At 47.0% G+C, this 124,196-nt stretch overlaps 10 protein-coding genes and 1 pseudogene across 12 annotated transcripts; 4 read left to right on the forward strand and 7 right to left on the reverse strand.

The window, feature by feature from the left end:
- Nucleotides 1–4,910: 4,910 nt before the first annotated feature.
- On the reverse strand, nt 4,911–5,638 carry LOC115911549 (annotated as a pseudogene).
- An 8,267-nt stretch (nt 5,639–13,905) lies between these two features.
- LOC115903206 (epidermal differentiation-specific protein-like) lies at nt 13,906–14,436 on the reverse strand. The gene has a single exon (XM_030947496.1). It carries the CDS (start codon nt 14,434–14,436, stop codon nt 13,906–13,908), a length of 531 nt encoding a protein of 176 aa, XP_030803356.1.
- A 20,703-nt stretch (nt 14,437–35,139) lies between these two features.
- Nucleotides 35,140–35,670, forward strand: LOC115903216 (epidermal differentiation-specific protein-like). Its single transcript, XM_030947508.1, has one exon. The coding sequence runs from the start codon at nt 35,140–35,142 to the stop codon at nt 35,668–35,670; it is 531 nt and encodes a 176-aa protein (XP_030803368.1).
- A 6,016-nt stretch (nt 35,671–41,686) lies between these two features.
- LOC115903221 (epidermal differentiation-specific protein-like) lies at nt 41,687–42,238 on the reverse strand. Its single transcript, XM_030947523.1, has one exon. It carries the CDS (start codon nt 42,236–42,238, stop codon nt 41,687–41,689), a length of 552 nt encoding a protein of 183 aa, XP_030803383.1.
- A 7,483-nt stretch (nt 42,239–49,721) lies between these two features.
- On the reverse strand, nt 49,722–50,252 carry LOC115903230 (epidermal differentiation-specific protein-like). The gene has a single exon (XM_030947535.1). It carries the CDS (start codon nt 50,250–50,252, stop codon nt 49,722–49,724), a length of 531 nt encoding a protein of 176 aa, XP_030803395.1.
- An 8,623-nt stretch (nt 50,253–58,875) lies between these two features.
- Nucleotides 58,876–70,516, reverse strand: PEX5 (peroxisomal biogenesis factor 5). Of its 2 annotated transcripts, XM_030956465.1 has the most exons (16): nt 70,427–70,516; nt 69,958–70,160; nt 69,514–69,549; nt 69,190–69,322; nt 68,360–68,494; nt 67,236–67,341; nt 65,973–66,063; nt 65,492–65,608; nt 65,034–65,126; nt 64,738–64,857; nt 63,979–64,122; nt 61,767–61,837; nt 61,382–61,597; nt 61,105–61,270; nt 60,777–60,934; nt 58,876–59,979 (listed from the first exon to the last, which is right to left on the reverse strand). In XM_030956465.1, exons 2-16 carry the CDS (start codon nt 70,105–70,107, stop codon nt 59,778–59,780), a joined length of 1,938 nt encoding a protein of 645 aa, XP_030812325.1. In that variant the 5' UTR covers nt 70,108–70,160; nt 70,427–70,516; the 3' UTR covers nt 58,876–59,777. The 2 variants fall into 2 exon arrangements, with proteins under 2 accessions (XP_030812325.1, XP_030812335.1); XM_030956475.1 differs by lacking the exon at nt 65,492–65,608.
- Nucleotides 70,517–75,155: 4,639 nt separating this feature from the next.
- LOC115905956 (solute carrier family 25 member 33-like) lies at nt 75,156–83,561 on the forward strand. Its single transcript, XM_030952715.1, has 7 exons — nt 75,156–75,257; nt 79,498–79,674; nt 80,214–80,291; nt 80,603–80,703; nt 81,299–81,365; nt 81,562–81,845; nt 81,947–83,561. Exons 1-7 carry the CDS (start codon nt 75,217–75,219, stop codon nt 82,144–82,146), a joined length of 948 nt encoding a protein of 315 aa, XP_030808575.1. The 5' UTR covers nt 75,156–75,216; the 3' UTR covers nt 82,147–83,561.
- CLSTN3 (calsyntenin 3) lies at nt 83,422–98,701 on the reverse strand. Its single transcript, XM_030952699.1, has 18 exons — nt 98,560–98,701; nt 95,754–95,876; nt 94,584–94,779; nt 93,896–94,104; nt 93,439–93,588; nt 92,624–92,809; nt 91,770–92,039; nt 91,378–91,490; nt 91,136–91,298; nt 90,025–90,081; nt 89,084–89,241; nt 88,753–88,901; nt 88,055–88,281; nt 86,804–86,974; nt 86,069–86,214; nt 85,810–85,945; nt 84,226–84,443; nt 83,422–84,142 (listed from the first exon to the last, which is right to left on the reverse strand). The coding sequence occupies exons 1-18, from the start codon at nt 98,642–98,644 to the stop codon at nt 83,972–83,974; spliced, it is 2,928 nt and encodes a 975-aa protein (XP_030808559.1). The 5' UTR covers nt 98,645–98,701; the 3' UTR covers nt 83,422–83,971.
- A 631-nt stretch (nt 98,702–99,332) lies between these two features.
- On the forward strand, nt 99,333–101,143 carry RBP5 (retinol binding protein 5). The gene is made up of 4 exons (XM_030951842.1): nt 99,333–99,565; nt 99,821–99,999; nt 100,474–100,575; nt 100,929–101,143. Exons 1-4 carry the CDS (start codon nt 99,493–99,495, stop codon nt 100,980–100,982), a joined length of 408 nt encoding a protein of 135 aa, XP_030807702.1. The 5' UTR covers nt 99,333–99,492; the 3' UTR covers nt 100,983–101,143.
- Nucleotides 101,144–104,455: 3,312 nt separating this feature from the next.
- Nucleotides 104,456–113,159, forward strand: C1R (complement C1r). Its single transcript, XM_030945677.1, is given in 14 exon segments — nt 104,456–104,495; nt 105,359–105,407; nt 105,517–105,908; nt 106,595–106,829; nt 107,065–107,257; nt 107,432–107,575; nt 107,723–107,793; nt 107,795–107,920; nt 108,408–108,555; nt 108,640–108,761; nt 109,342–109,420; nt 109,799–109,939; nt 111,617–111,691; nt 111,921–113,159. Coding segments are annotated over 12 exon segments (2,139 nt in total). The 5' UTR covers nt 104,456–104,495; nt 105,359–105,407; nt 105,517–105,906; the 3' UTR covers nt 112,724–113,159.
- Nucleotides 113,160–115,065: 1,906 nt separating this feature from the next.
- Nucleotides 115,066–123,691, reverse strand: C1S (complement C1s). Of its 2 annotated transcripts, XM_030949061.1 has the most exons (12): nt 123,563–123,691; nt 123,054–123,118; nt 122,439–122,643; nt 121,129–121,306; nt 120,769–120,894; nt 119,908–120,107; nt 119,531–119,684; nt 119,183–119,298; nt 118,874–118,952; nt 118,489–118,626; nt 117,939–118,013; nt 115,066–116,430 (listed from the first exon to the last, which is right to left on the reverse strand). In XM_030949061.1, the coding sequence occupies exons 2-12, from the start codon at nt 123,056–123,058 to the stop codon at nt 115,637–115,639; spliced, it is 2,070 nt and encodes a 689-aa protein (XP_030804921.1). In that variant the 5' UTR covers nt 123,059–123,118; nt 123,563–123,691; the 3' UTR covers nt 115,066–115,636. The 2 variants fall into 2 exon arrangements, with proteins under 2 accessions (XP_030804921.1, XP_030804912.1); XM_030949052.1 differs by lacking the exon at nt 123,054–123,118 and having other exon boundaries at nt 123,563–123,623.
- Nucleotides 123,692–124,196: the final 505 nt, after the last annotated feature.

The raw sequence follows: 124,196 nt of genomic DNA on the forward strand, positions 1-124,196 counted from the left end.
GAGTTTTTAGTTTTAAAGTCTTTCGTCTTTCTTGAAAACCCTCTTGCTGCTGGCACTGCTGCCCCAGGGCCAAAGGCACAAGGCTGTTACACGATGGCAAACAGCTCCTCAGGCACACTGGTCCCAGCTTTGTTGCCCACATCTTTCCAGTCACAGCCACCATACTACAGTGTCCCTTTCCCTCCACATGGCCCAAATTAAGGCCAGATTTTGTTACTAACAGCAAACCCACCCAACCATAGAGAGGAAGCCAATTTAGGGTCAGCTCACTCGAGCTGCACCCTGTCCCTCTCCAGAGGATGGCAGCAGAGCTCAAGCAACCCTGAAGGACCTCTTTTCCCCAGCCTGACTTAGAGAATCACAGAATGGTTTGAGTTGAAAGGGATCTTAAAAAAACCTCTAGTTCCAATCCCCAAATGTTCAGACTCTGCTGAGCTCCCTGCTATTTTCAGGCTTGACCTAAGCAAGTTTTCCAAGGGATCCAGACATGACCGGATGAAGTAGTACTGACAAGTACGAAAAATCTGGATGGGAGTTCCAGGTAACATCAGAAGACATTAAAGCAAGCAGCACTAAAAAGCAGAACCACTTCCAGCCAAATGGCTGTACTAGTGCGTGCCCAGGGTACGGGGGGTCCTACCTGCATCCCATCTGGTGTGCCCCGCCCTGCAATTACCCAGGCTCTGCAAGGAGACCTGCTTTCCCACTTTTCTCATTTTAAAAAAAAGGGATTTCAAGGGTTTGGAAAGGCTCATCTGCCACACCACAAGATCGCCTGCTGAAAATAAAATGCATTTATTTCAACAAGCTATGGAAAGTGTATTATGGATGATTAGACCAGCATGAAACAGGGGCTGGGAAAATTTGTGAGGTAAGGAATTTTCAGTATTAAATAAAGGTGAACATGCCTTGTACTAGCTGTAGATTGTTTGCCTTAAAGTTATCCCTTTTATGGTAAGCTATTTCCAGAGTAAAATGAAAATGCTATGTTTATAAATAAATATGTCTATATCAACAAAAATATGTCTGCATCAACACAAAATATGTCTACAACACGGTTGCAGCATTAGTGGATGGGGAAGAGTGTTTGACATTATCTGCTTTGGTTATGGAAAGTATTTGAAGCTGTACAGCATGACATCCTTATCTCTAAACTGGGGAGACATTAATTTGGTGGATGGACTTCTCCAATGGATAAGGATCTGGCTGGATGGTCACACTCAAAGAGTTGGGGTCAGTGACTCAATGTCCAAATAGAGACCAATGATGACCAGTGTCCTTCAGGGGCTGATATTGGGACTGGACTGTTTAATATCTTTGTTGGTCAGAGAGTTGGAGCACCTCCACCATGAAAATAAGCCAAGACAGCTGGGGCTGTTCAGCCTGGAGAAGAGGCAGCTTTGGGGAGACCTTACAGCAATTTCCAGTACCTAAAGGGATCACAAGAAAGCTGAAGAAGGAATTTTTAAAAGGACATGCAATGATGGCACAAGGTATAATGGCTTTAAACTGAAAGAGGGCAGGTTTAGATTAGATATTAGTATGAGATTCTTTACTGTGAGGGGGTGACAAGCTGAAATATGTTGCCCAGAGAAGCTGTGGATGCCCTTTCCTTGGAAGTATTCAAGACAATGTTGGATGGGGCACTGAGCAACATGATTTAGTGCAAAGTATTCCTTCCCATGGACTAGAGGATCCTTAAAGGCACTTTCCAACCCAAACCATTCTGTGAGCCTATGATTCTATTAGTTACATGCTTATTTAGCCAAGGTACCCTTGCCTTTGTCTTCCTCAGTCATCTTGATCTACTAAGGCAGCAGTTTTACTTCCCAAATTCAACAATAAGCACTTCTCCCCAGCCAACAGTGATTTTCCAGTGTGTTCCTGTCACTCACACCTCCTGAAAGATGGTGTTGAAGATGTTTGCAAGGCTCTGAGTCCATCTGATGTGTCATGGGCATTTCCAAGAGAAGATGCGCTGAGTACAGGATTCCCAGTAGGATTCTCATCGCCTGCTGTGTACACTTGGTGGTCACTAACTCTATTAGTATCTCCTGCCTTGGTTCCTGCATGAGCACAGGAAGAGAGGGAGCATAAAGTGACAAGTAGACACCTGCCTTGCTGTCACTGGTCATCTCTTAAACTGTAAAATCCGTGTATCTCGGGCTGTTGTATGGGTCCAATCAGGCTAGCTCCGACCCTGGCCCACACGGTCTTACATGAACAAAGTCAAAGACGAGAAGCGCTCTTCTCCACGTGTGACGAGTGTCCTGTTTATTAGCTTGGGACAGGACGCTTACAGTTGCTGCGACCACGCAGGTGGAAAAGAGGGCGCGACATACCTGTGGTGGAGTTTTATACCAGAGAATGGGGGCAGGGAAAGAGGACCGCGGCCAATGGGATACCCTTGGGGAGAGGCGAGGGGAGGGGTAACCAGGGAACAGACCACCAGGGTGTGTAGCAGGGGGGTGTATGAGGGACAGACCATGTGATGCGAGAGGGGAAATAACGCTCTACATGACATACCATACTCAGTACAAATTTCCCATCACCCAGTGCAAAACAACAACTAAATAAACTATTTCGTGCAATACGACATTAAACATGCTGAAGATTTTCCTCTGGTATATACATCTGCTGTGATTTCCTGTGGGGAAAAGCCTGGCTGGTAGGCTCTGGCTTAACTGATACTGATAGTTTGTTCTCAGCCTTTTCAGAGACGTTTGACTGGGTTTTGCTGCCTTGTTTGTCACTCTGTCAGATTTGTGAGATCTGGAATTGCACATGAACAAGAGCTCATTCCATCTTGTGCTGCTGCTAAGGACAGCTCAAGCTGTGCTCTCCTTGGGCCTGGGTGTCACTGCGCTGGGAACTGCCCTAGATCAATAAGCTGCTGTATTCCCCTGTGTGTGGTTTTGCATGGCCTGGTTTTTGGTAGTGAAGGAGGCCAGGTTCTATAAGAAGCTGATGGAAGTTTCCACCATGCCCGGCAGAGCCAATCCCTTATGACTCTGAACATGGACATGCTGCTGGTCAAAGCTGAGCCAATGAGAGGTGGTGGTAACACCTCTGTGATAATGTATTTAAAAATAAACCAAAACAAAAGTAGGGGCATAGTTTTCATTCCAGATGGAGAAGAGGAGCAGGTGAGAACGTGTGAGGGAAACAACATGGGGACACCAAGGTCCCCAAGTGGAGAAGGAGGGGAGGAGGTGCTCCAGGCACTGGAGCCGAGATTCCTCTGCAGGCCGTGGTGAGACCATGGTGAGGCAGCTGTGCCCCTGCAGCCCATGGAGATCCATGGGCAACGCAGAGATCCACCTGCAGCCTGTGGGGGAAGTGCCCGTGCCAGAGCAGGCCCTCAGGAAATGTGGAAGAGGCTGCGATCCAGTGGGTGGCTTGGTGGAGGGAAAGGGCCCCTACTTCCAGGCTGGAGCAGCCTGTCCTTGGAGGATTGCACCCCAAGGAAGAGTGACCTACGCCACAGCAGTTTTGGGAGGGCTGCTTCTCGTAAGATTGGAACCACACTGGAGAAGTTCACAGAGAATTTTCTCCTGTGGGAGTGACCCCACAGTCTCACAGGGAAACAATCTGTCTCCCTGCAGAGTGGAGGAAAACCTTGGGTAACAAACTGACTAAAACCCGCACCCCCCTGTCTCCCTGCGCTGTCAGTGGGATGGAGAGGCTGGGGGGAAAAGGTGTTTTTGAGGGCTTATTTTACTTCTCATTATCCTGCTGTGATGCTGATAGTAACAAACTCGCTTTGTACCTCCAAGTCGAGCCTGTTTTGCCCTCGGAGTGTTTCCTCCCAGTCCTTTTCTTAGCTAATGAGCCCTTTGTTAAATTTTTCTCTCCTCTGTCCAGCTGTAGCAAGGGAGGTTGAGTGAGTGGCTTTCGTGTGTGCCTGGTGTTTGGCCAGTGTCAAACCATGACATCCCCACAGGTGACACTGCACTGGGAAGGTGTCTCAGAGCACCAAGGTCTAGTTTGAGTGCACTTGCCTCTGGAGCATAGAGAGCATAAACAGGCCAGGGGCCTGGGGGACCCGTGATGAGTCTGTGCTGAGCTCTGGTGCTGATGTTTACCTAAGGTGAACTGCACTCTGCCAATCCGTGGGACTGTGTGAAAAGGGCTTTGGGACCACACAAATGACAAAGACAAGTTTGCACCAAGGAGGGGAATTCCTTATAGGAACAATCTGCTGCAGCTTTGCATATTTGACTGTGTCACATTTATTTTCCTGATGACCTCTACAGATCTCTGAAAGAAGGTCTCTCATTACTGCTTTTGTCAGCAACATGCTTTGCAGTTTTTGAGATTTGATTTACCAGGATAGAGAACCTCATTTAAGTTTTGCCATAGTATTGCTCTGTTGAATTCAAAGGTCAAATAAGGCACTGCCAAGAAAACACATCAGCATAAGGGGGAAGAATACTATGACAGAGAAAACCAAGAAAAAATTAAATACTTAATCAATAATTTAATTAAAAGTGAGGCAGCTGTTTAAAAAAATCATACAAGTTTTACCATTGGGACCAAGCATTCAGTCAATTCAAATTTGTGAGAACAGTCTGTTTGATTATGTAATTTGGGCAGTAAAAGTCTATATCATCAGTGTGATCAATGTCTAAAGACACAGTCAAATACGTGATACTTAGATACAGGCTGCAGGTGAGAGTTTGGCCAGGATCACAGCAATTATCAATGTGCTCACCAAGACTTCAGCACTGGTTGCGTTAAGCCTGAACCCACTGTAACTGAACAGTGTAACTGGAAGGAGATAAAATCTTACAGGAGATATCCATGAAAAAGTCTCAAAATAACCGCACGAAACATTCTCTGGATACACAGAGACATCATGAAAGGGCAATATTTATCTACACTAAACAGTACATAAAACAGACCCACTGTTGCTTGCAAGAGTTTCTTTAATGGCATCAACACAAAATGGATTAGAGACAATAGCAGAAGCCATGGTATTGCAGGGGCATTTTAAAACAAATCACAAAGAATGTGATTTCAAAACAAAAGCAGAGGCAGACATCTAGGTCTCAAATTTCTTGCTGGGACTGCATCTTTCATCAGCTTCGGAGGATTTGCATTCTAATAAGAATGGCCAGCACGAAGGGGACGCAGGAAGGAAAGCTTGTCATTGAAATTGATTGCCTTGTAATTTGGAAGGTTTTCACGTTCTCGAGCAAGGTATTGAATCCCACTTCCATCACTGTTTTCACACAGCAGCCAGACACCTCTCTGGACTTTGTGGGAAGACATGATGTCATTGTCGTGTCCCGCAGCCAGGTTGGTTGCTTCTCGTACTACCTGCTTTTCCCTTGATAGTTGGCATGCTCATAGAGAGTGATCTCTGGATTGCTCAGATCTTCAGTGATCATCTGCAGAGAACTGACCTTATTATTCATCTTTGAACTAAAAAGGCTATGGTCTCCCTCCTCAAGTACCAGAAATTTGCCTCCGTAGTTTGAATGCTCATAAAGCAAAGCACCCAAGGCTGGCCAATGACTTTTGCCGAGGAGGCAAGATCATTCCAATCTACATCTCTTAAATTGGCAATATCAGAGGTGAATTCTTTAGACATGCCCTGGAAATTGGCACGCTCATAAAGGATGATTCTTCCCATCTCTGTAGGAATTCTAGAGTTTGAATTTCTTCCTCTAAGAGCTGGATGGCAGCCTGCACAAAAGAAAGACAGAAAACAAGCAATGCTTGTAAGAAGCCTTTCGGACCTTGAAACAAAATGATGGACACTCAGAAGGGAAAAAGGGGAAAAGGAAAAATAAAACATTTTGAACAAAGAATAAACATAGAGGTAACTGGAAAAGAGTGAGTTCATGACACATGTGTGTTGGTTTAGGCGCATACCCAAGATTAAGTTGTAAAATACTCTCACACTCACCCCCTCAACTGTGTATCAGTGGCCCCTCCAGCCTCTCCCTTGGTGAGGTTTGTCTCTCCTGCAGCAGCCATCCCTCTCCTCATGCCCTGAGAGATGGCTTCAGTCTCTGCCCACACACACAGCAGAGCCTCACGCCCGTGCTGCAGCTATCAGCCCAGCACTAAAGCCTCCTTCCCTTGCCCTGCATTTCCCAGCAGCTGCCCAAGAAACCCTTCCAGCTCTCCTGTGCCAAGGGTGCTTCTTACCTTGCTGTCAGCTGCGGGGCTGGGGAGAGCCAAAGGCAATTCCTCCAGGGCAGGGCTGTGGTGTGTGCAGGATGTCTCACCTCCCTGCATTTATACTTGCACAGAAGCCTCGCATAGCACCCCAGTCAACGGAACTGAAAGTGTCCAATATTTCTCCCTGGGATCAAAACTCATTATCCATTATATTTTGCTTTCTATTGACCTACAAGCAGACACCTTCTTCCTCTTGTACAAAAGTCCATTGAAGCATGAGTGACTTGATGAAATGGGGGAAGTTCAGTTCTTGTTTGTCCTTCTCTTCCAGAAGAAAATGGAATCCCAGTAATAAAAGTGTATCAAAGTATTTTGTGACACGTGTGCTGTAGAATGTTTTTGCCTGTTGGAGTTTGCATTTTTGTTTTTCTGGGAAGAATATTGAATACACAGCCTTAGTCTTACTAAGAGGTTTTTGGGGGGAAATATCCAGGTAGCAGAGAGGACATTTACATAGTTTTTTTCTTTTTTCAGTTGTCTTTTGTCTTTAGGATCACAGTATTATTATATGTTGGAAAAGGCCTCCAAGATCCAACCTTTGACTGAATGCCACCATGCCCACTAAACCATATTTCAAATGTCATTTCTACTTGTGTTTTGAACACTTCCAATGATGATGACTCCACCACTTCCCTGGCCAGCCCTTTACCAATTTTTGCAATCTTTCGATGAAAAAATGTTTCCTAATATCCACCCTGGACCTCTCCATGCACAACTGAAGGCCATTTCCCCTTGTTCCTCCCTTGCCTGGGACAAGGGCCAAACCCCCACCTTGCCACAAGCTCCTCTCAGGTACTGTCAAAAGTAAACATATCTGCCCTGAGCCTCCTTTTCCCCAGGATAAAAACCCCCAGTTCCCCCTGTGGCTTCTCATCAGACCTGTGCTCCAGACTCTTCACCTGCCTTGCTGCCCTGGACTCACTCCAGCGTCTCTGCTGGAGTGTTTCTGTTCTTGTCTTTCTGCTAGTGAGGGGCCCAAAATGAACACAGCACTCAAGGTGTGGCCTCACCAGTGCTGAGTACAGGAGGACAATCCCTGCCCTGCTCCTGCTGGCCACACCGTTGCTGATCCAGCCCAGCTGCCATGGGCCTTCCTGGCCGCCTGGGAACACTGATGGCTCATGTTCAGCTCTTTGAAGGTGTGGATGCCCCATCCCTTGAAGGGTTCTTTAGGGTCTCTTGCAGCCCAAACCATTCTCTGATTCTGTGATATATGTATTCATGTATATATTTATGTATAGTAATCGATGGGCATGGTACTATTGTAGATGATAATCAAAAGCACCAATGTTGTTGTCTCCAAACCAGATAGAAGAACACAGTGTAGCACCCAGAAACAGGATGTAAATAGAGACCTTCTGGAATGGTGTAAAACCAACTTCAAAGTCAGAATTTTAAAGCAGAATTGTGGCAAAAGAAACAGATATTTGCAGACATTTATTTTGCATTCAATACTGTTGGTTTTTTTTAATAGTGCTTTATATTTTCAGTTTTTAAATTAAATCTCGAATCTGGTTAGACATGGTATTTCTGTCACAAACAAGTCAAGCAGCAGTCTTATTATGCTAAATGTGACCCTAAACAGTTTTCCAATTCAGGCTGAAGTAAATGCTTCACATAATACTTCTTTTAAATATTTTTCCTCTATCAGGTTTTTCCATTACTCTACATGGATCAGCAATGCTGGGAATTCTGCAGCGTGTGTCCCCAAGACTCAGCCCATCCTGTCTCTGGTCACTGGTCCTTCAAGGTGCTCTGATCTAACTTGTTCTGCTCTGGGGTTCCTGACCAACTTCCAAGCACTAGAAACACCATCTAATGAGTTACTGAATTGAATTCAACTAACAATAAATTGTGGAATCAGCTCTATTTCTGCATTTTTAAATAACTGCCTTTGGTCACTTATCAGTAGGAGCTTACTTTACAGGATCATGCTGTTGGAGGCTGTGCTTCCTCCCTGCTGGTTTTGGAATTAACTCACAGGCACTCTGGACAGCATTAAAAAGTCATCACTAGAACACTTCCCAGAATCAACTCTGAACCCTTGTTGCTTTGTCAGTTGTTTAAAATATTTCTGGTTTATATTTTCACATTTTCAAATGTTTTATGTTGTCACTTTAAATTCTCATCAAAATCTACATTAGCATAAAATTAATTTCAGTACAAAAGTAACAGGATGTGAAGATGCATTCTCTGTTTCTTTGATTGGTTCTTAATTTCTCCTTGCATTTGTGGTGAAAGAAACCATGATATCTGCTCAAAGGAAACTGTCTGCAGCAGCCCAACCACTATCACAAACAGAAGGTAGGGAAAAGTTAGAGAGTACTCTGAGCCCTGGGTCACTGGGTGGTCATGTTGGGTCTAAGAGTGTCTTCCCCAAGCTTTGAGAACAGCATGGCACAGAGCAGGGTGTGGTGCTTTGGCAGGGAAGCCATGGCTGGACTTGCCTTAACACCTCAGCTACAACAGAGGCAGTGACACAGGACAGAGAGGCTGCTGCAGGGCAGGGGGTCAGCAAGACCAGATTGAAGAGGCATCCTGCACTGGCCTAAACCTCACTGGATTGTTCTGTTCAGCCTTGGTGTCTCTCCTCCTTCAATTACCAGCTCTACAGGTGTCTCCTCTCCTGCTGAGACACATCTTACTCCACAGTCTTCTACTGCTTGTGATATTTAAAGTGTGAGAAGACAAGATTGTAAGGGTATGTGGAACATGACAGCCTCTGTTTCATCAACTTTATCAAATAAAGACATTTTTGGTTCAAGAGAAGTTATAATGGTGTGAAATCCCAGCAAAGTTTGAGCTGGAGCAGCCAGCAAGCAGGGCATGGATATAGACAGGGCTTTCAGACCAGGCAGGAGACTCGTGCTGGGATTCAAGGCACCCACGAGTGCCAGAACAGCAATGAGAACAGTGTCTGGTGTATGTGGGCTGGCTCAAGCACCAAGCTGCACTAGCCATGGACTAGGAGACCTCAAGGGGTGTTCTGGTCAGAGAGCCCAGAGCCAGGTGTGAGACTGGACAGGCTGGGGGCTCTCAGTCCCGTTGGGAGCACGAGGTGCTTGTGGCTGTGGAGAGTGAGGATGTGCAGGTCTTCACTAGAGGGCTTCCATGTGGGTGGGCTGCAGAGGAGGAAGGAGATGGGGCTGTCTGTCTTCCATTCCATTCAGTGGGAGTGCTGGTGGTGTCAGCTGTGGGGTGGCTGAGGGCAGCCCCTGGTCTGTGCTAGCCAGTGCCATGTCCGTGTCCATGTCCGTGTCCGTGTCCTTTCCGTGCCCAGGTGCCTGTCCCTGGGTCACACAGCCAAGCCCAGCACGGGCTGCCCCTGCAGCCTGGCCAGTGGCACTGGGAAATGCAGCCCTGGACAGAGAGCCTGCAGCCTGGGCTGCAGCAGCTGAGCAGGAGGAGCTCCTGGGGCTGAACTCTGCTCATCCTGAGCTACCCCTACACACGGCACTCAAAAAGTGACTTGGCCAGACAGAAACCCTGGAACTGGGGCTTTTCCACAAAAAAAATAAACACTCTTTAACTTAACTTTAGTGTTCTTTCCTTTTACTTTCAGTCTTGATCAGCTGTTTGTACAAACTGCCATGAGGTTTCTCAGAAGAGCATCTTGTGTGTTGAAATCCTACAGATCCACAGATACTCTCTCAGTTCTCTTTTTCTTGCACTTGTGCTTGGATGTGATTGTACTTCTACTCCCTGGCAAGCAGGAGAGCCACATCGTGAAAAATTTCCCTTCCAAAAAACCAAATTCACCACGAAAGCCCCAAATATGAAACTGAGGAGAGACAAATTGCAGGGACACATTAATTGCTGAGTGCAAGGACAATGCAAAGGAGCTCATTAGACCCACTGGGCCAATGTCAGCACTCAGAAATCCCCATCAGGACAGCATGGGTCTGACAAGGCTGAATGGTTGGACAAGGGATGTGGATCATCTTTATTTATAGCAGGATTCCTCAGGAGCAATATGGCTCAGGAAATACTGGGATTTGCCTGTCTTGGTCCTTATGTGATGAGCTTGAATGATCCAGGGAGCCAGGAGGATTGTAGGATTGGTGGGTAATTGAAGTTGGAAGTGGCCTTTGGTTGCCATTGTGTCCAGTCAGCTGCTTAACACAGGGACAGCTGTGAGGTGAATTATGGTTGCTGTTGGCTTTATCCAGTCAGGTCTTGAAAACTTCAGAATATGCAGACTACACATTGCCCTATGAGGAACAACTGAGGGAGCTGGGGTTGTTTAGCCTGGAGAAAAGAAGACTCAGAGGTGACCTTATTACTCTACAACTTCCTGAAAGGTGGCTGTAGTGAGGTGGGGGTTGGTTTTTTCCACCAGACAGCAACTGGGGGAACAAGAGAAGACAGTCTTAAGCTGCACCAAGGGAAATTTAGCTTGGGTGTTAGGAAAAGGTTTTTTATGGAAAGAGTGATAAAGTACTGGAATGGTCTGCCCAGGGAGGTGGTGGACTCACATCCCTAGATGTGGTTAAAAACAGACGGGATGTGGCCCTTGGTGCCATGGTTCAGTTGAGGTGTTCGGGCATGGGTTGGATTCAATGATCTTAAAGTTCTCTTCCAACCTAGTGATTGTGTGATTGTGTGATTCTGTGATCTCTAGTGGCATGATTTAAAATTGGCTGAAAAATGTTTCTCAGCCATGGAAGAGAAAAGGCTAAGGGAAGTGCATGCAAAACGACACCAGGGAAAGAGTCCTTTTCTGGGAACAGGGAAGCTCTGATGGAAAGTAAGGAAAAAAATATGACCCTAAGGGGGTGTCAGGACTGACAGAAGAGGCAGAGACCCTGGGGAATCTCCACCCTCGCAGCTGTTCAGAAATCACTTGAAGATGGCCATGAGCAACTTGATCATGTTTGAAGGTAGCTCTGCTGTGAACAAGATCTTGGACTAGGGAGGTCCCTTCTGTATTAAATCTTTCTGTCAGTTATTCTAAGGAAGATTTAAAAGCCTTTGTCATTCTCTGCCTGATTTTGTCCTTTGTTCAATTTGAATTAAAAAATGTCCTCAACAAGTCATGTGTACAATGACTTAGATTATTTCTTGTACCTTTATAAATACTATTTCCCAACATCAGACTTTCCTCCCAATTCTTCTACAGGCTCTCAGTCATTACAAATGTTTCTACTACCAAGAAAAGACAAAAGATTGCCTGAGTGCACATACATTACACCTTAAAGAGAGACATTGCAAGAATCTGCAGGTCATAGTGTCAGAAACAAGGAAAGAACACCAACAAGGATGTTCTTACATCTTTATTTTTTTCCATTGTATGAATCCACTCCAGAATCTCAAATTCTTTCCGTATATGTGCTGTTTTTATGTCGTGCTTCACAACATTCAGTCGTCATCCACTGCATGCCTGAGAAGCAGCTAGAAAGGCACTGTTCTTCTACCCTTTCATGCCACAGCCATAAACCATCCAGCCTGAGCTGTAAACATGCTAAAGCTTTAGCAGAGACTTCTGTCTACACAGCCCTACACAGCAGGATAGGGCAGATTTTCTCCTCAGCCAGCCTTGCAAAGCACAGGATTTTGCTGGGACATGGAGCCATATAGACTCATTGTGCTGATATTCAAAATTTATAAGTGCTGCTGGAAAAAGAGGTACTGTAGATGTAAAATTAGGAACATGAAACTGAGAGATTGGGACCTGAAACCACAGCAAGGTTGACTGTATTGCTGAATCTGCACATCCTAGGATCACAAAATCACAGAATGATTTTGGCTGGGAGAGCTCTTATACACCATCTAGTTGCAACCTCCTGCCATGAGCAGGGAGATTTTCCACTAGACCAGGTTGCTCAAAGCTGTGTCCAGCCTGGCCTTTGATGGAAGATCCATGGCTTCTCTGGGCAATCTGTGCCAGTGCCTCACACCCCTCATCACAAAAATACTCTTCCAAATGTCCAATTGAAATCCCCCCTCTCTAGGTTTCAAAGGCCCCAGTAAAAACCTGCAGAGCTGCACGCAGTACTCCAGGTGGGATCTCGCCATAGGGGATTACAGGGTAGGAACCCCCTGCCTTGACCGGCTGAGCACACCTTTGGCAGCCCAGGATAGGCTTGGCTTTCCAGGCTGCAAGCTCAAAGTGCTGGGTCTTGTCCAGATTTTCATCCAGCACTGTCCCCAGTTCCTGGGCTGCTCCCAGTGCACTCAGCCCCAGACTGATCTGATCCCACAGATCAGGAGGTTACGGCTTTGCTGAAGCTGTGCTGGCTGTCTCCAATCACCCCCTGTCCTCCATGTGCCTGCAAATCCCAACACAGAAGTGGAAAATGCAGGAAGCAGTTGGAGCTATGGAATTGTTAGGCACACACACATGAAGGGCCTTGTCAGGGTCAATGGAAACCAGTAACAAATGGGTTCCCTGAGGGTCCCTGCTGGCACCAGTGATGTTCCCTGTGTTCATCCATGGCACAGACAGTGGGATGGAGGCACCCTGGGCAGGTTTGCAGATGGCTCCAAGCTGAGGGGGGCGTTTGATAGAGCTGAGGGAAGGGACCATGCCCAGGGACCTTGGCAAGCTTCAGCACTGACACCATGGGCACCTCATGAGGTTCAGAGAGGCCAAGTGCAGCTCCTGTCTGTGACCAGGGCAAGGAAATCAGGGCACACAGCAGGTCAGCACAGAGGGAGATGGACCCTGCAGGGCAGAGGTGCCATGGGACAGCTGCCACAGTGCCCAGCTCAGGGGTGCAGCTGTCATCAGGCGCTGCTGCAGGAGGGCTGAGACTCTGCACGTCCAGCTGAACTTGCACATGGCAAAACAGATCATGGAATTCTTTGTCATCCCTCCTCCCTTACCAAGACACTACAGGCTAAAAAGCACAAGGCAGTTGTTTCCACTGGGATCAAGGAACCAATCAATCCAAAGTTATGAGAACTTACTGTTTGATTATGTGATTTGGGCAGTGGATGACTGTATCACCCATGTGATTCATCAGTATGACTGATTGTCCACAATACCATCAAAGTGTGCTATTTATGTACACTGCACGGGAGAGTTTGGCCAGGATCACAGCAATAATCAACATGATCACCAAGATTTTAGCACTGATTGAGTCAAACCCAAACCCACTGTTACTGACCAGTGAAACTGGAAGGAGACAATGCTCCAGAAGACATCCAGGAAAAATATGCAATGACTCTATGAACCATTCTTTGGATACACAGAGACATTCCACCATGAAAGAGCAATATTTATTTATTTATTTATTTATTGTAAAGATGCTAAACAGACTCACTGCTAATTGCAAAAGATTCTTTAATGGCACCAATGCAAAATGGATTACAGACAATGACAGAAGCCATGGTACCTTTGTAAGGCAAATTAAAAAGAAGGTGATGCTGGCCCTACACTTACATTTTCTGTTTCACTTAGCAACAGAGACAATATGCAATGTTTCAGCATTCCATAGCACAGGACTCTGGAATTCCAGCTGAGGGTGTATTAGGTTACACATCCCTGGCATGTTTCTTAGCTTGGACACTCTTTCAATATGATCAAGCATGATAATACTTTCATTTATGGGGCTGGAGAAGCATGCTAGGCAGGATAGAGAAGTACAGATCTGCAGTGCTGCACAGGCAGAGAGCTCCCAGGAAAAAAGGCTACACAAGCAGAAGGAGAAATCTAGATCTCAAATTTCTTGCTGGTGCTGCATCTTTTCTCAGCTTTGGAGGATTTGCATTCTAATAAGAGCGGCCCAGGCGAAGGGGACGCAGGAAGGAAAGCTTGTCATTGAGGTAAATTGCTGAGTAATGTGGAAGGTTATCTTTTTCTCGTGCAATGTACTGAATTCCACTTCCATCACTGTGCTCACACAGCAGCCAGGCACCCCTCTGCACTTTGTGGGAAGACATGATGTCATTGTCGAATCCTGCAGCCAGGTTGGTTGCTTGTCTTATTACTCTGCTCCTCCCATGATAGTTGGGATGCTCATAGAGAGTGATCTGGGGATCATGCAGATCCTCAGTGATCATCTGCAGAGAACTGATCGTGTCATTCATGCTTCTACCAACATAGTCATGTTCCCCCTCCTCAAGTACCATTAGCCTGCCTGTATAATTTATGTGCTCATAAGCCACCCAAGGCTGGCCAATTACTATCACTGAGGAGATAATATCATTAAAGTCCAAATGTCCCAGATTGGAAATGTCAGAAGTGATTTCTCTGGACACACCCCTGAAGTTGGCATGCTCATAAATGATGATTTTTCCCATCTCAAGAGATTTGAGGATGAAAGTTCTTGCTGTCAACCTTGGATGACAGCCTGCACACAAGGAAGACAGAAAACAAGCAATGCTTGTAAAAGACTTTACACAAAATGATAGAGAGCATGGGGAAATAAAGAAAATGTAAAACATTTTGAACAATGAATAAATGTAACAACAGCTGGAAAAGAGTGAAGACTTTACACAGAAGTTTGTATTTGGAGGGAAAAAGTAAAATGGAATATGTGCCCACAACTGCCCACTTTTAAATAGTTATGTGTTGGGTTAGATATACATCCAAGATGAAGTTTTAAATACTCTCACACTCACCCCCCACAACTGTGTATCAGTGGCCCCTCCAGCCTCTCCCTTGGTGAGGTTTGTCTCTCCTGCAGCAGCCATCCCTCTCCTCATGCCCTGAGAGATGGCTTCAGTCTCTGCCCACGCACACAGCAGAGCCTCACACCCGTGCTGCAGCTCTCAGCCCAGCACTAAAGCCTCCTTTCCTTGCCCTGCATTTCCCAGCAGCTGCCCAAGAAACCCTTCCAGCTCTCCTGTGCCAAGGGTGCTTCTTACCTTGCTGTCAGATGCGGGGCTGGGGAGAGCTCAGGGCAATTCCTCCAGAGCAGGGCTGTGGTTTGGGAAGGGCATCTTACCAGCCTCCCTTTATAGCTGGCTCAGAAGTCTTGTTAAACAGCCAACTGCACAGAACTGGGAAGTGATACCATGCCCCCGGGCATCAAAACTATTAACTATCCTGTCCTAGATTAGATGTTCCTACGATCAGACATCTTCTTTGTCTCGTTCAAAAGTCCTGTGACTTGATGGTTCAAAAGTGTGAGTGACTTGATGAAACCTGGGAATTGTCCTTCTCCTCCAGAAGAAAATGGAATCACAGTAATAAAAATGTATCAAAGCATTCTCTAACACACAGGCTGTAGAATGTTTCTGCCTGTTGGAGTTTGCATTTTTGCTTTTCTGGGAAGAATATTGAATAGACAACCTTGGTCTTACTAAGAGTTTTGATGGAAGATTTCCAAGTGACAGTGGTGACATTCACGTAATATTTTTGTTCTTCTTTTCCCTCTTCCCCTTACAATCACAGTATTATAAAATAGGCCACCAAGATCATCAAATCCAGCCTTGAACCAAATGCCACCATGCCCACTAAACCATATTGCAAAGGACCATTTCTACTTGTGTTTTGAATATTTTCAGGCATGGTGACCCTACCACTTCCCTGGGCAGCCCATTCCAAACCTTAACAATCGTTCAATGAAAAAATGTTTCCTAATATCCATCCTGAACCTCTCCATGCACAACTGAAGGCCATTTCCCCTTGTCCCACCACTAACTACCTAGAGAAGAGACAAACCCCCACCTTGCCACAAGCTTCTCTTAGGTACTGTCAAAAGTAAACATATCTTCCCTGAGCCTCCTTTTCCCCAGGATAAAAACCCCTCAATTCCCCCAGTGCCTCCTCATCAGACCTGTGCTCCAGACTCTTCACCTGCCTTGCTGCCCTGGACTCACTCCAACACCTCCATGTCTTTCTTGCAGTGAGGGGCCCAAAATGAGCACAGCACTCAAGGTGTGGCCCCACCAGTGCTGAGTACAGGAGGACAATCCCTGCCCTGCTCCTGCTGGCCACACCATTGCTGATCCAGCCCAGCTGCCATGGGCCTTCTTGGCCACCTGGGAACATTGATAGCTCATGTTCAGCTCTTTGAAGGTGTGGATGCCCCATCCCTTGAAGGGTTCTTTAGGGCCCCTTGCAGCCCAAAGCATTCTCTGATTCTGTGATAGATGTGTTCATGTATATATTTATGTATAGTAATAGATGGGCATGGTACTATTGTAGATGATAAAGAAAAGCACCAATGCTGTTGTCTGCAAACCAGACAGAAGATCACAGTGGAGAATCCAGAAACTGAGGGTAAATAGGGACCAACTAATATGGTGTAAAACCAGCTTCAAAGTCAGAATTCTAAAGCAGAGGCATGGCAAAAGACCGCCAGAGATCTTTGCAGGTATTTGTTTTGTACGAAATACTGAATATTTTAAGTGGTGCTTTATAATGTCAGTTTTGAATTTAAACACTAGAATCTGATTAGACATAGTGTTTCTTTTCCATATTATTGTGCTAAATATGACCCTAAGCATTTTCCCAATTCAGTCTGAAGTAAATGCTTCAGATAATACTTCTGCAGCCTGGGCTCCAGCAGCTGAGCAGGAGGAGCTCCTGGGGCTGAACTCTGCTCATCCTGAGCTATCCCTACACACGGCACTCAAAAAGTGACTTGGCCAGACAGAAACCCTGGAACTGGGGCTTTTCCACAAAAAAAAAATAAACACTCTTTAACTTAACTTTAGTGTTCTTTCCTTTTACTTTCAATCTTGATCAGCTGTTTGTACAAACTGCCATGAGGTTTCTCAGAAGAGCATCTTGTGTGTTGAAATCCTACAGATCCACAGATACTCTCTCAGTTCTCTTTTTCTTGCACTTGTGCTTGGATGTGACGGTACTTCTACTCCCTGGCAAGCAGGAGAGCCACATCGTGAAAAATTTCCTGCTAATAAACCCCAAATTCACCATGAGAGCCCCAAACACTAATTTGAGGAGAGACAAATTGCAGGGACACGTTAATTGCTGAGTGCAAGGACAATGCAAAGGAGCTCATTAGACCCACTGGGCCAATGTCAGCACTCAGAAATCCCCATCAGGACAGCATGGGTCTGACAAGGCTGAATGGGATGGACACGGGACATGGATCATCTTTATTTATAGCAGGATTCCTCAGGAGCAATATGGCTCAGGAAATACTGGGATTTGCCTGTCTTGGTCCTTATGTGATGAGCTTGAATGATCCAGGGAGCCAGGAGGATTGTAGGATTGGTGGGTAATTGAAGTTGGAAGTGGCCTTTGGTTGCCATTGTGTCCAGTCAGCTGCTTAACACAGGGACAGCTGTGAGGTGAATTATGGTTGCTGTTGGCTTTATCCAGTCAGGTCTAGAAAACCTCTGAGTATGCAGATTATCCAGCTTCTCTGGGTGGTGTGATTTAAAATTTTCTGACATCATCATGAAAATTTTTCTCACTATGCCAGTTGAATACTCTCTTGATTTAGTTATTGTCTCTCACATTTTCATCCTCCTACAATATGCACTCTGAAAAGTTTAGCTTCATCTTCTCAGTAACTTGCTCATAAATATTGGGAAGCTACTATTAGGACTCACCAAAACATTTTCTCCCAGCTGAACAAGACCTATTCCCCAGCTTCTCCTCCCAGGGCAAGTGCTGCAGCCCCCTGACCTTCTCCACGGCCCCCCATTGAACTCTCCCAGTTTACCAACACCTTTTTATGCTACATCACCCAGAACTGGATGCAATGTTCTAAATGCTGCCAAAGAAGCAATGAGCCCCTTAATCTGCTGACTTAGGCTCCTGTAAGTGCAGCCCAGGATGCTGTTGGTCATTTTTGCTGCCAGGGCAGAGTTGGCTCATGTTCAGCCTGTGCCTACAAAAACCACAAGGTCTATCTCAGCAGAGCTGCTCTCCAGAGAGTCAGTGCCCAGCATATGTCATTGCAGGGGGTTCTTCCTTCCCAGATGCAGGACTTTGTCCACTTCCAGTTCCATAAGAGTCCTTGTCAGCCCATTCCACTTGCCTTCAAGACCCTTTTGGATGGCAGCTTTGTTGTCAAGGAGTGTCACAGGCAAATTTGTTAAACAAGTTCCCACTCACCTCCTGCAGCATGTGTCTCAGTCATAAATATATGGGGACTGCAAGTCTCCACCTTAGGGGCATGAGGAGAAGTGTCCTGATGAAAAAGCAACCAAAAAAGTGATATCTATGGAGCTGGAAAAGAGCAGTCCCAAAAGGGTAATGATCCTGTATGCCAAGAGAGGGAGAGAATCTGCAAGAAATAGTGTCAGCGCTCTGTCGTTTCAGCCCATGGGTGACCTATCCTTTTTATGTTAAGGACTGAATAACTAAAGTCTGTGAGCTATTTTAGCAGGAGGGGAGGTCCTGCTGATTTGTGAAGTAACAAACATGAAGATCCAGCTAGGAACTCAGTAGCCTGGTGGAAGAGCAGCACTTTTTATTTTGACAAACCTGACACTCATCCATAGTTATTAGGGTCATTAGGGAGTTTCTCAACTGACAGAATTATCAGTAATAAGACCCCAGGAGAAAGATACTTCATCCTTGAAATTTAGAAAGAGGGGTTTTTGAGATGTCTTTTCTCAAGGAAGGATATCTGTATCCTTCTTCAAGGATAAATGTTCCCTCTCTTACAAAATTTTGACACTAATGCTAATGAAAAATAAGATTTATTAAGACTACCATTTGAAAAATCCAATTGTTGAAAAGTGACAACATCGTAAAAATAAAACCATCTGTGACTTGGGTCTACACCCAAATGGGGTTAAGAGGACTGTGACAAGCTTTAGGTGCACTCTGTTGCCTCAGTCCAGTGAAGAGTTGACACGTCAGTCACCCTGTTCCCCTGCCCACCCAAAGAGTGTCCACACAGCCTCTGTGCATATTCTTGCGTTCATCTGATGTGAAAAATGCATTTTGTATGATTGGCTTTTTGCAAATATTAACATGAATATTATATGTGATGTGTTAGAAAGTTACACTGTATTAATTCTCTTAAATAATGTATTAAATATAGTTTTGGGTTATAACAAAATGTTAAAATAGAAACTATGCTATGAAAGATACTTTTTTTAAGAAAGTACTCACAGCGAGATAGCAGCCACAGGACACCTAAATCTTTCAGAGAAAAAGAATTTATTGCTCCATTATCAGAAGAAATTAACTTCTTCCTGCCTTGCTCAGGCTTAATGATGCCGTTAGGATTCAGAGGAAGAAGTTGACAATGACCAGACAGAATCCTGTATTTGAATGGAATTTATGCATCATGTATGAGATGTATGAATATGCAACAGGCTGTTGTTTTTAAGGGTTAATCCTCTGTTAACATGGGTCCTTTTTCGGGCTTATGCTGCCCAGGAAAAGGTACCCGGATGTCCTTAACTCTTTGTTTCTATTGTCTCATATTGTCCTAATTCAAATTGTCCAAATTATTATTACTCTAATTGTATTACTAATTTTATAACCATTTTATTACTATTAAACTTTTAAAATTTTAAAAACAAGTGATTGGTGTTTTTCATGTCTGACAAGGGCCAGCACGAGCTGTAGTGTCTGTAGGGCACAGCCCTGCCCCAAGGAGAGGTGTGAGCCTGGGTCCCGGAGCTCTGTGTCCGTGTCCATCGGAAGAGTCAGTGTGCTCGGAGCAGCTGACTCACAGCAGGATCTATTCACTCAGGTGCAGGTTGCATTGCGATTTCAGGTTTTGCCTCAGAACCTCGGGTCCCTCCCCTGATAATTCCCTCCCAGGTGTATCAATCACCTCTCCTTTCCCTCCATGACCCCTGCCAAGCACTGTCTGTCAGTCCTGGAATTCCAGAAGGGAATCGAGTGGTTGGCAGATTCAAAGGATGACCACTACCCCTGGGGTGACATTGGGCCATGTAGGTGCCCTTTGTCCCTTAAGAGCTCCTCCCATGTACCTGGTTGGTGGGATTCCTACCCCTTCCCTCCCCCTCTCCCCCAGGTAAAAAGGAACAGCAACCGCGCAGTTCAGGAGTTCTGTTGGAGCTGTTGATGCATTCAGAGGCCTGTGGGCCACAATAAAGCTCTGGATTGAAACCCTCCAGCAGAACCCGACTCCTTTCCTTCACCTCGCCTTAAAGCTTGTCGGCCAGAGGTAAACCCGAGGAGCAGACCCTGTTACTGGGGAAGCTCCATCCGCAGCCACTTGAGCTCCTGCATACCTGGACTTGCCTCCAAGCGTCCAGCTGCAGCACACAGCTAGCCAAAAGTATCTCTGGGGTGAAAACACCACAGTTGCCACTATTTGGTTCAGCACCAAGGGCCAGACAAGCTCAGGCACGTCCCGTCAGGCTATATTGGTAAATATTCCAATAGGTGCAGCCTCACGCTGGCACCTTCCATCCCTTTAGGCTCCAGAGCAGTTTGCTGTGCCATGCTGCACTGCCATATGGAAGCCAACCCATCAGCACTGCTGAGGCCAGATTCCCAAATTGTGTGGGCTCTCTGGGCCGCAGGGCTGCCTCGGCTGAGTCAGGAGAGTGCCTCCGTTGGTGCCTTAGCAAGATAAGTCTTGAACGTGTCTGCCCTGCAAAGCCTGTAAAGCGCCCTGCAGAAAACCTGTCCTCAGCAAGGTGGTAAGAGGAATTACTGTTCCACAGGCAGAACCAAGCACAGAACAAGACCAGGCTGGTTTAGCTCACTGCCAAATGTACAAATTAGGCTCAAGGTCAGATCTTGTCTGCTGGCAAACCAGATGACAAGTAGGCATACCTGTTTCTTGTGCTCTGTAATACACGTGCAGGATGCTAACAGTGGGCTGCTAAAAGACAAGAGGTACCCAAAGCAGTGCTCCCTTGTCACCGAGCTGGTTTTAATGGCAAGGTTCCACCTGCAGGCATAATGAAGGCTTCACAACCATGACTAAAGCATGGTCAGAACACAGCACTGAAATGCCTGGTTATTGTTCCCTATAATTTAAAATTGCATTTCAGTATTTAGATTATTTCTTTCTTGTTAATCTGAAAAATTCACTTTGAGGTATTTGTGCCACTTTGTTTTGACTCATTTGAACAAATGGTATTTCAGAAAGCCTCTTCTGAACACAGTTCTTTGAAACAGTATTTTTTTTTGTGAAACTAGTTACTCAGACAATATTTGTTCCCAGCTCAACAGGTGAACTGACACATGATAACTGAACCCCCAGTATATTTTTGTCCACAAGATCAAATTTGACAACAAAAGTGATCCTATCATTGACAAGAGACAGTGTTGTGAATTTGGAATTAAACTACACCCTTCCACATCATGTTTGGACAAATACTGATTAACTAGAGGGATCTTGAGACAGAGGAGCTGCTTTTGAGAGGATCAAAATTCCCACCAAATTCTTCTGCCTGCCATAAAGGAACTCAGATTCCCAGATATCCCAGTCTTGAAGAAGAGACATTGCAGAGGACCACATTAATAAGATTGATACGATATGATATATGATATGATTATGATATGATATGGCATGATATTCATATTTTATATCACATACCATGCATTATAGAGTATATACAATGTATCATATATAAATTATCTCTTATGTATTTTGAAAGTCATATATTTTATCTGTTATATGTGGCATTATTCACACCCTCCACAGCAGGGTGCACTGCCTGTTGTGAACTGTGGCAATGGGGTCTCAGAAATGTTGGCATCGGCTGTGAACATCTCAGCAGAACTGATCCAGTGACTTAGGGATGGGTGGAGGATGAGCATAGGCTTTGGCTGGCTTCTTCCCCCAGCCTCTTCTAGTAACTGAATCCTTCTCCACAGGTAGAAATACACACACCTGTGCACTGATTTCCCCTGAAAAACCCTTCTCTCCCCCACATTATTTTTTTGGAATATTTCCAATCTCATTCTCTGAGGTGTGATGCCACATGTAACAGCACATCAATTGTTGTCTTGATTTCCATGCAGGTGTTGCTGTCAAGGTCAAACTACAGCACAAATAGGGAAGAAATGCAAAACACATCCTTATTAAGATTAAATGAAATGCTCATAAAACTATCCTCCCTCCAAAGCAAATGGTCTGCTTTTCCTGGAAACATGGAAGGCAGGGGACAGAGCTTGAAAAACATTCAGTCCTGCTAGCATGCCTATGGGAAATTCAAGGGTTTCACATGCCTAATCCCTACAGAGCAGGTTCTCCAGCTAAAGTGGAGCCAGTAGATGGCCAAAATACAGCTCTCTTTACGTACCATAGCCTGAAAAGTCTTTGGTGTAATATAGTTGAGCAAGAAGGGAGCCTGTAGTTGGGACAAACCAGGTAATCTGAAACAAGTGGAAACACTATTGCTTTTTTTTTAAACACTTAGAAATGTGCTGAATGGCTCAATAATACAGTAAGTTTCATTCATCACTAAACAACATTGTCAAAACTCAAGGATTACCTCTTGACATGTTTTCTTTGCAACTGCTTTCACAGTCTCATCCAATCTTTGCTGTGTCAAGGTTTCTCTTCCCAATAAATCAGTTCTTATTCTATCCATGAGATATCTACAAACAGGTGATAGGCATGTGGGAGAATTTACACAACTTTGCTTTCATTTATTGTTTTATCATTCACCATGGCAAGATTTAAACTGAACTGTATATCACATAGATTACCATTTTTGTTCCCTTTGAAGTTTATCTTGTTATATTGTCTGCCTAATAATACAAAATTTTCCCAAAGCAAACTGCTCCTGTATTAAGACAATAAAGAATTTTCCATTCCGACCTTGACTGATCTTATCTTGACTGTACTGTACAGATGATTTCTGGATGCCACAGCTGGGTACATCTTTCTTCATCCTGAGCCTGCATCCTTCATCACAATGGATGATGTGAGATGAGAATTATAAAGTTCACAGGTAACCATAATAAAACGCTTCATCATATCTTAGCAGAGCTCAGATACTTCAGAGCAATGATTTCCCTGCATCTCCTTCTGAAAACATGCAGAAACCATAACTGAACTTCTACTAACCATTTACTGAATCCACAAAGAGTCCCTCGGTGGATGTCACAGATAAAAAAAGGTAGAACCTCAAAAATAAACCCTCATCTCTTTTTTTTTTTTGATGTTTGAAACACTTTCCCTGCCATCAAAACAGATTCCAGATGAGCTCACATTTCTCTCAGTAGCAGTCTTACCACACAGAAACAGAAACCATATTTAAATTGGACCACATGTGATTTTTGTGGCACCTACCTGCTACCTAAAGAAATACCATTATGCAAACCTTCATGCTACACTCCATGTGTGATAAATCTTTGATGTGTCCTAATTTCTTTAAATAAAAAATGCGATTATTCAGTTACATTTTGTATTTTATATATAGTCAGACTGCATGCCTGTAGTTATATACAGTACACAAAGTTACTGAGAGAAATAGCTTAGACAATATTCATACTTTGCTATTAAAGGGTTATTTTACAGTTAATCATAGAAGTTGTTTTTACAAGTATTTTCACCAGGCTGATGAGATACAGGGGCTCTTTGTTAAGGATGAGGTGTAGGGGCCATACAGCCCCTATACAGTCTTGCAGGACCAATGTCTGTAGGTCCCCTCTTGTGTGAACATCTGAGCTCTGGAGCCTCTGGAGGAACAGGAGTCTGGTGTCAGATGCATTTGATCATTGTTGTCATTTCCTGACCCAAAAAAAAATTGTAAAGCACTGTGGGGTGAAATGACATAACAGGATAAGGATCCCAGCTTTGGAATATGCAAGCTTGCCTTTGGAAGTGGTCTGCTAACAAACCTGAGTGCAAACCACAGCTTTGGAAAGCAAAGACTTTGATGGAATTATAAGTGTGAAGCCCAGCACTTTGCAAAGGACTTGCATCTGACAGCACACTGCAGCTGTGGGGGCTTGGTAATGAGCAGCTGGACACTCAGGAGGTTTTCTAAATTTGGGGACTTCTTCAGTTAAGAGAACTTAGGGTGCAGGGTTGCACACAAGGCATGGCAATTTGTGGAATGCTGCTGGCCTGGGTGAAAACTTTCTGGATTGCCCTTTGCAGTTATTTTTCCTTGGAGAGGAAGCACCATCTGCAGTTAAAACTAGAAAAGCAAAAACACAATCATCAGACCTTTTTTTTTATTTTTCTTCTAACCTTCTCAATGAGATTTTCAATTTAGAGATTCTGGAGAAACAGAAAAGATAGCTGGCTACATAGAAAATTGTCATGCAATCAGTCAGAGGCAAATGTAGTGTGCCACTTGCTCTGAACAACCTCCTTAGATGGATGATATTAAGTGTTCCCAGGGTTTATGAGGAGGCCAGGGTGGGAATTGATTGCATACCACACTCTCCAGGAAAACCTTCTCCACTGGAAGCACATAGCTGATGCCAAATGCACATTGCCAGCCCTGCAATGACACAAGGTGAACATCTTCTTCACACTCATGTATTTGAACCTGACCCAGCCACAGCAGGGTCTCAGCTGATTACCTCACATTACAGATGTGCATGCTCACAGCAGATTTATTGGCTAGGCTGTTCTGGAAATACCTCTCTCTTTCCCTCCCTCTTTCTTCAGAACTTCTCAGGAAAAACACACAAGCACCTCCCTCCCACAACACACATCCTGCTCACAATATCTTCTGGATTTCTGACTCATTTAGAGTAAGAATCATGTCTAGGACACCACAGAGGTGCTACCCACAATTTCATCCCTGGTCCATGCCTTCTTTCAGAATTCCTGAAAAATTGTCTATCTGGGAAAGAAAATCTTTCTGCAAAAGAAACTCGGAGTATTGTGAAAGGATCAGAGGAAAGAGCAGCTTCAGCCGCTCACAACAAACTTCCCTGCTTTCCCCAAACAGAAAAGTTACCCTATTTCTGTGTGCATACAGCAGCTTTATCACTCATTTAACAGCAGAGAATAATTGTTTGAAGCACTTGAGATCCAAAAGGTCTCCCCCATTTCTTGACTTTCTTTGTCCTGTCTCATCAGTGATTGACTTCTAAGCAAACTTTCACTGTAGGTTTGCCAGTTAGGAGAGCAGTTTGCTGCCACGCCAAGGAGAGCACAAGAAGATTGCAAATTGATTCTTTCAGGAGGTGAATTTGCAGGAGTGATCTGGTGTTTCATTGATGTTATCTCACATGCCTCTCTCAACACTGAGGTTGCTCGGCCATCGTTGCTTTCCTGATGATTTCAGCCAGATGCCCTCTCACACTCACAGAGTTGGCTCGCTTGACTCACACATCTCAACTCTTTGGAGCATGGTCAGAGGAAGAGAAAAGCATCCTGGTCACCTAAGTCCAACTTTCATGTAGTCTGTCAGCAAAGGATTTTCCTGTTTTGTTCTTTTCAATCCAACTACCTCCTTTTTAGACACATTTTGAAGAGGAGCTGTTCTAGTCAATCCTTCTGTACGGGTTTTACCCTACCTCAGGCATGACAGTATTGAGTATATGCAACCCCTGAGAGATTCATTCCAGCCCTGTCTGAATGGCTTCTCTCTCTCTCTCTCTCTCTCCTTTCTGTTGGTGGATAAGAAGTTGAAGGGCACTTGCATCCTGCACAGCATGAGAACTGGAGGAGCAGGGTAAGGGAAGAGTTTATTCCATCTCCTCTGAACAGAGGGCACACCTGGAGTATTGCATCTGTTTCAGATGCCCCATTAAAAGGTCAATGTGAACAAAATGGTGGAGCCCCATAGAGGCCACTGGATGGCACAGGAGCATCCCATGAACCAGGAGAGTCTGAGGGGCCTGGTCCTGTTCAGCTTGCAGAAGACAAGGCTCCCTGTTATCAGAGGGGCTCAGCAAAGGACATCTTCAGAGAGTCTTAGATGGCAGCAGGGAAACTCAGACATAGAATAAGGAATAAAAAACTCATGCCAAGGATTGCACAGCCCTGGCAGAAAGGCCAGAGACCCTGGGGAATCTCCACCCTTGCCATTTTTCAAAAATCACTTGAAGATGGCCACGAATAAGCTGATCATGTTTTGAGGTAGCCCTCCTGTGAGTAAGTGTTTGGACTAGGGAAGTCCCTTCCAGAATAAATATTTCTGTCCATAATTCTCAGGAAGATTTAAAACCCTTTGTCACTTTCTGCCTAATTGCGTCCATTTTTCAATTTCGTTGCAAAACTGTCATTATCAAGTCGTGTGTACAATACCTAGGGGATTACTTGTTGCATATTTATAAATTCCATTTCCCCAATGTCAGACTTCCCTCCCCATTCCTCCACTGGCTCTCACCTGCTCTTTTGTCAAATGTTATTCCGCTATTGAAGGCTCAAAATCCTTCTCCACCTTTACTTCATCCTCCTATTACTGAAAAACTTACAAGAATTTTTTTGCTAGAGTTTTGGTACCCTAGGCTTCTACAGTTGTTTGGATACTGTCTTTGATTAGAAAGAAAAAAACTGTGCAAGAGTAAATGCAAACTTTCTGACACATTCCCATCCATATCCCTCCTGGAACCTTTCCTTGGCTGTTCTGTAGGATTGCACTCCTCTCTCGGGCAGGGGTAGCTGTGCCTGTCACATTCCAAGCACAGTGTATGACTCCTGGAACAATTTAGGCTGGAAGGAACCTCCAAGGGTTTTCTCCTTCAAGCTGCTGCTGATGGCAGGATGGAGAATGGGCAGATATTGTCCCATGCTGGTGATGAAGCCAGGGCAGAGGCAGCAGTGTGGGACAGCAAGGTTTGTCACTGCACTGCTGTGCAAATATTTCCTGCAGGCGGCTGAGGGAACAGGAAGCGTTGGCAAAGTGGCCAGGGCTGCGTCAGTGGGTGAGAACAGGAGGAGAGAGGCTGCAGGAAGGCACAGGGAGCTGAGAGGGACACTGAGTCTCAGCACAGGGAACACAGCTTCAGCTGGGCATGGCAGCCACAGACAGAGAGTGGTGGAGGAGGGCTGAGGATCTGCTTGTCTAGGTGAACTTGCACATTGCAAAACAGGTCATGGAATACTTTGTCATCCCTCCTCCCTTGTCAAGATACTACAGGTTTAAAAACACAAGACAGTTGTTTCCACTGGGATCAACCAATCTGTCACTTCAAAGTTAGGAAAACTTACTGTTTGATTATGTGATTTGGTGAGTAGAAGACTGCATCACCAGCATGATCCATCACTCTGATAGATTGTATGAGGTACAATCAAACATCTGATATTTTGAAACAGTCTGCATGGGAGAGTTTGGCCAGGATCACAGCAATAATCAACATGCTCACCAAGACTTTAGCATTGGTTGAGTCAAGCCTGACCCCATTGTCATTCAACAGTGAAACTGGAATAAGAATATTCCTTTCAGGAGAAATCCACGAAAAATGTCTCAAAGTGACTACACAACACATTTTCTGAGCACTCACAGACATCTCTCCATGAAAGGGCAATATTTATCTACACTGAACAGTCCATAAATCAGACACACTGTTGCTTGCAAGAGAGTCTTTATTGGCACCAACCCAAAAGAGGTTATAGACAATGGAACAGGCCAAGGTACCACAAGGGCTTTGTAAAGCAAATCACAAAGGAAGAGACACCAGCAGAGGCAGAGATCAGAGATTTCCTGCTGGGACTGCACCTTCGCTCAGGGCCACAGGCTCTGCAGTCTAAGAGTCATGGCCAGGGCACAGGGGGCGCAGGAAGGAGAGCTTGTCGTTGAAATTGATTGCCTTATAATTGGGAACATCCTCATGGGCTCGGGCAAGGTGCCGCGGCCCACTTCCATCACTGTTCTCACACAGCAGCCAGACACCTCTCTGGACTTTGTGGGAAGACACAATGTCATCATCTTCTCCCCCAGCCAGGTTGGTTGCTTCTCTTACTATTCTGCTCCTCCCTTTGTATTCAACGTGTTCATAGAGAGTGATCTGGGGATTGTGCAGATCTTCCCTGATCACCTGCAGAGAGCTGATCTTGTCATTCATCTCTTTACCAACAGAGCTATATTCTCCCTCCTCAAATACCAGAAACCGACCCTTGTACTCAACATGCTCATAAGCCACCCAAGGCTGGCCAATTACTTTCACTGAGGAGACAATATCATTCCAACCCACAGCTGTTAGGTTGGGAGTGTCAGTGGTGAATTCTTTGGACATGCCCTAGAAATTGACATGCTCATAAATGATGATTTTGCCCATCTCAGTAGGACTTCTGGTGTTTGGATTCCTCCCTATAGGAGCTAGATGACAGCCTGCACAAAAGGAAGAGACAAAACAAGCAATGCTTATAAAAAACCTTCACATACCAGGTGCAAAATGATGGAAAATGTGGAGCAGGAAAAAAGAAAGAAGGGAAAGCAACACATTTTGAACAAAGAATAAACATAGCAGCAGCTGGAAAGGAGTGAGGGCATGATAATAGAAATGTTCACTCGGAAGAGAATGTAAAATGAGGTACATACCCATAACTACCCAGTTTTAATTAGCTATATGTGTTGGTTTGCATATATCTCCCAGAGTAAGTAACAAAATAATCTCACAATTCACCCCTCACAACTGTGTATCAGTGGCCCCTCCAGCCTCTCCCTTGGTGAGGCTTGTCTCTCCTGCAGCAGCCATCCCTCTCCTCATGCCCTGAGAGATGGCTTCAGTCTCTGCCCACGCACACAGCAGAGCCTCACGCCCGTGCTGCAGCTCTCAGCCCAGCACTAGAGCCTCCTTCCCTTGCCCTGCATTTCCCAGCAGCTGCCCAAGAAACCCTTCCAGCTCTCCTGTGCCAAGGGTGCCTCTTACCTTGCTGTCAGCTGCAGGGCTGGGGAGAGCCAAGGGCAATTCCTCCAGGGCAGGGCTGTGGTGTGAGCAGAGCATCACCTGTCTGCATTTATAGCTCACTGCCTTGTGCAACACCCCAGGTGACAGCATGAAAAGCGACCAAAACTCTCCAAAAGCCAGATCAGCCACAGATTCAGACACACCAAAGTACATTGTGACACAGGGGCTGTGGAAGTTTCCTGCTTGTGGCAATTTGTTGTCTTGCCCTCCAGGGAAGTGCTTAAAATGCACAAGGACATTTTATGGGAGATACCCAATCCAGATATCCGGGTCACAGAGATGATATTGGAGCACCAGTTTTTGAAAAAAAAAATCCCTTTGGTCCTTAGTGTCATGGAATCGTTAATTTTGGAAAAGGCCTCCAAGATCATCAAGCCCAACCCTTGCCCAAATACCACCACGCCCACTAATCCATACTGCAAATATCACTTCAACTTCCCTCCCCTGGCTTCATAACCAGCATGAGACAATATCTGCCCATTCTCCATCCTGCTCTGAGCAGCAGCTTGAAGTAGAGACCCCTCAAGGTTCCTTCCAGCTTAAATGCTTCAAGAAGTCCGTGCACTCTCCTTGGCCTGTCATGGGGACACCTACCCGTGCACCAGAGAGGAGTACAAGCCTACAAAACAGGAAAGAAATGGTGCAAGGAGGGATTTGGATGGGAATGTTCGAGGAAATTTGCATTTGCTCTTGCTGAGGTTTGTTTTGGGGTGTATTTAATCGAAGACAGAATCCAAACAAATGAGGAAGTGTCACATCCAAAAATCAAACCAAGTATTCTTGAAAGTTTTTCAGTGATAAGACGATGAAGTAAAGGTGGAGAAGGACTTTGAGCCTTCAATAGAGGGAATTCCATTTGACAAAAGAGCAAGTGAGAGCCTGTGGAGGAATGGGGAGGGAAGTCTGACTTTGGGGAAATAGAGTTCATAAATGTCTAGCAAGTAAACTTGAGGTTGTTGTACACCTAACTTGATGAATAAACTTTTTCATTGAAATTGAACAATGGATGCAATTAGGCTGAAAGTGACAAAGGCTTTTAAACCATCTTTAGAATACTGACAGAAAGGTAGATTGGGGAAGTCCAACGTCTTGTTCACAGCAGAGCAACTTCCAAACATGACCAGGTTACTCGTGGCCATCTTCAAGTGATTTTTGAACATTTCCTGTGGTGGAGATTCCCCAGGATCGCTGACCTTTCTTCCAGTGCTGAAAAACTCTTAGGGCTATGGTTACTTTCCTTTTTTTCAGTCAGAGCTTCCCTGTTCCCAGATAAGACCCTTTCCAGATGTCTTTTGCTGAGCCCCTCTGAGAATCCTTAGCCTTGTCACCTCGATGGCTGAGAAAAATTTTCATAATGATGTCAGAAAATTTTAAATCACACCACTCAGAGAAGGTGGATAATCTGCATACTCAGAGGTTTTCTAGACCTGACTGGATAAAGCCACCAGCAACCATAATTCACCTCACAGCTGTCCCTGTGTTAAGCAACTGACTGAACACAATGGCAATCAAAGGTCACTTCCAACCTCAATTACCCACCAATCCTACAATCCTCCTGGCTCCCTGGATCATTCAAGCTCATCACATAAAGACCAAGACAGGCAAATCCCAGTATTTCCTGAGCCATATTGCTCGTGAGGAATCCTGCTATAAATAAAGATGATCCACATCCCTTGTCCAACCATTCAGCCTTGTCAGACCCATGCTGTCCTGATGGGGATTTCTGAGTGCTGACATTGGCCCAGTGGGTCTAATGAGCTCCTTTGCATTGTCCTTGCACTCAGCAATTAATGTGTCCCTGCAATTTGTCTCTCCTCAGTTTCATATTTGGGGCTTTCGTGGTGAATTTGGTTTTTTGGAAGGGAAATTTTTCACGATGTGGCTCTCCTGCTTGCCAGGGAGTAGAAGTACAATCACATCCAAGCACAAGTGCAAGAAAAAGAGAACTGAGAGAGTATCTGTGGATCTGTAGGATTTCAACACACAAGATGCTCTTCTGAGAAAACCTCATGGCAGTTTGTACAAACAGCTGATCAAGATTGAAAGTAAAAGGAAAGAACACTAAAGTTAAGTTAAAGAGTGTTTATTTTTTTTTTGTGGAAAAGCCCCAGCTCCAGGGTTTCTGTCTGGCCAAGTCACTTTTTGAGTGCCGTGTGTAGGGGTAGCTCAGGATGAGCAGAGTTCAGCCCCAGGAGCTCCTCCTGCTCAGCTGCTGCAGCCCAGGCTGCAGGCTCTCTGTCCAGGGCTGCATTTCCCAGTGCCACTGGCCAGGCTGCAGGGGCAGCCCGTGCTGGGCTTGGCTGTGTGACCCAGGGACAGGCACCTGGGCACGGAAAGGACATGGACACGGACACGGGAGCGGCTGGCACACACCAGGGGCTGCCCTCAGCCACCCCACAGCTGACACCACCAGCACTCCCACTGAATGGAATGGAAGACAGACAGCCCCATCTCCTTCCTCCTCTGCAGCCCACTCACATGGAAGCCCTCTAGTGAAGACCTGCACATCCTCACTCTCCACAGCCACAAGCACCTCGTGCTCCCAATGGGACTGAGAGCCCCCAGCCTGTCCAGTCTCACACCTGGCTCTGGGCTCTCTGACCAGAACACCCCTTGGGGTCTCCTAGTCCCTGGCTAGTGCAGCTTGGTGCTTGAGCCAGCCCACATACACCAGACACTGTTCTCATTGCTGTTCTGGCACTCGTGGGTGCCTTGAATCCCAGCACAAGTCTCCTGCTGGTCTGAAAGCCCTGTCTATATCCATGCCCTGCTTGCTGGCTGCTCCAGCTCAAACCTTGCTGGGATTTCACACCCTTATGATTCCTTTTGAATCAGGAAGGTCTTTGTTAGATAAACTTCATAGAGCAGATGCTGTCGTAGTTCACACACCCTTACAAGTTGGTCTTCCCACACTTTACATTTCCATGTGCTGGAAGCTGCAGACACAAAGAGCACGATAGATCTTAGCCAGACAGGAGGAGACACGTGTAGAGCTGTGAATGAAGAAGGACAACCCTACCACAGGATTCATTGCCCCAGAGCTTATGGGATGCTGTGTTCTGCAACTCTGCAGAATCCCAGGAGCACTCAAAGCATGTGATCAAGTAATGACACTCTCCACACTCCAACAACTGTCTTCCTTCAGTGCTCCCTGTAGATTGTTCACCAAGTCCCGCAGATTGCTGGAGAAGCACCACTGAAAATGGCCATGCTGGGTGTTCCACAGTCTCAGATCCCAGGAATCACAGAGGCAGAGTTTTCAAGAGTACACCAAAGGTGTTGTCACCTGTGTGATCACAGAAGGAATTATTTGCTATAAGAGCTCTGTGTCAGTATCAGTTTGGATCCTGTGACCATGAGATCTTTCAGTGCACTGCAAAGAGCTCTCGAGGTTGACAGCAAAGTCTGGCATCAGGGAGAATAACTTGAGGTAGGACATAATTTGTGCCCGTGTAGTGAAGAAAAGAAAGGAGGATCAGGAAGTGAGGAGAACCAAATCTCTGGATCAAAGATTTCAAAAGCAAAAATAAGCTGGGGCAGCACAATCTCTGCTTTCTTGTTCCACAGACAGAAATAGAAACAGTTGATGCAAGAAAAATATTTAAAAGAAACATTATCTGAAGCATTTACTTCAGCCTGAACTAGGGAAATGCTTGCAGTCATACTTAGCGCAAGATTGTGCCTTGACAAGTGTGGAACACCATCTCTAAGCATATTCAAGTGTATAATTACAAAACTGACAGTATAAAGCACCATTTACAATATTCAGTATTTTGCACAAAATAAATATCTGCAAAGATCTCTGGCGGTCTTTTGCCATGCCTCTGCTTTAGAATTCTGACTTTGAAGTTGGTTTTACATCATATTAGTTGGTTTCTATTTACCCCCAGTTTCTGGATTCTCCACTGTGATCTTCTGTCTGGTTTGGAGACAACAACATTGGCGCTTTTGTTTATCATCTACAACAGTACCATGCCCATCTATTACTATACATAAATATATACATGAACACATCTATCACAGAATGGTTTGGGCTGCAAGGGCCCCTAAAGAACCCTTCAAGGGATGGGGCATCCACAACTTCCGAGGGCTGAACATGAGCCATCAGTGTTCCCAGGTGGCCAAGAAGGCCCATGGCAGCTGGCCTGGATCAGCAATGGTGTGGCCAGCAGGAGCAGGGCAGGGATTGTCCTCCTGTACTCCTCCCCCACCTCAGCACTGGTGGGGCCACACCTGGAATCCTGTGTTCATTTTGGGCCCCTCACTGCAAGACATTGAGGTACTGGAGTCCAGAGAAGGGCAGCAAGGCAGGTGAAGAGTCTGGAGCACAGGTCTGATAAGGAAGAGCTGAGGGAGCTGGAGATGTTTATCCTGAAGGAAAAGGAGGCTCAGGGGGGACCTTATCACTCTCCACAACTCCAAATAGGAGGATGTAGCCAAGTAGGTCGCTCTGTTCTCCAGTCAACCAATGATGGAGCAAGGGGAAATGCCCTCAGCTTGTGTATGGAGAGGTTCAGGTTGGTGACTAAGGAAAATATCTTTACTGCAAGAGTAGTTAAGCTTTGGAATGGGCAACCCAGGGAAGTGGTGGAGTCATTATCCCTGAAAATATCCAAAACACAAGGAGAAGTGACATTTGCAATATTGTTTACTGGGTATCCTGGGTTGACTATATGATGCTTTTATCCCCAGTAGTCCTGTTCTGTTTATGCTGAATAATAAGTTTTGCACCTTTAGGACTTGTTCCAGAGAGTGAAGGGGGCAGAGAAGAAGCAGCAGTTTGTTTTCAGACACTGCACTCACTCCTCCACATTCCTGCTCCTGGACTGTGCTGTCTGTGGATGGACAGACAGCAGGACAGAGCTCTTCTTTGCTTTAGTTAGTTTAGCTAGCTGAGGCAAAGAAGCTCCCTGGACTGTGGTTTGTTTTCCTTTCTCTGGACCTGTTCAAACCTGCTCTGACCTGAACACCAGCAGAGCACCGGCAGCTCACACCTGGGGCCCACCGGGCCGGGCCTGGGCCGCGGCATTGCCAGTGCCTGAGGGGCTGAGAAGAGACTGAGTGAGCTGAGCTGCAACCCGGGGAGGGGACTTTCTCAGTTTGTCATCTCTTTTGGAGCAGCAAGGGGTTTTACTGATTAACATTGTTTAGGTTTTATTGTTTATTAAACAGCTTTTTTCCACTTTTATCTGAGGAGGTATTTCCTCCCGAACCAGTTGAGGGGAGGGGCCAATTGAATCTCCTCTCCTAGAGGGGCCCTTTGGGGGCTCTCTCCAAAATTTGCCCTGAACCAGGACACAGGGCATGGTGGTTCACAACCAAAGACTGGACTTGATGATCGTGGAGGCCTTTTCCAAAATTAATGATTCCATGATTCTAAGGACAAAAGGGAAATTTTTAAAAAAACCTGGTGCTCCAATGCCATCTCTGTGACTAGGAAATCTCATAAAAGTCCTTGTGCATTTTAAGCACTTCCCTGGAGGGCAAGACTACAAATTGCCACAAGCAGGAAACTTCCACAGCCCTTGTGTCACAATGTACTTTGGTGTGCCTGAATTACTGTGGCTGATCTGGCTTTTGGAGAGTTTTGGTCGCTTTTCATGCTGTCACCTGGGGTGTTGCACAAGACTTCTGAGTGAGCTATAAATGCAGACAGGTGAGATGCTCTGCTCAAACCACAGCCCTGCCCTGGAGGAATTGCCCTTGGCTCTCCCCAGCCCTGCAGCTGACAGCAAGGTAAGAGGCACCCTTGGCACAGGAGAGCTGGAAGGGTTTCTTGGGCAGCTGCTGTGAAATGCAGGGCAAGGGAAGGAGGCTCTAGTGCTGGGCTGAGAGCTGCAGCACGGGCGTGAGGCTCTGCTGTGTGCGTGGGCAGAGACTGAAGCCATCTCTCAGGGCATGAGGAGAGGGATGGCTGCTGCAGGAGAGACGAACCTCACCAAGGGAGAGGCTGGAGGGGCCACTGATACACAGTTGAGAGGGGTGACTGTGAGAGTGTTTACAGCTTAATCTTGGGTATGCCCCTAAACCAACACACACAACTAATTTGAACTGAGCAGGTATGGGCACATGTCTTATGTTTTCCCTAAAAACAGAAATTTCTGTCATGCCCTCACTCCTTTCCAGCTGCTGCTGTGTTTCTATTCTGCTAAAAACTTTCTACTTCTCCTTTTCTGCACTACACTTCTCATAATTTTCTGTCTGGAGTAGAAAGTCTTCTTACAAGCTCTGCTTGTTTTCTGTCTCCCTTTTGTGCAGGCTGCCATCCAGCTCCTATAGCAAGAAATCTGCACCCCAGAAGTCCTGCAGAGATGGGCAAAATCATCATTTATGAGCATGCCAACTTCCAGGGTTTGTCCAGAGAATTCACCACTAACATTTCCAATCTAAAAGATGTAGATTGGAATGATATTGTCTCCTCAGTGAAAGTAATTGGCCAGCCTTGGGTGGCTTATGAGCATGTTGATTACAAGGGTCGGTTTCTGGTGTTTGAGGAGGGACAATATAGCTCTGTTGGTAAAGAGATGAATGACAAGATCAGCTCTCTGCAGCTGATCACTGAAAATCTGTGCAATCCCCAGATCACTCTCTATGAACACGTTGATTATCAAGGGAAGAGCAGAATAATAAGAGAAGCAACCAACCTGGCTGCAGGACACGACAATGATATCGTGTCTTCCCACAAAGTGCAGAGGGGTGTCTGGCTGCTGTGTGAGCACAGTGATGGAAGTGGATTTCAATACCTTGCCCGAGAGCACGAAAACCTTCCAAATTACAAGGCAATCAATTTCAACGACAAGCTTTCCTTCCTGCGCCCCCCTGCACCCTGGCTGTGGCTTTAGAACGCAAATCCTGCGGCGCTGAGAAAAGATGCAGCCCCCGGCAAGAAATCTAACACCCGGATCTCCGCCTCTGCTTGTGCTGCCTTTTCCCCTCAGTGTCACAGGACCACCGAATGGCAGCGCACTCTGCTGTGCTGCGCTGCAGAGCTGCACTTCTCTATCCTGCCTTGCACGCTTCTCCCACGCACTAATGCAAGAATCATCAGGCTTGATCATATGAAAGAGTGCCCAAGCTAGAGGAGGCATGCCACATGTGTGAAACCTGTTGTACCCTCAGCTGGCATTCCAGAGTCCTGGCCTATGGAATGTAGAAGCACTGCACCTTGTGTCTGTGGCTAAGTGAAAGAGAAGTGTCAGGGCAGAACCAGCATCACTTCCTTTGTCATTTGCATTGCAATGCCCTTGTGGTGCTGTGGCCTCTGCCATTGTCTGTAATCCATTTTGTGTTGCTGCCATTAAAGAATCCTTTGCAATCAGCAGTGGGTCTGTTTTGTGCATCTTTGGAATAGATAAATATTGCACTTTCATGCTGAGATGTCTCTGTGAATGCAGAGAATGGTCCCCACAGCCACTTGCAAACATTTTTTCTGGGATGTCTCCTGCAGAATTCTGTTTCCTTCTGGTTTAACTGGCCAGGAACCGAGGGGTCAGGCTTGACTCAAAATGTCTTGGTGAGCATGTAGATCATTGCTGATCCTGGCCAAACTCTCACCTCCAGATTGTACCTGGCTATCACACGCTTGGCTGTATCTCCAGGCAGTGATGGTAGGGATGATGCAGTCTTTCACTGCCCTAAATCACATCATAAACAGAATGTTTTCACTAATTTGAATTCTTGAATCCTAATGGTAAATCCTGCCTTGTTTTTTAAACCTGTAATAGCCTGATAGGGAATGAGGAATGACAAGGTAGATCAGGAACAGTTTAGTCTTGTGCAAGTTCAGCTGGACGGGCAGAGTCTCAGCCCTCCTGCAGCAGCGCCTGATGACAGCTGCACCCCTGAGCTGGGCACTGTGGCAGCTGTCCCATGGCACCTCTGCCCTGCAGGGTTCACCTCCCTCTGTGCTGACCTGCTGTGTGCCCTGATTTCCTTGCCCTGGTCACAGACAGGAGCTGCACTTGGCCTCTTTGAACCTCATGAGGTGCCCATGGTGCCAGTGCTGAAGCTTGCCAAGGTCCCTGGGGATGGTCCCTGAGGACAGTTCTGTCTGTCTGTCTGTGTCTGGCATGTCCAGCTGAAGCTGTGTTCCCTGTGCTGAGACTCAGTGTCCCTCTCAGCTCCCTGTGCCTTCCTGCAGCCTCTCTCCTCCTGTTCTCACCCACTGACACAGCCCTGGCCACTTTGCCAGCGCTTCCTGTTCCCTCAGCCGCCTGCAGGAAATATTTGCACAGCAGTGCAGTGACAAACCTTGCTGTCCCACACTGCTGCCTCTGCCCTGGCTTCATCACCAGCATGGGACAATATCTGCCCATTCTCCATCCTGCCATCAGCAGCAGCTTGAAGGAGAAAATCTTGGAGGTTCCTTCCAGCCTAAATTGTTCCAGGAGTCCATACACCGTGCTTGGAATGTGACAGGCACAGCTACCCCTGCCCAAGAGAGGAGTGCAATCCTACAGAACAGCCAAGGAAAGGTTCCAGGAGGGATATGGATCGGGTGGTTTCAGGAACTTTTACATCTGCTATTGCAAAGGGGGTTTTTTTGGTGTTTTGTTGTTGTTGTTGTTGTTGTTGTTGTTGTTGTGTTTTTTTTTTTTTGTTTCTGTGTGTTTTTTTTTAATAGCAAAGGATACTTGCAGGTTTTTCAGTAATCAGAAGATGAAGTAAAGGTGGAGAAGGACTTTGACCCTTCAAAGGTGGAGGGGATTACATTTGACAAGAGAGCAGCTAAGAGCAGCTGCTCAATTGGGAGGGTACTCTGATGTCAGAGAATTGGAATTTATAAATATCCAACGAGTAATCCCCTAGGTATTGTACACATGACTTGATGATGACATTTTTTCAAGGAAATTTAACAAAGAATGCAATTAGGCAGAAAGTGACAAAGGTTTTTAAATCTTCCTTAGAATTACTGACAGAAATATTTATTCTGGAAAGGATTTCCCTAATCTGTGATCTTTTTCAAAGCAGAGACACCACCAAAGGAGAACAAATTACTCAGGGCCATCTTCAAGAGATTTTTGAAAAACAGCAAGGGTGGAGATTCCTCAGGGTTTCTGGCCTTTCTGCCAGGGCTGTGCAATCCTTGGCATGAGTTTTTTATTCCTTATTCTATGTCTGAGTTTCCCTGCTGCCATCTAAGACTCTCTGAAGATGTCCTTTGCTGAGCCCCTCTGATAACAGGGAGCCTTGTCTTCTGCAAGCTGAACAGGACCAGGCCCCTCAGACTCTCCTGGTTCATGGGATGCTCCTGTGCCATCCAGTGGCATCTATGGGGCTCCACCATTTTGTTCACATTGACCTTTTAACAGGGCATCTGAAACAGATGCAGTACTCCAGGTGTGCCCTCTGTTCAGAGGAGATGGAATAAACTCTTCCCTTGCCCTGCTCCTCCAGTTCTGATGCTGTGCAGGTTGCAAGTGCCCTTCAACTTCTTATCCACCAACAGAAAGGAGAGAGAGAGAGAGAGAGAGAAGCCATTCAGACAGGGCTGGAATGAATCTCTCAGGGGTTGCATATACTCAATACTGTCATGCCTGAGGTAGGGTAAAACCTGTACAGAAGTATTGACTAGAACAGCTCCTCTTCAAAATGTGTCTAAAAAGGAGGTAGTTGTATTGAAAAGAACAAAACAGGAAAATCCTTTGCTGACGGACTACATGAAAGTTGGACTTAGGTGACCAGGATGCTTTTCTCTTCCTCTGACCATGCTCCAAAGAGTTGAGATGTGTGAGTCAAGCGAGCCAACTCTGTGAGTGTGAGAGGGCATCTGGCTGAAATCATCAGGAAAGCAACGATGGCCGAGCAACCTCAGTGTTGAGAGAGGCATGTGAGATAACATCAATGAAACACCAGATCACTCCTGCAAATGCACCTCCTGAAAGAATCAATTTGCAATCTTCTTGTGCTCTCCTTGGCGTGGCAGCAAACTGCTCTCCTAACTGGCAAACCTACAGTGAAAGTTTGCTTAGAAGTCAATCACTGATGAGACAGGATAAAGAAAATCAATAATGGGGCAGACCTTTTGGATCTCAAGTGCTTCAAACAATTATTCTCTGCTGTTAAATGAGTGATAAAGCTGCTGTATGCACACAGAAATAGGGTAACTTTTCTGTTTGGGGAAAGCAGGGAAGTTTGTTGTGAGCGGCTGCAGCTGCTCTTTCCTCTGATCCTTTCACAATACTCCGAGTTTCTTTTGCAGAAAGATTTTCTTTCCCGGATAGACAATTTTTCAGGAATTCTGAAAGAAGGCATGGACCAGGGATGAAATTGTGGGTAGCACCTCTGTGGTGTCCTAGACATGATTCTTACTCTAAATGAGTCAGAAATCCAGAAGACATTGTAAGCAGGATGTAAGGGTGTTGTGGGAGAGAGGTGCTTGTGTGTTTTTCCTGAGAAGTTCTGAAGAAAGAGGGAGGGAAGGAGAGAGGTATTTGCAGGACAGACTAGCCAATAAATCTGCTGTGAGCATGCACATCTGTAATGTGAGATAATCAACTGAGACCCTTTCTTTAGAGCAAGATTCCTCAGGAGCAATACAGCTCAGGTAATACTCGGATTTGCCAGTCCTGATCCGTAAATCATGAGCTTGAGTGATGCTGCAAGGCAGGAGGATTGAGGGGTCACAAGACAATTCAGTTTGAAAGTGACCTTAGGATGCACTCAGGTCCAGTCTGCTGCTTGATGAGGCCAGAGACCCTGGGGAATGTCCACTCCTGTGGTTGTTAAGAAATCACTTGAAGATGGCCACGAGTAACCTGTGTTCCTTTGGTGGTATCTCTGCTGTGAAAAAGGCCTTGGTCTAGGGAGGTCCTTTCCTGAATAAATCTCTCTGTCAGTAACTCTAAGGAAGATTTAAAAACCTTTGTCAGTTTCTGACTAATTGCATTCTTTGTTAAATTTCCTTGAAAAAATGTCATCATCAAGTCATGTGTACAATAACTTGGAGATTACTTATTGGACATTTATGAACTCTATTTCTCCAACATCAGACTTCTCTCCCCATTCCTCCACTGGCTCTCACCTGCTCTTTTGTCAAATGTTATTCCCACTATTGAAGGCTCAAAGTCCTTCTCCACCTTTACTTCATCCTCCTATCACTGAAAAAATTACAAGAATTTTTTTGCTAGAGTTTTGGTACCCTACGCTTCTACAGTTGTTTGGATACTGTCTTTGATTAGAAAGAAAAAAATTGTGCAATAGCAAATGCAAACTTTCTGACACATTCCCATCCATATCCCTCCTGGAACCTTTCCTTGGCTGTTCTGTAGGATTGCACTCCTCTCTCGGGCAGGGGTAGCTGTGCCTGTCACATTCCAAGCACAGTGTATGGACTCCTGGAACAATTTAGGCTGGAAGGAACCTCCAAGATTTTCTCCTTCAAGCTGCTGCTGATGGCAGGATGGAGAATGGGCAGATATTGTCCCATGCTGGTGATGAAGCCAGGGCAGAGGCAGCAGTGTGGGACAGCAAGGTTTGTCACTGCACTGCTGTGCAAATATTTCCTGCAGGCGGCTGAGGGAACAGGAAGCGCTAGCAAAGTGGCCAGGGCTGTGTCAGTGGGTGAGAACAGGAGGAGAGAGGCTGCAGGAAGGCACAGGGAGCTGAGAGGGACACTGAGTCTCAGCACAGGGAACACAGCTTCAGCTGGACATGCCAGACACAGACAGACAGACAGAACTGTCCTCAGGGACCATCCCCAGGGACCTTGGCAAGCTTCAGCACTGGCACCATGGGCACCTCATGAGGTTCAAAGAGGCCAAGTGCAGCTCCTGTCTGTGACCAGGGCAAGGAAATCAGGGCACACAGCAGGTCAGCACAGAGGGAGATGAACCCTGCAGGGCAGAGGTGCCATGGGACAGCTGCCACAGTGCCCAGCTCAGGGGTGCAGCTGTCATCAGGCGCTGCTGCAGGAGGGCTGAGACTCTGCCCGTCCAGCTGAACTTGCACAAGACTAAACTGTTCCTGATCTACCTTGTCATTCCTCATTCCCTATCAGGCTATTACAGGTTTAAAAAACAAGGCAGGATTTACCATTAGGATTCAAGAATTCAAATTAGTGAAAACATTCTGTTTATGATGTGATTTAGGGCAGTGAAAGACTGCATCATCCCTACCATCACTGCCTGGAGATACAGCCAAGCGTGTGATAGCCAGGTACAATCTGGAGGTGAGAGTTTGGCCAGGATCAGCAATGATCTACATGCTCACCAAGACATTTTGAGTCAAGCCTGACCCCTCGGTTCCTGGCCAGTTAAACCAGAAGGAAACAGAATTCTGCAGGAGACATCCCAGAAAAAATGTTTGCAAGTGGCTGTGGGGACCATTCTCTGCATTCACAGAGACATCTCAGCATGAAAGTGCAATATTTATCTATTCCAAAGATGCACAAAACAGACCCACTGCTGATTGCAAAGGATTCTTTAATGGCAGCAACACAAAATGGATTACAGACAATGGCAGAGGCCACAGCACCACAAGGGCATTGCAATGCAAATGACAAAGGAAGTGATGCTGGTTCTGCCCTGACACTTTCTCTTTCACTTAGCCACAGACACAAGGTGCAGTGCTTCTACATTCCATAGGCCAGGACTCTGGAATGCCAGCTGAGGGTACAACAGGTTTCACACATGTGGCATGCCTCCTCTAGCTTGGGCACTCTTTCATATGATCAAGCCTGATGATTCTTGCATTAGTGCGTGGGAGAAGCGTGCAAGGCAGGATAGAGAAGTGCAGCTCTGCAGCGCAGCACAGCAGAGAGCGCTGCCATTCGGTGGTCCTGTGACACTGAGGGAAAAGGCAGCACAAGCAGAGGCGGAGATCCGGGTGTTAGATTTCTTGCCGGGGCTGCATCTTTTCTCAGCGCCGCAGGATTTGCGTTCTAAAGCCACAGCCAGGGTGCAGGGGGCGCAGGAAGGAAAGCTTGTCGTTGAAATTGATTGCCTTGTAATTTGGAAAGTGTTCGTGCTCTCGGGCAAGGTATTGAAATCCACTTCCATCACTGTGCTCACACAGCAGCCAGACACCCCTCTGCACTTTGTGGGAAGACATGATATCATTGTCGTGTCCTGCAGCCAGGTTGGTTGCTTCTCTTATTATTCTGCTCTTCCCTTGATAATCAACGTGTTCATAGAGAGTGATCTGGGGATTGCACAGATTTTCAGTGATCAGCTGCAGAGAGCTGATCTTGTCATTCATCTCTTTACCAACAGAGCTATATTGTCCCTCCTCAAACACCAGAAACCGACCCTTGTAATCAACATGCTCATAAGCCACCCAAGGCTGGCCAATTACTTTCACTGAGGAGACAATATCATTCCAATCTACATCTTTTAGATTGGAAATGTTAGTGGTGAATTCTCTGGACAAACCCTGGAAGTTGGCATGCTCATAAATGATGATTTTGCCCATCTCTGCAGGACTTCTGGGGTGCAGATTTCTTGCTATAGGAGCTGGATGGCAGCCTGCACAAAAGGCAGACAGAAAACAAGCAGAGCTTGTAAGAAGACTTTCTACTCCAGACAGAAAATTATGAGAAGTGTAATGCAGAAAAGGAGAAGTAGAAAGTTTTTAGCAGAATAGAAACACAGCAGCAGCTGGAAAGGAGTGAGGGCATGACAGAAATTTCCGTTTTTAGGGAAGACATAAAACAAGACGTGCCCACAACTACTCTGTTCAAATTAGTTGTGTGTGTTGGTTTAGGGGCATACCCAAGATTAAGTTTCAAACACTCTCACAGTCACCCCTCTCAACTGTGTATCAGTGGCCCCTCCAGCCTCTCCCTTGGTGAGGTTTGTCTCTCCTGCAGCAGCCATCCCTCTCCTCATGCCCTGAGACATGGCTTCAGTCTCTGCCCACGCACACAGCAGAGCCTCACGCCCGTGCTGCAGCTCTCAGCCCAGCACTAGAGCCTCCTTCCCTTGCCCTGCATTTCCCAGCAGCTGCCCAAGAAACCCTTCCAGCTCTCCTGTGCCAAGGGTGCCTCTTACCTTGCTGTCAGCTGCAGGGCTGGGGAGAGCCAAGGGTAATTCCTCCAGGGCAGGGCTGTGGTGTGTGCAGAGTGTCTCGCCTGCCTCCATTTATACTTGCACAGAAGTGAAAGTGAAAATCACCCAATTCCAAGAACTGCGAGTGGTTGATGTCATGCTCAGGGATCAAAAATCATTGATATTCTATCTTGCTTTTGATGCCCTACAGCCAGACATCTCATTGCTCTGGTTCAAAAGTTCCTTGAAGTGTGAGTGACCTTAGAATGTGGCTTCATGTCTGTCCCTGTTCAGAAGCCGTCTGAACCACAGTAACTGGGACACATTGATTGGAGCAACCCTGGCTCCTCTGGCCACTCCTCATCAGATCCTTCAACAGCCTGTGCTCCAGATCCTTCAACAGCTCAGTTCCCTTCTCTGGACTCACTCCAGCTCCTCCATGTCTTTCTTGCAGTGAAGGGCCCAGAACTGGACACAGCACTCGAGGTGTGGCCCCACCAGTGATGAGCACAGAGGGACAATCCCTGCCCTGCTCCTGCTGGACAAGCATTGCTGATCCAGGCCAGGTGCCACTGGCCTTCCTGGCCACCTGGGCACAGCTGGCTCATGTTCACCTGCTGGCAACCATGTGTGGGGCTTTTGTGACTGCGGGGCAGGGTTTGGCCCTCGGCCTTGAGGAGCTTCATTCCATTGGCCTCAGCCCCACTGATCCCTCTGCAGAGCCTCCTTACCCTCCAGCACACAACACTCACCCAAGCTGGTGCTGCCTACAAACTGACTAAGGGGGGAGATCCAAGGATGGGGCACCCACATCTTCTCTAGAGAACCTCTTCCAGTGCCTCACCACCCTCACAGTGAAGAATTTCTTCATAATGTCTAGCTTCAACCTATGCTCTTTCATCTTGAAAGGCCATAGTAAAGAGCCTCTCCCTCTGCCTTTCTTTGTAGGAGGTTCTCCAGCCCTGTGACCATTTCTATGGCCCCCCACTAGATCTGCTGTAACAGGTCTGTGTCTCTCTTGTTCAGGAAACCCCAGGGTTGCATGCAGTACTCCAGGTAGAGTCTCACCACAGCAGATTAGAAGGGAAGGATCATCTCCCTCATCCTGCAAGCTACACTTTCTGCAGCACAGGACACATTTGGCTTTTTAGGTGGCAAGTGTCAGGTCACGTCCAGTCTTTCATCCACCGGTGTTCTCAGTTCCTTCTCCCCAGGGCTGCCCTCAGCCCATTCATTCCTCAGCCTACACTGCCCCTGGTGATTGCTCTGACATCCAGTTGCAGGGCCTTGCACTCAGCCTTGCTGAAATTTATGGGGTGCACATCAGGCCATTTCTCAGGCTTCTTGAGGTCCTTCTTAACAGTCCCTTCCTTCCAGCATGGCAACACACCACTCAGCTTGGTGTCCTCTGCAAACTCGCTGCGGGTGCACCTGACCCCATGGCTGTGACAGCAAGGAAGGCATTTGATAGCACTGGCGGCAGAACAGACCCTTGGGGCTCACCATTTGTTCACGGTTTCCATTGATCCGATAAGGTTTATCATGACCTCACTGTGTGAATGACAGCACAGGCATTTAGGTGCCAGCAGCACAGCACTTCTGCTCCAAGAGATGGTACTTTCTCAAGGGAGAAGGACCTAGAAAGATTTCTTCTCTTTTATCAGGGTATTCACCTACTCACTTAACTTGCTTAGTTAGGGTGATTTGGCAAGGAGATGTGTTAACAATTAAGTAACTCAAACTGCTTCCTGCTTCTCTCTTTCTGGATTTGTAGGCAGATGAAAGACAGAGAAGTGATTTGTGATTTGCACAGCTTCAGCAAAGCAAAGTCCAGTGCAAATAACCTACTGGCTTTGTACAGCGGAGCAACTACTTCAGTGGAAAAGGGAAGGAATACAGTTGTCATTTACCTGGATTTCTGCAAGGCCTTTGGCATGGTCCCCACAACTTCCTTCTTTCAAAATTGGAAGCACAGAGATTTGGTGGGGAGACTGTTCAGTGGACTGAGCTTTGGGGCCGTGTAAATGACAAAACCAAGTTACCTCCAGGGAAGGGAATTCCTTATAGGAACAACCAGCTGCACACATTTCAGTGTGTCACATTTATTTTCCTGATGCCCTCTACAGATCCCTGAAGGAAAGTCTCTCATTACTGCTTTTGTCAGCAGCACGTTTTGCATTTTTTGAGATTTGATTTACAGGGATGGAGAATCTCACTTGAGCTTTGCTGTAGGATTGCTCTGATTAACACAGAGTCAATAAGGCACTGCCAGGAAAACACAGCAGCATAAGGGGGAGGAATACTCTGACAAGGAAACCAAGAAAAAATTAAAGGAAGCATCAGGAGCAGAATTGAAAGTAGGGCAGTTCTGTTGTTGGGTAAAGGGAAGATGTGTTTGAAGATGCATATGGGGAAAAAATAAGTTGCTTCAGCCCTGCTTCCCACAATGGCTTTTCAGTGTTGGATACATTAAAAGATTCTGTAAATTCATGCTGTGGGAATTCCAGTAGCAGATGAAATGAGTAGGGAAGAAAGCCACAGTAAAAACTTGCTAGCTTGCAAACAGCAAGTTTGAGAATTTTGTACTTGGTAAAGAGCTTGAGTTTCCCTGAGGGAATGTTAAATCATCTAGCCAAAAGCCCATAGGTTAAGGCATGTGCAGCAGAACATCCTGTCTGCTGGTGTCCTGCACTCCTCTGGTGGAGGCTGCCTGGGCAATGGAGCTGCCCTGCAGGTGCAGAGTCACATTGGCTCCTTCAAAAAGCTGCCCCAAAGGAGCTGCACCAGAGCCCTGAAACACGGAAACAAACACAGCATCACTAAGAAATAACAGAAGTGGTTAATGTGTAACATCACCTTTTACCTTTTACATACAAGACCTGACCTTAAGCCCATGTTTTATATTCCGTGTTTACCCAAACACGCCTGAACCTGTTCTGAGGATGTTTCTGATCAAGCCAAGAAAAGCTGAGTCTGTGTATATGTCACCTCTCTGTCACAGCCATAGTGTCTAAGCTTTCTTGTTTAGACATCTACTTTTGGAATACCACAAGCCTTCCTTATCCTGCATTCTCTTCAAATGTCCATTTGCACTGTGGATTAACAATCCCCTCTGTGAAGGTTTTTTGCTGACTGTTGATTTTGCAAGCAGTTGTTGTTTTACTCTTTTTAATACCATGTGTAATTTAGCAGGGTTTGGGACTTCCAGGTACAGTTTATTCCTGGATTGGCAGGTAGAGATGACAATGCTTTAGTCTTTACTGTGCAAAAGTATTGCACAGTGTGCTTTTATAGGGATAAACCTCATGTGAGAAGTATAGTAGGGAATGCCATGGTTGCTGATGTCTCCTCCTGAGAGGCTTCCTAAAATCTGCCATGAGGGTGAGGGGTGAGGATGACCAGAGAACATGATTCCAAGGGTACTGCTAACTGAGCAGCATAGAACGTGCCAGCTGGTCTGCACTGCCCTGCACCCCAAGGGCAGCTAGGCCACCTCCTCACAGCCCCCAAAGTGAAGAAAATCCCCTCTCTGATGGCCAGGAGAGACAGAGCCAGACAGGAATGTCCACTGCTTAAAATCAGAGTAACAGCAGCTTTGGGATATTTTCTTTGCCCAAAAGAAACAGAGGGAAAACTCAGAGAAATCTGCCTCAGAGACCTCCTGGCTGTAAGGAACTTCTCAGTTACATATGCCCAGAAAATAAGAGAATACCTTCTTTCCTCTGTAAGAAATGGTGGTTTTCAAAAAGGAAATATCATTAAGTGTATTTCCTAGGAAATATAACTAGAGACATCCAAAATAATCCCTCTCCTATTAACAGTGCCTATGTAACGTCATTATCATGCTGAGATTCTGAAAGGGATCGCTCAGACATGATCAAGGCACTTCAATAAGACTTCCAAAATAATTTCTTCCACAAAATCTTTTGGGTAGAAGGTGACATTTGCCAGTTGACTTGCCATTATAAAACAGATGTTCTAGAGTAGGAAGAATGCCAGATGCTCTTGGAATTGAATTGGGAAATCCCACTTTGGTGAACAGAGCAAGAAAACCTGAAACTGGCTGCAAAGTGCCCCAAAACACATGGATTCTAGGCCATCCCCATTGCACCTGCCCACCTGAGCCAAGCAGAGGAGCACGAGTGGCTGACACATCAGCACAGCCTGCAGTGCTTATTTCTAAGTGGGACAAAGCCCAGCAGTTGATAGCACAGCTTGTTCAGGGCTTCATGTGCAGATTATGCAGATTTTCAGCAATCAGCTGCACAGAGTTGATCCTGTCCTTCATCTTTCACCAACAATGCTGTGTTCCCCCTCCTCAAGCACCAGAGTAGCTGGCCTGTAGAGTTTGGGTGCTCATAAGCCCATGGAAATGGAAATAGCTTTACTCTTTGTGTTCCAGCCACAAGCTTGTAGTTGTCCCAGTTGCCTGCCTGTGTGGGCTGACACACCAGGGCTTCTGCAAGAACACTGGGCAAAAAAACAAGGCCAAGTGGAGTATGATGCCCGCTCCCCACCAATAAACAAGAAGGAAGAACTGGTGGCAATTGTTTTGCGGAGATAAACAAAACTCCACAACTTTTGTGAATGTTGTAAAGCTGGTATGTTTATTACAGCGCTGGACGCATGTGGGAATCATTCCCTTAAAATGACATGTGTACCTCTGGGAACTTCAGGTCTCTTTTTCTCTCCCTCTCAAATACATATGCATACAATTTCACAATAGGTTGATACATATTAATTTTTATGAATTTCGCATGACATTTGCCGCTAGTTCTTTTTTATCAGAAAAAATTCCTAGGTCAGGTTGACCTGGTCTCACAGCAGTCTCTCTCTCTCTCTCTCTCTCTCTCTCACCTTCTGTCTCCCTCCCCCTTATCTCTGTCCTTCACTGAAGCAGTTTCTCTGAGTCTAGGCTTTTGCTGCCAGACAACACAGCAAGCTACATACTTAAAGATGTACATTCCACCTAAATCAAAATGGATTTCTACCCTGGAAAATTTCCACTATGCCTCACAGTGGATGTAGAGAAGGCTGAGGTACTCAGTGTGTTCCTTGCCTCAGTCTTCACTGGAAGTCAGGTTTCCCACGTCTCTGGAGTCGCTGAAGCTGCAGGTAGTGCCTGAGGGAGAGAAGTCCCTCCCACTGTAAGTGAAGAGCGGGTCTGAGACCACTTGATGAAGCTGAATAGACACAAGTCTATGGGACTGGATGACATGTGTCCCAGGGCCCTGAGGGAACTGGCTGGTGTTGTTGCCAAGCCACCCTCCCTCATATTTGAAATGTCATGGCCTTCAGGTGGAATCCTTGGTGAATGGAAGAAGGGAAATATCACTCTTATTTTTAAAAAGGGGAGAAAGGAAGATCTGAGGAACTACAGACCAGTGAGCCTCTCCTCTATGCCTGTGAAGATCATGGAGCAGATCCCCATGGAAGAAATTCTAAGGCACATGCAAGACAAGAAGGTGATCCAAGACAGCCAGCATGGCTTTACTAAGGGCAGATTATGCCTGATCAATCTGGTGGCCATCTGTGGTGGAGGGATTGCAGCCATCAACAAGGGGAAGCCAACCAATGTCACTCACATACCTCGACTTCCTTAAGAACTTTGACATGTGGCATCCTTGTCTCCAAACTGAGATACACAGGTTTGAAGGGTGGACTATTTGGGAAATATCCACACAGACAGAGAGTTGGGGTCAGTGGCTCTATGTCCAGAAGCAGAGCTGGTGTCCATCAGGGCTCTGTTCTGGAACCAGTGCTTTTTAAGATCTTTATCAATGACACTCTCAGCAAGTTTGCAGGTGACACAAAGCTGAGGGGTGCAGCTGACACAACAAAAGGATGGGATTCCATCCAGAGGGACCTGGAAAAATTTGAGAAGTGATTCCATACTCACCTCATGAAGTTCAACAAGCTCAAGTGCAAGGTGCTGCACCTGGGTCAGGGCAATCCCAGACATGGGAGCACAGACTGGGAGATTTTCATGGGGTGGGAGCACCTTTCCTATGAAGACAGGTTGGGAAATCTGGGGTTGTTCATCCCAGAGAAGAGAAAGCTCCAGGGAGACTTCATTTTGGCCTTCCAGCTCTTGAAGGGGGCTTTATAAGAAAGAGCAGGAGCAGCTCCTTAAGTGGGCAATGAGTAATAGGATGAGGATGGAATGGTTTTGAATTAAAAGAGTAGAGACTTAGATTAGATGTTATGAAAAAGTCCTTTACTATGAAGATGGTGAGGGACTGAAACAAGCTGTTTAGAGAGGTTGTAGATTTCCTGTTCCTGGAAGTATTCAAGGTCAGGCTGGATGGGACTTTGAGCAACCTGGTGTAGTGGAAGGTCTCATTGCCCATGGCAGGAGGAGGGTTGGAATGATCTTTAAGGCCCCTCCCAACCTCTTGACTTCGTAGGATTCTAGGATTTTATGATCAATGCCTTAAGATACATGGGGTAGTTAAATACAGGGTCAAGGTGAAAGTTTGCTTAGCAATAATTTAATCACAGCAATAATTAAAATGCTTACCAAGCTCTTTAGTCTGGTTGCAATGTTTCTGGACAGTGAAACTGTAAGGAGATAAAATTCTGCAGGAAAGATCCATGAAAAATATTTGCAAGTGACCACACAAAACATTCTCTGGATACACAGAGACATCTTTACATGAAAGTGAAATGTTCATGTACACTAAACACTGCATAAAATAACCCACTGCTGATTGCAAAAGATTCTTTATTGGCACCAACACAAAATGGATTACAGACAATGGCAGAGGGCGTTTATGGGGGCAGGAGAGCTCTCTCTTTCGGTGGTCTCGTGACACTGGGGGAAAAGGCAGCACAAGCAGAGGCAGAGAACAAGGTCTCAGATTTCTTGCTGGGACTGCATCTCTCCTCAGCACTGCCGGATTTGCATTCTAACAGCCACAGCCAGGGCGCAGGGGGCGCAGGAAGGAAAGCTTGTCATTGAACTTGATTGCCTTGTAATTTGGAAGGTGCTCATGTTCTCGTGCAATGTATTGAAATCCACTTCCATCACCGTGCTCACAGAGCAGCCAGACACCTTTCTGAACTTTGTGTGAAGATATGGTGTTATCGTCGTGTCCCCTGGTCAGGTTGGTTGCTTCTCTTATTATTCTGCTCTTCCCTTGATAATCAGCATGCTCATAGAGAGTGATCTGGGGATGGTGCAGATTTTCAGTGATCACCTGCAGAGAGCTGATCCTGTCATTCATCTTTTTGCCAACAAAGTCATGATCTCCCTCCTCAAGTACCAGTAACTGTCCCTTATAGTCTGCATGCTGATAAGCCACCCAAGGATGGCCGATTACTCTCACTGAGGAGATACAATCATTCCAATCTGCATCTTTTAGGTTGGCAATGTTGGTGTGGAATTCTTTGGACATACCCTGGAAGTTGGCATGCTCATAAACAATGATTTTTCCCATCTCTGCAAGGCTTCTGGGGTTTGGATTTTCTGTTGTTGGATGGCAGCCTACAGAAAATTAAAACAGAAAACAAGCAATGCTTGTAAGAGGCCTTTATACACCAGACATGAAATGCTGGAAACCAGAGGGAACAAAAGGTAAAAAAGGAAATGCAAAACAATTTTAGCCGAAGATAAAAATAGCAGCAGCTGTGAAAGAGTGAGGACACAACACAGAAATTTCAATTTGGAAGAAAAAAGTAAAATGAAATTTGTACACCACAACAGTCCAGTTTCATTTAATATGTATACTTGCAAGGCACACCTGAGCATTTTGTTTAACATCTTGTTGGTGTACCCTAAATAATAACAAAATAAAATGTACAACTCATGATAAATCTTTCTGTTGATAATTGATGCTGCAGTTGAGAAATATTTTAGAAACTGGCACTCATTGTTTAGAGTAGGTTTCCTGGGCCACATAGAAAGCAATATGAAAGTAGTGAGACATGCAATTAATTTCTAAAAGGATGTGAATTTTTTACACAAAATCAGGGGGAAAACCTATCTTTTAAGGGCAGAAATGAACTTTAAATTCACGGAAACACCTTATTTCTCTTTTTATATGGAATTTTACTGAAATCAAGAGATTCCTTCTCTTGACATACACTGAGAAGCAATCAAGTTGTAAGCATCAGCTCTTTAAATCAGACTAAATTTCAGGTTTTAAATGTCTTTTCCTGACACTACTACCAATACACATATCTAATTCCCCACAGTTAAAAAGCCACAGTGTTTATTAGTAACAGCTGCAGGAACAGTAATGAGCAGTCAGTTATGATAACAGCTCCCTCTCTAAATCATGTAACAGTTACTGAAGCAAAGATTTACATTTCAGGGCAAATAAATGGGACTAAAAAACCCATTCCTCTAGCTGATTCTGAGAAGGGACAGATATCCCCAGTAAGATTGAAAGCCATAGTAATACAGTGTGGTAACATGCAAGGCATGTGCATCACAATTTAAAAGCCTGAATCATTTAAACCTCACTTTTTTGGGAAAAAAACTTCATGTGATTAAAACCATGTATTTTTTCACAGTTATAAAAGCATATCTGGAAGCTGAGAGGAAGTGAGCTTGGACTCACTGACTGATTAGTGCCTAGTGATTACCCACTACAATAATCACTTTCTACCTGTAGAAAAAATATGAATAATGACCCATTTAATTTTTCTGATACAACGTAAAGATCCCATGACCAAGATAAATTTGTAGAATATTTTCACTTTCACCTCTGAGAATTGTGTATCAGTGGCCCCTCCAGCCTCTCCCTTGGTGAGGTTTGTCTCTCCTGCAGCAGCCATCCCTCTCCTCATGCCCTGAGAGATGGCTTCAGTCTCTGCCCACGCACACAGCAGAGCCTCACGCCCGTGCTGCAGCTCTCAGCCCAGCACTAAAGCCTCCTTCCCTTGCCCTGCATTTCCCAGCAGCTGCCCAAGAAACCCTTCCAGCTCTCCTGTGCCAAGGGTGCCTCTTACCTTGCTGTCAGCTGCAGGGCTGGGGAGAGCTCAGGGTAATTCCTCCAGGGCAGGGCTGTGGTGTGTGCAGAGTGTCTCACCTGTTTGCATTTATAGCTCACTCAGAAGTCTTGTGCAACACCTCAGCCAACAGAACTGAGAAATGGTCAATAAGTGAACAAAAATCATTAACTATTTTATTTAAATTTTGATCTTTCTACAACCAGTCATGTTATTGCTTGGGCTCAAAAGTCTGTTGAAGCATAAACCCTTGATAAAACCTTAGAACTTTGGTTCTTGTTCATCCTTCTCCTCCAGAAGCAGATTAATCACAGTAATAAAAATGTATCAAAGTACCTTGTGACACCCAGGCTGTAGAATTTTTCTGCCTCTTGCAGATTTTTCTTTACCTGTGAAGCAAATATAATATTCAATGTTAATTTTCAAAAGGATTTTGGTGGGACATGTCCACTTGACAGAGGGGGCATTTAAGTAGGGTTTAACTAAATTCTCTTCCTCTTTCTCACCTGTGTAGCCACTTCAGCAGCTGCAGGGAGGCAGAGCTGTTAAAGCAGGGCCAGGAGGCTCTGGCAGAGCTGCAGTGGCAATATTTTTCTTTCTTTTCTTCTCTTTTCAGGTTCACTCTGTAATATATTTTCAGACAGGTTCATTGGCTAGCATGTCAGAAAGCTGTTGTGCTGCTGGAGAAAGCAATAGGATCTTCATTAGCTCACTTGAGGCACCCCTACTCTGTCAGGTAGGAAGTAACTGGAGAAGATGCGGAGCTGGGAAGGGAGATAGTTCATCCCTGCAAAACAAGCAGCGTGTACACCAGATCCAGCCAAATCCTCATGCTGTATCTCTTTCACTGATGCTTGGCTGAGCCCATCGTGTGCCAGATCACAAAACTAAGCCAGCATAAAAATACTTGAGCCTTTGGGGGTTTTTCCATGTGGTCCATTGTTTTGCTGCTCTACAGAGGTTGGAAGCAGAGCAATTGAAATTTGTAAATTGAAATTTTGGGGTTTTGAAGATAAACAGGCCCTCACATTATAGCAACAGCTAGATGAGAAGTCCCTTTTCTGAACAGGCAAATCACACCTTTAGGACATGTTTTTGCGTGTTGCAGTGACCTCAGCCTACAGTTCAGTGCTGCTGGAAAGGGGAATACCCCATTCCACTCCTGAATCATTGTGTCCACTGTCTGGTAAAGAGAATGGAGGAAGAATGAGCACACCAATGTGAGGAATGCTTGAAAGAGGGACTAAAATAGCCTAGAATAGGATGGATTTACACTGCCATTGAACAACATTCATTCTTCTTAGCTTGCTAGTATGTTTTACTCACATTACTTGTGTTTCTGAAAAAACTCAAATAATGTGTAATGACATAATTAATAATGAGTGAAACATTCCCATCTTTCCTAGAACCTGCAGACTCAGAAAGCACCTTTGACCAAATGTGTGAGCCACGAAGGCATCACAAAGCCTGAGTTTGAGTGTATCTCAGCTATGGTACAGAGTAGCTTACATTTCTCAATTTTACATTTCAGCCAGCAGTGAACTCCTCAGCCATGCACATACTCCCTGCAGAGCACCAAAGCTGGCAGTGGGGCTTTTCATGGCTTTGAGGAAAATCAAAAGGTGATGTATGATGGAATGCTCTATGATGGAATCCTTTGCCATGTTTTTTGTGCTACTGCAAAAGCGTGGTAAAAGGATCCCTGTGCTCCCAGGTTCACAGAAAGCAATGAGTTCCTGGTTGTCATTGACCATCTGTCCTAGTGTTATTGGATTGAAAACTAAATGGCTTTTAATGTCGTTAATCTCACCTATATGGTGCTTTATGCACAAGGAAGTAAGTCACTGAACAGTGCAGAGCGCCACAGGGTGGGGTTGAGGGGCTGATACTGGAAAAATTTATGAAGTTTTCTTTGTGGGTTGGGTTTGTTTGCTTTTATTCCTTATGGATCACAGAATGGTTTGGGTTGAAAGAGACCTTAAAGATCATTCCAACCCCCCTGGCATGGGCAGGGACACTTTCCACTAGACCAGGTGCTCAAAGTCCCATCCAACCTGGCCTTGAACTATTCCAGGAATAGGGAATTGCCAGCTCCTCTGGGAAATCTGTTCCTGTGCCTTACTACCCTCACAGTAAAGAATTTTTCCTAATATCTAAGCTAAACCTGCCCTCTTTAACCTTGAAGTCATTCCCCGTGGTCTCCCACTGAGTGCCCTTGTTGAAAAGTCCCTCTCCAGCTCTCTTTTAACCCTTTTGGGTACTAGAAGGCCACAACAAGGTCACCCCACAGCCTTCTCCAGGCTGAACAACCACAGCTCTCCCAACCTTTCCTCACAGGAGAGGTGCTCTAGCCCTCTGATCAGCTTCATGTCTCTCCTCTGAGCTCATCCCAACTGGTCCATGGCCTGAGACTTGTGCTGAGCTCCCCAGAGCCGGACACAACACCTCGGGTGCAGCAAATTTATGGGAAACAATGTTTCCTAAAATTCCCCTTATCCCCCTCCTGCAGAAACAGTGGTATCTCAAAATCTGAAAGTATCAGACAAAAGTGAAAAGCTAAGAGAAGGAGGATAAACCCCTCTGTTGCCCTCAGCAGACAAAAGCAACAGAAGGAGCAAGATGAACGATGACACACAGATTCTTTGAAAAAGTGCAGTTATGCAAAAAACACTCCAGCAAGGGAAGAATAAAGACTAAAATATTTTCATCTTTTTCATAAAACTGGCTTTCTAGGTTTTTTCCTTTCTTTCTTTCTTTCGTTCTTTAGAGACTATTTACTACTAGATTGCAGGGTAATAAAACAATTTCACTTAAAGCTGTGGACGTCACATATGCACCCACTTCACAGTGCTGGAAAAGGTACAACGGTAGAAGAATCTAATTAACAACAAACTCCTTCAACCACCAGGTCCTGTTGTGCTCCTATCCTGCTCTATCACTGCAGATATCTCAGTTTATATCTCAGTACTCATCTGTTTTTACTCCTTACTTTAAAACAAGAGGATTAAGAAACCAATAAAATCACAAATGAGGTATACCCCCCAATTTCTGTCTGCTGTTTTTGTCTGGTAGTTTTGGACTCAAGGCAGCAGAACACTGGTTCCTTTATTTTGGAGGTTTGGTTTTGTGGTTGGAGAAGGTGGTATTTGGGTTTTACTCACTTAGCAGTTGTTAGTGCTAGTAATGTAATTCTTCATCGCAAAAATAAAGTTTCTTTCCCACTTTTCACTCTCCAACTTCTATTTCTCAAGCAAAACGGCCCCCAAAAATGCAACATAGGAACATGCCACTGGACCACAGAACCCAAAACTGTGAACAGCTTACATGCTAATAAATACATTCACGACCAAACCCTTCAGGGGGGGAATTAAAAAAAAGCCCTTATTTTGCCTAGCATGTATCTCACACAAACTCCCCTTTTTTTTGCTTTCCTCTGTTTGCTGCACTTCCCAGTTGCTGCTCTTCAGTACAACAACTGAACACCCCTTTTTCAGCAAAAAGAGAGATGACAGAATCCTATTGGATGACTGCTGCACGTTCAGTCACAACACTGGGAGTATGCTCCAAAGAAATTTTGCTGGAAAGAGAGGCACAGCAAACACAGACTGCCAAAAGCCTTATAAGTCCCACTTGACAACACACAGATGTCAGAAAACAAAGTGAAGATCTTTTCTAACTATTATGTCCTTGCCCAAGTCTCCTCTTCCCAGATGAAGGAAAAGGCAGTAGGTTGTCTGTGAGTAACTGCTAATTCAAAACATCAGAACCCAGCTGGGTTGGTTTTTGGGTTTTTTAATAAATCTACAAATCATTTTCCATGGAACAGTTGCTAAGCTGGACTCCACAAACACCAAGACCCATGCTCAGCAGTGAGGAGAAGCCAGGGAAGGCCTCACAGACCCTCAAAAGGTCTTAGCTTCCCAGCACCACATTTTGCATCTACAGCTGCACGTTTAGAAAATTCATCCAGCATTTCGTTCCTTTGGAGTTTAATTAGCAAGCTGTGCTCCTAAACCCTCTGGTGTCCCCATCCCAGCACGTGTGGCAGACACGGTCCTGCCCTCGACTCAACACTAGGTGTCACTTCTGCGTCAGAAATGCGACAGAGCAATGGAAGCACTTCAGAAAAAGTCCAGCCCACCGGGCATCAGACTTTTCAGGGGATCTCTGCACCTACAACTCTTGCTGAAGTCATGGACAGGTAGAGTTTTAAAATTTTACATGTCTCAAACTACGCATCTAAAAAACACCAGAAAATATTGGACAATGCTTTGCCATACTCAACGTAGCAGTGAAGGAAAGTTTCTCTTCTCCCCTGTGGGCGCAAAGGAACAATTTCCTAAGTGAGCAAAGGACCATGACACAGAGAAGCTGCCAGAGTCTCCTCTGGCCAAGAGGCCTGTCTGGCGGGGCTGCCTCTGGTGCCACTTTGCTGCTGCAGGTGGAAGAGCTGCTGTGCTGCTATCAGTCCTTCCTTGCCTGCCAAAAGACTTCTGAGCAGCAGGGGCCAACTCAGAGCAGAGAAAGTGGCAGAGTGTGTGGTCAGTGCTCTGAGGCAGGCTAGGACATGAAGGAAGTCCCGCAAGAACACAGTAAAAATAGAAAACATACAAAAAATAGAAAATATTCTAATAATAGAAAATAAGTGGGGTACAGAGGTTGGGAAAAGGGCTCCCCCTGGGGACACGTTGACTGCAGTAGGACTGTTTTATTTGCTATGTCTTGCAGAAACTGAAGGAGGAGACCAGAAAGGAAGAGGCAGCGAGCTTAAAACACAAAAGAAAATACTTCAGGAATTTAAACACAGTTCTTGTGTGCATCCACAAGACATGGTAACGACCAAAGGCACCATGTGGTTTAAAAATCAACAAGTCACAGGCAGAGAAAAAATTTACCAAAGGCTTTAACACAAACATACTGATGCAGCTTCTGAGTCAGACATTATTTCAAACAGCAGATTCCTAGAGAAAATGAGAGTAGCCACTATCTGCTTGCCTGATGCTCTTCCCATGAAGACTCACATCAGGTCACCACCCCTAGAGCATTTCCCTAGAGAAGGGCTGGTCTGAACACCTTCCAGACCAGAAAGACCTCAGCACACACAGGCACAACAGGTAAGAGTCTGGGACCCAAACTTGAACTCAGGGGGTTGCAACTCAAAAAACCTCAGAATCGTAATGAGGCTCAGCAGCTCAAAGGAGGAAACTGCAGTGGTGAAGCAGAATAAACAATGACAGCACTGAGGAACACTGTGGCTAGAGGTATAAGGACCTGAAAGCACATTTTCATTTTCTGGCTGGGTGGTAAAGCCATCACCAAGAGATTCTATGACTTCTTGAGTTCTTAAGCAGCAAATAAATACAACACTGATGGAAGAAATACAGCAGAAACATAGGTGGAAAAGCATGTACTGGAAAAGCACGTACCCTCTTTGACCACTCACTTATGGCTCTATGAAAGGTTCGTGTCCTGTAAGCCCAAGAATTTGGTAAAGGTCATGCTGGAATCTCTTACAAATTTTCAGTGGTGATAGGCCCTGCCACTGTTCTGAGCATTGGGAAAAGTGAAAAAATTGGAGAGCACAATCATTTATAAGGTCTTCAATTCCCCAATCTAGCATTAGGGTTAGGCCTGTTGCGAGCAGGGGGTTGGATTAGGGACATGCAAACATCCCTTACTGCCTTTACACGAATGTAGAATGTTTGGTACCTGCTACCCTCCCCTGCTGTACAACTGGGCTTGGTAACAGAAAACATGGATGTGACTGGAAATGCAAACAAGGATCATGATGCACACAGAGCATTAGCACAAGCTGGATTTGGAAACAAGAGACAGGGCAGCAGAACACAGACAAAACCTGTGCATGGAATCAGAATGCAGATCCAGTGAGCCAGCTGGGTGTTCGCTGCATCAACACCCCACTTCCAAAGGCAGCTCTCAGCAGGACAGTCACACAGGACCTGGAAAGAGGCAGGTCACTCTTCACTCAGCCCTGGGAGACTAAACAGGGACTGTGCTTAGGTCAAGGTTCAGCCTCAGCAAAAGGTAGAGCAGAGATGCTGTGAGATAATTTAGCAGGGACAGGGGGAAGAAAGTGAGACCATTTGTTCACTTTCCCTGGAAATTGTTAACAGCCAAACTACCAGCAGGGACAGGGGGAAATGTGGGATAGGGAAGGACACCAACATGAAGTCAAGAGGTTCAGTGATATTGCAAGGGAAATTGAGGCAACTAGGAAACCTAGGAGAGGAGAAGCACTAAGGAAATCTGAGGATGAGAACAAGGGAAAGCCAAGAAATGGTAATGCGAATATAAACAGAGAGGAATCTGGTGCACCAAAAGGGCAAAGGAAATCAGTGGTGAGAACAACAGCAGAGAACTGGAGAAGGGAGAACAGATAGACAGCAAGTGAGGCACAGCATAGGCATTGTTCTTTCTTTCACCAAGCAAAGAATCTGACAGAGAACTGAGATAAGTAAAAACCAAAAGACATTGCTGACCTGCAGTGTGGGCGGGCAGGACACAGAAGTAGCATTTCCCTTCCTTTCAGACAGCAAAAGCAGCAGGTTGTTTTGCATGCACTACAGCAGTCTCAGAAGAGGGGATGTAGGTCTCAGTGCCACAGGGCTGGATGGGAGATACAGTATTTGCTGTATATTTTCTGAGATAAAGCTCAGAAAATATACAGCAAATACTAATCTCTGCACACACTTTCTGCTCCAGCAGAGAGAGAAAAACAAGCCTGTGAGGTGGATGTATAAAGAAACAGGTGCCTGATGGAACAGGAAGGGGCAGCACTTCCTATTTAAGCCCCCAGCCCTGACTACTGGAGCAGTCGAATTCCTTAAACCGCTGATAAAATGTAACACAACTTCCTTCTCTGCAGAGGGCCAGAAGATGGGAAAAAAAGTGCATCATTGACCTCTAAACCTGAGCAAGAAAAAAAAGAGAGTTTTTGGCACAGAGAGGCTCTTCTGCTGGCTCACTGAACTGAAGCCTAGGGCTACAGCAAAAAGAGGTCCTGTAAGCTTCATCTGCATGCGAGCTATCAATAAAGCAAAACCTGGGTCAAAAGGGGAGAGAGAAACAGAGAGAGAGTCTAATCTATCTTTTGAAAAGTAGTGGGCTTATACCTTTATTATACAAAATACTTTACAATTAAAAAACATTTTCCCCAATAGAATCATATACAGATATTTATAATTAACAAGATTCAGTTACACACAAGATGGGGACTTTCGCACAAAGGAAAACAATGACAGATGAGCAAGAGAAAATTAAGACTTCACCCCTTTCCCCACCATATTTTGGAAGAGGTTACATTTCAGACTTTTATTCCTATCACCTTCTCTCAAGCCTGAACTCTGGGATCTCCCCTTACCCTGACAGGGTAAGGGCCTTCACCCATGTCCCCAGCATCAGTACAATATGCTTGTCTTAAAAGGTTCATGAAGAGACACTGAGAACGTAACATCTGGCTGTACCATGAGGTTACCAGTGGCCAGAAAAGGGGACTACTGCCCCAGTTTTCCCTAGCAACCCACATATACACACATGCAAGCACATACATGGGGAAGCATGCTCAAATCCCACAAGTTTTCACCCTTTTGGGTGAAACAGCAGTCCCATCCCTCCAAAGCAGCCTGAACTCGAGACACGCCCTTGCAGGCAGTCTGCAGAATGGCTCTCACAGCCAAGCTGGGCACTACTGCAAATGCAGTCTGGCAAGAGGGCAGGATGCTGCTGTCTTCCCACTTTGATCATCTGTGAAGCAGCAGTGTCAGTCATCACGCAGGTGATAATGTGAACCGTTCAGAAATGCTCAGGCCACAACAGACAGGCTGGGGAAGTTGCACACTTCACCAGGGGGGTAACTTAAAAATAAAAAGTTGCCAATGATCTGCCCTACCAGGGCAAACGTGTGTGAACCCTTGGGAACATTTTCTCCCTAAGAAAGGTCATTGCTGGGCTCGGCAACCGCTGCACTCGCAGGGGAGCCTATCCCAGAGTCACTGCTGGAGGCCAAATGCTTTCAGCAGTGTGGGCAGGTCACGGGCATCAGCTGCCCCATAGAGGTCACTCTGCCCCAGCATGGAGAGGGCCATGCGCAGTGTGCTCCAGATGTTGTCAGACATGGCTCCTTGCTGCCCCCGCGGACCTCGGCTCTTCTGCTGCATGTGCAAAGCCTCCAGGAAGTGCTCCACAGCCTCACTGTCAACAGAACATTCACATGCTTAGTGGAAAAGACGGTTCATCTCACACTCCCTTCCCCATTTGCTTCTAAAGTATTTCCCCTCCAAAACAGTTTCCTCCTCTTCCCAGATCCTACCCCGCTCCAGAACCAGAGGTCCCCCTTTTCCCTCTAGAAGAATCAGGAGTCCAGATGGCCTCTACTCCACCTGTGACTGCATGACACTTGGATCTCTGGGCAGAGTCCACACACTCGCTCTGCTCTCCTATTGCAGGAATGTGCCCCCTGTTGGCAGTGACCAAATTATTCTTTGTCTGCTTAAGAAGGAAAAAAGCCCAGAAGTTTCTCTCCTCAATTTGGTAAGAAGACACCTCATAGGACCTTTGGGACTTCACCTCAGACCTGGGTCTACCAACTGAACAGAGGCCAAAAGGTCCTGCCTAGGTAATTCACTAGAAAAAGAAGAGAACAAAGGAAATAATCGCTTTTGTGAAGTGTTTTAGCAGGAGCAAGAACCTCTTGCCCCTGGCTCGGGTTTTTCTCTGAAAGAGCTTTGTTATTTTGCCTTTCATTAAAATTTTTTCTATTTCCAACACTACCTCTGAAGCCATCCTGCTAATTTTATGCCATTCTGGGTAGCAGAGCTATCTCAGGTGTGACTGGTTCTCTGAGAGCTCGTAAGATCTGGCTCGAGAAGAAACCTACCACCCTATGCCAAGAGAAGGCTGCAGGCAGTGTGGCCGTGCCCTCATGACCTAGGGCAGTCTGTCTCCCCCAAACACACAGGTCACAGCAGAGGTGCCCATGCTGTGCTCACCGGTGGGCCCCTAAGTTGATGCAGCTGATGCCCAGGTTGTAGCGGGAGCGGATATATCCCGGCTGGAGCTCCAGTGCCCGACGATATGCGGCCACTGCTTCTTCACTCCGATTCCCATTGGCCAGGGTGGCACCCAGCTTGTTCCACAAAAGGTGGTCCTGGAGGAAAGGCCACAGAAAAAGAGCTGAGATGAACCACTCCTTCCCCATATGTCTGTCTTATTCCTCCACTCCAAATGTGCACCTCTCACACATGCAGCACTTCCATCCAAACCTTCACCCATAAACCTCCAAGTGCCTCCAGCACCCCCAGTCTGCCCCCTTCTTACATTGGGGCGCACGCTGAGCGCGGCACTGAAGCAATCCACAGCCTTCTCGTACTCGCCACTGAGGTTGAAAAGGACACCCAGGCCACACTGGACATCAGGATCCACAGTGGAGGGGTTGCTGCGCACAGCTGCTAAGAACAGCTCCTTCACCTCCATGAACAGCGAGCTGGAAGAGCACAGAACAGGATATTGGTGTGCTGTGGAGAGAGTCAGCCTCGAGCTGCTCGCTCTGCTCCTGCCTGGACCAGTCTGAACCCAGTTAGTAACCATAACTCACTCAGAGAGTAGGGAACTCAGGACACGCTTGGAAGGCCCCAGGTTTGTCCCCGAGACACTCTCCTCGGGTTCCTTGTTCAGCAGGTGGGCATAGTCTGGTTTATGGCGCAGCCAGTCCCGCAGGGTCTCACACGCCTGCTTCTGCAGGGACTCATTGGTGAAGCTCACTGCTAAAGCCATAAGTGCTGTCAGGTTCCCAGGCTGCAGCTCCAGGCACCTGCAGGGCAAAGAAAGAGAAGTGAATGCAGCACTAAATCAGTGTAGGAGACAGCCAGACACAGGAGGCAAAACAATCAAGACAGAGCACCCCATGACAGCCATGTGGTCCTTGTGGCACTACACACACAACAAGAAACCACACTCAGCAGCTCTGCAACAACACTCACTGTCTGAGGGCGCTGATCGCCAAAAGCTCCTGCTCATTCTCTGCTTGGGTGGTTCCCAGATACTGCCAGGCCTGGGGAAGACATAGATGTACAAAGTTAGACTTGCAGAGGAAAAAAATCAGCCAATAAGCCACAAACACAGAGATTAAATCCATTATATTATCCTGCACAGTTTTAGAGTGAGATCAAATAGACCAAAGTATACACATTAGCCACAGGTGTAAGTTCCTCTCAAAAGATAGACAGATGTCATGGCACATAAGTCCTCAAAGACAGTAAAACTGGCATTGTTATAGTGAACAGAAGTGAATGTCTACCTGGAAATCTATCATAAAGCAACTGTTGGTAGTTTTACACTTTTAGATCACAGAATCTCCACTTTTAACTTCTAACTGTGGTCAAACTGCAGAGGAAGGAGGAAAATGCAGATCTCCTATTTCCCAAGAACAAAATGGCATAGCAGCAGTGCTAATATTAAGGAGACCCCCGAGGCAGGCAGCTGTATGTACTTGTGCAGTGGTCCACTAGCAAGCAGTACCCTTGGAGAGTTGACTTTCAGACCTGAAAGTAGAAGCACTGTTAATTTTACTGAATTTCCAATCATCATGACACCAGTACATGAAAATGACTTCCATCTCCAAGCAGCTGATATAAGGAATATTTAACTAGGCACTAAATCCAAAGTATCTGTTCACTTTACGTTGATAGCCACACCCCTGGTCCAAAACAGGCTAGATAGTTGGGGACTGTCAGCATGATGTACCTGCCTTTTGAATGTAAGTCACAAAATTAGGTATCCACTGCCTCAAGGAAGGAAATTGTTTCATTAGCAAAGACACAGAAGCCCTGCAGAAAGCAATCTACACCCCTGAATCTCTCTTGCCTCACCATACATAGCTAGCTACAATTCAAAGAGAGCTGACCAGCAATAACTGCAGTGCTCTGCCAGCAGAAGAGCTGATGAGATTCAAGGTAAAGTTGTGACTTGGACCAAAGCAAACGTGACATCTCCTTCAGAGCAATTGTTCATGTCTATTTGATCACTGTACCATTTGTGAAGTCTTGGCTTCTCCTGTACATTCTGCACTCACAGTAGAAGAATTCAGAATGTTTTTAATACAGCTAGCCAGAATTGGCCCAAGATTCCTTCCCTGAAGAATTCAGAATGTTTCCAATACAGCTAGTCAGAAATGGCCAAGATTTCTTCCCCTAAGGTTTCAATTACCTCTCTATCATGCTCAGCCTACAGCCCACACTGTCTACGAGAAAAAAATCAACAGATCTAGAAGGGCATTAACACCTTTTGACCAACTTTTGACCACCTTTAAGGCTAAAGCAGGTCTCCAGACCTTCTGCTTACTTTTCACCTCTTACCAGTACCCTAGAAAGTTAGATGGCTATTCTTAGAAGCCAAGAACCTCTGTTCCAAAACGTTACTCATATTTAAGTCTCAGGGTAATCAAATTATGTATGTCCAGTCATATATAATTAGCAGGGCTTGCACAAGACATGCTGAAAATTTAGCAGCCCTGGATCCTCGAGGCACGCACTCCAGAAAGGCACCACATGAGTGTATTTGCATTCTTCCCAAAAATATCCATGTTCTCTACCCCTGGAAAAAGGCACACAGGCTATTCCTTTTCTCAATTCATCCTGCTGAAGCTGAAGTGATTTATGGAAAAAAGTATTCACTTAACAAGGAGCTGGAACTCTGTTTTTAGAGTAAAAATCCTTCTTTGGCCCACAACTCCAATTAAGACCATGAAAACACCCAACCCTTTTGGGTCACATCTTTTCCTAGCACCTAGATGAAAGACTTAGTCAAAGCCCTGGTCTAATGAGCTTCTCAGAATTAGATTTTAATACAGATACAGAAAGCACTGATCTGCTGTAAGCTCCTCCAAACTTACAATGCCAATAAAGACTTTCACAGAAGCAACTTGAGAGATGAGAACTCCTTGCCTTGGCTTCATGCACAGTCCCATGTGCTCCAAAGATTTTACACAGCTCTGGGCTAGACAACTTTGTGCTTCCTGTAACTGACCTTAAGCCAGAAACCTCCTCCCTCAGAGGCTCCCTGAGGATTCACACAGATCAGCTACAAAACCAGGGCCACAGAAAAATGAGGTGTTTTCATATACCCTGCACAGGTCCTAACACTGCAGGGACAGCTGTCCTGACAGCTCAGCCTGTTATCTCTGCTGCCACTCACCTCCATATGATCTGGCTTCTGTTGCACTGCAGCCTCAAAGAGCAGGACAGCATTGGGGAGGTCACCTTGCTCCAAGCGCTTCCGCCCCTCTTCAAATGCATCCGGGTGATCCTTCATGGGATTGTCTTCCTCAAACTGGTAACCCTAGCAGGACAGACAGACACACACACAGGGGCTAAAGCTAGGAGACAGGCTTAGGGAGAAGAGCAGTCTCTACACCACAGCACAGTCTAGTCTTGCTGCATCAGGAACACTCAAGATGCAGACCAGCCAGCACCTCATCCTCATTGCTAATTTGCAGCAGATCAGAGAACAAGGGTGGTTCTGCCTGCTCTGTGCTGGAAAAATCCCCCAAACCAAACTGGGAGTAAGTTGATAGAGAAACAAAAGTATTTAGTATGTATGTATAAGATACATACATTTAGTATGTATCTTATTAGCTTGGAGGGGAATGGGGCTGGATGAGGGGCAGGGATGGGGCCACGGGACACAACACTTGAACTCCTTGCAAAGAATCCCTGTATTCACTGCTATTTGGTGCTGGACAAGAACCAGACAGCATTTCCAGACAAGCCCAAGTAAAAACAGTATTTAACCCCTAGATGATCTGGGACAAGGGTGTGACAGCAAAGCATCAGAGTGAGAACGAATCCCAGCAGCATTTGGTGTCTGTGGAGCTCAGAGTGAGGCACATGCACTGTCAGTCTCCCAGGGCAGCCCACCACAGTGCTAGGGCTGAGAGATCCTGTTCTCTCCTACCTTGTCGTATGATGAGGAGTTGAGGTCTTCATATTCAGAGAGCCAAGGGTGAGCCTCTGCATCTCTCTTGGCCATCTCCTCACATTCTGCCTGGAGTTTGTCCCAGAACTCCACATCTGACTGAAGTGAGAACAAAGTGTGAAGGGAGTACCTCAGCCATAAACTCACGTCTATAGACATGCCAGAGAACTCCCTCCTGGATGTTTCCAGCCCTCCACAGAGCATGCAAAGGAGAGAGGTAACCCTACCATGGGCTCTCAGTTGGCACCCCAGCCCTCCTTCTCAGCCAGCTTTACCTCCACAGCAGCCTTTGCCTGCTCAAATTCCGTATCAAGAGTTGACATGTTCCCAGATCGCGCAAATTGATCCACCCAGGCATCGGATGCCCCCTGGGAGTTTGGAAACAGAAACACACCTTTCTTTTTAGAATTTGGCAATCTCAGGGCACATCCCAAAACAGCAGGAGGGTCTGTAATGACCCTTCCTCCCCATCAGTAAGAACTGATGGCCTATGAAGTGGAAACGAATTCATCTGAATCTCCTCTTTCGCACAGATGCTGTGGGAGATGAGAAAACTCAAACTGTCCAGATACATTCCCATCTTCTGGCTAGACTCTGCTAAGAGCCCAACAGCCCCTCCCTTGTCTCCCTCAGCATTGCTGAGAGCTAGACTTGCCATTTTCCTTTGCTCCCAGACTGAGCACTGTGGCAAAATGCTTTCTTCCTTCAGAGCATACAGGCCTGGGGCTCCTACCTGCTGCTGTATAAACTCAGCTGCCCATTGCTCTGCCTGATCTTGGTCTCTGTGGGTCACCTGATTAGCTTCGATCGATACCCTCCCATCTCCGATCTGGCGGACAAACTTTAGGAACTGCGGCAGAGAAATGAAACAAGGGTGGAGCTGGGCAGATGCTGTGCCCACAAGCCCTCAGCCCATGCCCCCCTCCTTCACTAAGAGGGCTTCTCTCTGCAGAGCGAGCACAAAAGGTCCAGAAAGGTGAGAAGGACTAGACTTCACAAGAGTAGAGATGGATAACATCTAAAGTGGATTGTAGGGCTCAACTCCCAGGAATTAGGAAGAAATGGAAACATGGGACAACAGGAGGCTTTATTCCTTACTATCTTCAGCCATCTCAATTCCCCACACCCTTTATTCACAGTAACATAATTACTACTAATTATGTAATTACTAATTCACAGTAATAATTAATCTCAGCCCCAGTCAGATTTCTCACCTCAGTATTCTTGAGTTTCGGATCATCCACCTTGGAGAGGAAATCAGTAACAGTTTTCTTAAGATCATCCTCAGGTTGGTATTCCTCATACCTGTGTTCCAAGGCAGTAAAAGAGAAAGAGATAGTCTGATACCCGGCAACACTGAACTCTTTCTCTAACAAGAGTCTACACAATGGGGCAGACAACAGTATTGAGGGATGCAACCCCTCCTCAAAGATTCTGGGCTTCTCCAAAGTGATTCACTACCATTATCCATCTGTAAAAGTTCAAAATTACTACTATGTTAGCTGTGCAGTGACTAACACAAACAGCAGCAGAATTAAACAATTACAGAGTCAGCACAGTTCTGCAGAGCAGTCTGGATTCCTTGCCAAGCTCACATGCCATCAGACATTGCAAGTTTTAGCACTACCAGAAACAAGGTCATATATCCAGGAACAAAGAAAGTAGGTCATGCCCACTGAAGAGGAAAACAGTGCCTTGGAAAAGCATCAGTTCTGCAGAGGATTGAGGGCTTACAGCAATGACACAACTCAATGTCTTGTCTGGCTTACAGCAGGATGGGACCACTTTGAAGTGGAATCACTACCTTCAGTCTTGGGGAAGTTTTGGAACTGGTGGCAATAACTCAGGAATGCCCATTATTTGCAGAAAGTTATCAGAGAATCCAAGAACCAGGTGCAACAAGAGTCCAAATATAAAAAATTTTTGTAAGGAAAGATCTAGAAGCCCGAATTTCTTGTGTGCGTTTTGCTTCTTTAACTGAAAAACTTGATTGTACCCAACAGGTACCTACAGAGAGATGATCCATCTTTAACCTACCACAAAAAACCACATTAAAATAATATGCAGAAGGCTGAACCTAAAAATATGTCAAGGAAAGGCTGGAAGTGGTTTGTCAGATAGGAAGAATTACATTATGAAAGTTTACAACTAGTACAATCTAGTAAAAAGCATTTGTTGCAGAAAAAAAGTTCCTGAACTCACTCCTGAAGTTACTTTAAGGAGCTTTGCATCAGGCATGAGATTAAATTAGCCTACATGATCAATGTATCTTCCTGGAACTAGAGAACAGAAAAGCTACACTCGTAAAAACTTCAGTTTGCAAGCATTGTTTCTGCCTTTCCCTGACACCAAAGGCCTGAGAACACCAGTCTAAGTTAAATGATTCAAAAGCATTCAAGCAGCTATCTATCACCTTTCCAAACTTCACCCACCCAAGTGCCTAGCAGCAACAGCTCGCCTTGAGAAGTCAGACTCACCATTTATCTGCCAAAGACTGATCTTCCGATTCCCCAAGCCACAGTTTCTCCTCTGACTGCTCTAGGTATTCCTCTGCCCACTTGGCAGGAGACACAGACAGTGGATCTGCAAAGGAAGAACAGGGAGAAAAGTAAGACAGGCAGACCAGCACACCTTTATTTATGCTTGCTTCTTCCACCTTTGTTTATGCTGATATAAAAATCAAGCCCTTGGTTCAGACAGTGAATTAATACAGATGCCACTGTGGAGATGATAAATGTGCGATTTTCTACTTTAATATCACAACTTATTCCTCTGCTCCCTGTGGGATACTATGTAGGTCAAGAAAATTAGCAATGCATTACAAGTCTCTGTCAAAAGCACAGCCTACAAGCACTAGGTTTTCATCAGAACTTTCTCAAAGACCTTTGTAACTCTAATTTATATTTTCAGAAATGTAAAGAGTGAAGGTCAAAGACTGGAACTACCCAGCCTTCTACAGTGGCCACTCCTGGAGAATAGCACATACTTGTTTCTTTTCCATAATTTCCAGATTAGGGCACCTGTGGTAACAGGACACTATTCCAGAGCCAGTTCTATACACAACACAGGATGGCTTTTCAAATCAAGCTTAACCTTTGGGCCAGAAACACTCACTTTGCACATTTCCAGATTCTAACATCCCTCTACCTTCATACAACTGACACAAAATATTTGACCAAACACACTAAAGAGAATTTACCTTTCTACCAAAGGCAAATTCAGCCTTACAAGAGGGAATTAGAAAACACATAAGCAAGAAGCAGTACAAGGGCATCTCCAACGTACATCAGTTGAATCGTAACTTTTAAAAAAGCAATTTAAACAGCATGCTTCTCCAAAATTCCCTAAGTAACATAAGTTAACAGCAAAAGACCCTTGCACCTAAATAAAAGCTTCCACACCACATTGTTCATAATTTGACTTAACCATAACACCATCACAAAGCAGCTTTCCTACCCTCCACCCCATTAAGGCTGCTACAGGAAACACTGACTGCTGGGCCCTAAGCAACATTCCAATTTCACATTCAGGAGCTCTTCACTACACACAGGCATGTGACTGGACATCATCTTGACATTAACTCCAAAAAAGGACACTTCACCTGTCACTTCAGCAATGAACTCCTGTGACCAGTCAGCCTCATTGTAATCTGAAGAGACATCACCAACATTATCTGCTGCAGCCAAGAATTCCTGGGTCCAGTTTTCAGACAGTGCCAAGGCCGCCACACCTGGAGCTACATGAGGGGAAAAAACCAGAAGTGAGGACTGGAGTACTCAAAGGAATCATTTATGTGTCCTAGGCTAGCCCTAATTGCCTCTGATCTTTCTCTTTGTTAGAAAAAAATCACAGAAATATTTCACTTGGAAGGAGTCTCTGGAGGTTGTTAGAGCTCTCACAGCAGATTAACATGAAAGTTAGAGATGAGGTTGTTCAGGGCATTTATGAGGTAGCTTCTGAATTTGTCCATGGCTGCCAATTCCCCAGCCTCCCTAGATACCTGTTCCAGTACTGAACTGCCTCTTCCAATGGAAGAAATGTTTCCACATACCTAGTCAATTCCCCTTTCCACAAATTGTGTCCATTACCCCTTGTCCTTCTACTGACTATTGCTGTGAAGATCCTGACCATGGCTGCTGAAGATAGCAACAAAACACTTCACCCCATGTCCCTCAGACTCCTCTTCCCCAGATTAAAATGTCCAGGCCCCTCAGCCTTTCCTCTTACAACATGGATTCCCATCCCCTGAGTGTTTTATCGATCCCCGATGAACTTGTTCCAGCAGATCACTGTACTGGGAAGCCCAAATCCAGAAACAATACTCCAGATACAACCTCAGAAGAGCTCAATAGAGAGGAACCACCCTGCTAGGAGCCTAACCATACACATCAAGATCTTTTCCAGCTCTCCACCTACTTCAGCTCCCCTCACCTCGCTGAGGGGCCTGTCTGAAGCTTGACTGTTCAATCTCTTGCATCTCAGCCAACAGGTCATCCATCTTAAAGGTCTGGGGTGCACGGGACAGCAAAGGGGCATTCTGAGCTTGCAGAAACTCTCCAACCAGCTGCCAAAGACAGAGATGGATTGCAAACATTGCACATAAGGTGAACAGGCAGAGCCATGGAGTGTGAGAGAAGGGCTTGTCAGAAAAAAATACTAGCATCAGGTAAGGGTAAAATAACAAATAGTGTGGATGAGAAAAGCTTTAAGAAGATTAATCAAAAGGTACAAGGAGACCAATGAATCTGTTCCTACCTCATCTTCAGTGGCCACTCCCAGTGGTTTGGATACCTGCAGGGAATAGTGGGCAATTGTGTCAACATTGATCCCATGCCCCTCTCTACACGCAGACACTGTGACCCAATTAGATTGTATCTTCCTCTTCCTTGAGCTTAGCCTGTCAACATTTTTCTTGCACTAGCTGCCAGCTAAGGGAGCAGGAACACTTTGAGGGATCCTGTCCAATCCCCTCCCACTACTGTCTGGCTTAGGGCCTGTGACAGCAAGGCACACAGCTCACCGCAGCCACCAACATCCCTGGAGTGCCCACAAACGTGCCCTCACCCCACAACCCTGCTTCGGGCGACCCCTGGGCCTTTTCCCGCAAAAAACCACGACACGACACCGGCTGCACCGAGACCCCCCGCCCTGCTCCCCGGCAGGACCCAGAGCCAGCCCAGCGAGCAGAGCGATACTCACGGCCGCGGCTTCGGGCGTCCCGGGGGGCCAGGCCAGCGGGCCCTGCAGTCCTTCCTGCCGCAAGGCCTTGTCCTGGGTGAAGTGCCCCGCCAGCTTCATCAGGGGGTTGGAGCCCCCGCACTCCGGCTCCACCAGCTCCCTCATGGCCATGGCGCCGGGCACGGAGGGAGAGAGGCTCGGCGCCGAACCCGCCGCGCCTGCACCTGGCACCGGGGCGGCACAGACAGCGGCTGAGCGCCGGGCGGAGCGACCGCCTGACCCCGACCCGGCTGCCACCCGCCAGCGCCGCCTCCCCCGCGGGCCCGGCCCGGCAGAGCACAGACACCCGCCCGCCCGCCCGCCGGGACAGCAAGGCCGCGGCTCCCGGCCCGAGCCCCGCGCTCCCGGCCGTCCCCCGTCCCGCGTCCCCCGGCGCGCTCCGCCCGGCGCCGCCCGGAGGGGCCGCGGGGCTCCCCCGCCCGCTCCGTACCTGGGGCCGCCGGGGCGCGCTGGGCTGGCGCGGCGGGGCGGGGCCAGCCTTAAAGGGACAGGCGCCGGAGCGCCTTAAAGGGACTCAGCGCCAGGGGCACCCGGGTCATTGCCCGCTCCGGAACCCCCGCCGGCACTGCTCCCGCAGAGTGTGCCCCTCTGCCGGCCGTGAAACGGTGTGTACATGTATATGGTGTGTTCTATACACACGCCATTGTATTTGCAAATATACATAAATATATATATATATAGTCAATGCGGATGGTATGTGTGAATAATGCGTATTTTATTATTGGCTTTTTGCAAATATTAAAATGAATATTATATGTGTTATGTTAGAAAATTATGCTGTATTAATTTCCTTAAGCAGCATGTTAAATATAGTTTTAGGCTATAAAAAACAAGTTAAAATAGAAACTATGCTATGTAAGATACTTTTTTTAAGAAAGGACTTGGAGCGAGATAGCAGCCACAGGACACCTAAATCTTTCAGAGATAAAGAATTTATTGCCCTCTTATCAGAAGAAACTAACTTCTTCCTGCCTCGCTCTGGCTTGAAGATGCTGTTAGGATTATGAGGAAGAAGCTGACGATGACCAGACAGGATCCTGTATTTGAATGGAATTTATGCATCATGTATGAGATGTATGAATATACAACAGGCTGTTGTTTTTAAGGGTTAATCCTCTGTTAACATGGCTCCTTTTTCAGGCTTATGCTGCCCAGAAAAAGGTACCCAGACGTCTGTAGTTCTTTGTTTCTGTTGTCTCATATTGTCCTAATCCAAATTGTCCAAAAATTTTATTACTCTAATTATATTGTTATTTTTATAACCATTTTATTACTATTAAACTTTTAAAAATTTAAAAACAAGTGATTGGCATTTTTCACAGTATGTATGTATATATGTTTATGTACATACAAGAGATATATGCATGTATGCACCATATACATCTCATTTTATTTGTGAATATGCATAAATATATATATTCACATATATATATTCAATGAAATGTATTAGGTACATATGCATAAATGAGCATATACTGTATCAGTACACATTTGTCCAGCTGATGGACAGATATTTTACTGTTTGCTCTGGGATCACTAAAATGTTGCAGCTGGCAGCCACAGGTTGAGAGTGCACACGTTTAGCTGAAAAGTATGTGATACCTTCACATAAGCCATAGAAATGCCAGCTCCTTCCCCGCCTTGATCCTCTGTACATTCATGGTTCCAAAGGACAAGCCACCTGGAAAATCAGAGGTCATTTGTGTGTAGCCTCTAAAAGAATGGGAAAAGCACCAAGAGGGGGTTGCACAATGTGTGCTGACTCCTGTGGCATTAGGTTGCTAGAAATAAATTGTTTTCAGAATCAAATCCCATCTTCTTCTTTTCAAAGGAATATGCTCCTCTGCAGAGTCCTCTCCAGATTTGTCAGGGTCACCTCATCTGTCCAAAATGTGACATCTGGTGCAGTTTTAGACACAATTCTTTGACAGTTAGTCTTCCTGCCTGCTCTCCTTGCAGCTTTGAAATTCATGTGGCATCTACAGCCAGTTCTGTGCTAGCAAGTAGTATATATGGCTCAACAGGATCAGACTTCCTAAAGTTATAAGAATTGGGGCTGGAAATACAACATCCACACCAAACATGCACACCAATTGGTGGCTGATGTGCCCTGCGTGCAACTTAGCAGCACCAAAAAGGAATTTCATTTGCACACCGAGGCTGTCCTGCAGGACAAACCCCAGCCCAGCAAACAGGGATTACTGTAAGACTCATTTTGAAAGCACACTTCTGGCATCCTGGAAGGTTAAAATAAGACTCACCTGCTATTACCAAATACCAAATCCTGTGTATGCTCAGTGAGATCAAGGATTAGCAAGAGCACTTGAAGAGAGAGGCATGAAGAGTGCTGTGGGGTAGAATCACAAATGACTTTCAAGAAGAAGAGAGGAGCAATGCTGCTCCTAAGAAAAACCAATAGACAGCACAAAGACATGGAGAAGGGGACTGTAGGCACTAAGATAAGGCATGGACAGAAATCCAAAAACCATCACAGACTTGGCATGGAGGAAGACATTAAATAGTTTTGATTTGTAAATATTTGCAACAAGGTTTTGGGGTACACCCATGACTCCAGTCTGTGATACCAGCTTGGCCTCCTGGTTCAGGGACAGGGACAGGGAAACACTGCTCTGTAAAAAATAGCCCCCACAGCCTTCCTTCTGAAGGGCTGGATGGCCCTTTATCCCTTAGAGTCCCAAAAGACTTTGATGCAACTGGAAGGACAGGAAGTGGCGGTGGTGGCAGAGCACCCAGGACATCCACAGCTATGGTTGTTGATGGATAAGTATCCTGCTGAAGCCACAACTATTTCTGCTTGCAGGCAGAAAGCAAAGGGTCTGATCTAAAGTCAACAGGAAAAGAAGCAGAGTCAATGCACCCCTGCAAGTGAAAATTATTTGGCAGCAAGAACTAAAATATCAGGGGGCCCCAAAAACTCTTGGAGAGATGAGAAAGGCAAATAGTACAGTTCCTGAAAAGGCTATTTCAGGCTCTGCATCCTTCAGCTGTTGTCAATACCAATACTCTGCTGAAGGTCCTGGGCCTGATGGAAACCAGTGACAAAATGGTGATCTCTGTCCTACTATTCCCCATCCTAACTTCATGAAAGTCATTATTTCTTTCTATGCACAAAATTTAGCCCATGCTTTTATTAAACGGTGTTCTACACTTTCAGGCTATTTCTCCCATTGATCAAGACCATTTGTATCTTATTTTTTTCTACCAAATCCTTTGCAACCCCTCTCACATTAATATTGTCTGCAGATTTTAATAGATACATTTTTCTGGTCCACTGTATAAATTACTGTGAAAAAAAACCACACTGATAGCACACTGAAAACAGATCTCTGAAGGACTCCTTGATAGTTCTTTCCAGATAGACAACATAGCATCAAAACCTAATCTTAGAATTTTCCAATCAGCATCAAATGCTCCCAACAGTGATTTCAGTAGATCCAGTTTCCCCTGTTTCCTAATGTGCTTCTTAGACTGTCAGATGAAACAGAGTAAAAGTCCTACTGAAATAAAAAATTTAATTTCTATTGTTATACTTCCTTGACCACAAGGACAACTCTGCCATGAAAGATTGGTTTAACTTGATCTCTTCTACTTGCAAATGGAAAATGTGAGTTGCCTACATAATATTTATTTGTTCCAGTGTCACAGGGGAAGGCAGTAAAATTATGCTGGCTGGCCAGTAATTAGTCAGATTTTCTTTTTTTCAATGCCCAATGTATTTGGCCTTTTCCAGTTTTCTGAACCTCTCCACTGCCTAGATATCTCAAAGATAATGGCCAGTGGGCCATTCTCCAGTTCTCCAGTTCTCATCACAGCATGAAGTTCATCAGCCCCAATTGGTCTGAAAACCTTGACTTTACCTAAGTGCCTAGAAATCTAGAATGACTTTTTCCCAACTTGTAACTGGTGCTATTTAAGATATTCACCTGGCCACCACCACAGTGAAGACAAGTGAAAAATGCTTGGAGCTTCTAGGTATCTTTGTTCAGTTTCCAATTTCTCTGACCAGAAAGCCAGTCTTTTTACTTGTTTTCCCCTCATTGCCCAGGTAGTGACAGGCTACATTGATGAGCTGATAGTTCTGTTCTTTTCCACCACAGATAAGGTGCTCATTTCCTTTTCAAAGTATCTTTGTACCTAATTGGACTCAGTTGCCATGTCTCCCTTAATTCCTTCTCCTCCAGACTAAAAGCTGCAATCTTTTTCAATCCTGCTGCTTGAGTGGCCAAGGTAGTTATTCCCCTCTGTGGATTCACTTCCTACATTTGTCTCTGTTGTAGCAGCACTGTTCCCAAACTGGACACTCAGTCAGTCCTGTGTCACTCAGTGCTGTGAGTGAAGTCACAGCAGTACAGAGCTGTTCTGACAGCTCTTTTCATCTGCCCCACGGGCTATCCTCCTGAACACACAAACTGATCTGATCTGCCTTTTTGGCAGCAGCATCATGTTGATGTACATTCTGCATTTTTTAGGGAAGATGATATTCAATGAACTCCGATGCGCTCTGAAACTGTGCATTTGAAAAAGCAACAGAGGATCTTTTGCCCCTGAATATTCCCTGTCTTTCTCACACTTATCCTCCAAACTTCAAAGTCATGGGTCATTTATTCAGAGGACTGGGGGGGGTTTGTGGAGAGCGTTGGCCAGTTTTTATATAAACATCCGAAGAAGCATCTTTCTGTATTTATATCACATTCTGTACTGCTGTGACTTCACTCACAGCACTGAGTGACACAGGACGACTGAGTGTCCAGTTTGGGTACAATGCTGCTACAACAGAGACAAATGTAGGAAGTGAATCCACAGAGAGGAATAACTCATGGGTTCCATGAGTGAGGACGAGCATCAGGAACCACTTGGCTCTGCTCTTGGACCCATCGCTTTCCCGTGGTGAAAAAAATCAGTTTGCCTTGGCCGCCCTACATGCAAAACAAAGACGAGTTTGTTTAAGTTTGGGAGTCGGTTTGGAGATTGGGAGTGGTTGTTCGTTTGTTTTTAATGGAAGAGCCTTGAGTGGCCGGGCCAGAGGAGCTGTGTGAATGATCACGCGTACCCCTGCACGGAGGAACCCTCGCTCCCCTCGCAGCGCCCCGCCCGCCCCTCCCGCTGCCGCCGCCGCCGCCGCCGCCGCCGCCGCCGCCCGGGCGCCTCCTCCGGCGGCGGGGCCGGCCGGGGCCGGGGCCGTGCGGCAGCGGCGGGGCCATGTCGCAGCACAGCACGCTGCTCCACCTGCTCGCCGGAGGGTGAGTGCCCCGGGAGGCGGGATTCGGGGGCAGGAGGGCGCCCGGGGGCGGGACTCGGGCCGCGGGTCCCGCAGCAGCAGCCGCCGCCGGGGAGCCGGGGCAGAGCGGCCCCCGCCGGGCAGAGCGGCCCCCGCCGGCTCCGCGGTGCTGGCCCGCGCGGTCGCGGCTGTGCCGGTCCCGGTCGGGGCTCGGCGGCGCGGAGCAGCCCCGCAGCGCCGCGGGGAATGCCTGGCTCCGCGGCTTGGGAAGGCGGAGAGCCTCCCTGTGGGACGCGGAGTTTGGTGCAGCCGGAGCTTTCCGGGGATGCGGGGCAAGGGAAGCGGGGTGCTGAACGAGAGCGCCACGAGGCATCCATGTGTTCGGGAGGGCGCCCAGTTCTCTCCATCAGCGCATGGCTGAGATTCCTGTGTCACTTTTCTGGCTTTAAATAGTGCGGCTGATTCTGGTGAGTCAGGTGTTTGGATCCCAGCCGTGCCCCTCTGTATTAGAAGCGTGCCCCCGAGCAAGTAGTTTGTCCCGTGGCGTTTCGCCCTTCCTCTCTTTAAAGTCTGAAAACAATGAGCTTCAAGTTTATGGTGCCCTAAAGCAGAAAATAATGTGGTCCTCTGGACTTTGCTGAGTAACTGCAGAAGTCCTGCTTAGGCATCCACCTAATCCTTTTCCAAATCCCACCAACCTGCTGGAGTCTGTGTGACAGTGAGGCCTGTGATACAGCATGTACGATAAGGCACACAATTTAATTGCTTTTAATTAGTAGATTTTCAGTTTTCTGCAGCTAATCCAGTTCTTGTGCTATGTCAGTCTTTGCATATGTGTACCTATCCTCTCTGTTCCCATTGTTATTTTGTATCTGTTATTCTCTTTTATTAATTTATCCTTTGAACTATATATGCATTGCACCTTAGACTTTCTTAATACATTTATCTTTCTTAGCTTTCTTCTTAAGCTTTTCTTCATCTTTTTCTACCATGGTTCCCGAAAAACTGAGAGTTTGGCTTGTGACAAGAATGTCACTAGTGGGAACTTTGTCAGTCTGTATCTTGTCCTCATCCGTTAAGGAATACTCCTGAATTACAGCTAATTAAAACCCCGGGGCTAATAACGTGAGTAAGAGATGAATGAGAAGTTCAGTTTATTGCTGCACTATATTTAATATTACTGGTTTGTGTAATGAAACAAAACAGGGTCTCATTCGTGAAGGAGCAGTTCTCCACTTTATCTTCCAGTATAAGAACCAGGAGCAGCCAAAGAAACTTGTGGGAGGTTTGTTCAGAGCTAATGCAAGAACACAGTTCTTCCCACAGTGTGCAGTTAAACTGTGGGGCTCCTGGCAACAGGATGGTAGAAGGTAAAGGCTTCTTATGTGTCCAGGAAGCATTTTAAAAAGATGAGTGAAAAAGAATGTGTTGAAGGCTACTAAAAGCAAGGCAACATTTTTGGCTGAGGAAATCCCTGAACTGAAAATTGTGGGAAGCTGGGAGAGTGTTCTGGAGGTATTTCTCCTACTCTTCTGTAGGTGACCTTTATTTTTCTGTGTCCTAGACAGAAACCTGGTTTAACTGCAGGTTTGTCTGATCCAGCATTGCTGTTCTTAAATGAACACCTTCAAGCCATCTTGATTTTTGGCTAGCCTAAGAGCTAACATGAATTACCAGTAAACCTTGTCACCTCTGTGCATGTGCTTATACACTTTTTAGATAACTTAAAAAATGTTAGCAGTGTCTTTTGTATTTCTCAACTAATGCTCTATTTCAGTCACCTCAAACATGTCACTTTTCCCTTTAAAATGTGAAAGCAAGATCTAGAGGCAAGTACCATTTTCTGAGGTAAAATTACCCGCCTTCTTCAATTAGCACTCTTTGCTGCAGCTTTCCTCTGAGAGTACATGTTGTACTCATCTTCACTGCTGCTCTTCATCCTATTTTGCAGAAATTGCTTTCGTTCCTGCTTCTAGAGTAATGACACATAATTTTCCATTTCTCCTGAAACAGAAGAATTTTGCAGACCTATGTCTTCCATAGAGTGCCAGCAGCTGTATCATCATCTAATTCATGATAATATATCACAGTTGAGATTTCTTCTAGTTTTGAACAACTGGTACACCTCATTTCCTTAGCTTTAAATAATGGGTGTTCTTCTTTCCTTTTTAGTCTCTCCATTGAGGCACAGTGGATCATAGCAGCCCTTCAGCTCACACTCTCTTTCTGCTGCTTAAATGACCACTATGATAAGGAGTAACAATTTCTTTAATTGTTATTATTTCTTTTATAATACTTTTTTATTATCTGTATGTATTAGTAGCTTCAGGAACATGACCTCAGGAAACTTTTATATATACTGGAAGTATGTGTTCAAACTCAGATCCTGACCATTGCAGGTGGGGACTTCTTGAAGAAATTAGATATTAAGAGAATGTTACATAAACTTTTGCTTCCTTATACAGTATTAGAGACAAGAATTATTAGTATACCAAGCAATTGCTTCTCTCAGTGTTTTCCTGATGTATTGTTTGCTCAGCTTTTAGATAAGGAGTTGAAACCGCCCTATTCAGACCTTTTAGACCTTGATCTGTCACCACTGTACTCAATCTTCTCCTGAACTGGAGACTGTGCTTCTGGCCAAAGAAACAACAGGCACGTTAGTCTGTATAAGGCATGTAAGTCTGTATAATTTGTCTGTATAAGACAAATTAATAGAATCTAAGGTAAAGAACAGGACTGTTGGACCCCTGAGGGAATATGGTCTGTATGGGAAGAATCAACATGGCCTTTCTGAAAGCAGACCCTGCCTCATGCAGCTCTGGATTGCTATGTAGGCTGTGTCTTGGAGTCTGTGCTTGGTCAGCTTGTTGACCCAGAGAACCTGAGCTGGGCTGTTCACTGCTTTGCCATGTGCTGCCTTCTGAGCTGGAGCTAAATTCAGGAGTCAGAACGTTGCCAGACTCCCGCCACTCATCATACACCTCCTGAGGGAAATTGCTGCTGATGGACTGCTCTGCAAGTCGTCACCACCACTGTGTACATCTGCCAAGGGCTCGACAAAGCCACATGAGTGTTATGGAATAGCCTAGCTAGTTGTGGGCATCATTAGCTGCATACTCTCCTAGCTGCCATAGCTTCAACTCTTGGATGTGCAATAGGCATCCAGGACTTTTTTTTTTTTCACCCCTCTTCCTCTTGGCAATGATAATAATGATAATGAAGCCCTAGGAGCAAAGGCTGTGAGAATACTGTAGATGTTCACTGAGCTGTATAGACTGTTTCAAAATAATTCTTCAGAACTCTCACTGTTTGCTATCCTGCACTGTCATATGTAATTCTGATGATATACCTGACTCTTTCCTGATATCTTGTAGTTCTTTGGTTTGCTTTTCTTTCTCTGGAGCAGAGTGAGCTTTTTATTAAGCCTCTATCTCTTGTGAAACAAAGCAACTTTGGCAGATGTGAACGATTGTCTGTTTGTCAAAGCCTCTTGCGTGGCTTGCATGCAAATTCATCTCAAAATGCTCTTTCAGGTACTGAGCATTCTCTAGAAGAGCAGAGTTACCAGTCAAAGGATTTAGAGGGGCAGAAGCTGAGAACAAAATGTGTCAGTTCTGACTTGTCCCTGGGTGGTGGAAAGGGAAAAAGGGGGTATGTGTCCTTTCAGCATTCCTGCAGTGTGATGAGAGCCATTGATGAAGATGGTTCATGAGTTCCAAAAATAGGTTTTGCCTGCTGCTGCTGAAGGTCAGAGTCCTCTTTCATTAAGCAAGCCAGGCTTGGAGAGAGCCTGGCTGTTGGCAGAAACTGCAGATCTTGCTTACAGGACCTTACAAATATGGGTCTGATGTAATTGTGGATTAAAGACGTGCAGGCCGAGAGGTGGGAGAGTTCTGTGCTGCCCCTCTGTGAGCTGGTGTGGCTGTGGTGAAGTGTGGGCCACAGTGCCTGATGACCTTAGCAGAAGGCTTTGCAGTGAGGGTGGGCAGCAGAAATGTTTGCCCTGGGGGACTGCTGTGTCCCCATGGACTTGGGACTCTTTGCCTCAAACACTGAGTAGGGCTTCAGAGTGAGGCTGCCAGATGATGTCCCAAGCTGAGCTGTTACGTTAATCAGTGTCAGAGCAGGAGGTCATGTGTGACACAGGCTGGGGTACCTAACCTCCTCTCCCAGAGGGGAGAGGCTGTGGACAAGCAGGGTCAGAATTATTGCCCTATTATGGCCCAGAGGTCATTCTGACGTGTGCTGCTGTGCCCTAGATGTGGTGGAACAGCTGGAGCCATCCTGACCTGTCCCCTGGAAGTGGTGAAGACACGTCTGCAGTCATCCCAGCTGGCACCGCGGCCTCTGTGCCTCCCAGAGATACAGCTGCCAGGGATGAGTGTGAGGCTGATGAATCCCACCCCACCATCTCCTGGAGTGCTCAAGTTGCTGAGGTGAGTAGGACAGGGCAGTGTGCCTCTTAGCACCAGGGAGGTGATGGTTTGGCCATCAGGGAGGGTGTGAGGGGAGAGAGACAGAGAGGCTGAGCTGAGGCTCTGGAAACCACAAGTGCAATAGAAGTTTGATCAGAGCACAGGTACATCTGCTTCTCACTAGTGATCTGTGCTCTGCGAGGCAGCTTAGGGGGCTGGGAGAAATTTCTCAGCTAGTGGTTGGATCAGACCCAGAGGAATGGCATTATCAAGAATAGGATGCAGTGACTAGTGAAAAGTGTCCCTGCCCATGGCAGGGTAGCTGGAACTAGATGATCTTTAAGGTCATTTCCATCCCAAGGGGTTCCATGATTCTGTGACTGAAGGAGAGAGGAGAAGTGATTGGAGAGAAAATGAGAACAGGGCAGAAAAAGGATAACATGGGAGGTGAGGAGAGGATGCTACAAGGAATACTGAAGAACGAAGAAGGAGCAGAGGAGGAACAGGAGAGTCCCCAGCTTAGTTATTCTGTTGATTTCTCTGTTCATCTCCTTCTGTAGGGCCATCCTTGAGAAGGAAGGCAAACGGTCCCTGTTCCGAGGTCTGGGTCCAAACCTCGCTGGGGTTGCTCCTTCCCGGTGAGTACTGCTCCATGGCAGGGCCTCATGCTGCACACTTTCTAAGGGACCTGTGTCATAGCTGTCACTCCACTTCCTGAAAGCAGTCTGGGCCTTGTGCTCACGTGCCACAGGACTCCTTCACACGGACATCTTCTGGAGCTTCTGATCATAGTGTTAAGATGATTGCTGGGGGCCAGGTATAAATGGTATCTGATGTCATGTTAGACAGAACTGTGATGGGAGTAAGGAAAGTTGGAGTGAGACTGCCCAGTAGTGTCTCTGCTCCTCATAGAGGAGCTGTAACCTCTTCTGTATTTTTTTCCAATCAGGGCTATATATTTTGCTGCCTATTCTGCTACTAAGGAGAGGCTTAACACTGTCCTGGTGCCGGAATCTAAGGGAGTACATATACTAGCAGCAGCCTGTGCAGGTGAGCCTTTTCTGTCTCAAATCAAAGCCAAGAGGTCCTTCTGTCTGGAAATGCCTACGTGTTTCATTCCTTCTCCATTGCTGCTCTGAAGTTTTCTCCCTCCTCATGTGGAGAAGTGAGTTCTTTGGGTAACCCAAATGTTTTCTCACTCTTCATTCTTCATAGTCTCATCTGTTGAAGTCTTGTCTTTACCTCTTCAGCTGCTATCATGACCTCTATTCTGCTGTGAGAGGGAGAAGGCAGTGTGTAATTTAGACCACTCACAGAACCATTCCTCTTGATATATTCCAGTTCTCTAACAAAATCCTCCACTCTTGAAAAATTAGCATTCTGTTTCCTGCCTCTTTGTAACACCCGGGCCTGTAGTGGGGTTTTGTTGGAGGCAGAGGAGCTAATTACTGCTAGACAAAGGCTGGAATAGGGGAGGAGGAGAATCAAATAGTCTGCCCTAAATATCTCTTCTCAAGGTCATTCTCAAATTGCAAATGCCTGCAGCTTGCCAAGCAGAGCTCTGAGAGCTGATAGATCAGCACCTCTTCACAAACTGTCAGCATGATCCTGGCACTCATGGCTGTCTTCCTCTTCTGTTCCCCAGGCATTAGCTCAGCCACACTCACCAACCCCATCTGGCTAGTGAAAACCAGAATGCAGCTGGAAGCCAGGTAGGCAGGCCTGCAGTGCAGAGCCACTCCATGTCACATCAGGATTGGTTTGGGGGTTGGTGGGTAGAGAGAGGTCTGTGATTTCTCATCAGAACATGGCAGGTCATGGGCTGGGCAAGAGGCTTATGGCTGTGTTCACAACAGCCCTGCAGGTTGGGGTGCAGTATGCTGCTCTAACCCTCTCCCTTCTTTCCAGGGTGAAGGGGGAGACGGCCAGCAGCGCTCTCCAGTGTGCCATGCACGTGTACCACACAGAAGGCCTGCGTGGATTTTACCGTGGGATCACTGCCTCCTATGCTGGAGTGTCAGAGACCATCATACACTTTGTCATCTATGAAGCACTGAAAAAGGAGCTGAGAAACAGCCAGCATTCCCATTCCCCATCACTCACACTTCCACCAAACAACAACGATTTCTTTGGACTAATGAGCGCTGCCGCTGTCTCCAAAACATGCGCTACGTGCATCGCATATCCACACGGTCAGTTGCTCCTCTCTCCTTGCTGCTGCTCCCCTTGGTGGGAGATGCCGTGCCCCTAGGATCCATCTGCTAATATGTGGCTTCCCTTCTTGTCTCCCCAGAGGTCATTCGGACGCGGTTGCGAGAGGAGGGCTCCCGGTACCATTCCTTAGCACAGACTCTGCAGCTGGTGGTCCGTGAAGAGGGACCCTTGGCTTTATACCGGGGGCTCCTGGCGCACCTGATCCGCCAGATCCCAAACGCGGCCATCATGATGGCCACCTACGAACTCATCGTTCATTTGGCCTCTCCCACCTTGTAAGCTGTAGCACTTGGCTGAGGCTGCTGTGGAGGTACAGGGACATCGTGGTCCTGAGACCTGGTCTTTTGCAGGGCTCTGAGAGGTGGTGCTTTTTGTCACAGATCAGATCTGGGTCAGGCATTCTCAGGACGCAATGACTATTTTGTGCCATGTTTTTTGCTCCAATGTGCACAGTGTGGCCTTTTTTTTCCTTCTGGAGACTTGAATTATTCCAGTGCTTCAAGATGTCAGGGTACTGGTTTGACAGTTCCTGTTGTAAACTCCCTCGATAAAACAAAGGCATAGAATTTACTGGGAATGAAGCAAAGCAGAAAAGTTTAAGAGTGTCTTACCCCAGCACATTCACTTCTTTTGGACCCAGTAACAACCATACATGGGCACAGTTGGGCATGAAGACAGGCTTGAGCTGAAACATCTGAGAGAACTGCAGCAAGCAGAGGTCTTGTGCTGCAACCTTTGCCCTTAGAGGGGCTCTTCCACTCTCACCTACAGTACTGTCTTCTTGCCCCTGAGGAGGATTTCTCAACCTTGGCTGCCAACAAATTGCAGAATTTTCCTTAGCGTCCCTCACATATTGCAGCCATTGCCCCAAGATGTGTCAATCAGCTGACAGCCCCTTTTTGTCTTGCAGGGTCTGAAAAACCAGACCAAGTAGATCCGGGGAAGAAGCACAACCTGCTCTGAAGCACTATCCTAACAACTCATGCTACTGCTGGGCTCAGAGCCATGCTGTGCTGTTGTATTTCCATCCCCTCCATACTCAGCAGAAAGAGGGAGATGCCTCCTTCCCCCAGAAGTGCTGGGGCTGTTCTACAAGCTGGAACCCCTGGTATAACCACTCTTATCATACTGATAAAAAAAGCAGATCATGCGAGATAGATGAAGCTAAGGGGATTTGGCCTGTTTCTGTTGATACACTAAGTATATGAAAAGAGCCTTATTTATTTTCCTGTGTTCAGGAATTCAGTTTGCTGTATGTGCTCCATTTGCCTGTGACAGGCTTGAGTGCCTTCTGTTCTTTTGTGGGTCCCTAGCACTGTGTCCTGGGGAAGGCTACATTGTGTTTACAGAGCATTTTGATTCTCAGAAAGGCACGGGGTAGGGTTGTGAGTGATGTGTTTTTCTTGCTTCATCACATATGCTAAAAAATGTAACCCTTCCCCGAGATAAGGTAGTAATTTCAGTAAATACATGCTCTGGACAAGCTCCAGTTTCACATTAGAGGCTACACTATTTCTTTCCCTGGTTGTAGTGAAAAACTGCAGAAGTCCTGAATGTTTTATTTGAAATCCATTTATTTTAAAATCCACTTTGTTTCCTCATCTTTCTTACCTTCATTCATTTAGTATTAGGAGTATTGACAATTTTACAAAGCGACACAAAGCTGCAGTGGTTTGTTGGTTGTTTTTTTTTTTTTTTTTGCATGAAACGAGAATAAACCTCAAATGACAACATTGAAAAAATATACAATATATATATATAATATCTGGGGAGGGGTTGTGAGAAACCCCACTCTGAGCCCTATGGCTGGCTCTGCCTTTCAGATTTCTGTTCTTTCCAACACCTGCATCCCAGTTTGAACCGTGCCACCATCATGTGTAAGTGCCCTAACACATGTTTCTGGAGAGCCAGATGGGGGGTCAATAATGTGGGGAACGTCCACAATGAGAATGGCAGAAGATGAAGGAACATGGGAGGCAGAAATGATCAATGAGGGAGGAGCACATGTGTACACGGTGGGGGAGGAAAGAAGTTGAAAGTAAGACACCTCCTCCTTCCTGCCATATGTTCTGGGGGGATCCACTGGGCAGGTGTTTTAAAGCTCCTAGTAGCGGTGAGAGACGTCACTTTTGCCGATGATGTGCCGGTCATTCATGTCACTGCTGTCCGGGGAGTCGGGTGTCTCCGAGTCGGTGCTGTCGTCATCATCCTCCATGCCCTCGCCGGCTCTGCCCTCCACACTGCCTGCTGCCCTCTCCTGACAGCTCTGGTAGGACTGGGAGGTGAGACACCGGGTGAGGGGCAGGGTGTGACAAGCCAGCTGCCCGCCCAGCCCCGGCCGCGGTGGCCGCTCCTCACCTCCATGGGGTTGACGATGATGGTGAGGGCCGAGTCGTCCCAGAACATGTCGCTGTCTTTGCCGCCAGTGCTGCTGTGCCCCGACTCAGCAGCCCCAGGGACCTCTTGCACCATTCCCCGGCGGTGCAGCGAGTGGATGCGCAGGATGCCGAGGATCACCATAAGTGCCAGGAAGCCCACACACACCACGATGATGACGGTGGCAGCACTGGGGACCACTTTGGAGAAAGAAAGCGAGCAGTTGTGTCTAGAGTCTGTCACAGAAACATGCATTTCCAACCTGACATGCAGGAACTGAGATCCTGGGCAGAGCCTGGGTTTTTGGTCTATGCAGGAACACAGCCTGACTTGTCTGTGCCCCTGGGCACAGGCAGCTCCTGTGATGTAGACTCTGTGGAGACTCTGCACATCTTTATCTGCAGAATTTGCAAGAATATGTTGCACCGCATATATCTGTATCCTGCTCTTGGGAGGACAGCCTCTAAAGGCTCGAGGATGATTTTCAGAGAGTGTGATTTCTGTGCAAGCAGTAGAGAAAGCAAGAAGCCAAAAGATGCCTTCATTGCACATGGAGCAGATGTGAATTCTATGATGGACTTCTAATAAGTGCTGTGGCAAAAGCCTGGCTTCTGCACGGGAGAAAACCTGAAATTCATCTAAGACCCTTAGCCGAACTCCTACATGTTTGTTTTAGGCCTGTAGACTGACCCTCAACTCCCCAGATAACCACCTTCTCTGCAAAATCTATCTAGGCCCTCCACGAATTTGTTTGTGGTCCTGTTCAGCGGGGACAAGTTTGCTGCTGCCATCAGGCAGAGCTGGGAAAGGGAGAGGCAAAGGCTGGCACATGCACAGGCTGCCCCTGCAGTGCCAGCTGCAGGACTGGAACAGCCTGGGATAAGCTACTTTGGAAGCTGCAGCAAAAGCTAGCTCAAAGATGCCTTGCTTGTTCCCTGTGACAGAGGACCAAAATGTCTGTAAAGTCCAGAGCTTTCACAGCCCAGGAGGAATCAATTGGAGTGTGGTCATGCCTGAGACATGGGGCTAACAGCACAAACAAACATCTAGTCTAGCTTTCAGGCTTCTCTCTCCTCTGTTTTGGGGGCAAGAATTCTCCTCTTGTCTGTGTGGTGCCATCTCCTGTATTTTCCTGCCTTGCTGACCACCACCTACTCCCATTTCTTTCTTTAGAGCAGTGGCAGCCTTGACTCACTTTTCTCTCCTGCTGTTGAAGCTTCTTTCTGAAATTACTTTACACAAGCCCACACAGCACCTTTGCAAGGTGCGTGAATGAAGTCAGCTTACAGTTACTCTTTTTAGACCCTCTGAGGTGTAGAATTCAGTGTGCTTCTACATCAAGAAGATAATATCCCACAAGAGGATTGTTGCAGCATGCTCTAAAATACAATCTGACAAAGACTGCAGTCTACTGGCTAACAATGAATGGAACGGGACAATATAATGAGAATAATGATAATGGGTGCAGGGAGCTGGAGAGGAATCCTCCAGTATAGGTTCTGCCAGGATGTCAGAAAATCAGCATCTTGATCTAAAGGAATAAACCCCAAAGATAGTATTACATACTTGGGTTGTTGTGGGTGCTTGCCAAACTGTGCCCAGACAGCTCTGCGGGTAAATGATGGCCTCGGTGCACAAACTGCTGGGAGCTCAGGATATGGTTAGGATGAGCAGCTCGGTTCATGTTGTGGAGAACATTCACCTGCAGAAAGACCAGAGTGAGGGGACTCCACCCCGTGTCCGTGGCACATTCTATGCCTTCCCATGCACCATGTCCTCCCCATGCTTGCAGAAGGATCTCTGTGTGCACGTATCAGTCTTGTACCTCGACAGTGAACTCATTGCTGGAGTAGCGTCCATTCATCTCAGTGCAGGACAGGTGAAACTTCCTTTCATAGAGGGCAGCACCGTGGTTGATGTGGTAGGAGACCTGGCGTAGGATCTCCTCGTAAATCGCAATGCTCTCCACACCTGAGACAAGAAGAGAGGGATGGGGTGAGGAAGCTCCTGCTCCAAAGTCACCTGGCATCCTAACCCTGCAGCAGCTAGAGGCTGCAGAGGGATCCAAAGGAGCACTGGGTTCATTAATTTTGGGAAGGGCTCAGAGATGGACCTGGCTGAGGAGGACCTGATGGAATCCCTGCTTGCATCACTAAAACAAGTGGAAGGGAAGGAAGGATTGAGAGCAACAGCCCTGTTACATTCTGGAGAGTACAAAAGTGTTGTACCAGTCCACAAATTGTGGGATATGTTGTCCCTGTCATGTCATGCAAAATGCTACTGACACCTGAGAACACCAAACCCCAAGGAGTAAGTCAGGAGGAGTGATACAAGCCTGGATGAGAGCTGGTACTATGTCCCAGCACATTGTGCTGGAGCAAAAGCCACCTCCCCAAGGAAATGGTCTGTGACTTCCAAAAGCCAGAAGTTCAAGAAATGGTGACATCTCAGTGTCACAAAGTACACCAACACATTCTAAGGTCAAGTGCTTCTCTCAGTGATGCCTGAGAGTTGGTGGCAGAGGCATTACTAGGTAGCTGTGACCATGGAGAGGACGTACCAGTGATGGTCAGGTAGGCAGAGGTGTTAACGAGCTCCAGGCCCCGCTGCTGCAGCAGGGCCCCATCCAGGAGCAGGTACTCCCTCTCTGGGTCCAAGTCATCTCCTACCAATGAGATCTCGCAGCCATCCAGGTTGTGCACAATCTCATCTGACATTCGTGTGTCTGTCACTGAGAGGCAAACAGAAAGGAGATATGGCCAGAAAGCCAGACAGCCATCAGAGAAGGAAGGAGTTACTCAGAGGGGAACCTGCTTACCTAAGAGCGCTCACATCATATGTAATTACTTCTCCTTCTCCACCTAGCACTGACCTTAAGTAAAATCACTGTCAGTCTAATTACTTGTTTCAGGATGGTTCTAATGACATTATCTATGCACATAATAAAGTCACTTTATTTTGGAACAACATACTATTATCAGTCTGGTTCATGATAACGCATCTTGGCTGTAAGGACTTTGTTGACAATGACAGTGTGCAAATTAGAAACAACACTCACACATTCCCAGGCCCTGCACGCTTTTGAAAGCTTTTCCTTGTCTCACACTGTTGGTTACCATGGTTGAGATCTTATCTTCTTTAAAATGGCAACCACATTCAATAACTAACTGCTTTCAGCAGGATTGAGAACAATCTGCTCTCAAGTCAAGGAACTCATCATTGTGTGAGGAAAGGCAAAGCTTCTAAACAGAAAAGTAGGAGCAAAAAATCCTATTACCAGAAGAGATATGAAAGAAGTGAATGGACACAGAGCACAGACTGCAGAGAAATTATCTGAGCATGATGGAAAGAAATTGAAGGACAGGATACTGTAGGGTGTGAGGAAACTGACTGGGAATTCACAGGAAAAAGTGAGGCAGGAAGAGAAGGAAGGGAGCAAGAAGTAAGAAAGAAAGCAGGAGAGAAGGAAGTAGGATGAGACTAAGTAAGTGCAGGAGTAGAGAGAGTAACAGGCAGGACATCCATCCGGCACTGGATTCAATAAAGGGAAATGTAGGTAAAATGTAAAAGGGATTAGGAATGAGCAGCCTGGGAAAGAATTAGGAGAGAGTGAGGCAAAGGAATTGAGTGGATAGAAAAAGTACAGGGAGGAGCAGAAAAGGATAAGAGCCGATTAGCCTACATATTGACAGACAATGTGCCTTGCTTCTAAATTTGTAAACTCTCACTTTTGGGTGTAATTACAGGGGCTCTACTTCCTCTGCAGGACTGCAGCTCTTGTCTCTTACACCTTGCCCTGTGCTCCACTCACCAGTACCATGCCAGTTCTCATCCTTCTTGGCCTCCACCTGGTGAGAAATAGAGCAGGTGATCTGGAGGTTGGGGAACAGGGGAATTCCTTCTGGAGCCTCAAAGTCTGAGGCAGGATGAGCAAAGTGGGCATTGCCACTCAGCAGGATCTGGGGGGCATCAGGCTGTAGCACCACAACATAGCCTTCCACATCAGGAATAGAGACACAGGACTCCTCACTGAAACACCTGAAGGAGAGCAGTAGAATACATCAGTTGCCCCACGCTTCCAACAACAACATTATAAAAGATTACATCCTGCCCATCACTTCCAGGGAAGGGAATATCCTTTTTCCAGCAGTCCTCCTAAAGCTTCCCTACAGCCTGTTGAGCAAGGCAGGAACGTGTGATAGGAGTGACACCACTGGGATCTGGTGACTTGGTCACATCAACAAACACAGAGAAAATTAAAACCAGTCCACATGCCTGGAACACTGTGAGTGGAGGCAGAAGTTCTGCATAGGGACTAGGAACCAGTACTACAGTATCCATTTGGATACTGGATAATTGATCATTTATTTTCAGGAAGATTTTTACCCATTTTGAGACCATCTTAAAATACAATTATTTTAAAATACAAATTTAGTCAGTGTAACTTTAGTCAAAAGAGAGGCAACTCTCTTGCTGAACTGAGCCAGAGGTGCTGTTTTGCCCACTCACTTGACAGCAGTGGTGAGCCTGAGTGGCCGGACCCCAGGGGTAGCAAAGCGCAGTGAATTCATGTAAGCCACGTGCTGGATCGCGTGGTTGAAGGTTTCCACATCATCTCCCTCCAAGGTGAGCAGGGACTGAGAGGGGTTCACATGAACCTAGAGGTGGAAGAAAAGAAAACACTCATGGCTCCTTGGCAAATGACAGGAATCCAGGCTGAGAGAGACACATAGGAGAAAGGTGGGGAGCTGTCTGAGGTGGGGGAGCAGGCAAAGTCCTGGGAAGCAAGGCTGGGGAGGAGAGTGGAGGAGACCCATGCAAGCTGGGCAGATGGGCATACCTTCATCCCTTTGCCCAGACTGTCGAAGTCACTGTAATCAAGCCCCTCACGGCAGGCATACAGGCATTCAATAACCTCCCGGCTCTCCAAGCTACCAGGGCGCACAGTGAAGCCAGCCAAGTAACCATGGAAGTAGTGGTGTATCGACAGAGGATCTCCTGAGGGAAACATGGCAGGTGGAGGGTGTGAGAGACATGGCGAGGAAGAGAGCAAAACCACAGCAGCAACAGTGTGAGGGCCATGCAGAGGTAAGGGACATGGAGGGATACAGAGGGGGGTATGGGGCATGGAAAAGCCCAGAAAACAAAAGCAACAATGTGAGAGACATAAGATGTTAAGGGAGGTAGAGAGGGACAGAGGATTGAACAGGATATGGAAAAGCAAAGACAACAAGAAGACAGGGGGTGCTGAAGAAAGAAGATGAACATTTTTGAAATTCCAGATGGGGGAAAGTGAGAAAAACAGACCAATAAAAAGACAAGGGCAGTGAACGGTGGGTAGCATAGAGAAGTTTTTGTCAAACTGCTGAATGCCAGATGGAAACAATTTCTTGTCCCCTTCTCACTCTGCTTCCTGTGAGGGCTTGTAAAAGAAACTACACATTCCACAGATAGTTAGGGATGAGGTGACATCTCCTGATGTCTCTAATGGCTATTGTGTTCTTCAGAGACCAGCTTTAATGATCAGGCATGAGTACTCTTTATCCACACAAAAAGCATACTCCAACTCTCAAAGCAGGCTGCAGTCCTTCCATCAGCCTTTTCATGCTCCACAGGTACCAAGGTATCAAGGACCAATCTGCCAAATAAGGGGTTTCCTCCCACGGTGGAGGGAGGTGGCAGGACAGGACTGGGGAAGCTGTATGAGGAAGGCACCATGCAAGAAGTGACAGTCATGCACAGTCAAGAAGGGAAGAGATCCATCTTCTTTCTTTTCCCTACCTTGCACAGAATCAGTGGCATTCTCGCTTCCTTTGGTTTTCTCTTTGGTTTTCTCCTCTGCAAAAGGAGAACATCTGGATGAGCAATAAGGCATTGGAAGATGGTAGTTACAAGGTCAGGCAAGTATCTCTACAAGGGCGTGTATTGGCCAGTCCCCAGGAGCAGCTCTGTGCCAAGCAGTGCACCCTTCAGCCCTAGAGGCAGCACATCACAGATGACAGAGGGCAGAGTTCCTCTCATGAGGCTGATAGTGACACCGTAGGACAAGTAACTGACTTAAGGGATAAACGATAGTGTTTGCAGTTTTTCAATCCTTTCCCAATGTTATCTATTCTGGGAATTAGCCATGTTCACAAACAGATATGTTCTCAACATCCCTTAGAGACACAGATAGCTCCAGGAGAGGGTCCCAAGCTGATCAGTATTGGTTGTCTGCAAAACGCCAATCAAGAGAGCACAGAGCTGTGGGAAGATCTCTGACCTCAGAGTAGCAGCAGTACAGCAAAGATTTGACCTTGCTAGAAATTTCCACTGGAGTGAAGGCAAGCAGTAAGAAAATTCCTTTAGTTCTGTCCTGCTTCAGTCTAGCAGGAGAATTGAAGGATCTGAAAAATGCAGCTTCACATCTCCATAGAACAGGTTTTAATCTAGTAGTGGCCTAGCTTTGTTCCTTACCCAATTTTTGTCTTTCAACCCAATCCCTGTACAGAAGGATTTATGACTTTTTCATATAGACCCTCAAGACAGAGAAATCCCCATCAACACAGTCAGCAGCACAAATAGGACTGCCTGGTGAAAGTACTGATAGAAACGCCAGTGCCTGAATGAGGTACAGATTTTTAACTCTCCTCTGCCTGAAAGTTGGTTATCCCTTCCATATTCTATGGCTGTTGTCCAGGAAGCTGCCAGTGACACTTTCCCCTGAGCTATTACTACCTTGGTCCACGAGGAAGGAAGGAGCCACACTAGCTTTGACGCTAAGGAGGCAAGATGGCTGCAGCGTGGTCTGCATCATTTAGTACTGGGTGGTGTTTCTCTCACCTCTCCTGGGTCTCCCTCCACCCCTTTTTTCCCGCATGGGAAGAGCACGGCTTGGGGAGCGGGCACTCACCGGCCCAGCAGGCCCCGATCACGAGGGAAGGCTCAGGCCGCGGCGGGTGGATGAGGCCGTTGTCGTGGATCAGGGCAGGGTCGTAGGAGACGCCATCCACGTACAGCGTCACCGTGGGGAACTCCAGGTTGAGGGCGTAGTGGTGCCACTCGTCGTCACAGACCTGCGGCAGACAGCAGAGCACGGCATCGGCAAAGGGCAGAAGGAGAAGGGACGTGGGGAGGATGCAAACCCTTCCTCACCTGCTCAAGCTTCCAGAGGAATTTCACAGGCCTCGCGCTTTCCAGCAACGGCCAGTAGAGGAAAGAAATCCGGCAGCCATGCACAGCCAGAGAGTAGTGTGAGTAGCCATCCTCTGCCAGGGGCAAGCACAGGGATTACATGTCACACTCCAAGCTGTCCCATCAGCCAGAACCAAGAAGCCCACGCTGCCATGCATCACTGGCACTCAGCACCATGTGCTCAAAGGAGCGCTCTGAGGAAAAGGGACACCTAAAGAAGCCGTGTTCCTGAGGAGGAACCCCTGCCCCAGTCCTGCTTTGGAACATCAGAGATTCACCCCTGCAGGGACAATCCCTTCTAAGGAGTTAAGAGGCAGTGGGCAGAAGTGTCACCACCCCGGGAGAAGTCTCACCGCTCCGCACTGTACTGCAGATCACGGTCTCCTCTTCCCGCCTGCCTTTGCTGGGCACCACGGCATGCTTCATCCACAGGGACAGGGTGAAGTGGTCACTCAGCCCCTCGTGGCCATTCGGTCCGTTCACCACAGGCACCTGGGCAGCCTGGCTGCCATTGAACCAGTAGATGAGGCTGCTGTCCTGGCTGTAGTGCACCGAGAGCCACGCTGTCCAGTTTGCTGTGGGGCTCGGCACTGGCAGCAGGTCAATCTCTCCTGAGGCAGCACCTACCAAGAAGGGAGGGAGTCAGGAACCTTGGCATGGGAGAATAAGGAGCTTGAGAACTGGGGGTCAGATTAAGTGGGCACTGGAAACCTCACTGTAATGTCTCAGTGCACAGGGAGATGAGGAGTTGCCTAAAGGCCTTCTCCTGTCTGGAGAAGAATGGTGACTTTCTGTTCAGTGCTGAGGGAAGTCCCACAGACTCTGCATACTGGGAATGCACAGAAATCTTTGGATTCCCAGCAAGGAAAGCACAGGTAGTCCCTTATAAAACTAGAAAGTCGTGGAAGTGTTCAGTGCCAGGCTGGATGAGACTCTGAGCAACCTGGCCTTGTGCAAGGTGACCCTGTCTCTGGCAGGGATGCTGGAACTAGAGGATCTTTAAGGCTCCTTCCAGTCCAAACCATTCCACAGCTCCCATGATATGGGCAGGAACACCCATTGCCCCTCAGTGCAACACACAAGCTCGGTGTCCTCCCACCCCAGTGACCACAGCAGAAGTGAGGAATGTGTTCCCCAGCACCTCTGCTGTGTGAGGGGCAGGGTGCTGTGCCACAGCCTCCCTCAGCCCAGGAAAGAACCAATTCACCACAGAGTTTGCGCAGGGACTTCTCCGAGTAGTTGTCCCGGTCACAGCCCTTGGCCACATGGTTGGTCTGCAGCTCCACCGTGGCCTGGATGTTCCACAGAGGCTCATCACAGGTCTCCAGGTGAATGGTGGGGAAGAGCGCCAGGCTGCCTGCACCAGGGGTGTACTCAATCCTCTTGTTCCAGCCTAATGGAAAGGAGTGAAAGTGAGGGATTGGATCTGCCAAGGACACAGGGCCAGAACACCTGGCATACACACAAGTGGCATCTATAGATTAATCCAAATTTTTGGCCCTTTCCACATTGGAAACACAGCTTTATGCAGCTGGCATCAATGCATGGGAAGATTTCCTAGAATCACTGAGTCCCAGGTCCCAGCTTCTACAGCTAATACTGGTGTGTCATCACTCTGTGGTTGGTCAGCCTCTCTTATCAGGCAGAGCAGGTGTTCAGCTGCGTTGATTTCCCCTTAATTCTAATAGACTAAAGTGAACCTGCAGGAACACACCACCACTGGAAAAGACAAATATCTTCCAGAAGAGCAGCCCCAAAAACAATCTTTGCTGAATATAGTCTATGAGTCTTATCAAACACATCACAGCTCACAGTAATCCAAGGAACGATTTTCCAGTGGCTTTGCAACAGACTTAGACATCTACTGGGTCCCCTGATGGAGATGGGCTCATGCCAGAACTGAACTATATATGTGGGCACACAAATTTATATGTGTATACACAAACATTTGTAATGAGCAGGACTGAGTAGTAGCTGAGCAAAAGCAAAGTGAAGAGATAAATGTGTTTGGAGGTTTCATACCCTGCCAGCTGGGCTTGCAGGTGGGTTTCACCTGGATTTCCACTTCAGCATCATCAGAAGCCCTCTTCTTGCCACAGTCATAGGCTGTCACTGTGAATTTGTAGACACGATCCGCACTGTACTGCAGCTTCTCCGTGTTCTCGATGTTCCCTGGTTTGCAAAACAAAGAGATCAAGGTAGAGGACAGGCAGTCTCCTCAAAGACACTCCTTCTAAAAATCACTCATATCTTTGATCAATGACAAAAACAACCAAAAAAAGAGTTGAGTCACTCTGCCCAGTGTCACTTTGTAAAAAGTTACAGCATCCCACAAAATGGATGCTGCTGCTCTCATCAGGACAGATCAGCAGCGCTGGAAAATTTATACAGCACAGCTCTGCCTTCAGATGGGGCTGGCAGAGAAGGAGCAGAGCAGGAGAACAGGAGTGATGTGCACATGGTGGGTGAGGATTCTTACCATCGTTGTCAATGAGGAAGGGAATATTGGGGGTGAGGATCTCGTAGTAGCAGATCTGGCTGTACTGCGGCGAGCAGTCGCCGTCGATGGCCTCCACACGCAAGATGCGGTCGTACAGCTTTCCCTCGGTCACTGCCACGCGGTACAGCTTCTCCACAAAGACCGGGGCAAACTCATTCACGTCGTTCACTCGGACGTGCACTGTGGCCCTGATGCAGGGAGACATCAGTAAGAGCTGATGGGCTGATTACGAGCCATGCACCACCTAAATGTCAGAGTAAGTCATTCTTTCAAAGTGCACCACTCTGATTCCCAGCTGTCAAAAGCAAGGACAAGGAAAGACACCTTGATTTCAGTGCAGGAATGCCATCACACAGGTGCTTGGACAATGGTTTCCAAGCACTCAGAAAGAGCCAAAGTAATAATAATGCAATCTGGACCTCCTACCAATATGCAGCAATGTAAAACACCACTTTTAGAAGCTGCTGTCAAACAGCCCTCCTTTCTGTATTCATCATGTGACAGTCAGTGAACATTTCTCTTTGGGTCTTCTCACCATGTTGAGTTACAATGTCATGGCTAGAGAAAAATACTTCTGGCTAAAGGAAGTGTTTCCACAGCAACTTTGCTCTGCATTTTTGTCACAGATCACATTTTGTAGCATATAGCAATGTCTGCATGAACTTACTTGTGTGATTTTTTGGTATTTGCTCCATCAGGTCCCTCTCCACAGTCATAGGCCTGGATGGTAAATGTGTGCTCCTTGTGTGCTTCACAATCCACTGGTTCCTTGGCCCGGATCAGCCCCTCTCCTGTAGCTTTGTCCAGGATCACAGCTTCAAAAGGTACCCCTGACCCGTGGATCCTGAAGCCACAGATTTCACCTGGTACACACAAAAACAGAGAGAAAGGGGAGAAAGAAAAGGACTGAGGAGAGCACATTACATCCCTTTCTTTCCCTTCCCATATTTTCTTCCTTTCTAACTTACATTTTCTGTTCTCTCCCATTATCATCCTTCATTTTGAGCATTTTTTGGCTCCCTAGGATTTCCCCCTGCTATCCCTTACAGCCATCAATGGTGCAGATTGCCATCTACTGGAGAATACTCCCACAGCAAGGAGTCCTGGACAGCATGAGGAAAGATTGAAGGTTACAAGGCTCAAGCTACATTTATTAGTGCTACACAGTCCTGAGGGAGCCCCTTATTTCTCCTCTGCATCCCTCAGGGAGGCAAAACAGGCCATACACTGCAGATAGCCAGAGCATGAAGATCCATGATGTCTCATCCACCCACACGCGCAGGATGCGCAGAGTACCGCAGGGAACTGTAGATAGGGTCACCTAAACCCTAAAATTCAGCTCCCAGGGACCACATTTACTCTCCCAAAGCTGAGGAGGAACATGTGAGGAAACCCCAGGCGTGGCCTAAGCAAGCACTAGGAATACAAGCACTGAGAGCCTGGACTGTTGTTCAGGGATCTGTGCTCACTGCGAGGGGATGTAGCACTGCCAAGGAAGGGTGCCCTACCAGCTTTCTCCAGGGCTCACAGACTCAGCACTGTGCATGTGATCTTTGGAAATAGCAGAACTGCGTCAAAAAGTAGCTGGCTCCACCCTCAGTTCCTCTCCCTAAGGAAACAGCTCACAGCATCCTAAATCAAGCTGTGCCCAAATTGCCTCCAGACTTCACTAGGGACCTCCTCCGGAACAAGGTTTGGAGGTGACTGTTTCCTGAAGAGGAGCAGGATCCAGTATAGGGATGAATGTCACTGTGTCCCTGGCTCTCCATAGGTGTGTCCCTGCCTCTCCATAGGTGTGTCCCTGCCTTGGACCTTGCCAGAGCTGCTCCCCACCTACCTGCATAGCGCAGTGGGGCATCCTTGTCCAGAGCAAACAGCGGCGGGTTGAGCAGGACGGTGTTGTCATTCTCCATGACGATGCCCTGATACTCGGCTTCAATCCATGGTTTGTGCTTGTTTGCTGAGGCAGATTTGGGGGAAGGGATTGGAGGACAGGAATGTATTAGCCACCAACTGCAGATTCAGTAGGAAAAGAGAAGAATTTCACTCCCTGGCAAGTAACAACCACCTTCTTCTCTAGAAATAAAGACATCTAAAATAGGCTAGAAGAAAAAAGTTATCTTTATTTAGTTCTACTCATGGGAGACCTCTTCAGAAACAATGTGTTCCTTGTGTCCTCATGAACATCTTATTAGAAATAGGCGGACAGACACCTGGGTGCCCAGAAAAGCTGGAGCAGCTAAAAAAAAAGTTAACTTAAGAGGCAGAAGCAACCTCAGCCTGGAGACAGATTCCAAATACTAAATTCTTTAGCTCAATGAAGCCATAATGGAAGGACCCAGCCTACATCTTCCCTCAGGGCACCCCCAGGGGACAATGAAGCCATTATCACTTCTGCCTTGCCCCTTCTAGACTAAGGCCCAGGACATACACAGACATGCCCAGGTACACCTTCAGTCAGCCATCCTATGCACATAACAACGTATTCTGAAAGCCCCTTGGTCTTTCCTTCCCCACTCCATGGTGAGCACCATATTCCTTTGGGCCCTCCTTGCTAATCCTGTTGGCTGGAGCCCAGCCAGGCTTGGCATGGAGGCAGCAGCCAGCAGGAGGCTCTGAAAAATGTCACAGGCCCAGAAATAGCAAATTAATCTTTATCACACAGGCTCCGGGGCAGGGAAAGGGAGAAATAAAGGGGTGGGGGGAGGGAATGGGAGGGGATCGGAGGGGAGAGAGGAAAAAAAATCATTACAAATTACAAACCCCTCCCCCATGCCCACTTCCTGCCAAATGGGCCTCAGAGATTATATTACATGGCCTAGTTACAACCCCCATTCCCAGATAATCCCCCACTCTCCCACCCCCTGGAGACCAAGATTTATTACAACCCAGCAACACTTTGAGCACAGCATGGCTCAGAGCTGGTGGGGAGTAGAATACAGAGCCATTCCCCTCAAGGGCACTACTTCCAATATGTTGAATCCATCCTCTGCAGCACAGTGTCCTCTGAAAGGCCATACTGGCATGGCCTCATGTGTTGACTCAAAAGGGGCAGCATCCTGTGCAATGCAACCAAGCACTTGTGCATTGCGGGGCCAAGGGGGGCGGCCAGGGGTGGCTGGGGGGCCAGCAGGCAGGGTGACAGGTCAGCAAGGGGATGTCCCAGCAGGGCAGAGCGGGCAGATCCAGCCTGGAGTGGCAGCGAAGAGCGTGGGTTGGCACTTCTCCACCACCATATCGACTGAGATTATAAAGCATTGCGTAGGAAATCCAGAGCAATATCCATCCTGCTCAGTATGCAGGTGGAATCCTCCCTGTGTGCAAGTGCCCACGGCTCCCCCTGCCCGCCCATTGTCCCCACCGGCTTCCATTCTGCTCCGGCTCTATCCATGCGCCACACCACCGAGGTGAGGATCCAGAGCTATAAACGCCAAATGTGCCCTGTTGCTGGGGTAACAAGCTGATGGTACAGAGATAAATCCTTTGCTGCATCCACCTGCAACTTGGGGATCACCAATCTGATTTCTCGGGAAATGAGTTGTTGGAGAATAGAAAAACATTTTAGGAATATTTTTAGGATACAGACTCCTACCAGGATACAGACTCCTACCAGCTTCAAGAAAGCTCCCGTCAATCTAATATAATTTGTCAAAGGTGGGTAGGTGTTTCCGAGTGCAAATTCACAAAGGAGAGGGAGAATCCAGAGCGTGAGGGGTCTTTCATTGCCACCGAGCCCCATGGAAGCAAAGCAGAACAAATAAATGCCCCTGCCAATGTCAGGGCGCACACAGCTCTGCAGCGCACCCGCCCCATAGCCCTGAGTCTTCCAAGGCACGGAAAGCACCCTAAGGTGTCACATTCCCCAATGAACCTAGAGTCCCTCAAATGTTTACAGATTTTCCCACCCTGTCAGATTACCAACACGCTGACTGCCCTCGGATGAATCTCTCAGGCTTGTCTCTACCAGAAACCTACACCTTTCTCCATCACTCTGTGCGCTCAAAGAACATCTGCATTCAGAAGGTTACAGCTGTAGCGCTGGGGTGGTTTGGGGGTCTTTCATCTTTATCATATGAAATACATAAAATCGACCTGCATCGTTAACGCATAACTATGCATAAACAGTTCCTATTGACAGATTGTAGATGGATGAACTAGGACTGGAAGATGGAGCTGGGGAATGTGTTTTATGAACTGCAGGGGTCTGTGGAGAAACAACATATTCTCTCTCAGCATGCTAGGGAAGGGATGGGAATCTAAATCCACCCAGCGATAACTAAACAAAAGCAAGACAAGTGGGTGGAAAAGGGGAAAATGCAAGGGGAGGGCCAGGAGACGAAAGAATGGAGAAAAAAGCGGTGGTAGGATGACAGATGGACAAAGTAGAGAATGGAGATGGGATGGCATGAGAGCGCCCGAAGGGGCGAAGAAAGCCGGGGCCGCCGGGGACCGCAAAGATGCCCCGACAAAAACGTGCCGGGCGAAGGCGGCGGGCAGCGCGGAGCCGCCCCGCCACCGCGGGGGCGGATGGACGAGCCGCGGCCAGCGCGTCCCTGCAGAGCCCCTCGGCGGGGGCTGCCGGTGGGTCCCAGCGGAGCGCCCGCCGCCGCCCGGCACCGTGCCCGCGGCGCTCCGCCGCTCACCTTTGTTGGAGGAGCTGCCGGGCAGCGCGGCGCAGAGGCAGAGCAGAGGGAGGAGGACGGCGGCGCGGGGCCGAGGGTCGCCCATCGCGGCGGCGGCGGTGGCGGCGGGTCCCGGCAGGACCCACGCCCTCGCTCCGCGGCGGCGGCGCGCAGGCACGGCGGCACCTCCGGCAGCGGCTCCGCGCCCCGCCCGGCCCCGCCCCGCACTGCAGCATGACGTCACGGGCGGCGGGGGGCGCAGCCAATGCGCGCGGCCGCCGCGCCAGGTGCCGCGGGACCGGGATGCGGGACCGGGATGCGGGACCGGGATGCAGGCAGAGCGCGCCGGCCGCTCCTCGCCTCCCCACTGCGGGCCAGGCTGTCCGCGGAGCGCGGCGACGGCTGTGAGCGCCTGCCCGGGGAGGGGGGAAGCTTCGACACCGGGACGAAGAGGGCGTGGAGATCGGGGGGGATGCGGGGACGAGGGGCTGCAGACCGCGCCCGGAGCCCGAGCTCGGGCTGGGCAGGGCGGAGCTGCCAGCCTGCCGCCGCCTCTCCTCGACGGGGTGTCCGCACCGTGGGGAGCTGCTCCGACGAAGCTCGCAGCCACCGGCGCCCTCCGCGGTGTGTGGAGGGCGGGTTCCTTGCCGCTGGTTGGAAGTCCAGAGTTTAATAGGAGCAGCCCCCGAGGAGGGCGGAGGGTGAGGAGGTAACCCGCCGTCCCTACGTCCTGCCCAGGCGAGGCGGAGATGCTGGAGCAGGGGCCGTCCCGGCCCTTTCCGCGCCCCCCGGCGCGGGGACTCTTACTGCGGCGGGGGGCGCGGGGACCGGGCCGCTCCGCACCGCGGGACAGCCGCCGGCTCGCCCGGAGAGCCAGCCTGGTCCCGGCTCCGCTGCTGCCCGGCTGCTTGTGCTCTTTGCTCCGCACCGTCCGCCGCGTCCCTCTGCTCCGGCATGCCTCCCAACCTCACTGGCTATTACCGCTTCGTCTCCCAAGAGAACATGGACAATTACCTGCGGGCTTTAGGTAACGCTCCCCTCCCCATCACGCTCCCTCCTCCCCTTTAGTTCTGTATCTCCAAAAAGTTAAGAGTCGGAAAGGGGAAAGAGAAAGGGAATTGGGAACGTTCTGGTCCTTCTGTCTCCTACCACCACTTTTGCGCTGTGGTAGGAGAGGAAAAGAGGTACTACGGCTGATGGTCCTTGGCTAAAAGAGTGGAGGAGCTCTACTGGAGGAGGGGCCCAGGTCGTCCACACATTTCCTCTCTTTCTTATCCTCTAGATATCAACGTGGTCCTGCGAAAGCTGGTGTGCCTACTGAAGCCGGACAAAGAGATTATCCACACGGGAGATCACATGGTCATCCGCACCATCACCACCCTGCGGGACTATGTTATGGATTTCGACCTGGGAGTCCAGTTTGAGGAAGACCTGGGACCCGTGGATGGACGCAAGTGCCAGGTGAGAAACCCAAGCAGTGCAGTTTCACAGGGGGCTGGGGTGTGCTAAAGAGTTCAGGGACTTGCTCAGCTTTTTGACTCAATACCCAGGTGAGAACCAAGCCCAGAGCTGGCATGTCCCTGCAGGTCCAGGACTAAGTGGTTCTATGAGTAAATCGCTCACTGCCAAGAGAATGAGCAGCAAAGAGCCAGAAACCAGTTCTCTGGGATCTGGAGGATATTATCCTCTGGAGCAAAGCCCTGAAAAGATAGAATGTCGGGCCACTTGGCAGAACTCTGTTGTTGCACTTGGAAGCCAGAGGGTCATTCACCTCCAACAAAGACCATCTGTCCCAAGGAACCACTGAAGAGACACCAGATCAGGGACTGCATTTGACATTGTGTTGGAGAGGAACAGCCAGTGTCAGCGCTGGAAACATGTATCACACCGATCCATTTGTCTCAGGACCGTGTTTCCCCCTCTCCTTCCCTTCAGACAACCGTGTCCTGGGAGGGGGATCAGCTGGTGTGCGAGCAGCTCGGAGAGAAGAGGAACCGCGGCTGGAGGCACTGGTTGGAGGGAGACCAGCTGCATCTGGTGAGGAGTGGTCCGGTGCGGCTTGCAAAATCCCAGTCACAGCGAGTGGGGGGCACACAGTGTGGGTGCTGTTGGCTCTGAGCCAGCCCTGCAGTTTCCTTCCACCTTCTCTCAGACTTCATCCCCGGCTCTGCGGGGGGCAGCCACCGCTGCACACAAACATCCGCCTCCAGGGTTTAAAAGTTAAACTCAAAAGTTAAACAGCTCCACAAAGGCCATGTCCCTTCCCTGCCCTGCAGCCAGACCCGCAGGGGCTTTGGGAGGGCTCCAGCCAGCAGCGGGAGGGCTGGCAGAACTGGGGAAAGGCAGGGGGGGATCCAACCTAAACTCCTCCCTTGACTCCCCTTTCCCAGCGCATGACTGCTGAAGACGAGGTCTGCGTCCAGGTTTTCCAGAAGGTGAAGTGAGCGCTCCCCGCAGAGATGCCCGGACGGGACCCGCGCTCCCCAGTGCGAGAAAGAAAAAGAAACAAGACCCAATCAAGCCGAGCCCCCCCGTAGCAGCGTGTTTTCTTGAGCCTCGCCCAGCGGCCGGGCCGGCCGGGGGTCAGGGCTGGGCCGGGCCGGCGGGAGCGGGAGGCGGGCAGCGGGATGGGCCGGGGCGGGAGCGCTGGGCCACCGGCGGCGCGGAGGCTCCTTTCAGAATAAGAGCGCTCGGGGAGGAGCGGGGCGGGGGCTGCCCCGGGGCCGGCCCGGCCCCGCGGCTCCCGCGCTCCTCCTGCCGCCCCCACCGCGGCCGAACCCCGCCATGCCCGCCGGGATTGGGGGAAGTGTCGGTGCCCGAGTGGGCAGGGGTAGCTTAGGCTGCTTCTGCAACCATCACCTGCCGTCTTCTCTCGTCCTCTGGGGATGCTACATTCTTCCCGGGATCGTGGGATCATCGAACCATGGAATAGTCTGGGTTGTAAGGATGTTAAAGATCATTTAGTTCCAGGCCTCCCCTGGAATTCAGAAGAAATTCTTCTTCATTGAAATGGACTACCCAAGGAGATGGTGGAGTCACCATCCCCAGAGGTGTTCACAAAATGATTGGATGTGGCTCTTGCTGCCATGGTCTCTTTGAAAAGGTTGATGATCAGTCAAAGGTTGGATTTGATGATCTTGGAGGTCTTTTCCAACCTAAGTGATTCGTGATTCTGTGACATTTCACTTAGATCGCGTGGCTTAAAGCCTCATCCAACCTGACCTCGAGCAATTCCAGGGATGGGGCAGCCACAGCTTCTTGGGGTCCTCCAGCAGGATGGGTAGGAAACAGAACTTGTGCTTCGGAGTCTAGGATTCTCTCCTGGTGGCGTGAAGGGGGAGGAGTACTCAGCCCCATGTTCACTGCCTTCCAGAGAAGGTCCCATGGGTGAGGAAGGGTCAGGATCTCTTCTTGGGGTAAGAAACCAGTGACCGCCTCTAGCCCCAGCATTCCTTCTGGCATTCTTGGTGGGGTCTCCTCACAACCATCGTAGCTCTGCTGGTTCACAGCTCTCTGCAGCTGGAGACCAAGGGGCAGAACCAGAGGAGGCGAGGTGCCCTGAAAAGCCAGACCCGTGCCACAAAGAGAGGTGTTCTTTAATTATGACACTTGATGGGATGGGCACAAGTCCACAGGCAGTTATTCCTGAAAAATGCTTGTGGTTGCCCCCCAACAGAAGGTTGAAAGGGAGGATACACAAAAATGTGCAACTACTACTACCATAAAGAGGCAAGAGATTTGCAGATGTTTAAAATATAAGCCCTTTATTTTTTCTGCCAGCAATCGTTTAAAAATAGTGTTTTCTGGAGAGCTTCTTTTCAGGAAACTGTGAAGATGAGTGCCATGAGAAAAGAATTACTTCAGAACATGTGATAGGCAAAGGGTTGGGGAGCTGCAGCTGTGCCTAGAGTGTCAACCTCTGACTCTTTATGGTTGTATCTGAGGACATATGAGGCAGGAGCACCCTGTCAGTATCCACAATCCACAATTTGAGTGCCACAATCAAAGCCAGTGAGCAATCAGAGCCAGGCCATCCAGCATACCTGCTCCGTGCAGACCTCCTCAGCCCATCACTCCTTCTTCCATAGGGAACCTCTACATGACCTTTGTTGTATCATGAAGTTGCAGAAGGCAGACAGCAGCTGGAGCTGTTTCCACTGCTGCTCTCTTTGCACTGTTCCATGCCATGAGAATACTCTCACAGCTACTCCTGATACCCAGCACCAAGCCCACCTCACCATGTCCAGGCTGGTATCTTCCAGACTGTGTGATCAACAACTAATCCACTCATTCCAGGCCCTGCACCACAAGCTGGTACAAACTCTCCTCTTCTGACCCTTCATTCTGGTTGGATGGCAGACGCTATTGCCTTCAGGTGATTAGCCAGACTCTTCTGCCATCCATGTAATTTTCCTGTAAGCCTGTGAGGTGATAGGCCAAGTAGATTGCTTCTGACTCATTGCCAGCCATCATATATCCATGACAGCCTCTCTTCTTCAGGAAGCATCTGATTGGGCCAGAACCACAGATAAGAGTCATTACTCACTTGATGTGGTCCCCACACTAATGATAATCATAGGGGATAGTACTGCAACATATTCTAGGCCTTCAGGTAGTAACTACCAGCATTAATAATCCAGTTTTTCCTTTCATAATCATGAAAGGTGTGATGCCTAAGTCAGATGGTGACTTTATCCAACAGCACTACATTGCTGAGACATGAGGCTATGGGAAGTGAGGATGCCACTGTAAAGCAGAGGAAAGTTGTGACATTGGGAGGACTTGGGTGGGAGGAGGTGTGATATTGGTGAGTGGCTGGTGCTGCAGAACTGTGTACCCCTCAGGGTATTACACTTGGTTCTGCTCCTTGATTTAGAAGACACAGAAACAGGCTGCCAAGGTGCTGTTGCTGCTGCTCACCATCTCATATCGGAGGAAAGACCCACTCTTTGAGTCCTGAACCTTCTTTTGGTCTTGATCATCCTCTCCCTACCAGCCAGAGCTGCAGAAGCAGCATGAGTTGTCTGAAAGAGTGCCGAGCCACTGGACAGCACAGGCCTGACTGTGTGAAGGCCAAGCCCAGTGGCAGTGTCCCCAGAGAGCTCCAGTCAAGCCTTTGGGTACTTTGGGTAGTCAAACCAATGGGGTTGAAGGTAGAGTGCCCTGGGGAAGCAGCTCAGTTGAGGTGAGCCTGGGTCTGCAGCCCTGCTGTGCTGTGGGGTAGGTGGTATAGCTGTAAGAGACCAAACAGAGGTAATTCTCTCTCCTCCTTGACTCAGGCTTGAGGATAAAGTATCCAGCTCCTTCTTCTTTGTGGATGAGAGGATCTAGTCCACATGCCAGAAGATATTTTCACAGTTTCTGAGTCTGTAGAGCAGATTTCTTTCCAATGACCTCCTGCAAGACACTGTATTCAAAGCAGGGTTCTTGCTACATAAGAGGATGTTGACATCTTTGACCATGCTGAAGATCTACAGGTTTTTTACTTTGCTCTGATATTGTCTGTATTTATTGTCCAGAGCACTTGTAATGCAGCTGAGGGCCGCAGGCAGCAAACAGGGGCTAGTTTTGGCATTCTGTGGTCCTGTATATGTTCTGTGGTCTTGCAGGAATTCTGCCCCTAAGCAAAGATGGGCACATATGTCCTTCCAAGGAAAAACCGTGCTATTTCTTGGCTCCAGCCTACCAGGAGGAAGAGGATTGCCCGGAGCACCTGAAGGGGAGGGCCAGCAGTGGGAGCACTGGAGCTGCACTGAGGATGCCGCTGTGCTGTCCCAGCCTGGCGTCTCTGGGACGCGTGTTAGGGGTGGGCTCCTCGGGCCGGATGTGTCCCCAGCCAACCACCCCTGCTTCACCCGCTGAAGTCGTCTCCTGGTATCCCAGATGATGCTGTCGGGGCGGGAGAAGGAAATGAAGACACGGGAGATGTGCTTTGAAAGTGTCTCGGGGCACTCCCAGTAAGTGCCCCCTGGATAGAGGATTGCTTGTCAAGGACACAGGGAAATGATCCACTTCCTTACAAAGGATCCCCAGGGCCGTCTGTCTGTCCGTGCTTTCCCAGGGAACACTCTTCCCACTCTTCCCACTCTTCCCACTACCTTCCAGGTGTGGTTTCTGAGTAAGAAACCTCTCCAGCATGGCACAGCGCTGCGGTGAGCCTGCCCAAGTGTGTTCATCATGCAGGGGACATCAGGAAGTGCTGGGATAATGTTCCCTGTTTAATCTTAAATCTGATATGTGGGGCCATATGGTATTATAGCAGTGGCATTAATTATATGTTTATATCATCTTTTTGGGATAATAATTCAAAGATGTTTGATGAACAGGTTCTCTAGTACACTTCCATAAATATCCCAAAGCTGCTTTCTTCATTCTTTTTAACACTATTTTCATCTTCATTCAACATGTTTTTGTGGCTGTGAATTACTTCCTCTGATTTCAATGCAAGACACTTCCTAACCTCTCTGAAACCACTCATAATTCCAAGGAAAAACACTAAAATGGTGTTTTATCTCTTCTACCAAAGCCTGAAAGCAAACAAATTTTAAACTTCATAAAACTGGGGACATAAATACATGTCTTGGGCACTATGTTGTTAAAGCCTGAAAGGGGTTTTCAAGTTGCTATATTTTCTCATTTCCCCATTAAATAGAGGGCCTTATCTATCTATCTTGGTTCTCCTAAAAATGCTTGCAGAAGAAACATCAAGAGGGGTCCTTGAAAAGGGATTTGTTCTCAGAATGCCTTTAATTCAGTAGACTTTCATTTTTCTTAATATCTTTTTAACTCAAGTGCCTGAGGCTTCTTGCTTTTCTTGAAGGTGATCCCAGTTCCCACCCCCCAGAAATCTCAGAAGTGCTCTTCAGCAGGTCGGAATTGAGAAAACTTATCTTTTTTGACAGCTTCATTTCAGCTTGATTTTTTTAAAGTTTGAATTAACTTGTGAAGACTATAAATTTTCTCATCTTTCTGTACCAGAAAACAGCCCAGGGGGACTGGGGGCGACTTCCTAGGAGGACATTTTCGGTGGGAACAAAACTCGGAACAGCTTCTGGATTGCAGACCAAGCCCTCGGAGGGGTCTCAGGCAATCGTTTTCCTGCCTCCTAGGCCAGAAGAGGCGTCTCGGCTCTGCGTGGCCAGGCCGGGGTACCCCCGGGGCGCCCCAGGTCCGTGTTCGCGGGCCGGGCCCGGGGCGCTCGGCAGCAGAGGGCAGCAGAGCCGGCGCTGGGACCGACCTGGTCCGGTGCCAGGCTGTTCGCAGTCCTGCTTTCAATTCCCCGCTCCTGCCTCCCTCGCTCCCTCCTCCTCCCCCCGTCCCGCCCGCCCCGGCTCCCCGCCGCTCCGAGCTCCGCCGGGCTGCACGGAGATGTGAGTCGGGCTCTGGGGAGGGGGACGCGCCGGCACAGCCCTGGGGGAGGGTGGGGGTCGTGGGGCTCAGACCTTTCCAGGGAGGAGAATAGGACAACGGGGCTAAGCTGCTGAGCTGGGCAGTGAGCTTGTTCCGGAGGAACACAGAGGGCAAGGGGGGAGATGCGCAGAATGAGAGATAAAAAATGTGAGTGCCAACTTATGGAGGCATGAGCGAGTAGAGGGCTGCCCAGGAGACACTGGCAGGATTGCTCCACAGCAAACGGAGCTTGAGATCTTCAGATCCTCGCCGAGGATCCTAAACTAGCAATGACCCGAAACAACCCGCTGGCCCAGGGTCAAGGGTGACCAAACTTCTCCTGGTTCTATAAGAGTCAGCCCTACAGCTTCTGGGAACATGCAGACCTTACCCAGGGAATTCACCCATGCTCCTCCACACTGCTTCCTGGGCTAATGAATTTCTCTGTAGAGGCTAGTACAGTGGCTTGCTGGAACCTTGTTAGTGCTGGTGTCTTCACTGCAGCTGCCCTTCTCGTTCCTGAGTGATCAAGCCAGTAGCTGGTCCTGCAACCAGGCTTCCTGTGTTTGCATTCCTCTGGACAGTGCATGAATCAGTTGTGAAGTCTCCCCTGATTTTGAATGACCTAATTTTGTGCAATGTCATCGTTTATTTGTCGTGTTCACAGGCATGTTCCTTGTCTCCCATGGGCCTTCCTCTTTTTTGGAGTGATCAGTTCCAGTCCAGTCCCAAGAGGTTCTCCCCTTTTTGGGGAGATCAGATCCCCCAATTATCCCAAGCCATATCCCAACAATAACATCAGTAGCTGGGATATCCAGGTCCCAAAAGGCTATGTGGTGAAGCTGACCTTCAAATACTTTGACCTGGAGCCATCTGAGTCCTGCTTCTATGACTATGTTAAGGTACGTGCACAGACACCTGGGCCAGGGGGTGCCTGGAGATGGCAGCCCAGGGGCCGCCACGTGTAACAGCTCTTCATCCACCAGGCGTCCTCTGATGCTTCCCATGAAGGAAAGGGAAGGAGTTAAAGATAGAAATGGGAGGAGCAAGCACTGACAACACATGGTTGGGTAATATCAGTGCATGGAGCAGGCTCAATCTTATGAGGCTGCACTGATTTCACCTTGACTTTGACAGATCAAAGCAGACAAGAAGGACTTGGGCAGATATTGTGGCCGGCTTGGGTCGACCACAGGCAATCACCCGGGAAGAAAGGAGTTTGTATCTAAGGGAGGAAAGATGCACCTGGAATTTCACTCTGATTTCTCCAATGAAGACAATGGCACAGTGATTCCCTACAGGGGCTTCCTGGCATCCTACAGAGCTGTGGGTGAGTAGGAGATACCCTCAGCATGCAGAAGAAAAGCCTGTGTGGCTCCAACCAATTTCCCTCCTTGCCAGGCAAATAGAGAAGCTTCAGGCGAGGATATAGATCTCCAAGTACTGTAGAGCAAGGAGGTTTAACCCTTTCTTCCCCTTGCCCCTTGACTTCCTGTGTCTTCAGATCTGGATGAATGTGATCCTAACAATGCTGCCGAGAGCAATGAAAGGCTTCAGTGCCAGCACTTCTGTCACAACTATGTGGGTGGCTACTTCTGTTCTTGCCAGATTGGCTACCAGCTTCAGAGTGACCAGCTCTCCTGCAAAGGTAAAGAGACATTTTAAAAGATCAGAGGGCTCCAGAGAAGAAGCCCTTCATGCAGGAGGGTTGGGAGAAGTGACTTAGGAAGCAGGTGGTGGGGCTGCAGAAGGCGCAGCCCCACGATGCGACCTGTCCTTTCTTCCCCTTCACCAGTGGAGTGCAGCAGTGAGTTGTTCACCGAGGCCTCTGGGTACGTGAGCAGCCCCGAGTACCCGCAGCCCTACCCCTGAATACCTCCGGTGTAACTACAGCATCCGCCTGCAGAAGGGCCTGTCCATCGCCCTCAGGTTCTTAGAACCCTTTGAGATTGATGATCACCAGCAAGTCCACTGTCCTTATGACCAGCTCAAGGTACTGAGATTAGCAAATTCTCCTCCCAGCCCTGCTGCCAGACCTGGACAGGAGTCATGGGGACACTACTATTCAGATGAGAAATATGGGACCAGCACAAGCAGAATGCCCCAGCACGAAAGACTGAGCTTCTGTCTCTCCCTCAGTGCGTTTAATTACCACTGTCCTGAGGTCAGAGGCTCTGGGTCATAGGCCTCTGTGAGTTAAGGAAAAATACCCCATCCTTCTTCCAATTAAATTTCCCTTTGATTTATTCTCAGGGACTGATAGCTCTGATTCCCAGATAAGGGAGAAGCAGAGCTTGTGCTGGGTCAGTCTGTTGTTCTGACTGTCAGTGAAGGCATCAGCAAAGATGGGTCTGACAACCGGCCCTATTCACCATCACAGACACTCTGGTAAACTTGCTCTGGGTTGAAACAGGCATACTGAGGCAGAGAAGCATGTGTGTTTCTGTTTCTATCCTTGTGATACATGTTTTCCTCATCAGATCCAAGCCCGAGGGAGAGAGATTGGTGAATTCTGTGGCAGGGAGCCACCTGGCATCATTGAAACCAACAGCAATGAGGTGGACATACTCTTCCTCACCGATGACTCAGGGTTCAGCCGTGGCTGGAAGATCCACTACACCTCAGAGAGTAAGAGATTTCTCCCCCAGAGGCTACTACAGCCTACTGACACTGTTTGCTAATCCCAGCCTAACCTGTCCCACTGTCTCACAGAAATACGGTGCCCACAGCCTGTCCCACGGGATCAGTTCACCATCATCAGAGACCTGCAGCCTGTGTACCAATTTCAGGACTATGTTGTTGTCAGCTGCAAGACTGGGTATGACCTGATGGAGGTGAGATCCCTTCTCCACTCCCTTCAGCCATATTCTGTTTTGTCTTCAGTTTGTGCCTTTCACCTTTCGTTGAACTTCCTTTGGAGATTTCACTCATGGCAACCTCTTGTAATTTCTGTTTCTTCTTTGCTTCTCTCAGCTTTCTTCCAGTGGTTTCTCTTTTCCTAGCTGTCTTCCTTATACAGTTACTCTTTCATGAAGCCCTGGTAGAAGACTAAAGACAAAGATCCCAGGAAAAGTTGGTAGACAGGAACACCTCTTTGGAAGGATATGAAACCAGAAGATGAAAGCAGAAGATGCTACCTGCCTCCCTTGCCATCCTATTGCCAGGGCTGGGTAGCACCTCTGACTCATTGTGGGTTTATAGCTGCTGGCTGCTGGTATCTTGGCCTGCTCTGAAGAACGTGTAGCCCGTGGCAATTACAGGATAGAGGAAAAGGAGGAGACAGCAACTGGAACAGGCTGCAGAGGGGCAAATATTGGACAGCAGTGAAAAGATGGGCAAACAGAATAATATTTAAATGTGACGAAGGAATTAGGGGCTCTGTACAACCGACAGATGTTTTTCTCTCCCATGTAGGGTGACAAAAAGCTGGTGTCCTTCACGGCTGTCTGCCAGGCTGATGGCACATGGCATCAACCCATGCCCCACTGTGAAGGTGAGTGATCTCAGAACGGGAATAACATCCCCTGATGTGGCTTTCCTCCTCCAGGAACATGGGAAATTCAGCCTCTCTGACTTACTTTGTCCATAGCCTCATGGATGTGCTGTCTGGAAGGACCTATGAAGACCACCATTGATTTACATTTTTCTGCTTGCAAAAATTCAAATGTTTTTCCTCCCTTACAAAAATGCCTAAAAATATCACTCCAAAATTACTATGATATTGCAACATCTAAAAGCAAAAGATCCTCATCTGGGATCTCTTGTGGGACAACCCCTCTTTGCCCACTGCCCTAACTGGTCCTTCACATCCTGGCCCCAAATGCCCAGACTTGCCGTTGATTCATGTCTTCTTTTCTTCCCTTTGTTGTAGTTGTGAACTGTGGCAGCCCCAAAAACCTGACAAATGGTGCATTCAGCTACCTGAAGGAGCCTGCAAACAATGAGTACCAGTCGGTGATCGCATACCGGTGCAATGAGCCCTATTACCACATCGTCACCGGGACGGGCGGCGGTGAGTCCTGATCCCACACGGACACCACGGACACCTGCGCCTGGAAAGCCCTCTCACGTTTCCAATTAGAATTGGCTCTTCTCCCCAGGCTTAGGGCTCATGCTTTCCCCCCGTGAAGACTCTGCAGTCTTTTCTTGACCCTGCAGCATATCTCTGGAGTCTTCTTGTCTCAGCCTATTCCCACCCTGCTTCATTCCCAGAGCCCATCACATCCCTCTTCCATGCTCTCCTTAACTCTTGCCAAAGGTTTTATTCTCTCAGCTGTAGTTGTGGGGGTTTTTGGTTTTGGTTTTCGTAGTGGATTTCATTCTTTTCCTAGTGGATTTCATTCTTTTCTGGTGGATTTCATTCTTTCACTGAAATTTGAGGCATGGTGTCTGGGAATCACCAAAATTCACAAAACTCACTGCATCAGTCTGAGTTGCTACAGAGGCAAATAAACAAACACACACTCTGCTCCAGTGCAGTGCTGTTTAGCTCTTTGGAATATTGTTCAGCTGCAGAGATATCTAAGGGCTAAATAACATACTTGCAGAAAAACCTATTTTCATGCAGCACCTCAGAAAAATTAAGTCATCGTTCCAAACCATTCACATTCTTTCTTTTTACACCTGAGACAGTGCTTGATGACGCAGGACCTTTGATACCAGCATAAGGAGTTCATTATTTCCTTGTCTTGGTTGCTCATTTAGCCTCCACAAGGAAAAAAAAATAATCTGAATCAGTTCCTGGATACAGTTACCAGCATAGATACATGGTTGGGCTGCATGCTGGAGAGAGGTGACATGCTACTAAAGAGTTCTTTAAGTTGGCACTAATGTTCAATTTGATTATTCTTGCATCTGAGTTTAACTCGTTCATATAGATTCAGAGATCAGTCTCATCAGAAGAAAATTCAGGAGCAAGCAAATATCAGCTGCAGCCAAATTCTGGTGGGGACTCATCCTAATTTAATCAATTTTGAAAGAGAACAGCAAACACTTTCTTAGAAGCATTTACTTCAGTGTTAAGATAAATTGTACAAAATTTATTTTTAGTCACCAGCACAGACTTTCTAAGAAAAGCAAGAGTGTTGGAGGTAGTGGAGTTTGTGTTGAGAGGTGACGCGTGAAGTTTAGCTGACCTGCAACTTAAGCTCAGAAATAGATACTTATCATGTACAGTACCTGACTCCCATTTCTGGGACAAACCAGCTTGTCCTACTCTCTGCAAACTACCAACACCAGAAGTTTGAATCTAAAATCCTACTTCTACTACTCTCTCTTCTTTGGGCTAAATAAGGTCAAACAGTGCTCTGTACACCTGTGAACTCAGTGAAGATAAGACTTCATGGAGATGGCCCTTCAACCTTTTCTTCTACAGTGCCTGAGCTTTACTGCTCCCCTGGAACTGAGGTGCTTCAAGATGTACAGACAGAAACATTTCACACCCTACCACAGGCAGCTTTTCCCAGGAGAGAGTTCTTTGGGATGGAAGGGCTGAGGAACCTCTTGAAAATCATTCTATTCTATTCTATTCTATTCTATTCTATTCTATTCTATTCTATTCTATTCTATTCTATTCTATTCTATTCTATTCTATTCCATTCCATTCCATTCCATTCCATTCCATTCCATTCTGTTTTCTCACTCCATGCCTGCAGGCCTGGGTCTCATTCCCTTCCCTCTCATCCTACAGAAAGATTCACCTGTTCTGCTGAGGGAACCTGGCTGGATCAAGATGGCCAGAAGAGAATTCCATCCTGCTTGCCGGGTCAGTAAAAACTCTGACTTCATCTGTTATTTTCTGACTCATGCTTACAATCAGTAAAAAACTGGGACAATATGCAGGGAGGGGGGTGAGGATAGCAGTATCTGTGAGGGAAAAGGTAAAACTGTCCAGAAAGTCGAAATAAAGTGAACTCAAACAGTGATGGCAAGGAAAGAGAGAGAAAAGCCAGGACAACAGAGGGTAGGTGTCATGTTCTCGTGTTTCTCCACAGTGTGTGGGAAGCCAGTCCATCCCGTTGTTGAAGTCCAGCGGATCTTGGGTGGCAAAGCAGCAAGGAGAGGCAATTTTCCTTGGCAGGCTCTGACTGGCATCAATGGACGAGGGGGTGGTGCCCTCCTGGGCGATCGCTGGATCCTGACTGCTGCCCACACCATCTTCCCCAAAGGAGGAGTGCAGAATAATGTGAGCCTGGAGCAGCTGGCAGAGGAGGCTGACATATTCCTCGGCCACACCAACGTAGACGAGCTCCACAAGATGGGTAACCACCCTGTGCGTAGGATCTTTATCCACCCGGATTTCAACCCAAAAGATGAGCACAACTTCAATGGGGACATAGCCCTGCTGGAGCTGAAAAACCCAGTAACTCTGGGCCCTACACAGCTGCCCATCTGTCTCCCAGATGCCACCAACACCTCATTCTATGCGCATGGGCACATGGGCTACGTGAGTGGCTTTGGTGTGGACAAAAACCGCATCGCGAGCGATTTGAAGTATGTGAGCCTACCAGCAGTGGCTCAAGAGAAGTGTCAGAGTTGGCTAGATAGTAATAAGAAAGGTATCCCAATGGTTTTCTCTGAGAACATGTTCTGTGCTGGCTTCCTGGAAGGCAAGAAGGATACCTGCCAGGGGGATAGCGGGAGCGTATTCACGGTGTTGGACAGGGAAAGCGGTCGCTGGGTGGCTACCGGCATAGTTTCGTGGGGAATTGGCTGTGGCACGGGCTACGGCTTCTACACCAAGATCCTCAACTATCTGGACTGGATCAATGGGATAGTAAAGGAAGACAGGCCCTAGGTATTGCTGTCCTGCTACCTGGAGCACCACTAGCATATCAATTTCCAGACACAGCAAATCATAGCCAAAGCTTTTCATGATGTCCCAAAGGCCTTTCAAACCTGCAAAGCATGTAACCTTCATCATGAGCACTTCTGAAAGCTGCCATGCTGTTTGGTTGTACCACTGGCAGCTTGGGAGACACCTTTGTGGACGTTCTGGCTCATACCAATCTTATAACCAGATGAAGCCTTAATCATCTCAGGAAATCTCATGACAGCAAATATGTTAAGGTTTGAAATGCTGATGATATCATGAGACTCCTGCAGTCTACTTTTGTACTCCCTTTTGTGGGAAGGTTGCAGGGGAGAAGACTTCCTTGAAGGATGGGTGGTTTCTGCTGAGTACAGTGTGTGTAAGCCCATTGTCGCCAGTGAGAGTCTATGAATATTAAAATACTTGCTGAATAAACCAGGTGTTTCATGTTTTTTATCTATGTTTTTAACAACTGAATACATTTCAGCACTGAAAGCAACTTTTGTGTAAGATTGACCTGGACTTTTGGACTTTGTATAGGGATTGCTTTACCTACCACTAAAGTCTTTTCAGTTCTGCAATGGCATATGGCAGCTGCTTATCTGTCCCAAAGCTATCATTCAATTACACGGCCTGAAACACCAGGTGGCTTCAAGGGAGGCAAAAATAGCTTGCCTGTGTGATGCCACATTCCAAAAACAGGGAAGGCAACAACCAATCTCATGGAGAAGGGAGCTCAGGAAACTTTACTGATCAGAAGTTGAGGATGGATTTTTTTAATACTATATTAAATAAAGCTTTAACTGCAGGACAGCAGCTCTAAAATGATGCTGACTCAGAGAAAAGCCAACCTTTCTTGTGTTGTGGGTATTCTCTGGAGTTGTCTTCTTAACTAGTTTTTCTACTGCAAAATAACCTACTGTGCTCTTTTGAGTCACTGAGAGAAACAAGATATGAGATACTTGGTTACTAGTCCAACAATCCAAGAATGTTTTGCTTGTTACACAAAACTGAAGGTGCTTCATGTCCTGGTTTCAAAAGACAGGTGTCTGCTAAGGAAGGCAGGACCCTCCCCTAAAATGGAAAATGTAAATCCCCTCCCTCCGAAGTTGCTATAAAATTTTAAATTAAGGGACTCTCAGGCAAAAATATGGGAGCAGGAATAACTGTTCTTTACTAGGGAAGAAAATAAAAGGATAAAATAAACAATGCAGTAAACTAAAACAACACTGACAGAGTTAGAATATGACTTGACACGCTGTGGGTCAGGGTGTTGGTAGCAGTCCAATTGGAATGGTGGCTGCAGTCGTCCTGGAGTGTCAGGTGTGGTTCTCTTGGAGCAGGGATCCTGTAGAAAGGTGTAGTCTTCCTCTGAAGATCCAATGGAAGAGGCAGCTGGTGTTCCTCTGGGAAATCCAGTGGAGAAGCCATGCTGGTGTTCCAGAATCTCAAGATTATATCAGGGTAGGAATGCTTGGCTCTTCCCTCTGGGTGGAGCATCTCACAATGGGATGCTTTAGTTCTTATCAGTCATGCAGTAATAATCAATAGCCTGTTATCAGCAGATGTCTTCCCTGAGAGAGGATTGGTTGTGGAAGAGATGAGGAAAACTGCCAACTTAACAGAAGACAAACTGCCATGCAGATGGCAAATAGAATACAATTTGCTTGGCAATCCAGGACACTTCAACTGAGTGCAGGATTCCATATGAAATCTCCCAACACATCCTCCTCACCATTTCTTAAACTCCTATAAAAACTTAGGCGGGAAGAAGATGTCTCTGTCCAGCCCACTGCTGACAGTGGGGCTAACTTCAGAGCTTCAGGGAAAGTTTTTGAGATCTAGGGACAGTCTGTTGAGGCACGTTTCCAGTGCTGACCCACATGCTAGGAAAAAGCCCAGCTGGAAATTAAAATATCTGAGTACAGCAGTTAGATACCCCCCCTTAGCTTCCTTCTCTTCAAGGTGAACAAACCCAGTCTTTCAGTTCCCTGGTCATCTCAGTGGAAGGAGTCTGTGAATGATATAGGACTTTACAGAGCAGGAAATACCTCTAACACATGTCAGGTAATATGCCTTCACTAAATCAAGAGAAGGTAGTGTTCTAGGAGAAAAATCAAGCTTTATTTATTTTCTAATTCAAAATAATTTTAAAAAAAGCCTGAGGACAGGTGAATGAAATTGAATGTCTGTTCTCTGCAGCTTAATTCAGAAGTCTGAAGTCCTCATTGATGGTAATGGTTGATGAGTGAGATGAAACTATCTCAGAAGAATTTTATAAAGACTGGTAGAGAGTGAGGTACTACAAGTTCCAGCTTGATGAAAGCTAGCAGTGTCAGAATACAATTAGACATTTGATTTAGGGAGTTTCAAGGAGAACCAGGTCTAGACTGAGAAGAAGAAAGGCATTACAGACACAATAGCACATTGCACAAAAGGCAGTTTGGACATTCTTTAATGCTGTTGGATATTCTGAACAAGTCAGGAAATACATAAATCAGAAACCAGGCTCTGAACCTTCCATGGGAACCAACCATTATTCTCTCTCATCTTCATTGAAACCTCCCTGTCAGGTTTCAATGGGCACAGCTAGGTCTTTTCCAAGTGGGAAAAAATAGGATAGAAAAAAATGAAAGGAAGCAGAAGAAGTCTCTTTTATTCAGTATAATGTCTTCCTTTTATGCTACTATGAGTGGAAGAAGGAGAATTTCCCTTCCCAGATATGACGACAGTGGGAGAAACAGATCCATACTCCTGGCTCTCTGCTCAGCGTAGACAGGAGGAGTTACAATGTGTTACATATTGCCCACTGGATACACAGAGTGCACAGTGTCACAGCCAGCCCAAACACGCAGCCATCACATTTGGAAAGGGTGGCGATGCTGAGAGGACCAGCAGTTATTTCTGCCATGCTTCCTCGCCCTCGTGCTGGTTCATGGTCTCTCTGATCCAGTCCAGGTACCGCACCACCTTGGTGTAGAGCCCAAAGGTGCCACACTTTGGCCCCCAGGAGATGAGCCCTGCCACATAGTACCTGGTGGCATTCAGAGGGTCCTGGATGGCATAGGCTCCACCACTGTCCCCCTGGCAGCTGTCCTTGCCACCGCCAGCACAGATCATATTGTCCGTGAATACGTAAACGACAGAGTCATCGGAGCCGTCTGGTTTCACAGACCGGCACTTGTCCATGCTCACCACGGGAATCTGGGCCTTCAAAAGATCAGCAGGGAGCTTTCCTTTCTCTCTCCGGCCCCATCCAGCAATGTAGCCCAGAGTCCCTTCTTCCAGCTCATATTCAGGTGATTTACCAGGAAGGCAGATGGGTGAGATGTCTGGACCCATCTTCACAGGAGCCCTGAGCTTCAGCAGCGCAATATCATTATCAAAATCGACCCTGCTTTCTGCAGGCTCCTCCTTCCAACCAGGATGGATGAATGAAGCTTCTGGGATAAGCTTTTCAGCTTCCTGTGTAAGGAAATCTCTACGAACATTGATTACCCCAGCATACATGGTGGGCTTGTCATACCCCTCCAGCACGTGAGCTGCAGTCATCACCCATCTGTCAGAGATGAGCACTCCACTTGCTCTGGGGTTATTGAAATAGACCTGCCACGGAAAGTTCCCCTTTTCTGCACGGGTGCCTCCAAAAATCCTCCCTGTGTCTCGGATGGGGTTGCTAGGCACCCCACAGACTGGAAAGAAAAGAAAGAAAGATGGGAGAATTAGCAGTTACAAACTGGGGATTCTTTGGTACTGTTAAAAAGCCCACGGTCCCCTCCTTCCTGTGTCCTCTAAATAACTTTTGAATCTGAGTAACCATGCTTATAGTTTATGCCACAGAGCTTGCGATTAGTATTTACAGAGAAATCAAAGAAAATTTTAGAAAAAATACTATCGACACTCAATTTAGATTTAAAATGCTCATTCTCAAATTCAGTTTTCTGGAAAGCAGTTGCCACTGTGACAGTATGTCAGAGCTTGCAATTTAATTGCCTTCTAGTTGGCATTTTTCCTTTGCTGAATTATGCTCTTTAGATGAAGGGATTGTCTTTGAAAAGATACTTGTTTGATTTCTTAGAAATATGACACTGCTCTTTAAATATGTATGTTTTTGGTTTGGTTTGGTTGGGGTTTTTGTTGGGTTTTTTGTTTATTTATTTGATTATTTTTCTTGGGTTTTTTGCTTTTTGTGAATTCCAGATACTCTCAGCTTAAGAGTTCAGGTTCATCACTGATGTTTTACCGTTTTGCCTCTCCATTGTATAAGTATGAAAAATCTTAAGCAGTAGGGGATCTTATCTGTGGGTCTTCTGAGTGCAAAGATGCTCCATGCTTTTATGAGAAAAATGCTGAGTAACATTTTGCAGAATGTTAATAATAAGGACATAAATAAGACTGGTCATTCTGACATTGCTAGGAAGCTGATTTCTTATCACATTGTCTTGTTTGCTTTGAATCTTCAGTTAGAAAATCAGAGATTAAGGGACTATAGCCAGCAGATAGCTTCTAATTTGCATGAAGCAGAATTTGTTAAAGAATTTCACATAATCATAGGAAGTTTTATGCTGGAAGATACTTCTCAGTGCCTTTAGCTCAACCTATTCCTCCCTAACTACCCTCCCTCCTGCCTCTTAACTCCAAAGCCAGGTTACTCAGGGGCTTTGACAGGTAACTTCTGCTCATCTCCCAGGGCAGTGATTAGCCAGCCTCTCTGGACAGCAGTTCCAGTGCTCTGGGGGAGCATTTTTCCTTAGATACAATCAGAATTTCCTTTGTTGCAACTCGAGCCTGTCATTGCCTTTTATTGCTGTGTCCCACTGAGAAGAATTTGGCTTCATATTCTTTGTAGCCTCCTCTTGGGCAGTAAATTCCCTGAGCTTTATCTTTCAGTTTGCCTTTCTTGCTGTGTACTTGTATAATCCAATTCACTGTCTAAGCTGTGACTGGACTTTTAAGAGAGTTGAATCTCCTCCACCTGGATCTTGTACTTTGCCAGTGAGGATCTGGGGCTTTGAAGGGGTGAACAGGCATCATGTCTACAGCCAGGGCAAGTCATGCTGCCTCCTCTACGAGGCTAAACTGAGCAGTACACAGGGTTTAAAATTCTCTCTATCAGAGGGAAGTTAAGAAAAGAAAAATACAGAGATGAAAGAAGCACTGTTCTTCATGTGCTGCATGCACATAGAGTATTTGGTAGTACCTGGGACACATTTTGGTAGCTTTGTTCCCATCTCTTCATTGACCCATTCTCCACTGGCTGAGCACCGATATATTGCTTGGAAAACACGAGAGAAAAAGGTGTTCCATAAGGACACAATCAAGATGAACACAGGGTAAATAACACTACTGTACATGATATATCAACCTTCTTATTTCCAAAGCAAGCACAACTTGGCTAAACATTGCTGTTATCTCCCTACCAGGGTGCTTCTATCCCTTTTTAGGAGAAACTCATTTAACAGATTTCTTGAGTCCTTTACTTTTCCACCAGAATTCTGTGTTACATGCGACAAAAGCCTGCATGGTTCACTCACAAGGCAAACAGAGATAGGACTTGATAATGAATTTAAGGTCAACAGCCCAGGCATTGTTAGAGTGCATTAAACACAGAGGCAACACTAAACTACTGCCTGCAACCCCACACCAGTCTTGACCTGATGGCACAAAATCCCAGACCCACGACGGTGCCAGAACCAATTCTTGGGCCTTTAACCCATGGAATATGACTGTGCAGCAGAGGCAATGCTCACCATGCCCTTTGTTTTCCAGGGTGTAGTAGGGTGCCTCACACTCATAGCGGACAGCAGCTGTGTACAGAGGCTCCTGGAGTTCAGAAATGTATGAGGCTTGGGCATTTTCAACATTAGGGGGATCACCACAGTTCACAGCTGTAGAGAACAAAAAGGATCAAATACAGTCAAAGGAGCACTCTCACTCAACAATGTGATTATTTTGTATGAGGGAACCACTCAGCTTCTCTAATCCCTGTACAGTCATGGGAGCTCACTTTCTCTGTCGCTTCAGCATGCTCACATCCCAGTATTTCAGCATCCTCCTAATCTGGAGATACAGTGGATCTAGATCCTAAACACTCATTCCAAATCCCTTCCCACAATACAGACACGGGTCACTTACGAACACAGCTCAAGTGGGAGTTGCTCCATTCACCATTTTCCTGACAGCTGGAGAGAAAACTTGTGATGCTATCTCGTTGCTAGGAAATAAAACATATGACCCATGTAAGTCTCTGGACACAAAATACATCTGACACAGGTGCTCCAGTGGAGGGGCATCAAAATGCTGCAGTGGCTGGAAGAGGATTCCTCTTACTACTGCTGCATTGAAAACTTTGGGTTCCCAAAAGTACTCAGGACCCCTGATGGGAATGGCCTCCAGATGTTGCTGAGCAGGCCAGAGGGACATATGCTTCTTTATTTCACTTACTGTCACAATTTCGTAGCCTTCCACACAGGTCACCTTCACAATGTCCTTTAAGATATACCTGTCCTTCTTTGGGTCAAGAACAGAGTTGGAGATGACACTCATGGGACAGGTTACAGCTTTGAAAAGATAGGTGAAAATCAGTGATGAACTGGTTCGAGATTCAGTCTCCTTCCAGCTGCCTACCTCTTTCTCCCCAGTGATGTTTTTCCCCCAGTAAGCAGGCATATCCTTACTCAGTACCAGCAGCAGTGAACATGTTAACATGCCGTTGTGCCACCAATGTGACCTGGGATAAACCCTGTCCCTAACTCATCAGCAGAGTGACCACATTCCCAAGCGTTTACTCACGGTCCCCATAGTAGCGTATTTTCCAGCCTCTGTGTTGTATGCCCTGGTCTGTCTGGAAGATTATGTCAAGAATGTTGTTCCTGGTTTTGATTTCAGAAGGACCTGGGAATTTGCTGCCACAATAGGGACCAAAATGCTGTTTTCCAGAGACAATCTGGGAAAATACCAAACAAGATTAAATGAGAAATGCCAAATGTATTGAGAGAGCAATTAAAACACACACTCAATGCATACCTATTCAAATGTATTCCCACAAACACCAAAAGACAACATAATTGAAAATAAAGTTAAGCAGTACCAAAGTCTTCTAAACATGAGGAGATGGATGGGAAATTCAGAGCACCCTGACCCCTAAGCTCCCTGAGCTGCACACCTACAGTTAGACTGTCGTGGCAGATCCCGTTGGAGTCGGCGGGCTCCACGTCGAAGTCGCCGCTGCGAATGGTCAGCACCACGGAGTAGCCCGGGCTCAGAGTCACTCGGTAGTCACACCGAGAGTTCTCCGGGTACTGGCTGGGATAGTTGGGGCTGGCAATCTCCCCTGTTGGCTCAGTGAAGACATTCCCACTGCAGTTCACTAGGATTGAGGAAGGAACACGAGTAGGATTCAGAAAGGAAATGGTCTGTGTGTGCACCTGACAAGTTCTCCCTCTTCCACCACATTCCCAGTCTGCCCAGCTACCTGCAATAACCATAGCACAACATTGCATCTTCCCCAGGAGCTGAAGCCAGGGCCACTCTCTATCCAGTTAGCCAGGGACTTTAATTCCTTTTTACCCTCCACCCGAGATTTAGGCTTCCCTTCCTCATTTTCAAGTTCTCATATTACATTCCTATCAACATGCACCGTTTGTGATCTTGCAACTTTTTGGTTCAAGCCAAACAGGCCCTTGGTGATTTTTTTGTCCTCATGGAACTTCCCTGTTTTGTCAGAGATTTAAAGACTCACAGTTAGCAGTACCCTAAGAAGGTTTTCCATCATAGTCTTTAAACAATGTAATTCAGTAGTTTCTTAATTCTCTTGACACAGAAATAGAAATAGAATTGTTCTTATATGTTACTAGAAATTCCTCAAACCACTATCTACTGCAGTTGAGATTTGCACTGGGATGTGTTTTTTCTCCCAAAATATACCTGTCACAAATGGCTGAGAAGGTTGACAAAGTCTTCCAAGTGCAATATCTCACTTGGCTTAAATGAATTCTTGCTGTTGATCACAGGTCATGCACATCTCTTACCTCCACAAGTTTTGTTATCTTCGTAGAGGAAATAATCCGGTGGGCAGCTGCAGAAGTAACCTCCAATATAGTTATTACAGTAATGACTGCAGGGCTCATCCACAAAATCCATGCACTCATCCAAGTCTGCAAGTATGAAAAAATGAATCAGCCAAATTAGGAGAGGGCCCTGAGGGAAGGAGATATTGAAGACAAACTAGTAGACAGCAAGGAAAAGTATTTATACTGGCCATACTGGAATGCAGCTCTGTCTGCTGGGATCTCTTTAAATAAGGCATTTCTGTAAGAAAAACCCTTCCTGTCACCTTTCCTCCCAGCCTGGACACTAAAGAGATTCAGAGGAGGCTGTTTTAACCTTACCCACAGCAACATAGTAGGCAGCAAAACCAGTGAAACGCTCCTCATTGGAAAAATCTGATTGGAATCTCATAGTGAGGCTGTTGTAAGGGACACGAAATTCCTCCACAATCCTGGAGCCAGGGGCACGAGGTTTCTTCTGCCCACAAAGCACTCCTTCAACATAGCCACCAGACAGGATCTGCAGAAGAATTCAGAGACATCTCAACTCACTGCTGCAACATCTGGAATTACCAGCGCTTGAGTCTTTCAGCTTTTAGTGCTCAGGTGCAGCTGAGTGGAGCCCCTGGACAGCCAGTTTCATGATATTCATAAGACACTTGAAGAGTTCTCCTTCCTACTGTCTTTCCAGTGAAATACTTGCCTTAATTTCTCAGATACAAATTAATCCACAGTGTTTGCTGTTAACATCCTTTCTTCAGGCCCTCTTGTCCAAAAAAATCACCAAAACAGTATTTCAAAGCAGTAAAACCAACCATGACAGTCTGCAGAGCAGCCTAACAGGCTCATTGGTTTGCTGCAGAAGGACACAGGGTACTACAGAGCACTCTCATCCTTCTGTCCCACCTTGGTCCTCCTCAAAGGTGTCCTCGTGCTGCACTTGACCTTACTGCCCCTGTTCACACAGAGCTATGGCAGGACAGGATGGTCTTGTTTCTGTCTGTTTGTGTGGAAGTGCTTGATCTTTTGTGCCTTGTGGGACAACAAGAGCAGAGGTGGCTCTAAGAAATCTGTGGTGCATAGATCATAAAAAAACTGTGCTGCAAGGGACCACAGCACTTTATCTGAGTGGCCACTATGCCTACACAGATGGATTGTTTTTAACCTCCATCCTTTCCAATCAATTTCTCTTTGCAATAAATCATCTGCGTCCAATCATCAATTTCTGTTTGCAATAAATCATCTGCGTCCACTCATCGATTAATTCCAAATAATTTCAGGCACAGACAACTACTGCCCTAAGAAAATGGTCTTTTTACACCTACACTTCAATGGCTAGGAATATATGCACTGCCACACAGAGATGTGTCAGTGATGGCTAAGACTTTTCCTAAGAATATGGAGAAACATGGGATGGGAGGCATAAGTGGGACACTCAGTTGGCAGCCAACACTCACATGGTTATAAAGCAAACTCGAGCAGATTTCATGACTGCTAGTGGAGACACAACCAGTCATTTGGACTTCTTGGAGCTCAGAACAGGAAGGCTGTGCATAACTCCTCTCCCAGCTGTGAGCTTTGTGCACAGCTTTGCTGTTCTGTGCTCTAACCTTCCTTCTTGTCCCTTTTTCACTCAAGGACACAGACAGTACCTTCACAAAGTCATATTCGCAGTCCTGTGATGGTTCAAGATCCAGATGTGTGAAATAGAGGTGAATACCATATCCCAAAGGGACCTGGATGTGCCAGGTTTCGTTGGCATAATTGGGATACGCCTGAGGATAATTGGGTGACAAGATCTCTCCATACATAGAGGCTGCCTCAGCCCAGACAGGGAGACAGAAGAAGATCAGGGACCTGAGGAAAGAGAAAGGAAGGTGACATGGCAGCAGTGTTCTCCACTTTCATGTGTGCACAGCCCCAGTGAACAGCCAGACTTTGGCTGCACATGGCATGCAGCAGAGCTCCTGGCTCCCAAGTTTCAAAGGCCAGAGCTGTGGCTCAGTGAGGCTTGTCCTTCTCCTGCAGCTTTTCACACAGAAGTACAACCTCAGTTGTGCTCTCTGCTTGTCTCTGTCTCTGTAGGAGCTGGTAAAGCTGCAGGAGCTGAACACAGGGATAATAAGTGCTCTTCCTTACTCATTGCCCTGTTCTGGAGGCTATTTGGTCTATAGATACATTCTGATTTGAAAATCAGTAGTCTTACAGGGCAAACACATGATTTATAGAATTCAATTACTAATAAACCTTGAGATTTAATAACTCACCACATCTTGGAAAAGCAGTTCTTCCTTTCTGAAAAGCTTCAGGAATTGGACTTTGGAGTTATGCTCTGGGACAAAAAACTGTGATTGGTTAATGTTGCCTGTATGTCTGTGTGTCTGCTAAGCAGGTTGAAAACCCTAAACCCCCACCCTGGAGAGACTACGTCAAGGTTTTGCCTGAAAAGCAAGTCTGTATCTCTGGCCCTTCCTTCACAGAGCAAACCCAAGCATCAAGAAGGGAGGCTGAGATCCATAAGGACAAAATCTCTGTCTTGGTACTCCCCAGTGCTCTCCCTTGCGACCACCAGTGAATCCAGACACGACGCTGGTGCACAGCAAATTAAGACAAGAGAACACATTCCCCAGGAGTACCCAGTCCATTCTTCCCAGCACGTCAAAAATCATGCTAAGACCCTGGGGTTGGGAAGCACCTTGTCCTGACTCTTCCAGCTGTCAGACAATGACACTGGGGAATATCCTCCTCTATAATTTCTAATGCCTGCAAAATTTACCTTTTCTCCATAGTTCACGTCTGGTTTCCTTGTCTCTTCTCTTTTCTTTCTCTCTTTTCTCTTCCTGTGCACACCCTCCTCCAAACGCACCCAAAGCTGAGTTTTGGGAAGGGAGCTCTAATTCTCAATATCGCAGCACCCTCTATCTGTGGGATGCGGCTTCCCAGCCTTCCCTCTAGCGTGAGATGCTGGCTTTGAAAGCTCTCGGCAGGAAGGGGAATTTCCAGAAAGACTTGCACAATCCTGTTGGCTGAAGTTGCCGTAGGGAGCGCACCAGTCTGGCTGTATTTTCGGGAAATCAGGTGACTTTGGGGAAAAGGGAGGGGAATAGAGTTTTTGACTGCCTTCCCTCTCCTCTTCGTTCTCCTCCCTTTTAAAAGTTGGGGACAACATCCAAAGGGTGGAGAAAAGGGAGAGTCCAATGTTTCTGCACAGAAAACGCTGTTTGATGATCATGTCCAGAGGTCACCTTGGTGGAGTTCAGTCTTACTGCAACCTGATGGCCACAGGGCTGCTGCTACTGCTCCTCATGAAATGCTTCAGAGACCCCTTTTTAGGGAAAAAAATAAAAGAAAAATTATTGGCCTATTCAATGTTGTGCCTCTCTGAGGCTATCAGCAGGAGGAAACCTGGT

The sequence above is a fragment of the Camarhynchus parvulus genome, chromosome 1 (genome assembly GCF_901933205.1).
Source record: "Camarhynchus parvulus chromosome 1, STF_HiC, whole genome shotgun sequence".
NCBI lineage: Eukaryota > Metazoa > Chordata > Aves > Passeriformes > Thraupidae > Camarhynchus > Camarhynchus parvulus.

Coding starts and splice junctions, on each gene's coding strand:
- CLSTN3 (XM_030952699.1), bottom strand. CDS start 98,644: ATGGGCGACCCTCGGCCCCGCGCCGCCGTCCTCCTCCCTCTGCTCTGC. Junction 91,491..91,769: donor CTGCAGTACAGTGCGGAGCG/GTGAGACTTCTC, acceptor TGCCCCTGGCAG/AGGATGGCTACTCACACTAC. Junction 84,143..84,225: donor TCATCGTCAACCCCATGGAG/GTGAGGAGCGGC, acceptor CTCACCTCCCAG/TCCTACCAGAGCTGTCAGGA.
- LOC115903206 (XM_030947496.1), bottom strand. CDS start 14,436: ATGGGAAAAATCATCATTTATGAGCATGCCAACTTCAGGGGTGTGTCC.
- PEX5 (XM_030956465.1), bottom strand. CDS start 70,107: ATGGCCATGAGGGAGCTGGTGGAGCCGGAGTGCGGGGGCTCCAACCCC. Junction 69,323..69,513: donor GAGTGGCCACTGAAGATGAG/GTAGGAACAGAT, acceptor TGTCTTTGGCAG/CTGGTTGGAGAGTTTCTGCA. Junction 65,127..65,491: donor CTGAGTTTATACAGCAGCAG/GTAGGAGCCCCA, acceptor CCAAACTCCCAG/GGGGCATCCGATGCCTGGGT.
- LOC115903230 (XM_030947535.1), bottom strand. CDS start 50,252: ATGGGAAAAATCATTGTTTATGAGCATGCCAACTTCCAGGGTATGTCC.
- LOC115903221 (XM_030947523.1), bottom strand. CDS start 42,238: ATGGGCAAAATCATCATTTATGAGCATGCCAACTTCCAGGGTTTGTCC.
- RBP5 (XM_030951842.1), top strand. CDS start 99,493: ATGCCTCCCAACCTCACTGGCTATTACCGCTTCGTCTCCCAAGAGAAC. Junction 100,000..100,473: donor TGGATGGACGCAAGTGCCAG/GTGAGAAACCCA, acceptor CCTTCCCTTCAG/ACAACCGTGTCCTGGGAGGG. Junction 100,576..100,928: donor AGGGAGACCAGCTGCATCTG/GTGAGGAGTGGT, acceptor CCCCTTTCCCAG/CGCATGACTGCTGAAGACGA.
- LOC115905956 (XM_030952715.1), top strand. CDS start 75,217: ATGTCGCAGCACAGCACGCTGCTCCACCTGCTCGCCGGAGG. Junction 80,292..80,602: donor GCTGGGGTTGCTCCTTCCCG/GTGAGTACTGCT, acceptor TTTTCCAATCAG/GGCTATATATTTTGCTGCCT. Junction 81,366..81,561: donor AGAATGCAGCTGGAAGCCAG/GTAGGCAGGCCT, acceptor CCTTCTTTCCAG/GGTGAAGGGGGAGACGGCCA.
- C1S (XM_030949052.1), bottom strand. Junction 121,307..122,438: donor GCGAATATGACTTTGTGAAG/GTACTGTCTGTG, acceptor ATTCTTCTGCAG/ATCCTGTCTGGTGGCTATGT. Junction 119,299..119,530: donor AATACGCTACTATGGGGACC/GTGAGTAAACGC, acceptor ATCTTTTCAAAG/CTGTAACCTGTCCCATGAGT.
- LOC115903216 (XM_030947508.1), top strand. CDS start 35,140: ATGGGCAAAATCATCATTTATGAGCATGCCAACTTCCAGGGTTTGTCC.